Source organism: Nasonia vitripennis (genome assembly GCF_009193385.2).
Source record: "Nasonia vitripennis strain AsymCx chromosome 5 unlocalized genomic scaffold, Nvit_psr_1.1 chr5_random0004, whole genome shotgun sequence".
Lineage (NCBI taxonomy): Eukaryota > Metazoa > Arthropoda > Insecta > Hymenoptera > Pteromalidae > Nasonia > Nasonia vitripennis.
Genome location: NW_022279655.1, coordinates 1,061,843 through 1,206,021, shown reverse-complemented (window position 1 = coordinate 1,206,021; position 144,179 = coordinate 1,061,843). Strand labels below are relative to the sequence as shown.

At 39.1% G+C, this 144,179-nt stretch overlaps 5 protein-coding genes across 5 annotated transcripts; 3 read left to right on the top strand and 2 right to left on the bottom strand.

The window, feature by feature from the left end:
* The first annotated feature begins 12,602 nt into the window (after nucleotides 1–12,602).
* Nucleotides 12,603–16,803, top strand: LOC116417887 (uncharacterized protein K02A2.6-like). Its single transcript, XM_031933003.1, has 3 exons — nucleotides 12,603–13,566; nucleotides 13,978–14,841; nucleotides 14,900–16,803. Exons 1-3 carry the CDS (start codon nucleotides 12,603–12,605, stop codon nucleotides 16,801–16,803), a joined length of 3,732 nt encoding a protein of 1,243 aa, XP_031788863.1.
* A 52,494-nt stretch (nucleotides 16,804–69,297) lies between these two features.
* On the bottom strand, nucleotides 69,298–80,507 carry LOC116417896. The gene is made up of 2 exons (XM_031933014.1): nucleotides 79,513–80,507; nucleotides 69,298–75,440 (listed from the first exon to the last, which is right to left on the bottom strand). Exons 1-2 carry the CDS (start codon nucleotides 80,502–80,504, stop codon nucleotides 73,256–73,258), a joined length of 3,177 nt encoding a protein of 1,058 aa, XP_031788874.1. The 5' UTR covers nucleotides 80,505–80,507; the 3' UTR covers nucleotides 69,298–73,255.
* A 6,657-nt stretch (nucleotides 80,508–87,164) lies between these two features.
* LOC116417886 lies at nucleotides 87,165–88,409 on the bottom strand. The gene is made up of 4 exons (XM_031933002.1): nucleotides 88,347–88,409; nucleotides 87,941–88,274; nucleotides 87,530–87,844; nucleotides 87,165–87,346 (listed from the first exon to the last, which is right to left on the bottom strand). The coding sequence occupies exons 1-4, from the start codon at nucleotides 88,407–88,409 to the stop codon at nucleotides 87,165–87,167; spliced, it is 894 nt and encodes a 297-aa protein (XP_031788862.1).
* Nucleotides 88,410–107,640: 19,231 nt separating this feature from the next.
* On the top strand, nucleotides 107,641–108,684 carry LOC107981169 (uncharacterized protein DKFZp434B061-like). The gene is made up of 3 exons (XM_016986107.2): nucleotides 107,641–107,794; nucleotides 107,882–108,274; nucleotides 108,560–108,684. The coding sequence occupies exons 1-3, from the start codon at nucleotides 107,641–107,643 to the stop codon at nucleotides 108,682–108,684; spliced, it is 672 nt and encodes a 223-aa protein (XP_016841596.1).
* A 9,599-nt stretch (nucleotides 108,685–118,283) lies between these two features.
* Nucleotides 118,284–140,522, top strand: LOC107980664. Its single transcript, XM_031933001.2, has 10 exons — nucleotides 118,284–118,385; nucleotides 135,643–135,940; nucleotides 136,618–136,812; nucleotides 136,880–136,960; nucleotides 137,069–137,359; nucleotides 138,001–138,078; nucleotides 138,843–139,007; nucleotides 139,148–139,313; nucleotides 139,400–139,602; nucleotides 140,191–140,522. Exons 1-9 carry the CDS (start codon nucleotides 118,284–118,286, stop codon nucleotides 139,509–139,511), a joined length of 1,488 nt encoding a protein of 495 aa, XP_031788861.1. The 3' UTR covers nucleotides 139,512–139,602; nucleotides 140,191–140,522.
* Nucleotides 140,523–144,179: the final 3,657 nt, after the last annotated feature.

Below are 144,179 nucleotides of genomic sequence, written 5' to 3'. Positions count from 1 at the left end.
CTGTACAATGTATCAAATACTTGTTTAGTTACTGTTATGAAGGACACGACTGTACATATATTGAAATACCCAATGCAGGAATGAATTCTAAAGAAAATTGTGACAATCTAAATAAAAATAAAAAGATTGAAAATACTGAATAAGAATAGGATGAAATTAAGCAATATATTAACACAAGGTATTTATGTCCCCTGGAAGCAATGCATAAATTATAATTATTAGAATATATTTTACACCAAATTTCATATCTTATAAAGCGATTAGCTATCCACGATGAAGATGAGCAAGAAGTTTACTTTGAAAAAGGAAAAGAATCAGAAATATAGAGAAAAAAAAGAAAAAATATATAAACTACGTTAACCGCATATTTCAAAATAAATGAAATAGATATCGAAGCACAAAATTATTTGTATTCCGAAGTACCAATACACATTATGTATTTGATAATGTTCCCGACACAGTTAAGATATGTGGAGTGGTTATACCATCAAAAACCCAGCGCGCCACATTTAGGCACGTCTGCCGCGTGCACGATGATCGTAGAGGATCGATCGGGGCTGTAAATCCTCTCCCCCGATTCTAAGTCTGCAGCCCGGGTGCGTGCAAACTCGCCGCCAGCTGTTCCTGCTGCCGTTCCCGTCGCCGGTCCTGTGACCGAAGTAACGTAGGGCAATGCGCCGCCGAGCTGCAGTCCGGGGTGCGTGCAAACGCGCCATCAGCTGCCCGTTAAGCTGTTTTACCGTTTGCTGGCCCTTCTGCTGGTCCTGACGCAGCTTATAACATCACACCGCCTTCTCCTGATCAATGAGCTGCCGCGGGTGGACGTGCGAACGTGCGGCTCGCAGCTCGAGAAGCTGTTGCTCCAGCGAACCAACTCCAGAATGAAGATTTGCGTATTATTCGTCAACAATCTAATAGAGTGATACGTACTCAACTTAAACGCGAGGCTGCAAAAATCAGTTTAAAATACCGCACTAATTGACAACTGCGAGAAGCATCGTCTTCTCCAGCTTTTAGAATCCCCGAAAAACAAGCGCGCGTAAATTTTGACTTGCGAAATGAAAATACATTTACAAGATAAAATCAGTTTTATGAAGCAAATAACAGTGGTCGATTATGCGGTACAGTTCTTGGTCAAAATAACTCGCGTAATCGTTCTGTTAGTCTTAGTAGTTCCGATGAAGAAAATTTTTTCCTCCGTAATCTATGAAATAGAGCTCATAGTACGTTCCATAATAGTAGATGGAACGATTTCGAAGCTCATAGAAATTTAAGTGATAATTACTCAAGCGGAGACCCAATACGACGTTTGGCAAATATTCTGGAAAAAGTTGGACTAATTCACAAAACAATTTGACTTCTAAAAACACTAAACTAATGCACAAAATTACATCATCGAAAGTGCTGCCTACGTTCTCGGGTGATCCGCTTGAGTGGTCTAGATTTAAGCGAGAATTTGAAATGTCAACTGTACTCGGCGGCTACTCGGACAGCGAGAATCTGTTACGTTTGTGTAATGCGTTAAAAGGCAAAGCAAAGGAAGCAGCGCGATCGTTGTTTGTAGCTGGTAATAATACGAGCGATATTATAAGGACCTTGGAAATGAGATTCGGAAATACGAGATGATTCTCAATAATAATTTAAATGAAATCAAGGAATTACCTATTATAGATTCGCGACGCACAGGTCTCGTGGAATTCGCTACTTGATTAAAAAACGCGGTAATTGCAATCAAATCATTTGATAATCATTTAGGTTATTTGCGCAGTACAGAGCTCGTCGACAATTTGATTTCAAAGCTGCCTGACTCGATGTTATCAAATTATATAATATTTAAACAAACTGACTTGACGAAGAAACCCGATTTAGAAAAATTTTCCGAATTTGTTTTTTACGAAGCGGAACTAAGTATAGCAGCCGGAATTATAGTTACATCGAGTGAGACAACTTCTAGTATTCTTAACATAGTAACTCCGAATACATCCTCTAAGACAGCACCGAATACGTCATACCAAAACTCCCAGAACCCTCGGAAAAATAAAAAATTTGTAGGAACAATAAATCAAACTAATGCTAGCAATACTGAAAATAAATCAAATCACAAAACTCGAAAAGATCGATGTGCGCACTGCGGACGCAAAAAACACACAACTTCCTTATGTCGCGATTTTGCAAAAACAACCGTGACTCAACGTTGGAAATTAGCTAAAACCGCGCGTTTGTGTTATAATTGCCTTGAAGAGGGACACACGCGAGGTCAATGTAAAAAGGATTCGTGTAAACACTGTCGTAGAAAACATCATGAACTCCTACACTTTCTCGATTCATCAAACGCGTCGCGAGATAAGAATACAGAGATCCCTTCTGTAGAAACTAGTAGTTCGGATCCAACATCAAAACAATCTTGACTATATGATAGTACTCTGCTTAAAATTGTCCCAATTAAGATAAGTGGAACGCGCGAAGAAGATTTTATATAGGTTTTGCTAGACGAGGGCTCATAACACACTGATAAACGAAAAAATCGTCAATACAATCGGAGCAATAAGGAAACATTTACGAATATCACTGCGAGGAATAGGAAGTTCGGATATTATCGCTGAAATAAATGACAAAGTGAGTCAGAAACTTTCGAAATTTCTGACGTGTTAGTTGTGAACAATCTCGAACTTCCTACACAATGCTTGAGTAAAGAACTAGTGAAATATTGTCGTTAAAAAACAGGTATTTCTCTGAACCCATATAACGCGACTCCGGATTTATTAATCGGCCAAGATAACTGTGATTTAATAATCACACGCGAATTTCATCCGATTATAGACAAAACACTTTTAATCTCGCGATGTAGATTAGGCTGGACAATACACGGGCATAAAATCAATAACTCCGATTCCGGTTATGTGAACTACGTAAAACATATCGATTATTTAAAAAACAAATCGGGATCCGGATTAAGCACAACGATATTATCAAGAAATGTTGAGATTAATAGAAAAGGGATTTGCTAAAAAAGTAGGAAGAATAGCTAAGAGAAAAAGAGTTTGGTACCTCCCACATTTTGGCGTTCAAAATATAAACAAACCCGGTAAGGTTCGCCTTGTTTTCGACGCAGCCGCAGAAACAGCTGGTGTAAGTTTAAATCACCTCCTTCTATCTGGGCCGGATTTATTAAAATCATTATTAGGAGTACTTATGCGTCATCGCGAATTCTGCTTTGCCGTCAAAGGAGATTATTCGGACATGTTTCTCGCAATAAAAGTTCGGGAAGAATATATAGATGCTCAACGATTTCTTTATAGAGGCAGAGATCGCGATAGACCCCCGGACGAATACGTAATGGATAAGGTTCTGTTCGGAGAAAATTCGTCACCTTGCGCGGCCTTGTATATAAACAAAATAAATGCCGAACGTTTCAAAGATTAATACCCTGCAGCAGTAAAAAGTATTCAGAATAATTGTTACATGGACGATTATTTGGAAAGCTGCAAATCGGCCGAAGAGGCCTCCGAGCGAGTAGCGCAAGTAATAACAATTAATGCTAGCGCAGGGTGGCGAATGCACGGACGAAAAACGTTGTTTCCGAATTCGAGTTATGCGAATTAGTAAAGGCGGACGGGGAAGCTCATGGCGGAGAAAAATTGTTAGGCTTGAGATGGCTTTGCGCGACCGACGAATTAACCTTTAATATTAATACATCTAAAATCGACGAGGAAGTGTATTCAGGGAAAAAGAGACCAATAAAACGCACTTTTCTCGCCGTAATTATGTCCGTCTTTTATCCGCTAGGATTTCTTACACTTTTCACTATAAAATCGCGAATTTTGATGCAAGAAATATGGGCAAGCGGTATCGAATGGGATGAGAAATTACGTGATACAGAGTTCAGGCGGTGGCAACTTTGTCTAAAAGAATTAAACGATGTAAAATCCGTACGCGTTAGTCGCTGTTATCAATTAAGGAATACTCAAGTAAATCACGCTGAATTACACATATTTTCCGATGCAAGCATTAAAGCTCACGCGTCTGTTGCCTACTGGCGTTTTATCCTTAACAACAATAAATTTCATATAGCCTTAATTATGGCAAAAAGTCGTGTCGCGTCATTAAAATCAACCACAGTACCTCGCTTAGAACTTCAAGCCGCCGTACTTGCGACTCAAATAGCAAAAACTATATCAGAAGAGCACAGAATAATTATAATCAAACGATTCATCTCGAATTAGCTCATAGCACAGATTCCGCGATTATGGCACTCAGACGTTTTTCAGCGCGAAGGGGAACTCCTTCTCATATATATTGTGATAATGGCACTAATTTCAGGGGAATGAATTTAGAATTACAAAAAGTTATTAAAGAATTAAAGTTTTGCAGCTAGTCGTAGCATTCAATTTCTAGTCTCGTCCACTCTGTCAAGACAGCACTATCAATTGTATTGAAAAATCAAACTGTTAAAGAAGAGACTCTGTTAACAGCTTTAGCTGAAAACGAATGCTCCGTAAATTCGCGTCCATTAACTCACATCTCAGTAGATCCGCGAGACACTGAAGCCTTGACTCCCAATCATTTTCTGCTCGTTACCTCTTCAGGGCAAATTCATCTAGGAAGGTATGATTCACATAAGGTATGCATGAGGAAGCAGTGGAAAGTAGCGCAATTCTTCGCAGATCAGTTTTAGCATCGATGGCTGCGAGAGTACCTCCCCACATTGATTCCCAAAAAGACGATCGTAGAGGATCGATCGGGGCCGCAAATCCTCTCCCCCGATTCTAAAATCGATAATTGGAGAGGCGCGGGCATATATCGTAGAGGCTATATGTGACCGATCGGCAACGGGTGTATGTATTTGTGTATGCATGTTTGTTATATTTGTATGTGTGTATAAGTGTGTAAAATGAACATATGTACGTGTGAAAGGCGTTGCGTATTTTTAAAAAAATAAAAGCGCGTTAAAAAAAAGAAAACAAGATCAGAGACGAAGAGGACGTTTGAACGACCATTTTTTCCTGTTCATTCACATTCGCATTCAAGTTCTCACCGAGAACGGTTCTCATAATAAAACCTTCAAAAAGTATCTTTTTTAAGTTTCCTTGGGTGCAGCTACCCGTGTAGCATCTACAGATAATACTTATTAAAAATTAAAAGCATGGCATAAAAGAAAAAAATCCATTATCTATATTAAGCAGAATGTATGTAGTAAATCCAAAACGTCGTCAAAGATATTGCATCAGATTATTACTTTTACATATCAATGAAGTACATTCATTTAGAGATTTACGTACTATTGATGGTATAACATATCCATCCTTTTATGAGGCTGCTGTAGCCAAACACCAAGTTAATGAGGATGAAGAATGGGATAGATGTTTAGAAGAAGCAACTCAAATACAATTTTCTACTGCACTTTATGAATTATTGGCATTTATTTGTATTTTTCATAATCTTATTAATGCAAGAAAATATGAAAAATACAAGCATTTCTTAAGGGGATGTCGTCTCAAAAAACACTGTTTTTTCTATTACATAAAACTTTTTTAATAAAGTTTGCAAATGAAAAACCGAGTCTGTAGCGCCGTAGTGTTAAGTTTAATGAATCGTTCTACCGAAAGAAAATTTCGATCGGACTTGTTGTTTTTCTAAAATCTTGGAAATACGGACAGATGTTTACGCGTACTTCGTCGTACTTATGCGATTGCAGCGCCAACCTTAAAATCTAATTTTACATAAAACGTTTTAAATAAAGCTTGCAAATGAAAAACCGAGTCTGTAGCGCTGTAGTGTTAAGTTTAATGAATCGTTCTACCGAAAGAAAAATTCGATCGAACTTTCTGATTTTCTAAAAGTTTGGAAATACAAAATACCCCGTGGCGGATTTGCGAAGCTTTGGCGCCGATATCCCCTTAATGACTTAAAAATTAAAGTGCATTCGAAAAAGATTTACGAAATACAAAACAAAAAATTATTTTTGATGTCGTGTTGGAAAATTTAGAGTGCGAAGAAAAAAAAATGTATCTTAATTGATGGACCAGACGGAAGTGGAACAAGTTATTTACTCAACACTGCAGTAGACTACCTAAAACTGTCGAATATTCTATTTTATTCTATAGTAGTACTTTAGTGGCATAAGTGGTACTTTACGGCACAGCATGTATCGAGTTAAGGAGACGGATACACCTTATAACGGTGTGCTGGGTGCAGTTGTTCAGTTTCCAGCTCCGCTATAATCAAGGTCCGTAGACCTCGTTACTCTCGAGAAAGAGAGTCGTCGGGATAGCACCTAGTGCTGAATAGGTTCCGGCCAGGCCAGTTACGCTGCGATCTCGTACATATACGAGACGCAAGCCCGCGGAGGCGGCTGGGTCGGTGATGGAGCGAGATACAAGTGTACGCGTAGGAACACGCAAAATAACGACTACCGAGATTGTTGAGGGACAGTCACATCGTTTATTGATAAGCTATATACAGGGCTTGCATGCGAGCAAGCGAGGTCGCAGGTACGAGGGAGGATAAGGAGAGCCCTGGCGAGTGTAGCGTGAGAGAGAGAGAGAGAGAGAGAGAGAGAGAGAGAGAGAGAGAGAGCGAGCTGGCACTTACAGTTAGCCGGTATCGCCCTAATGTTCGCTGTCAGCAGTCGGAACCCCGTCGGTGCAGTTCTGGATGCGGTAGCGAGACGCAACGTCGTATACGCACGCACACTCACACACTTCGACTTTCACACTCTTAGCAGCTATCTCCCGAAAGTACTGAGCGTCTCGCGAGGAGTCGGTTCAAAGGTCGGATCGTATCTGGCGGCACGCGTCTCAGTCGCGTGTCGCCGAATTTTCTCTCTCTCTCCCTCTCTCTCCGCCTCTCTCGTGTCGTCCAGCGGCTCTCCCCGCCTTGCCAGCGCTGGTACCTGTAACAGTGTGAATTTAGTACAAGTCTTTCTTCTCGCGGCATGCTGAGCTTATGACGTGCTAATATCGCCCGTCATACACCCCCCCTCCAGACGCTGGGTAACCGCCAGGTGTACCAGCTCTCACTCTATAAAACTCGCCAGCATGCAATAAAAAGGTTAGTAAGGAAGGGTAAATAAATCAACATAGAGAGACGGAAAATTTTTTGAAGAGGCTTATTTATTGAAGGAAACTGTATTTAGAGAGAATGAGAAAAAAAAAATAAATAAGGGAGTAGGAGAAAAAAAATAGAAGAAAAGAGAGAAAAAAAAATGTTGAAGAGCCTTAGGCCCTTATTATAGGGTGTTTCTTCCCGCCGCTTGACGAGCGAGGCGCAGCAAATTCCCGTGGTTCCGGGCGTTCGGGCATTCTCTGCCCCTCTTCACACCTAGCATGCCGCAGATGTAGCACTGCGGTGCTTTTTCTCCTTTCAACAGCGCTAGGTTGAGCCTAGCGAGTCGCAGTTCTTCCAGGAGCTTGGGGGGAGGGTGACCGAGATGTCGCCGGTCCTCGTAGGCTTGGTTGAGCTCCTCAACCAAGCGGGTTCCTTCCTCGATGCGCTGTTGAAGTGCTTCCTTGGCCTCCTCGGCTGCGCGGCGCTTTTTCCTCCCCTCGACGTATTCTTGGCGGTGGCGTTTGACGTCGCACTCATCCGCCACTAGCTTCGGGTAGTTACCCGCGAGCGCACGGCCGTCCTCCCCGAACTTCTCCAGGAAGTTGTCGAGGGCCAAGAAGGCTTCCTCCTCGACTTTGAGGACTTCCCTCTTCAGCGCCCTGGCTTGCTCCAGCTGCTTCTTGGTGGCCTCCCAGGCCTCCTCGACTGTTCTCGTGGGCGCTGGTGCGTTGGAGCTGTGGTCGGTCGAGGGGGTCTTTGCCGTGGTGGAGGGCGTAGCGCTCGCCGACGTGGTGCTGTCAGGAGTCGGTGGTAGAGGCATATCCTCTATCTGAACCCAGCGGGTTCGGCCCCCCTCCATGACTCTGATCCAGCTGGGGTCTGACGCCATCATCTGCAAGGTCAATAAGAGGGAGTTCTAGGAAGTTTATGAGGGTCTTTTGGACCGAGTACGACGGGGGGACATGACAGGAGGAGTCTCTCGCTTGTTCACGGAACCTTTTGGGCGACCTCGCTTTTTCATGGGTACTACTAACGGGGTTACCTCCTCATTCTCGATACTAGGAGGTGGTTCGCTAGTTTTCTTTCCGCGCGTGACTCTAGTTATCGCACGGTTAACAACGATGCGCGTCTTCCGCGGTCTACCTCGCTTACGTGGCGCTTCCACGTTTACAGACGTATTAGTCGAAGCCGGGGTAGCATCTTGTGGATTCGCAGTCGTCGTTGCGGTGTCTGTTGGTTCTTCGTCGCTCGATGGGTCTTCGTCGTCCTCATATTTCTTCAAATCGACTACATGTATCTTTTCGAACTTGTCACCTTTGTCGTTCTCGAGGGTGTACACATCTTGTCCAATTTTGGCCGTAATTCTGAATGGGCCAGCAAACTTCGGCGCGAGCTTCGCATTTATGCCTAATAGAGCGGACGAAAGAATGCGATTACGCTTCCAGACTAGGTCACCGACCTGATACTCGGATTTTCTACGTCTCGCGTTATAGTAAGTTGCTTGTTTTTCAGAAGCTCTCTGTGTGTGTCTCGCTGTACGGACTTGCAGATCCAACAAACGTTGCATTCTATCTTCCCAGTCCTTGATGGCTTGTTCTTCTGCCTCTTCTTTCTTGAGAATCTCTTCTGCTCGGCGGCTGGGCTGTTGTGGGGTGGCTCTAAGTGCCGTCCAAAATTTAGAAAGGCCGGACTAACACCTGTGGTCTCTTGGATAGCCGTGTTGTATGCAAACATTAGTTGGGGAATGTGTTTGTCCCAGGACCTGTGTTCACCTTCGATAAACGTCGTAATCATTGTCTTGAAAGTGCGATTGACACGTTCTATCGGGTTGGCTTGAGCGTGATACGGTGGGATAGTTCGATGTTGTATCCTCAGTTCTTTAAAAAATTGGGCTAACACCTTGTTTCGAAATTCCGTCCCGTTGTCAGATAAAAATGCCTCGGGCACTCCGAAGCGTAGAATAACACGTTCATTTAGGTTTTTCCGGATTGTTTTTCCATCCGCCTTGCGAATTGGGATGACTTCGATCCACTTCGTGAAAACATCTAAGAAGATGAGGATGTATTGGTAACCTTGAGTCGACCGAGGGAACGGACCCATAATGTCAGCGGCGACAATTTCCCAGGGTCCAGGGACTCTTCTCTGACCCATTAACCCAGCGGGTAACGCTTGTTCTACCTTGCACTGCTGGCAGACCGTGCAAGTACGAACGAAGTTACTTACATCTCTATACATTCCTTTCCAGTAGAAGTATCGTGCGATTCGCTCGTAAGTCTTGCGGCGGCCCAAGTGACCAGCTGTGGGCTCGCAGTGCGATTCCCGCATCGCTTCTACGGTCTTCTCTGGTGGCAAAACCATTTTCCATTCGTCCTGTTCGTCTAGGATATCGTCTAAGAGAGGATCAGGACGTAGATGATACAGTCTGCCCTCCGAAATCTTCCAGTTTGGATGATCGGTTGGGTTTTCCCTTACCTTGGCACACATGTCAGTATACCATGGGTCGTCTGTAAATTTTCCTCCTATACCGAGTGTGGCTAAGGGCGTATTCTCGTCTTCATCCTCGTACATTCGGGATAAGGCGTCTGGTACGCAATGTAATGAGCCCTTTCGATGGATAATCTCGAAATCATAGGCTTGCAATTCGAGAGCCCACCTAGCTAAGCGACCGTTGGGGTTACGCATATTACACAGCCACTTCAGACTACTGTGGTCGGTAATAACTTGGAAGTGATAACCCTCAACATAGGCTCTAAATTTGCGTATCGCCCACAATACAGCCAAACATTCGCGTTCAGTGACAGAGTAATTTCTCTCGGCTTTTGACAGGGTGCGGCTCGCAAAGCTTAACACGCGTTCTTCGCCATCATGGACTTGAGTCAACACTGCACCCAGGCCGGTGTCACTAGCATCCGTCTGAATCGTGAACGTTTCGTCGAATGATGGACTATGTAGGATTGGAGCCGAAGCTATCAGCGTTTTAATTTGTAGGAACGCTTCTTGCTGCGATTCGCCCCAGTTATATCTCACGTCTTTCCTGGTTAACTGAGTGAGAGGATCGGCGAGTGTCGCAAAATTGTCCAGGAATTTCCTGTACCAAGAGACCATCCCTAGGAACCTGCGGAGTTGTTTTAGATTCTTGGGGGCCGGGTAGTCTAAAATTGGAGCAACCTTATCCGGATCGGGACGGAAGCCATCTCGATTTACCATCACCCCAAGGTACTTAACCTCGCTGCAACAGAATTTGCTTTTCTCCCAATTAATCGTGAGTCTAGCATCGCTGATCCGCTTGAGTACGACTTCTAACCAATGTAAATGGTCTTCGAACGTGTCGGTAGTGATAATAATATCATCCAGGTACGAAAAAGCATGAGGTTCCAACTCAGACCCGATAATCTTATCGCTAAGCTGTTGGAACGTCGCAGGGCCACCAACCACGCCATAAGGAAGCCGGGTGAACTCAAAAAGTCCGAGTCCGGGCACCGTAAATGCCGTGAGGTGCATGTCTTCCTCCTTCATGGGGATCTGGTGGTAGGCACTACTCAAGTCGATCGTCGAGATGTAACGAGCATTCTGCAATTTGCTAAGGATGGAGTCCATGAATGGAAGCGGATACGCACTGGCCTTGGAAACGGCGTTGAGTTTACGGTAGTCTATGCAAAACCGGTAGGATCCATTGGCTTTTCGCACCATGACTACGGGGCTCGACCATTCGCTGTTCGACCGTCGAATTATTCCTGCTTCTAGCATTTCCAACACTTGCTTATGCATCTCCTCCTCAATCTTCTTCGACACGGGGTAGTACCTCTGCTTGATAGATCGAGCGGAACCCACATCAATGGCGTGCATGATCAATGAAGTGCAGCCAAGTGGTTGTTCGTTCTCTGGTAGCCACCTATCCAGCAGTTCGTTTAAATGGTTACGCTGCCGCGGCGTAACATCAACTAGGCCAACGGCCGCCAGGGCATTACTCTCGCCGTCAGTGAGACTAGATAACTCCAGAGGGATAGTCTCCGACGTGCCCTCAATCTCTAGGACATTCTGACGAGGTCTAAGCGTGGCGCCAAATGCACGGATGAAATCCGTCCCTAAAATGCAGGAGGAATCAAGTTCGCTCATGATCATGACTTTCAGTACTTTTCGACGACCCTGTACATCAAAGGGTAGGTCGACGTGACCATAAATCGGCACTAACTGGCCGTTAGCGAGCTTCGCTCCTGGTCCTTTATAGGGCGTAATAGTTTGTCCACAGGCCGAGGCAATCTGAATGCCGACCGGGCCAATGGCGGTGCGTGCAGCTCCAGAGTCGAACAAAGAGCGGACTCTGAACCCTGCAATTCCAACCTGCATCCACCAGCGGCGGTGATCCTCTGGACTTGGATCATCGGCCTTCAACGGCATGAGTGCGTCCTCGCTCTTTAAATTGAGCGATTCGCTAGAGGCCGTTGTTGCCTCGGGAGAAGTGTTGGCCTGACTCACTTCTTCCCTTGGTCTTTTCCCGACTTCTGGGAGTATTCTGGGCACGAACTTTTTACGTGTTGTGGCCAACTGCAACCATAGCATTTAACGTGGGGCTTATATGGCCCACGAGCCTTCTGGTCTTTATTGTGGTCACTATCCGGTTTGCGTACCGTTCGTCTCGTTTTCTCCTCTACTACCTCTTCAACTGTCACGGTAGAGACACTTTCCGGCTTCGACTTCTTGCCGTTCTTCGGGTTATTTCTACCCGCTGTGATGGCTTTCGGCTGTAGTTGCGATGGTTGCTGCTGAAAGGCAGCAATGCCCGCAAGGCCTAATTGGGCTAGGGCCTCCTTTACTGCCGTCGCGACTAGCGTGCTCTGGAGCGGGCTCGCTGGTTCGACGGGTTCTGTTACAGCGTTCATGCTAGGAGTTTTCGCAGTGGTGGCTGTCGGTGTAGCCGGCTTTTCCTTATAGGCGACATGCGGTAGCAGGCTACGTTCCGGTGGAGGTGGCGGCTTGTAGTTGTCTCGATCGTGAACCAACTTCTCGGCGTCCCTCGCTAACGTAACTAGGGCGTCTAAGTCTGTGACGTCTTTACGTGGTACAATCATCTTGATTTCTGGCAACATATTGTCATAAATCATCTTCAATTGTACGTCTACCGGTGGAGGTTCATCTAGCCTGCTGAGTGTGATGTATGTACCATAGCTAGTACAACTGCCGTATTATTTAGGCAGACTATATAAGCGCGTCGTACGCAGTATGTAAACACAAGGCTCAGCAGTCGCTCGCAGGCGTTCCAAGCGAGAACATCTCTTCTTATTGTAACACCCTAATAAAGCTTATCTATATTCTAATATATCAACTGTATGGTTACATTACCGTCCTACACCTTCCATGCGATATACAACACTGGCGACGAGGATATAAAAGGATTACGCGTGTACAGTGCAGTGACGGTATAAAGCGAAATCGCATCACGTAAAAATTTTTATTTTGTATTCGATCACGGAATGCGTATTCGCGAAGTTTACGTTGAACTATACGTATTCGAAAGTGCAAGCAGTATTCGTGTAGAGTGAAAGTATTCGTTGTAAATGAGCGACGGACAGCAAACAAAAGTATTGGTCGGCTGGGTATACAATCTACGTAAAGATCAAGTCGAAGAAGAATTAAAAAAACGTAACGTCGACTTCGATGAAAACTCGAATCTAAACGAGTTACGTAAATTATTAGCGCAGACGCTAAGATCAGAAAAAAATTTACAAGACGAGCAAGTAGACCAGAAAGAGGAAAACCCAAGCCACGAAAACGTACACGAAGAAACAGAAACAGAAAGCTCACACTCCGATACAGAGTCAGAAATGTCGGACACACCGAAACTAGAATTCCGTCTAGATAAAGGAGACTGGGAAACGTTCGCAGATCGATTAGAAGTATATTTCTTGGCGAAAGGTACTGTAGACAATAAAAAAGTAGCTACCGCGCTTACGAAATTCGATGAAGAGGCTTTCAAGCTACTCAAAAGCCTATGTGCACCAAAAAAACCAATAGAATTAACATATGAAGAGTTAACGAAAATGATGAAAGAGCAACTTAACCCGGCCCCATCTGAAGTAATGGAGCGTTGCAATTTTAATAGAGCGAAGCAAGAACAAACGGAATCGATAGCGGATTTCGCAGCGAGATTAAAAAAATTAGCATTGAATTGCAACTTCAAAGATCAACTCCAAACAGCATTGAGGGATCAATTGGTTTGTGGATTGAAGGATCATGAAACAAGAGTTGAACTTTTTAAGAAGACGAGTTTAACATTCGACACGGCATTCACAGAAGCAGTGGCCAGAGAAAAGGCAGTGCAAAATGCGGAGGGATCGCAAAAAGCATTGCAAAATCGCGACTCTCAACAGCGTACAGTATTCGCTTTTCGGCAAACGAACCAAGGCCATGGACATAATAACCAAAACAGCAAACAATCGTCCCAACAGCAGAATCGTAGCAGCGGCCAACAGAAGCAGCAAGCGACATCGCAGAGAGGCAGTTACGTATGTTATTGTTGTGGTAAGCCAAACCATAAAGCCGCGGGGTGCCGATTCCGTTTCCAATCTTGTAAATATTGTAAGAAGAAAGGACACATAGAGCAAGCTTGTAGGCAGAAGAATCCAGCTCAGCAACAGGTAAAATTTTTCGAATCACCGACGGAATATTCCACGTCAGATCAGACCGGCGATGGAGAAGCGTTATATAATAGATATGAATTCTACTCGTTGAATGTAAATTATGTAGGCCGCAAAGAAAATTGTAACGCGAGTAATTTAATCGCGGAACCGATGTTTTTGAACGTAACGATTAATTCAAAGCGTATTCGAATGGAAATCGACACGGGCGTATACGCAACTATTTTTTCCGAAAAAGTAAAAAATGAATTCTTTAATGATTTAAGCCTCTCACAAACGAAACATTCCCTTGAAGACTACGTAGAAAACGTATTAAAACCTGTAGGCTCGCTAGAGAATTTGCAAGTAACTTTAAATGATAAAACGCTTAAACTAGGATGTTTCGTCCTACCCGGTAAAGGTCCACCGCTTATAGGGAGACAATGGTTAGCAGCATTCGGTTTATGGCCTCTGATGGCAAACTCAACGAATTCTATAAGCTTGAATAAAATACAAGATTGTAATATACCAAGCATACGCGAACAGCTAGTAATCGAATTTAAATTACTGTTCGGAGATACACCAGGTTTATTCAATAAAGGTAAATTAAAAATCTATTTAAAGGAAAATGCTAAACCAATAGCCCTAAAAGCGAGACACGTAGCTTATGCGATGAAGCCACTAGTGGAGGACGAAATATCACGGTTAGTACGTTTAGGTCACTTAGTACCAGTTGAATCGAGTGAATGGGCGACGCCTATTGTAATCGTAAATAAAAGCGACAACACAATTCGCATTTGCGGAGACTACAAGTTATCGATAAACGAATATATCATTGTTAATAAGCACCCGCTTCCGCGTATCGAAGATGTGTTTGCAGCCATGCAAGGTGGAAAAAAATTTACAGAATTAGATTTAGCGCACGCGTATATGCAATTCGAGGTCGAAGAGAGTAGTCAACAGTATTTGACGATAGCAACGCATTTAGGCTTGTATCGATATACTAAAATGCCGGAAGGTATAAGTACTTGCCCGGGTGATTTTCAAACATTTATTGAGAATACTATAAGAGGTGTTAAGAACACTATAGCTTACTTAGATAATATATATGTAACGGGGTCAACTGATGAAGAACATTTAGAAAATTTAAAGCAAGTATGTACACGTTTACAAGAAAGTGGTTTGCGAGTTCGCCCAGAGAAATGTAAAATTATGAAAAAAAAAAATTGAACTTTTAGGTTTTGCTATTGATAAAGATGGACTGCATAAGTCGAGCTCAAAAGTGAAAGCAATAGTAGAAGCACCAAAGCCAGAGAATGCAAAACAATTGCTATCTATATTAGGATTAATAAATTTTTATGAAAGATTTTTAGAACACAGGTCAGATAAATTAAAACCGCTGTATGACTGCGCGAATAGCAAGGAATTTTTCTGGTCCGAGGCATGCGATAACGCTTTCAAGGTTATTAAAGAAGAACTAATTTCTCCTCGCGTACTCGCACACTACGACCCGAATGAACAATTAGTTTTAGCTTGCGATGCCTCCGACTACGGCTTATCGGCGATTCTATCGCATAAATATAAGGACGGATCAGAGCGACCTATCGCGTACGCGGCGAAAAGAATTCCAAAAAAAGAAATGCATCGAGCCATCATCGATAAAGAGGCAGCAGCAATCGTATTCGGTTTTAAAAAATTTTATGATTATATTTTTGGCAAAGAAATCATTTTGCGAACAGACCACGAGCCATTAAAGCGAATTTTTGGGCCTAAGACGGGAATCCCATTAACAGCGACTAGCAGTTTGCAAAGATGGGCATATTTATTGTCAGGATTTAAATACAAAATAGAGCACATTAAATCGAAAGACAACGGAAACTGTGATGCGCTATCTAGATTGCCGATCGAAGATGATTCGGACGTATTCGAATCCAATTATACAGCAATTAATTACATAACAAGCGAACTAGACATCTTAGATAGTAATGCGATAGCCGCAGAAACTAAATCATGTAAGGTTTTAAGTAAAATAATGATGTACATAACAAGCGACTGGCCGTCTTACGATAAACTTACAGATCACGAAAAAAAATATTATTCGAAAAGAACGGAATTTTTTGTAGACGAAAACTGTATATTGTGGGGCCATCGAGTCGTGGTACCAATGTCATTGCAACCGTTTGTATTAAAAGAACTACATTTGTCACATTTAGGAATCGTTAAAATAAAAATGCTAGCCCGATCCTATGTATGGTGGCCCGGTATCGACAACGACATAGAACAATTAGTTAATTCCTGTAAAGTCTGCTTGGAGGAGAGGAAAAAGCCACCAAACATTCCATTAACACCATGGCCGTGGCCGAATAAAGCGTGGAGTCGCATACATTGTGACTTTCTAGGACCGTTCATGGGTCATATGTACTTAGTTGTTATTGACGCTCACTCCAAGTGGCCTGAAGTAATCGATTTTCACAATAATACTAAGGCAGAAAAACTCATTTCAAAGTTTCGCGATATTTTTGCACGACATGGTCTCGCGAATCATATTGTTACGGACAATGGACCGCAATTCACTAGCGACTTATTTCAAAATTACTTAAAAAAACTCGGTATCAAGCATACGTTTTCTCCACCCTATCATCCTGCTACAAATGGAGCAGCCGAGAACTTTGTAGGAATATTTAAGGACAAAGTCAATAAAATTGTAAAGGGAGGAAGGGCGTTAGAAGATGCTATAAATATTTTCCTATTCGATTACCGTAGCGTTTCGCACAGCACAACAGGAAAAAGTCCTGCGTTTTTGATGACGAAGCGAGAGATGCGCACGCGCTTCGACTCTTTGCGACCTCGCACAGAAAACACTGTTTACGAAAAACAGCACGCTCAAATAGTGCAGCGCAAGGGTTCTCGTAGGGTATCACTCGAAGAAGGAGATACTATCATGATTGATAATTACGGTAAAGGTGATAAAAAAATAGAAGGAACCATAGTAAAACAATTATCTCCTTCTACGTATGACGTCCAAATAAAACCCGACAAAATATGTAAGAGGCACGCGGATCAAATAATAAGCGTCGCGCCTGGAAAGAAAACTGTACGTCGATCCAAGCGTTTAAAAAACAAATGTAAAGTGTCATCTTAAAGAGGGAGGAATTGTGATGTATGTACCATAGCTAGTACAACTGCCGTATTATTTAGGCAGACTATATAAGCGCGTCGTACGCAGTATGTAAACACAAGGCTCAGCAGTCGCTCGCAGGCGTTCCAAGCGAGAACATCTCTTCTTATTGTAACACCCTAATAAAGCTTATCTATATTCTAATATATCAACTGTATGGTTACATTACCGTCCTACACCTTCCATGCGATATACAACACTGAGGATCGTCAGTACTGCGAAGATGTGTTCCCTCACTGACTCCTTTTTCCCTTGGGTACGCGCTTGGACTTCGGCTAACAGCTGCATTTGGATGTCCTGATCGACTCCGTAACTTCGCCTTGCAGCTTTGCAGAAATCTGTCCATGTACACCAAGTGTGTCGCAGTTGTCTACACCAGATTAGTGCTGGCCCCGTTAACACGTGCAACATAGCATTCAGTGAATCGGTGTCGTCTAGATGAGATGACATTCTGCATTCGTTGACTCTCTGTAGGAACTCTTCGATTCAAGTGTCTTGGCTGCCATCAAACTTTATTTTCCATTCTCGGGCGATTTTTCCGATGTCTTTACGTGACTGTGATGTCCACGTAGGAGTGTGGGTGTGGTTGAACGGATTCGTTTGCGTGGCGTCAAATGGCCAAAAAGGATTCGTGCTATTAGCGTATGGTGTTTCCCCAGGCTTGAGGAATGGATTGTTATTACCAATCGGTGATCCGCCCCTCCCCTTAGACTCTTGATAGTCTGGAGTGTTACTCTGCCTTCTGAATGGATTTTGCCTGGTCTGATAGTTCTGTGTACCGTCTAAATTAATTATCCACGGGTTTTCGCTTGCGTATCGCGTACTATGCGCGTCAGGTTCAGGGTGTCGAATCTCTAGCGTCTCTTGAAATCGAACTTTCCTACTATCAGCTGGCGTCGTCGGAGTGTACGAATTACTGGATTCCGCCATGTCTAAAATAACTTGTTCCAGCTGTTCTAGTTGTTGTCGTAAAGCTTCCTTCTCTTTGACGTCTGCGATGCGCATTCTAATCAGTTGTTCGTTTTGTTGCCTGAGGTACTCTTCGTTTCTCTGGGTATTGTTTGAGTACGTTACTTGCGTATTCGCTTGCCTTGTTCCTTGTGCTTGCGTTGTTATTGTGCTGGTACTTGTCGTTGCCGCTGTGCTGTTGCTAGTCGGCAACACACTTGTACCCGTTTGCGTTATGCTTGACATTTGTGGATTATTAATCTGAGGTCGTACTTATAGTAGTAACTGTATGGAAAAAAAAAATAGAAGGAGAAGAACAAAAATAATTGTTTGTGAATTCGTATTTTCGGTTACTAACTACGACTAAACAAATTTTCTACGATACATTTGAAGTCGTATAAAAAAAAAAAATTTTTAGATAACACGAAAAGGAAAGAAAAAAAAAACTCAATACGAATTCACGTATACAGAGATACGAACCGCCCACAACGACTGTTAAAGCGAATCGCAAAAACTCTTTCCGAAACTTATACGCTAAATGTAATAAGTCGTAATATAATATTTCGGCCGCGTCGACTTCGTCGAACGTCTACAACGCCGGAGACCGGTGTTGTTTATCTCGTGCGGCGAGCTCGCTCGACCGCGATGTCAACAAAGTCGCGCGTCGCTATGCTTAGCGTGTAACTTGCGTTCTCGTTCTAATATAGGCTTTTGTTCGCTGTATAGATTTTATTTCGGTGTGACTATTATTTTTCTTGCGATGCCGAAATTTGAAATCTTCTAAACAAATATTGTTAAATCCCAGACGTTGGGCGCCAATATAACGGTGTGCTGGGTGCAGTTGTTCAGTTTCCAGCTCCGCTATAATCAAGGTCCGTAGACCTCGTTACTCTCGAGAAAGAGAGTCGTCGGGATAGCACCTAGTGCTGAATAGGTTCCGGCCAGGCCAGTTACGCTGCGATCTCGTACATATACGAGACGCAAGCCCGCGGAGGCGGCTGGGTCGGTGATGGAGCGAGATACAAGTGTACGCGTAGGAACACGCAAAATAACGACTACCGAGATTGTTGAGGGACAGTCACATCGTTTATTGATAAGCTATATACAGGGCTTGCATGCGAGCAAGCGAGGTCGCAGGTACGAGGGAGGATAAGGAGAGCCCTGGCGAGTGTAGCGTGAGAGAGAGAGAGAGAGAGAGAGAGAGAGCTGGTACTTACAGTTAGCCGGTATCGCCCTAATGTTCGCTGTCAGCAGTCGGAACCCCGTCGGTGCAGTTCTGGATGCGGTAGCGAGACGCAACGTCGTATACGCACGCACACTCACACACTTCGACTTTCACTCTCTTAGCAGCTATCTCCCGAAAGTACTGAGCGTCTCGCGAGGAGTCGGTTCAAAGGTCGGATCGTATCTGGCGGCACGCGTCTCAGTCGCGTGTCGCCGAATTTTCTCTCTCTCTCCCTCTCTCTCCGCCTCTCTCGTGTCGTCCAGCGGCTCTCCCCGCCTTGCCAGCGCTGGTAGTAACAGTGTGAATTTAGTACAAGTCTTTCTTCTCGCGGCATGCTGAGCTTATGACGTGCTAATATCGCCCGTCATAACCTTAAATTGTCAAAAAATGCAAAATTCAATTTATTGTTTATATTTTTCCTAAATTGTTTAGAAAATGAATTAAACTATAAAATATATTCAGCTATAATGTAAAAAAGTTAAAACAATGTTCATATGTGCCATATTATCAGGTATGACATTTCTTCGAAGGCCAAAATTCAAAATTTCCATTTTTCAGCTGCCGCTGACTTACTTAAGATTTAATAGTTTAATTCATTTTTTAAACAATTTAGGAAAAAAATAAACAAAAAATTATGGGCGACGACACGGCGTTAAGCGCGCTCGCCCGAGTTATTAGTCTTTTAATTTTTTTTAGAGATTTTAATCCTTTTTTGTAAATTTTTTTGAGTATTTCATATTCGACGTCGTAAAAATAAAATATAAGCATCTTTAACCCTTTGACCACAGTTTTTTTGTAACATTTTTATCACTAACATGAAATCACTAATTGTTCTGATATACTTTTGAATTATTTCTACAACTAGACACCAAAAACCACGGTGCAAATCACCTTAACCTCGTCACCGGCCACCCTGTACACCTAGACACCGCGTTCCAATGATTTTTACACCTAAACACCAAAAACCACGGGGCGAACTACCTAGACCTCATCACCGGCAACCTTGTACACCTAGACACCGCTCTTGAATGATTTTTATACCTATAATAGGAATGTGAGGATATGTAAAAAAGGTGGAAAAGCAATTCCCTATCATTTTTGATGCGCAGCTAACTTCACCGTCCTTTCACACTGGAGAATAAGATAATGATTTGAGCAAATCATATACAAGATTGTTTATATTATATAAATGACAGCGTTTTTTTGACAACTTCTATTAAAAATCACTGATTAGCACACGAATTTAATAATATATAAAAATTACTTAGAAACAATTATGGAAAGTATCGTTTTTCTTAAAAGTAAAATCTCGGATACCAATATAGAAGTAAATAGTGTCGCGGGCGCCAAAGTTTCGTCTGCTTTTCAAACTCGCCTTCGTGGCGATACCGCGCCACTTGATTCTACCAGGGCATAAATATACGCTAATGAATGTAGTGAAATCAGTTTTATATATGTTAAGCATCAAGCATTAAAGTTCAGCAGGTGAAATAAGATCAGCTGACTACTGATTAGTAAAAAAAGGTTACAATTATTTCAATGCACACTTGTCGTCGTCTTATAGTTTATCGATGAAACATTCAAATTGTTATTATTAAGGTGTAAATCTGTTAAATCATATTAAAATTACAACATTTTTTTAGTATAATCTAAAAGGAGCTTTGCTTTATTCTAAAAATCTTTAAATATATCCGTGAAAGTTTATAGCAAAGAAAAAATCTCAAGCCAAATTTAATAATTTGCAAACAAAATAAGTATTTTTGGAATCATATTGGATTCACGATTTTTTTTACCATAAACTTTTGCGTATGGATGAAGTGTTTTATTGAATTTCTCTGTTTTCATTAAAAAGGCGATAAATGTGCATATTTGTGTGAGGAATGATCGTTATAAGTAATGAATAAGTTGTTTGAAGTCAGTGCACAACGTAGACCATAAGAACCTGCTGAACTTTAATTCTTGATGCTTGACATATATAAAACTGATTTCATTGCATTCATTAGCGTATATTTATGCCCTGGTAACATTTTTAATACTTGACATTTTTAAAACTGATTTCTCTACATTCGTTAGCGTAAATTGATGAAAATACAGAAAAACTTCTGTAAGCTACAAACATTAGACAATTTCTTTAAGGATTGCATAACTTTTTAGAGAAGAAATCATGATTATAACACTAAGATACATAATGGTGAGGATGGGTACAAATCTTATAGTTGCCAACATTTTACCTTGTAAAAGGTATTTTTTTGAACTGATTTCATAACCTTTTAATGAGATTCAAATAAACTTATAACGAAATGCTCAAAGAAAAATTAAATTTGAATTAGAGCATAGCATAGTTAAAAATTTAGGTTATTGATTTTTGCAAAATCTACTACACCTGTACTAAAATGCTTTAGATAATACTTTATGCACTTTGTCTTCAACGAGTTTTAATAACTTTATTCGTAATAAGAGCATTCGCTTTTGAGTTATTGTTAAAAAACACATTTTGACCATTATTATTGTTAATAATGAACAAAAAGTATTTGACAGCTGGAAAACCAAATTATTTGTAATAAGCTGCTCGATTACAACAATATCCAGTTGAAAAATTTTAGGGACATGATGCTAGGAGTTACATTTTTGCAAAAACTGCTTATACGCGAAAATACGTCAATTGATAATTTATGCATTTCAATATTTCAAGCAACTTTCAATCACGATGATTTTTTTGTAGGTGCAGTAGTTTTTGAGATATTAAAAAAAAAACATGAATTCGCCGTTATTATTGTTAATAACAAACAGAGAAAGTATTTGCTAGGAGGAAAAACAAGTTATTTTCAATAAGCGCTATAAATAGAACCAAATCGAGTTGAAAAATTCAGTGGACAATTAAAAAAACACAGAAAGATAGCTGGCGACTGAATTAGTCTATAAGTAGACTTCTCTATCTATATCTGCTGAATTCTGACTGGAATATTGACTGTATTGCTGCTTGATCAGCTCAGCTACGCTTGCACTTAATGATTATCTTCCTGAAATAAGTATATTTTGGAAGTACAGGCGGTTTTTTGTCAGTGTCAGCTACTAAGCATGGGCTCCGAAAATTGCATGTAACTGCATAGCACATGCATATTCGACCCTTGCAGCGATAAAGAAACGGTTAACCTAACCTGATAAGACATGGCGCGGCTGTTTTTTCATTCAAAATTATTACCGTTGGGTGTACAGCAATCAAGCTTCTTTACGTCTATAATACAACAGATGAGTCAACAGGACCTATAATTTGAATTCTTTTATATATGTAATATCTATCAAATAGCGTTTGCAAAAATTAAAGAATCGTATGTATATCTATAGCTATGACTGACTGAAAGAAAAAAAAAAAGAGAATCGGAGAGGTGAAAAATTAATTTTTGTTCGCAAAATTAATCTTCAAACTTAATTATTTTATAAACGAGCAATTTTCTTAACAAAATAATATGGCAATTAGAAAGATCTTATGAAAATCTTTGAAATTGTATACCCATACATAAACATCAACAGGAGATCGAATAAAATATATAGAGAATTCGTAAAACGTAAATAGGTTATTTAGCAAATTTAATGTATAATAGGTCGCGGCGCACTCCCGATGGCACAGTGTATGAAACTTATACTTGCAATCGGGACGCTACCGCGACCCTTGATGTACGCTGCATATAGATATAGTGTAGCATTAGGAGAGCACAAACGTAACGGTCGCAGCGGTCGCAAGAGATCGGTATAAAAACTAAAAACTATACGCGAATACATAGGTCGCGCTCGTCTCTCGCGCATTCCCTGAATTTCATCGAGAACGAAGGTGATGTGCACCGTTCAAAGTGTATACAAAGAAGGCATTATTTTGCGACGTTGCAAAATTTCTGTGCTGTGTTTATACGCATACGTGCAATGTATAGGTTAGTGTACTTTTTTTTGAAACATGCCGTTTTAGCCTACGAAAGACAATTTGATGACGATGAGGAATCTATCCCTACTGAAAAAAATCACGTGATAACCACGTGGAAATTACAAGAAAATTACGAGAAAATTACGTGAGATTTTCAACCAATTTTTTACGTGGTTATCACGTGATAATTGCGTGATTATCTCGTGATTTATAATAAAATTTAGAAATATTTTAAAGAAAAACAATTTTATAAATTAAGAAAATGGATAATTAGCAATAAATGAGGATCAAAATAAAAATATAAAAAATTTCTTTAATCAACATTTGAACCCAAAACCTTGGCGTGGAAATCCACTGCTCTACCATTTGAGCTATTTGCTTTCTTTGGTGGTTAATAAATAAAACCTATTTACATATATAGAGATGTAATTTTTTTTTTCAAGGTTTCTAGTTAGAATTGATTTTCTTGAGTTATTGTTATTAAAATAATAGTTAATTATAACATTAATTAATTTTCTGACCTATAGTCATATTCATTAAATAGTTGAAAAATTCGAAAATTTAGATCAGAAAATTAATTAATGTTACAATTAACTATTATTTAAACGACAATAACTCAAGAGAATCAATTTTTACTAGTAACCTCGAAAAAAAATTATATCTCAATATATGTGAATAGCTATTTTACATTAAGGGGATGTCATCGCTAAAAACACTGTTTTTCTATTACATATAACTTTTTAAATAAAGCTTGAAATGAAAAACCAAGCTTGTAGCGCTCTATGTTAGGTTTAATAAATTATTCTACCAAGGGAAATTTTGATCGGACATTTAGTTTTCTAAAATCTTGGAAATACGAACTGATGTTTGTTCCGTCGAGACCCGAGGAGAAGAGTTCCGCCGTGACAATGGTGTCGAGCGAACTCCGCAAGGTCGAAGTAGAATCCGTGGCGCCATCTCCCGTGCTCGAGTTGAGCAAACGATGTCGCGACTTGATAGAACTGCGCTACCGACTTAAGTCAGCGGAACTGCGCCGCTGATACGAGGCGAAGATTCTCTCTGAGAATCATACACGATCACGACACACACACAGTCCACACTTCTTCTAATTCCGCAGCTTGTAATATTTTCGAGAGGGGTTTTATGCCGGACGGCTTTCCCCTCTCATTCAGAGCGTATTAAAAACACTCTCGTTTCCGCTCAATCGAATTTTTTTATTTCTCTCGCACACCTCACTCTTCCGCGAAATTCGTAAACGAGAACAAGCGGGAATCCACGCCTAAGGGGCTTCCCGCGCGACAATTCAATGTTTACGCGTACTCATGCGATTACAGCGCCAACCTTAAAATCTAATTTTACATAAAACGTTTTAAATACAGCTTGCAAATGAAAAACTGAGTCTGTAGCGCCTTCGTGTTAAGTTTGATGAATCGTTCTATCAAAAGAAAATTTCGATCGGACTTTTTGTTTTTCTAAAAGTTTGGAAATACAAAATACCCCGTGGCGGATTTGCAAAGCTTTAGCGCCGACATCCCCTTAACCGTCAAAGAAAGCAAATAGCTCAGATGGTAGAATAATGGATTTCCACGTCAAGATTATGGGTTCAAATATCGATCGGAGAAAATTTTTTCTTTTTCAATTAGATCTTTATTTATTGTTAATTATCCATATGTAGGTACGACCGCGACACGGAAGTGCCTTATAGTTTTGTCATCGAAAAATGTGTGAAATGCGATATCTCACGCAATTTTCGACCGATCGGGCTGAAATTCTGGGAGGAGTCTCCTCTCGCACAACCCTAAAAACTATTTTTTTTTATCCCGATTGTATAGGTTTTTTTAAAATGCGAGCACAATTTGTTCAATTTTGGTGTATTTTTTTAATACAAATTTTGGTGTTACACGATTATCTCTGAAAGACTTTAATCATTCAGGCTAAACATTTGTGTGCGAACTCCTCTCATAATAGTAAGGTGCCAAATTTATTTTGGGCTTGATTCTGCACAAATGCGCAGAATTCCGTCACCTCCAAAAATCGCTAAAAACGGTTTTTTGGCTTTAACTCAAATTCTAAGCATTCTACAAAAAAAAGTTTAAAGAAAAAGTTGTAGATTTTTAAAAAATAGCAATACAATTGCGGTTAGCGGAGGCCGGGAGGCTGTTTTGAAACGTCAAAACACACGGCATCAGACGGCTGCGTGGACATGTCAGCAGCCGGTCGCCAGATCGATTCGTACAATGTATGCGCAGTAGTCAAGCTCATTGCGACAGAGCCAAAGAACAGTTGTACGACTTTTTGTTTAAATGATAATATGACCAATACTTTTTCTGTTCAAATTGCGCAAAACCAAGACATAGTTGCTGTTTGGTAATAAATCTATCTTTGTGCAAAATTCATGACTTTAGGAGCGGAATGGAATCTAATATAATTTAAATTTTTGAATTCAAGTTCTATAAAAAGATAATTAATTTATAAAAAAAATGTTTCTTTTATTGATTTGTCTTTTTAATAAATAGGTAACAGTGCGAATGTAAAACACAAACTTTAAATATATAGCGAGCGCGTAGCGCGAGCGTCGATGGACATAGCGAGCGCGAGCGTCAGTGATCGTGCCTCAAACAATCGCGTAGCGATGCAAGGCTGCAAGCCACCGCGGCCGTAAGGCCGCGCGTGGCGCGCTTTTCTTAATTTATTAATATTATTTAACATTTTTAATAATATTTTCAAATTTTATTATAAATCATGCAATATTCACAGGATATTCACGCGATATTCACGCGATTATCACGTGATAAACACGTGAAAAATTGGTGGAAAATCTTACGTGATTTTTACGTGATTTTTTCGTGATTTTCTGGTGATTTTCACGTGATTTTCTAGGCAGGGATAGGCCCGTAAACACAGTCGAACAAATTTCGACTTTTTTAACTGCACAACTGCGTGTGTAATTAAATGGACTGAACGATTTGCACATGAAAATGAGAATGGACCTGCAGTAGATCGTAGACGTAACAATCACGATATAAACTAAGTGATGCCGAACTAGACAACATTCTTAACGTTATGGAACAGAATCCGATTCAAGCAATAAAAATTCAATAAAATTCCATAAACCCATCAAGAAAGTTGAAATCCGTGAAGCAGATCATATTGCACGATTAGCCTATGCTAATCAAAATTTGGGAAGGACATCAAACAATGGCGGAAAACGATTTTCCCAACACGCGCACGAAATGGGCCTTTTTTCATGCCTAAAAGTAGTGTAGAAAATCGTCCATTCCAAGCGTGTTAGAAAAAGTTTGAGCTTTGAAAAAGGCCATTTTCGGCGCCTATAAAGTGGACCGAAAATAGGGTTTTTCGGGCGTCAGATAAAATGTAGAGCCTAGTCATAATACATGTATGAATTAATCAATTTTCGCATGCTATAAGGTAAAACGAACCTACAATAATTCGAGAATCGGAAATCAAAAAAACGACCATTTTCGCTCCTCTTAATTAATTTTTTTTTCATCTCCTTACTAAAGCTTTAAATCGTTGAAAACTTTTGAAACAATTTTCAAAATTTTCAAGATTTTTAAAAATTTACAAAAGTTCTTAAATTTTCAAAATTTTGAATTATATATATATATATATATATATATATATATGCATTTATACACGCAAACCGTAGTGGACTAATCGAAAAACTCTATTCTCGATCTATTTAATAGGCGACAAAATTGGTCTTCCTAATACACTTGATATAAAAAGCACGGTGAACCACGAGGGGCGAATGTGCTTTCCCAGACTCGGATGATGTTTGAGCACTCGCGCCCGTCTCGGGCGCCTACGGCCCCCTCGACTACTACTCGTGCTCAAACATCATCCTCGCTTAGAAAAGACCATTTTCGCCCCTTATTGTACAATGTACTATTCTCCCTGCTTGTTGAGTAGTAAGGAGAACATTTTTTTCTACCCTCTGTTAATACCCGTTTTTCAAATATCTCTAAAAATTTTTTTATTTATTCAAATTTCTCAAATTTTTTGTGCACGACTTGAAATGCACGATTTCCTACCCAAATTTCACACATAAAAATGTCCCTTTCATGCCCTTGTTGGAAAAAACACGGTGTGTAACACAGATTGGGGTGAGGTGTTTGCAGCACTCGTATATGTCTCGGGCGCCCTCGACTCCAACTCGTACTGAACACCTCGCCCACGCTTGACATAGGTTATTTTCTCCCCTTGTTGCACAATGTACTATTTCATGGATGAGGAACTATTTTAAAGCTGTAAAGATGGTAAATATAACGCATAGTTTTAAGACACATATTAATTAATGAGCATACATTCAAAATCTAATTAATAATTTATTGAATTAAAAGTATTTACAAACATTCCTATAACTTGAAATTAAAGTTTATAGTATAGACTCTAAACAAAATAACCTCTTAATAAAGTAAAAGGTTAGGCGAGTTTAATGTATTCCGCAAAATTATTATGGATGACAATCACGTAGCTTTTTATACATATTTATTACAACAATTCTTATATTTGTCAAAGTTAATTGTGTCTTAACAAATGCTTTAGAAAATGTAATAATTGTAACCATAGATTAAAAAAGTAATGAGATCAATGAAAAATAGTCAAGTTTGAAATATATATATTTTTTTTTTTTTTACGTGGCATTTGGAACTCGAAAGTTCATCGCCTCATCTACGCAAGCCTTCCACGCTGCCCTATCTTGTGTCAACCCCACCCAAGATGCGCCTCTCCGATCGACACCCACCCGTCCTATTTCTACTAGATCCGCTTTTACGTTGTCCTCCCATCTACGTCTAGGTCTACCTAGAGGTCGCGTTACCATCGGCCTGCCCTTCATGACACGCGCTGCCGTACGGTCGTCTCCCATTCTCGCTACGTGCCCTGCCCATCCCAATCTGCGCGATTTTATTATTCTGTTAATATTTGGTGACGCGTACAGATTGTGTAACTCATCATTGTGTAGTCTCCTCCATTCGTGAGGGCCCACGTTTCGCACCCGTACAGAACCACCGGCAGTATTATTGTCCTGTATATTCTTATTTTAACGTTTTTAGACAACAGCCTCGGCTTAAGTAAATTACTCACGGCGTAGAAGCAAGCCTCTACTTCTTGGTAGCTCGGTTCCTCCACGTGGGGTTCAGCAGTGTGAATTTCGTCCCCTAATTCTTCGCTATTTTCGTGCACGTTTAATAATTTATCGAAATAATTTTTCCACAGCGACAGTAATTCGTTGTCATTTGTTACGAGGTCCCCGTTTTCGTCCTTCATCAATTGCGCTCTACTCCTAAAACCCTTTCTGATGCCGTTAATCCCTCTGTACATTTCGCGGGGGTTATTTTCCTTACTGTTAGTTTCTATTCTCCTAATAAGATTCTTTTGATACTCCCGCTTCTTATTTCTGTAGATCGCGCTCATCTGTTTCCTTACGTTAGAATACTCTTCTACGGTCCTATCGCTTCTATTTTGTAAGCTATCTAATTTAGCCTTTTTGCGCCTTTCAAACCAGAGTTCGCACTCTTCGTCAAACCATGGTTTGCTCTTTGGCTTTTTCTTTTTACCCAGTATTTTGTTCGCGGCCTCTTTTACCGTTTTTTCGATGTCCCCCCATAAGCTATTCGGTTCGTCATTCCCCTCCGGCGATGTGTTTGCTTCTTCAAGTGCCTGAAATCTGTTATTAATTTCTATCTGGTACCTAATTCGCTCTGTTCTATCTCGTAGTTTCTCAATATCGAAGCTTTCTACCTTGTTTGCTCGCTTACTATTTTGATTCGCTACTAGTCTAGCTCTTAATTTGGCTACTACTAGGAAGTGGTCCGAGTCGCTATCTGCCCCTCTGTAAGCCCTTACGTCAAGAACATTAGTATGACGTCTTTTTTCAATGAGGAAATGATCAATTTGGTTCTGTGTGGCCCCGTCCGGCGATGTCCACGTTGCCTTGTGTATGTTCTTGTGCTTAAAACACGTAGTTTTGATTATAAGATCTTTTGCCGCCGCGAAATTTATGACCCCAATGCCGTTATCATTGCTGGCTTCGTCCAGGCTTTCCTTCCCTATAGTAGGCCTAAACGTTTCCTCCCTACCTATTTTAGCATTGAAATCGCCTAATACTATTCTTGTGTCGTAAGACGCGAACTGGTCGATTACCTACTCTAAAGTTTCGTAATAGAGATCCTTAGCTTCTTCTTCTTTGTCCTCCGTAGGACAGTATACATTAATAAATACATATCTATACCATTCACCTTCGATAATGATGTACGAGAGCCTATCATTGACGGATTTGAAAATTTTAACCGAATGTATGATGCTTTTGCTTATGAGAAATCCGGTGCCTAGAGATCCCCCACTCCCGGCCCCATACAGGTACGTGAAGCTACCCGATGCTAGTACTCCGCCATCTGGCCACCGCGATTCCTGTATTGCTACCAAATCTAGATTGTACCTATCAGCTTCCTTTGCGAGTTCTTTAAACGCACCTGCTCTGTATAGACTGCGAACATTCGAAGTTCCGACCCTTAAGACCCTTTTGGTTCGGATTTGATTTTTTTGAGCCATGATATTATGTTATACCCGCGCGCTTCGGATCATGTTCCGATCGCAGGTAAGTCCACCGTTCTAGAGGTGATAACCCCCATACCTCTCTAGAACTAAGTATGAGAGCTTTCCGACTTTGACGAGGACAGTGTCAACTCGTCGTCAGACACACTACGGTTTCATTCTCGCATCTTAACGCCCTCTTGCAAGGCAGCACGCCTTCGCTGGCATCGTTACCGCGTAAGACCAGGTGACGAATCATTCTACACATCCCCTTTCTGGGCAGTTGTCATAGCTCCCGCATTCTCCTCGGCAGCAGGATTTTTGCCCATTTTTGTAATGTGTGATGAAAGAGATAGATTGCGAGATAAGAGATAATGTGAAGTGTTTTTGTTGTTTTGGTGCTTGCGTAGTGTTTCTAGATGAATGCGTTCGACAGTGTGGGCTCATCACACCCACGCCTGTTCCTATCGGCTGTCCGCGGCTGCTTATTCAATTTATTCGTAGCTAACCTCTTTCTCAGGGGCTGTTCCTCTATCCGCAACCTAAGGACGCGCTGTGTAGTGGTGATAGGCACCCACCCGTCCGATCTGGACGACAACGCCCAAGACCCGCTTAGGGTAGCGGCATTGTAACAGTTTGAAATATATAAATAATATAAATAATTTTTTAGAGATTCAGTCCTTTTAAGTACATTTTTTTGAGTATTTACTACCTAGACTTCGTCATAGGCTACTCTATACACCTAGATACAGTCCTCAAATAATTTTACACCTAGACACCTAAAACCAGGAAGATCCATCTGTCCCTTCGCAAGCAGGTATACGAAGTGAGCATCAGCTTCTGCTGCGACCAGTTTTGTTCTTTTCGACAAGAACTGTCCAGGCAGTCAGTCTCGCACGAGCATCGACACGAGAAGTAGCGCTCTCGTACATTGTGATCGATGTGTCGTTAGTGTAATTGTCCTCTTCTAATATTTTACCTTGAATAAAGTTCTAGTTTTCTTATATTTTAAATTCATCTTGTGAGCACCTTATTTTTGCACCCAGTCAACCGTGAAAAAAAACATCTGGCGACCGTGACAGGACTAGGGTTGCAGTGAAGAAAAATTGTGTAGTGTTGGCAATATGGACGCACGTGTGGAACTATTGAAGAAGAAGAGGAGATCTTTGCGGACTGCTACGACCAAAGCGCTGAACTCGCTGAATATTTTGCTAGATGACCCTATCTCTGAAATAGCAGATTTGACAGTGGCCTATGGCTTGTTAAATGCCAAGCAGCAAGAATTAGAAACGCTTGAGTCGGAACTGTTAGACGCTCTTCAAGAAGGAACGGCATCTGACCAAGAAATCACAAAAGAGTATGACGAGAGCGACGTCTATAAAAGTAAGTACTTGCTGGCCAAATATAAATTTGACAGCCGAATCGCCACGAGAAGCCGAGCGCAGAGTGCGAGAGCCACTCCGTCGCCCAGTCCAATTATTGGCGACCGAGGTGGCGACGCAAGTCATGAAGGGAGAAAGAATTATCCCAAGATTGAACTCTACAAGTTTAGTGGCAACGTACGTGACTGGCCGATGTTTTGGAGTCTATAAAAAGATCCACGAAAACACTAAACTAGACAATGAGGATACATTTCAGTATCACATGCAAACGATGGTGCAGGACTCGCGCGCGGCAGAACTTGTGAACATTTATCCACCGACAGGAGATAATTATGTGAAGGCGATTGAAAGTTTGAAGCAACGTTTTGGATGTGAGACTCTGCAGATTGAGGTATACGTGCGTGAGTTATTACAATTAGTGCTGCAGAATGCCGTGTCCTCTAAAGTGATACCGTTAGCGAGTTTATACGATAAGATTGAAACACATCTGCGTGCATTAGAGACCTTTGGCGTGACTACCGACAAGTGCACAGCAATTCTTTTTCCACTAGTGGAATCTGCGCTGCCAGAAGAACTTTTGCGGGTGTGGCAGCGATCAAACAGTGCAAGTGAAGCAAGTACGACCACAGCAAGTTCAACCGACGTGTCCAAAAATCGGCTGAATAAGTTGATCAATTTTTTAGCAGCTGAGGTACAAAGTGAACAACGTATCGCCATGGCTGCGCAAGGATTCAAATTAGACGATGTACCAAGAGCACGTAATTTACTCACAAAAGGCAAAGAAATCACATGTATATTTTGTGAGAAAAATGATCATGACAGCGCTAAGTGTGCAAAAGCCAAAAGCATGTCTTCGGACGAAAGGCAAGAAGCAATAAAGAAGCATAAAGAGCAAGAAGCAATAAAGAGCGTGTTTAAGATGCTTAAAAATAGGGCATGGTAGCAGATTATGCCGCGTGAATGTGAAATGCTCGAAGTGCTCGCGCCGACATGTTGATATAATGTGCTTTGGTGAACAGAAGCGCGAGGACTCGACAAAAAATGAGAAATGCGTTAGTGCAGTAAATATGCAAGAAGAGTGCAATTTAGCCTCGTCGTCGGAGATGCCAACGACGTTTATGCAAACATTGAAAGTGAAAATACGTTGTGACTCGCAAGAAATAGTTGTGCGCGCGGTTATAGATACGGGCTCACAAAATTCATATGTTTTGAGAGAAGTGGCCGATCGACTTAATTATGAACCGATAGCAAAGCTAGACATGGTGCCTCTACTTTTCGGTGGAGAAAAATCCGAGATTACGTCGCACAATAAATATTTAATTCGCATCGCGAACACGGACGGCAGTTATTGGTGCAACTTTAAAGCGCTCAACGGAAAAGTTATTTGTTCAGATGTGCCGACGGTTACAAAAGGAAGCTGGCTGCAAGAGCTGCAAAATTTGAACGTGAAATTGACGGATGTGTGCAGCCAAGAAAAAACCGTCGCGATACTTATCGGTGCAGATGTAGCCGAAAAATTGCTAACCGGACGCGTGCATGTGTTGGAAAGCGGCTTAACGGCAATAGAGACCTATCTGGGCTGGACGCTTATGGGGAAAGTACCGCCGAGAGGACCCGTCATAAACGGGCATGTGAATTTAGCCGTATCTGCTATCTCGATGTACGTGAAGAATGCTGATATTACTGACTTATGGTCTCTGGACGTTCTGGGGATTAGAGACCCTATCGAAAATAAAACTCGGACCCAACATGATGCCCACGTGGAGAACATTTTTATGGACTCCGTGGTTCGAAATTCCAAAGAACGCTATGAAGTTAGATTGCCCTGGTTGGAGTGCTATCCAGAGCTTAAGGACAATAAAATTCTGGCCCTTCGACACCTAGGACCCATGACGAAGAAGATTCAGGTAGCTGGCAAATACGACGAGTACGACGGGATTTTTCAGGCCTGGCTTAATGAGGGGATTATCGAACGTGTCCCTCTAGAAGAAGAGAATTGCCAGGGCTTTTATCTTCCACACCGGCCAATCTACAAAGAAAATTCGACAACAATGACGCGCCCTATCTACAATGCATCGGTGGAAGACAAAGGATTGCCGTCGCTCAACAACTGCCTGGAGAAGGGACCAAATTTGATCGAGCTGGTCTCCGCGATACTGCTACGCTTCAGAGAAGGTTCTATAAGTGTAATTTCGGATATAAGGAAAGCTTTTTCACAGATGAGTATACATCCAGCAGAACGCGATTTTTTGAGATTTTTATGGTATGATGCTGACGGAAATATTATAGTATATCGCCACTGTCGAGTAGTGTTTGGCGTTTGCAGTAGTCCGTTTATATTAGGTGCGACTATTAAGTTACATTTAACAAATATTATAAATTCTCTAGATAGTAAAGTGATTGACAATTGTGTGACGAGCGTGAACAGTGTGAATGAATTGAATGATTTTATGTGTAACGCAAAAACCGTGATGGAATCGGGAAAATTTGATTTACGTGGGTGGGAGTACACTGGTGACAGCGTTTCCAAGGACCCAACTAACGTGCTCGAGTTATTATGGGACAAGCAGCTAGACACCTTGTCTCTGAACGTCAGCAATTTAGAAAAATTAGACTTCGTTAAAATAACGAAGCGATATATTTTATCAGTGGCTCACCGCATTTTTGATCCGCTCGGTTTTATATGCCCGGTCGCGCTCGGACCAAAAATTTTATTGCAAGAAGCTTGGGCAGCTAAATTATCCTGGGACGATGAAGTAAACGACGATATTAAGAAATGTTTTACACAGTGGGTTGAAGAGTTGAAAATTTTAAAGCAAGTCGAGGTTCCGAGATGCATGCTCGGTAAAATTGATAAAGATAGTGAGATTAGTTTACATACGTTTGTTGATGCAAGTAAACTAGCATATGCTGCCGTGATTTTTATTAGAGTGCAAAGAGGATCGGCAGTAAACGTGTATTTCGTGCAAGCAAAAACTCGGGTCGCGCCCGCGAGCAAAAATTATACGAATTCTCGAACAAGTAGGGTAAACAGCCCAGTAGATAGACACATACCAGTAAATAGACACTTTTTTAATTAATCAATTATTATAAATAATTACAAAGAGAAAATAGGTTAGTTTGTATTTTATTTGTTACGATAGAGTTTTAACTTTCATTCAAAAAAAAAATTACTTTAAAAAATTTTGAATTTCGCGCGTAAAAAAATATCGACTATCGGACTATTGCTCCGGAACGTAAGTTGGTGCTCGCTTCGTAAAGCCATGCCGTGGATGAACTGTGATTTCCCTCAAAACGGAGCTTTTCTTTTCTTCAACTAAAGGTAAGTGATACATCATTCATTTTCTATTAAAATTAGCTTTCAGTAGATATAAAAATAGTTTATATTTAATATAGCATGTTTGAATAATCGGCGTCTATCGAATGGGCCGCCGTTCATAACCTTAAACCCATAGATAGACGCGTTTGCTTAGTCATTTAATCTTTTAAAGTAAACGAGCATGCTAGTAAAAATACGTATATTATTTATAAGTGTGATATATTTACAGATGCCACCGAAACAACGAGCATACAAACTATACAATTATTCTGAAAGTGACCTGGAGAGAGCAGTGGAGAAGTGCAAAAAAGGAGAATCTTTAAGAAAAGTCGCCCAAGAGTTCAGCATTCCCAGATCAACACTCTTCGTCAAGTTGAAAGGAATAGTTCCACTTCATGCCAAGAAGGGTCCAAGAACAATCTTGTTTGAAGCTGAAGAGATGCGTCTGGTAAAGTGGATTTTGGACAAAGCTCGACTAGGCTTTCCAATGCATGAGGATGAAGTTAAAGTTGCTGTCAAGAAAGTACTGGATGATGAAAAGCGAGACTCCATATTCAAGAATAATAAGCCAGGAGATAAGTGGATGAAGCTATTCCTCAAACGTCACCCAGAAATCAAGAAAAAGCAGACTGAACTGATCTCAAAAAGTCGAGCAAGTGTAACTGAAGAAAAACTGAGAGATTGGTTTAAAGAAGTAAGAAGTTATCTGGAGGAAAATAATTTGTGCAACGTATTGGAGAGACCAGAAAGCATTTTCAATGGCGATGAAACTGGACTTCAGCTTTGTCCAAAGAGTGGGAAACTCTTGGGACCAACAAAAGAACGGAACTTTTATGAAATTTCTTGTGGTAAAGAAAAAGAGTGTGTGACTGTGCTGTGCTCGTTCTCTGCTGCTGGTGCATCTGTTCCTCCCATGGTGATTTTCCCCTACAAAAGAATACCAGCTCATCTTACTAAATCAGTACCAGCTGACTGGTCAATTGGGCGATCAGAGTCAGGATGGATGGTCTCGAGTACCTTTTATGAGTACATGGCAAATGTTTTTTATCCTTGGTGCGTTCAACAGAAAGTGCAGTTTCCAGTGATTTATTTCCTTGATGGACACAAGTCACATTTATCACTTGAACTTAGTGACTTTTGTATAAAACATGAAATCATTTTGGTTTCATTGTTTCCAAATGCGACTCACATCATACAACCTTGTGACGTTGCAGTGTTCAGAGCTGTGAAGTATAAATGGAGAGAGGCAGTACAACTTTATAAGCAAGAGACGCAGTCTTCCATAACAAAGGCAACCTTTGCTCCATTATTCAAGAAGGCGTTCGATCAATTGAGTATTGATACCATCAAGAGTGGATTTAAAAAGTGTGGATTATATCCGTTTGATCCAGATGCTGTCGATTATGACAGATGCATTTCAGCTCGTCGCCAAAAAATAATAAATGCCAAAGCCTCACAAGAACCCCTGGAACGCAGTGATTTTATTTCAGCAAAAAAGTTTCTGGATTTTTTTATAGATGAAGAGACTCTTAAAAAGTTCAGTGAAACAAGAAGTAAAAATCAAAATTGTGATGATCCAGTGTATTTTTTGTGGAATTCGTGCATTGAAAAGCTTCAAGAAACCAACGACGATGCTGAACAGCAACAACATATGACACAAGATCAGAATGACAGTAATATTGAAGAGTTGGGCATCGCAGAAGAAAGTCAATTAGTGATGGAAGAGAGTGCGAACAATAGTATTCATGAAGAGCCAATGAATAGCACAGATGTAACGCAAGTAGTAATCCTGACTGCAGAAGAGGCTATGGAGGTAGTAAACGACAACCAAGACATAGATATTTCAAGTATTCCTATAATAGATTTAAGTAATCTAAGTTCCGTAGAAGAATTAAGTGTGACAGCTGACTCTACACTGAATACTAGTATAGATCAGTCGAGTGATGCTGTAATCATTATTCCTAGTCCAAATAAATGTGATAATTTTGCGAGAAGCATGACTGGCACGAGTGATGATCCAAAGATGACTGAAACGCATAAGACTGAAGTTGATATTGTTTACAGTCATAGCAGTCCTTCGAATAAACCTATACTTATAGAAAATAGTACTAATTGTAAGTTTAAAGCTATAACAATTCATATATTCTTTTCTTATAATATTTTGTTTTCAGGTTCTAGCGATACCATTCCTGTAGATCTGAAGCAAGAGATAAATTCTTCAGATGCCTGGGATAAGCATCTGCTTTGGCCATCGCCTCCAGTTTCCAAGGATAAAACTAAAAAAGAATCGAAACCCATGCCTTGTGTACTTACCTGTTCGCAATGGAGAGAGCAGCAAATGAAAGAAAAGGCAGAGAAGGAAAGAAAAGCTTTGGAAGCTCAAGAAAAAGCTTTGCAAAGAAAAATTAAAAAAGAAGAAAAGGAAAAACAGCAGCAAATACTCAGAGAGGAAAGAGAACGCAAAAGAGCAGAAAGAATCAAGATTAAAGAAGAAAAAATAAAAATTAAAGAAGAAAAAATCAAGAATAAAGTAGAAAATAACAATGTTAAAAAACAAAAATGTATTCAAAATGCTGTACGCGTTGGTCCATTGCAAGCAATCGACACCAATATTCAAGAAAATATTGTTCCTCTAGATTTGTCATTATTTAAATAAATGCAAATTGTTTCAATTTATGTGGCTTTGTTCAAATTATTTCAGGTGTCTATTTATTGGCCTGCTGCTGTTTATCTACTGGTCTTTCTGTCTATTTACTGGGTTTTTGCATTTTTTTCCTAAATTTGTCATTTTTTCTTTTAAATAATGCTTATAATATTATAAAAGTTATTCTAAATTAAATTAGGGGGTTTCTATTAAACATTATAAGTATTTACATGTGCATGAATATATTTTTTATTTTTAAAATACGACAGTCAAGGTGGGAATTTCCTTAACTGTCTATCTACTGGGCTGTTTACCCTATACCGCGACTAGAATTATTAGCCGCGACGATTGGGGCGAGGTTATCGGCGCAGGTAGCAGAATCGTTAGATTTGAAAGATTTAAAGCGATATTATTAGTCGGACTCGTCAACAGTAATTACATGGACAATAATTGGAGTGTCTTTGTCGCGAATAGAGTAAAAGAAATTACGCAGTTGACAAATGCCAAACAATGGAAGCACATATCTGGGCACCAAAACCCCGCTGATTTACCGTCGAGAGTTTGTATGGTCAATCAGCTACTAGCTTCTAAATGGTGGAAGGGTCCGGGTTGGCTTAAAGAGAGTATGGAAGTTTGGCCTACTGCACATGATATCAAAATTGACGAGGCAGATGTGAATTCAGAATTGAAAAAGTCTTCCCAAATTCAAAACGCCGCATTAATTAGCATCAAGAATAAAGAGAGTATAGTTGAACGACACAATTTATTCCGCGATTTTTCTAATTATTCTGTAGTGATTCGAGTCATCGGGTGGATTAAAAGATTCGGTTACAATTGCAAAAAGAGAGCAGAGGCTCGAAAAGAAAATTCATTAACGGATGACGCAGATATCGGTTTAATAAAAAGTAGCTTTTTAACGGCGGATGAATATCGTGACGCAGATATTTGTTTAATTAAAATCATTCAAAATAGGCATTTTGATAGTGTAGAAGACGAACGTATTAAAGATTTTTTGCCATTTATAGATGATGTAGGAATTATAAGAACCAAGTCTAAGCTTTTTTATCGGGATGACAGTTTCAATTTTCGATGCCCAATTATTTTACCTCATAAAGATTATTTTGTAGAATTATTAATTAAAGAAAAACACGTAGAACTTAAACATGCGGGAACAGCGATGACGCTGAATGTTCTATGAGAGAGATATTGGATAATGAGAAGTCGTAAAGCGTGTAGAGAAGTAGTACAACAATGTGTAGACTGTCGTCGACACGACAGCAAACAGGTAAAGGTACAAGCCGCGCCATTGCCGCTCGATAGAATACGAGACGCCGCGATATTTGAAGTAATTGGGGTAGATTTTGCGGGTCCAACTCATCTAAAGGGCGGGCAGAAAGCGTGTATATGCATTTTTACATGTGCATTGTACAGAGCAGTACATTTGGAATTAGTAAATTCATTAAACGTCGCGTCGTTCTTAATGGCCTTGAGACGGCATATAGCTAGACGCGGTAGACCGAGCGTTATTTTTAGCAATAACGGTACAAACTTTGTAGGGCTCAATAATCAACTAAAAGCCCTAAATTATGAGAAAATCGCAAAGACGCTCGCGACGCAGCGTATAGAGTGGAGGTTTAATCCGCCATCGGCACCCTGGCGGGGGGGGGGGGGGGGGGAGCGTCTCATCGGTGTACTTAAGCGGTTGTTAAGACGTGCGCTTAAGAAATCATGTCTTAGCTACGAATAAATGCTGACGACCTTGATATATTGTGAAGCCGTGATCAATTCACGCCCTTTAACCTTTATTTCAGAGGGATATGAGGAGGCAATACCGATATCTCCATTAATGTTTTTGCAGGAAGTGAAAGAAATCGGAGTGATTGACTTAGATAAAGTAGAGAGTACAGATTTAAGCAAGCAATTTTCCTATAGGCAAAAGATAAAACGCGACCTGCGGAAAAGATTTAGGAACGAATATTTAGGCACTTTATCATATCAGAAACGCAAAGATAAAGTTTGCAAAAAATTGAAAGTAGGCGAGATAGTTTTAATAGGCAACGACAATACAAAGCGCATGGATTGGCCAATGGCAAAAATTAAACAGCTTTTCACCGAGAAAGACGGAAATGTACGCGTTGCACGATTAATAACAGCGTCCGATTCAAAGACTCTATCCGCTTGAATGAAATTTCCATTGTAACAACGAGGATGAAAGACAAACTGTGAAAGAGAATATCAAAACTGTAATTGAACAAAAATCTAATGCTAATGTACAAATCAAAGAAACTAAGACCAGAAGTGGACGTATTTCGAAGCAACCAGACGTCTAACCTATGCTTAAAATTTTATTGTTAACATATACTTTTGATTTATCCTTTGCTACTATAATTATATATAGTTTCACAACGTTTAGGATGTAATATAGACTAAGTTTATGACGACTTTTTTGAAACTTTGAGATTTTCCTGAGAAGTATGTAGAAAATTAAGCTGTGTATCACAATTAGAACTGTATACACCTTTCCCGTGGGGGAGGATGTCGAGTTTCTGTCTAGTTTTAAGTTTTTCGAAACGTTATAAAAAATTATAAGCGACTGTCTGAAGAAAATCCCGAGCGAAAATATATCGGCAAGCACAAGGAATTATAATTTATTGTAGGATTTTTATAGCTTTTTATGAACGATTAGCAGGTATAGAGTAGCGCTAGTGCGCAGGTTTATGGCCCACGCCAAGCTCGTCCACGCAGCAGCGTCCATAGCGGGGAAAATCCAAGATCCATCTGTCCCTTCGCAAGCAGGTATACGAAGTGAGCATCAGCTTCTGCTGCGACCAGAGTTTTTCTGCTCGACAAGAACTGTCCAGGCAGTCAATCTCGCACGAGCATCGACACGAGATGTAGCGCTCTCGTACATTGTGATCGATGTGTCGTTAGTGTAATTTTCCTCTTCTAATATTTTACCTTGAATAAAGTTCTAGTTTTCTTATATTTTAAATTCATCTTGTGAGCACCTTATTTTTGCACCCAGTCAACCGTGAAAAAAAACAGAGCATTCCTAAAAAAATCATAGAGGTAGCAAATATCAAAATAAAGAAAGTCACCGTAGGAGAAAATTGTTCCCTAATGTCCATCATTGACTAAAAATTCAAAGCTTAGTGATACATTATTTAAATACATGTTTGCTTATAGAAACAAATTGCGTCACTTGGATCATCGCCAAAAAATCATAGAACTCCATTTTATTGTTAGAAATATTCCTAATGAAGTCGAGAAATCGTAAATATATTATATCTCTTACAAAAATTAAATTATTCGTCCACTGATTTTGAAAAATTATGATCGAGTGTATAATTTATGTTATAATTTTTTGCAAAAGACATAATATATTTACAATTCTTCGACTTAGGTAGGGCGTCGTCTGCTATCCTCGAAATCCTAATCGCGCGACATACGAACGTGCGAGATCTAAAATCTCAGCGCTCGGTACAATGTGTGTGTGTGTGTGTGTGTGTGTCTATATATATATATATATATATATATATATATATATATATATATATATATATACAGGGTGGGCCATTTTAATCAAACCAGTCTAATAACTCCTAAATTAAGCCATGAACAGAAAAATTGTTCAGATGAAAGTTGTCCAGGATCAAGGGGGACATCTTTTTGTGCAATTAGTTTTGACCTTGAACTCAAATTTCAAGGTCATTTGAAGGTCAAATTTTTTTTTTAAATAGGAACTCCTATTTTTGATAGCAGATTCGGAAAGAACAGGAAATTTTACGTCCGGAACGTCCGAAAGTCAACATCCCCTAAAAGCTCTGGCAGTCGATCTCTGAGAAATGCCAAATAGCTATTCTGGTTAACATTTTGACCGAAAAAATATGGCCCAATCAGGTAACCATTAATGATCCCACACCACACCATTAAACTCCATCGGTTTTGATGGTCAATAGCCCTGTACCAGTGGGGATTTACAGGTGACCAGTAGTGACTATTGTGCCTATTTAATTGACCATCACTGCGAAATATAGCCTCGTCAGAAAACAACAAATCTGAAAAAATCTGGATTATTTTGTAAAACTCCTAAAGCCCACTGGCAAAAGTTAATACGCATTAGAAAATGGCGTGGCCTCAACTCATGAACTAATCTTATGTGGTAATCGTGATAGTGAAGATTATTGAGAATTCTCAATGCTGTTCTTCGTGGTATACCGATTTCTCTTTCAATTTGTCGACTACTAATTTGTGGATTGAGATGAACAGCTGCTAAGGCGGCTATAACATTAGGATCATTTTCGTTGTATTCGTGGTGTCTGCGTTGACGACGAAGATGTCCATCACGAGCTCTTCGAAGTAATCTGAGTAATGTGTCGTGAGTAGGACGCCTTCTTAGAGGAAAGCGTTCAGCGTAGAGTCGCACCGCGGCTCTGGCATTGTTTTGGGTTTCGCCTAAGATCATTATCATATCAACAATTTCATTGGATTGATAATCGCCCATGTTGAAAATTTTGTTTATAATAAGAAAAACTATTTTATTTACATTCACTCTTTATTGAAATTGAAACTAAACCAAAATAAGAAAGTGACAACAAAAAAAGGAGAAATTTTCAAACTGTATAATTTTTAAATCAAATTTGTAAGTTCTTATTTTCTTACGTTAAGACATTGTGATTTAAATTGAAGACAGCGTGAGAACAATCGTTACAATTCCTAATAGATTAAAGAAATTCAACTTAAAAAAAACATCTAAACTGGAAATGATGCACTTTAGCAAATACAATTATTAAAAATTTTTTTTAATATTACAAAAACAAAATGATATTTAATATTTTATCTTAAATAATGTATTTTTTAACATCCTACCTTTATTGTTTAACCGTTTTTTACGCTTTTGAAACGTTAAACTTTTACTTGACTCTGCTTCGACCGTGAATGAATTGACAACATTGATTTTTAACGTTCCATTTCCCACTCCCATTAAGAACTCAGATATTTAAAATTATCATGTTTACTTCAAAATTTACTTTTGACCACTAAAAATTTGTTAACGAATGTTAAACAAGCATCCTAGGGAAAGGCAAGGCGACTCACGTTAAAAAAGCACCCCAAAGGGAACATAATCCTAATACGTCCACGTCGTTGTTCCTGGGTAGCGCTGAAATTAGGGAATTATTTTGTTTTCAAGGTAAATATTTTCATGGTCATTGTCACATTGGGTTTGAATATTCATCATAAAAGTACATTAACTACGATTATTCTATCAGAAAATGCGATTAAATAGCAATTAAAGTATTTCTTAACATTTGACCTTGAAATGACCTTGTGAAGGTCATGAAAAAATTTGAAATACCGTTTCGGACGTAAAATTTCCTGTTCTTTCCGAATCTGCTATCAAAAATAGGGGTTCCTATTTTTAAAAAAATTTGACCTTCAAATGACCTTGAAATTTGAGTTCAAGGTCAAAACTAATTGCACAAAAAGATGTCCCCCTTGATCCTGGACAACTTTCATCTGAACAATTTTTCTGTTCATGGCTTAATTTAGGAGTTATTAGACTGGTTTGATTAAAATGGCCCACCCTGTATATATTGCGAAATTATTCAAGTTCACCTTTTTATAAATTTAATAATAATTAAAGAGACTACTGGTTTGAAGATACGGCGTGCAATCCTTATTTTAAAGATTGTTCGTTAATCAGAATCAATAATTAATTGCAAACTTTGAATGAATCGATAAAATCAATATGAGATAATTTAGTATTAATTAATGAATTTTGGGTTCATAAGGTACTGAGCGGTCGTAACAGGATGGGTTGAAATAATATAAATCGTATATTTATGCTATAATATATTTGTGGTATGAAGTCTTTAATCATTTTATTTAATTCTCACACAACAAGTAGAATATTGGCGGAGCGAGATAACACAACTCACGATATTAGTAAACACATTACATTCGATGAAATAGCTGTAAGATTAATTGTAGGAGTGAAGCTTTATTTATCTTTTTAAGTAATGGAAAAGTATTACTGCAAAATGTATAAATTACATAAGAAACGGTACAAAAAAAGTATAATTTAATTTGAATGGTATAATTGAGTGGATAAATCTAAGCAAATAAATTTTGAATGTGCAGAACATAGTTCGTGTTGAATTAGCAAGTGACTTACAAAGTTTAATTACGAGTGAACTAGATACGCGAGAAATATTTGAATAATATACAGTGACGCAGGAATTTATGTGTACTAAGTGCTCGCTTGTTTGTCCTTGCCTATGACACAGGCGTGCGCCTGGTTTTCGAACAGGTCATCTAGGTCAAACAAAACATCAATTAATATTTACTTGTTACGAGAATATTTGAATAAGAACCGGCGTTGAAAATGTTTCGACTGAAAAGAAGGACGTGATGGAGATGCGTAATAACACAAAATGTAATATAATGAATGAGCGCGTGGTTTTTACGGATATATTATACACTGTGTTATATGCGGGTTTAGTATAAAAAATACTTGAAGAATACGTCCATGAGAAAACCGACTGGGGGTCGACGTAGCCGGCCCAGTCGGACAGCGCTCGGCCGTACTTTTACAACTCGTCGGAGGCAGAGTTAATGTATTAGGATTATGTGCTGAGTTTTCACCAGTGTTAGGTGAACACTCCCCGGATCAGTTCACAAGGAATATCCCCGGGTGCACAGTGTTAGTAATAAAATTTAATATAAAATATTATACGCGGAATAAAAGAGAGAACCAGGCTTCTCGGCGTTACTGCAAGTGTGCGTGTGCTGGACCTGCTTCGATATCACTCACAACATGTGGCTTAGTAGTTGGCTGTTGCTGAGAGTGATATGTCTGGTTTGGAGAGTTGAGTCGTTCTGCTCGCGCAGGTGAACTCGGGCTGCGAGAAAGCCGTAGAGACGCGAGCGTAGAAGAAGACAGCATAATGCGCGTGAAACGAATTTACATAAACGCGCGAGCTAAGTGCGTCGATGCACGAACACACACGCGCTACTCAATAGAGAGCGAGCGGTCAGTGCTGTAGCCCGCGAGTAGGCGCCTGCGGTAGAAGCCCAGGTACGTCGGCTGCTGCTCGGGCTCCCCATTCTGCCAGCACGTGTCTACTTGACCGTTGCAATATATATATATATATATATATATATATATATATTGTAACGGCCGATAGGTAGCGCAGAGGACAGCCCGTATTTTCGACCGATAATGCGCAATAAACTATCGTTTTTGTTGAATCTTTCCGCCCGCGCTTCCTCCTCTCGAGCTGCTGTATCGGTGAAGAAAAAAAATTCGACTCGATTCGAGCCTGTTTGCGTTGACGTAGCGCGATCTGCTGCCACTTGCCTCGACCGCATGGTCACGCGTCATGGCGGCCCAGTGAAGTGCTCCGCTTCCGTCCTCGAGTTTAGTGCGTCGTCCCCGCGTGTGTGCTTGCCGTGTACCGGAACTTTTTGCCGGCGCGGTTCCTGTGTCATCTATCCTGCGAACGACGCTGCCATGCTGCATCCTGATTTGGCTGCCGAGTGAATGCCGACTGATTCCTATGGGTGCTCGAGCCGGAGGTTAGACGCGCATCGTTCGTCTAGGCTTGGTACTGGCCGACCTCGAACCTGGTGCTCTGCTGGATCATAGGGCCTGTGTTCTTTTTGTGTGGTGTGTGCCTAGAGCTGGTGGTGTGTCGCCACCTTGGAGTCGTGTGTCGTCCGCTCTTCCTGCGGCTGGTGACCTTAATCTCCAATACGTCGTCGCAGCGAACTCATCGTATCTCGCTCTCCCACTCAGTCTTGCTCGCTCTCCTCACGTAGTGGTGTCCACGTTCGCTGATTCACCTCCGTCTGCTGAAGCTTCATCACTGGTAAGAATGGTGACTCCTCTCGACGACTCCTTGGTCAACAAGAGGAGACCAAGGATGAGCCACTCCTTCGGATGTGACTTCGACTATTGCGATCGCATTGGGGCCAGGGTCATGGGGTGCCAGGGGTGCTTCGCCTCCTACCACGAGCACTGTGCCCGCAGAGCGGGCTCTCTCATCCTGATCGACCCTCAGGACACCATACTCTGCCCTGCATATCGTCCTCCGAATGGGGAGCTGGGGTCTTCTGATGGTCGCCTGGTTCTAAGTAGTGCAGTCCAGCAGCCTGTCTCAAACAGCACACCTATAACTGTTGCTGGGGCTTCTGCCCCGGTCGCCACTGTCGAGCTTGACTCTGGGACCTCGTCCAGGGCACCTTCTCCAACTGCGCAGGGCGACATCCAGGACTCCGGCACAGTGAAGTAGATTCACAAACTGTCAGAGTGGCTTAGAAGAGAGCTGCTGCCGATGTCAACCAGCGTGGCCGGCACCAGCACATCTTTGGAGCGGACCAACACCACGCTGCGTACCCTTGAGGCGAAACTCTCAGCCTATGATGACAGAATCAGCAGGAACTCGAGTGATCTCAGCAGATTGGACGCAAAACTGGACAGTCTTGCGTCGCAGCTGGGTCCATCCGCCAGGTCATCTGGCACTGATGCTGCTGCTGGTACTTCTAGTGCCTCTGTTGATGTGGTGGCCTCCGAGATCCAGGATCGCCAACGTAGAGCATCCAACATTATGTTCTATAATCTGCCTTCGTCCAGTGAGAAGTCAGACCTGGAATGTGTGCGCGCTGCTCTGGGGAGCGTCAACAATTTGGATCTCTTCAACCTCAGCGTCCATCGATTTAGCAGACCCACCAGACCTAGGGTTCCGCCGCCAGTCATAGTTAGGATGCCGTCACCGGATCAGGCCTCCAGAATTCTGCGTAATTGGAAGCTTTTGCCCAAGGACCTGAATGTTGCTCCGGACCGCACTAAGGCTCAGAGAGACCTGTATAGGGGGTTGAAAGAGGAGGCCACAGCGTATAACAAGAGTCATCCTGGTGGCAGCAAGAAGTTCGTCAAGTACTCCAATGGCGTCCCCTTCCTTGCTGATCAAAAAAACTAGATATGGAGGCACGTTCCAGGTTCTCTATGTACTACCAAAATGTTAGATCTATAAAAAGTAGCTCTAAGCTTAGAGAATTTAATCTTAACCTTTTCAACTCTTCTTGCTTGCCGGATATAATTGTCCTTACTGAAACGTACCTCAATCCCACTATCAAATCAATCGAACTTGGACTACACTATCTACAGGTCTGACAGAAACTGCGCACTGACTAGATTCACGAGGGGTGGAGGTGTGCTCATAGCGGTAAGGAGCGATCTAACTTCTTGTCTGCTTTCTACTGAGCCTGGCAACGAGCAGCTGTTCGTGAAGCTGTCTTTTCCTGATCTGAGGATCATCATAGGTGCCGCTTACATCAGGCCTGGATCAAGCCTGTCAGCCTACGAGAGCTTCAACTCAGCAGTGGAGGACCTCGCTGGACGATTTATCGACCACCAGTTCGTTCTAATGGGTGACTTCAATCTCTAAACATCAACTGGGGCTCTAATCCTCTCAGATACACCCAGAAAGGGTATCTGGACCCCAACCACCTGGCTTGTGCTGCTGCTGTCTGCGATACTATGTCGCTCATGGATCTAACCCAGTTGTATCCAGATCATCCTCTCAAGGGCTACAGTCTGGACCTCCTCTTCGCCTCAGATGACCTCGTCTCCTGCAGTGCTGCTGTCGACGTGCTGGTCTCCACGGACGAGCATCATATACCTGCGCTCTTCTTTGTCAGCGCCCTTGCTGCGCCTCGTGTTTATCGCGTCCGCAAGCGCAATTTTGTGAATGTTGATTATTCCGTCCTAAATCGTGCCCTTGGGGATGTGAGCTGGGACAGTGTGCTGCAGAGTGAGGATGTGGGTGAATGCTTGCAACTGCTAAATGTTGCTCTTGATAATATTGTAGTCAGACACGTACCCTTCTCCTCGGCTGCTCCCAGCTCGTATCCTCGATGGTACGATAATGAACTTATGTGTCTAATTAACGATAAGAAGCGAGCGCACTGCCAGTGGAAAGTCACTGGTTTGTTAGCTGACTATATTAATTTTAAGAGTCTCCGTGCCTGCTGCATTAGGCTTTCGCGAGTTATATCTTTGTCGAGAACAACCTTAAGAAAAACATTAGATCCTTCTGGTCTTATGTCAAAACGTTGAACAGGGACGATAGCCTCCCCTCGTGCCTAAGGCTTGGGGATGAGTCCTCCTCCTCGGATCTCGGCAACGCTAATCTCTTTGCCCGTTATTTTGGGGCTGTTTATTCTAGTCAGCCAGCACGAGGCAATTGCCTCGATCTTATTGATCCACCGGTTTTTGCTGCTGACTCCGAGGAGTGGACTGTTTCGGGCCTCGAGGTCACTAAAGGGATGGCCCTGGCTGCTGTTAACGGACTGAGCGATAACGGAAATTGCGGTCCCGATATTGTCTCACCTTACATAGTGTAGGACTATGACTCAATTTAAATAAATGTTTTATTCTTTCATAGAGCAAGGGTCGCAGTCCTGTATTGTTCGGCTACTCCGTGGGACGTATCCCCCTGCTGAGGACCGATTCCGTTAGGGACCTGGGTGTCTGGTTCAATTCGAGCCTTTCGTTTTCTACGCATATCGATCATCTCATATCCACTACAGCCAGGTTAGTCGGTTTCATCAAAAGGTCTACCACTCATTTCATTAACGTCCAAGCCATTATCCATCTCTATAGATCGTTAGTCTTGCCACATTTCCTCTACCTTTCCCAAATCTGCTCTCCGTACACTCTCTGTTAGTTCAGAAAGCTCGAGTCGATCTAGCACCGTTTCCTTCGGTACGTGGCGTTCAAATCCGGATCACCTATGCACAGGTTCGACCACGATTATAGCAACTTGTCGAGCGAACTCGGTATAATTTCAATAAGATCTCTCTTGCACTTCTATGACTGCGTACTTTCTTTTATGCTGAAGAACTCTGTTTTTGATTCTGAGGAGCTAAATAACTCCTTCATAACGCGCGAACTAAAATATTCCCTCCGTTTTCCCCGCGAGGTGGTTGACGCCAGAACGAATTTAGGATTCTTTTCGACTTTGAACCGTCTTAGGAGAGTCTGGAATTCTCTGCCCAGCAGCTTAAAATCTGCTTCTTCGGTCAATGAATTCAAGGCTAAGGCGTATCCGTTCGCAGCAAGTTTTTCTTATTCGACCTAAATTATCGAGAATTCCAGACTCCCCTACTTTGGTTCTTGCTCTTATCATTGTTACTCTCAGTCTATTCATTTCAGTATTATCATTCGCTTATTTTTGTTGGTCTACGTTATGTACTGTGATACGATCTGATTGATCCCCGTAGGGTACCACATCACACGTTTGAACGCGCTCTGCGCTGGGCCACTGTTCGGCTCTCTAATCATTGCTATATCTGTATACAGGGCAATTTGCCCGTTTAATTTCAATAAATAAATAAATAAATATATATATATATATATATATATATATATATATATATATATATATATATATATATATATATATATATATCTTCCTATATTATATAGATGCATGTGTAAATTTATGTCAAAAACCCCTCCGCGCTCCTCCGCGCCCCTCCGCCCCCCTCCACGCCCCTCCGCCCCCTCTGCACCCCCTCCGCAGCCCCTCCGTAGCTCCTCCGCATTTTCACGTGAAATCGTTTCAAAATTTACGATATTTTTGGAGCTCTGCCCCTCCGCCCCTCGATGTGTTATAATTAAATTAAGAAGATCGATAAAATTTCCTTTATTGGAAAAATGGTATAACGATGGGTTAAAGTTTAAATTGAGAAGATAATAACGACAGATTTCTATTTAAAAATTATTATTTCTATAATTTTCTATAGATTTCTATTTAAAATTTATTATTTAAAAAATTCGCCAATTATTTTACGTAATTATATGACATGATATAATTATATAAAATAAAGGCTACTATGAACAATAGTTTCATTTAGTAAATAAAATTATACTATTGATTTGGATATATATCAAGTTAGAAATGATCTATTGTTAACAGTTTGAATTTTTTATATAATAATTTAATAAAAACCGTGGAATCATCGCCTAGAGCCATATAACCACGGGAGTCTTAGATACCAGTCCTCCTCCCCTAAGACTCCACCTAATACCATCCTCCATCCTGCAGAAACATATTTACTTAAAAAAAGTTTACAATCTTTATAATCATTTTAATATTTTTAATTTATGCATTTAATCTAAATAATATCTTGTTAAAAATAATGGATATTAATCAATTTGTTATCAAATCTACATATGAACTGTCCTTTTTTAATTATTTACAATACTTTTATATAAATAAATATTTACATTTTTTATACTCAATTTATCAATACAATATAATAAAAATCAAAATTTGGGGGTTGGCGAGCGGAGCGAGCAGGGAGTGAAAACAGTCAAATTACATTTATGAAGGAAGTGGGAAAAGGAATGAGTAGTCGGGTTCTTAAATAAAAAAGGCAACAATTTCGCGGTTAAACTAAATATAAATAGTAACTTGCTTAGGCATAAAAACCCTCACGGAACAGAGGGAAAAGCCTGAGCAAGCTAGTGAAATAGAAATTATTTATTGATCAAGTAAATTAATGAATTTATGTAAGCATAAAATACAAAAGTCAAAACTTATTATCTAATTTAACTTACGCAGTGGATAATCGATCCTTATATTTACAGAGCGCTCGCTTACCTAATATTTCGGGGATCAGCCCCTACAATAACGCCGCAAATCGCAAATATCGGTGCGCTGTACGTGACGGACCACCCTCTCTTCTGGGTAGATTGTCGATCGAGAAGATGGAGATATCCCGGGGTGGCAACGCCCAGCACGTCACAGGGCCCCGACGTCTCGGGAACGGGTCCAGCCCTCGCTCCGTGAACGACTTGAGACGACTCGTCGAGTCGTCGCGACCGGGACCTATAGCGAAGATTCGCTATGCGATGACAGCACGCTTGTGTCTCGTCCACACGGAATTACAGGCACTTTATTTACACGAATTATAGAAATAAGGGAGGAATCACACGCGAGTGATTCACTAACAAATATAATTCAAATTACAGCGATTACTACAGGCACAATACAAAAGCTACACGAGAATAGAGGTAGGCTTCGGATCACACTGTTCTCGATCGATGCCGAAACGAATCTCACGCTCTCGCGCGCACTAATCGATCTCAGACCGCAGAAGGGCTTACGCATGCGCTCTTTCTGTTCTTGGCGCGCCATAATTAACTCGTCATCAAGAGGCGCGAGAATCAAACCGTGCTAGGTGATACATATTTTATGCGTATCTCAGCTCCTACTCAGTGGATTTTAACCCACCAAGTCCCATTTTTTTTACTAGAACTTATTGGGAAAAGAGTCCGTTTTTACATTTTGTGTACCCGTTTTTTTTTATAGTGATTTTTTAGTTTTGATATTTCAGTTTTTTCTAATAAAGTTATTGGAAAAGTTAATAAAAGTAAATTGCTTAATGTGTACCTGAAAGAGAATAAAATTACCTATCCTTTTACCGTGGAAAATTAATAATATCGTTCGTCGTTCTTTTTTTATACACCATAAAGCGCAATTTTTTAAAATGGTTTTAACTTGAAAACAAAACGTTGCATCTTTAAAAAAAAACATGATTATTGAAAGTTATGACGACTATATTCCACTCAAATTCTAAGTTATTTCACGAAACAGATCCTGAGAAAAACATCATAAACTGAAAAAAGTCGTTTTTCTACGTGACGCGATAACTGGAGTAAAAAAGCAATAATCAATTTTTAAATTTTGGATTTAGTTAGCATTATATAGTACCTTGATCCCTTTCTTTGGGCTGTTTATGAAACCCGTTAGTTTCAAAGATATTAAGCTTCAAAATTTTGTTTACTTACCCTGTATACTCTATATAACTGAAAACTGCATCGCTTGGATCTCAGCTTCAATTTAATGGATTTTAATCTATACCTAGGCTCGTTTTTTTTTTTGTTTTTGTTTCACCAATTCGTTGATAACAAGATTTTTACTTACGCATGTGTGTTTTTTCATGGCGATTTTTCGATCACTAATGATTTTAAATGCGTTCCACGAACTATTCTTACCATTATAACTCAGAAACTAAATGTTGAAATTTTCTTTAAAACATCATGATTATCGAATGTTATTATAACTGTAGACTACTTTAATTGCAAGTTATTTCATGGACCATATCTGGAGAAAAACAAGAAGGAGGAATTTTAATTCTAACGTGCAGAGATCCTTTTTCTGTTTGTTTCTCTTTGGCAATCGGCGCGCGTTATCGTGACGAATGACAATTCTCGAGCAAGGCACCCACGTATAACTCCCGTCAGATGGCAGTATGTAAGCCTATTTATAATAGTGTGATTAAACAGTAAAAAAATACTTGAAGCTAAATAAATACAATAAATGAATAAGAAATTTAATAATGAATAAAAAGTTTACAAATTTTCTTTTCATGCCGATAACATGTCATCAACTATACATAATAATATAATATAAATAATTATAGCTATGCGAGAAAAAGAGAGAGAACATTATAATTCATTATGTATATCTTTAATAAAATTAACTTTTAAAAAAGTAAAAGGTAAGGCGAGTTAGATATATTCCGCAACGAAATAACAGATAAAAAAGAACTGAGATCGATCAACCAAAGTCAAGTTTATTATATAATAATAAAGCAACAACATTTTTTTTTTTGGTCAATAAGGAGCTTACTAACTTAAAGTTAAGTTATATAATGATCAATTAGGAACAATTCTCAAGATACTTACAACGTGACTTGCCATGACTGTTTCATTGTAATTATGGTGTTTTTATAACGTTCTAATAAATGAAAAGAAAATTTAAGTTATTCACCAATATATCAAACTCGCATAACCTTTTACTTTTTAATAAGTTAATTTTTTCTTAAGATTTCAATCCTTTTTAGTAAATGTTTTTGAGTATTTTATATTTGACGTCGTAAAAATAAAATAAAGGCATCTATAGCATCTTTCGACCACAGCTTTTTTGTAACATTTTTATCATTACCATGTAATCATTGATTGTTCTGATATACACCACCCTCGAATTATTTCTACACCTAGACTTCAAAAACCACAGTGCGAACTATCCAGACCTCGTCATCGGCACCCTGTACACCTAGACACTGCCCTTGAATGATTTTTATACATAGACACCAAAAACCACGAAGCGCACTACCTAGACCTCGTCACCGGCCACCCTGTACACATAGACACCGCCCTCGTATGATTTATTTATCTAGACACCAAAAACTACGGAGCGCACCTAGACCTCGCCATCGGCCACCCTGTACACCTGGACACCGCGTTCTAATGATTTTTATACCAAGACACCAAAAACAACCTGAACCTTGTCATCAGCTACCCTAGCAAACTAGTTACTGTTACTGCTCCGGAATGCAGAGTATGCACCGGCAAACTATTAATTATAAATATCGTAATATCCTCTCTTAAAAAAAATGATGGCCTTTGTTGTGAAGCATTTAATACGTGATTCTGATTGGTTGCTGGTTTGTTGCCTAGGCAACGAGATCAGAACCGCGCTTTAAATTCATAACCCTCAAAACAGTCATAACTCATAACCCTGGTAGAAATGTTTGAGGTGTTTAAAATGAAATGTGGAAACCTTGATAACAGATGAAATATATGTAATATAACTAACAAGAAATTTTAGTAAAAATTAATCATTATCAAGAGTGTGTATTATTACAACAAGTGTATTGATAAGTGGCACCCTAACCCTATTTGAAGTAGTAATAAAGTGTGTGAATATTATTTAGTTTTTTTTTTTTTTTTTTAATGTCAGTGAGAAGTTCAATTAAAAGAATAAAGAGTTTGAAGATATACTGTGTCTCTGTGCCCAAAGTCGCCCTCGGTGACGTTTGAGAGGTGAATTTAAAGAAAAGTTTTGTATCCGATTCAGTAAATTTATGTCTATCATTATAAAATGCTCTTTGAATGGTAAAAAAGCTACTAGACAACTAAAAGATGACACTGCCACTTATGTTACCTAGAAATATGTAACCTAGATGATTCTGATTTAACTGTTTTCGTTCATATTTTCACATCCAGGCTGATGCGAATTTTTTAATTGAGCAGGTCAAATTTTACTTATAGCCAGTTATGCAGAAACTACTAGCTCTAGCATATTGTATTTCTGGTTTCTAGCATATTTTTACATGGACAAAGTGATAAATGTTTTGGCTTTTTTGTCAAGGTATTAGGTAATTAGAATTTTGACTTTTAATAGTTGTGAGAGATTTTGAGACCGATACCTGTTTCTCTATTTTTGCATTATTTCTCATTCGAAAACTAACAGGTCTAGAAAGCTCATATTTTGCATATAGATTTCTTTTGTGATTGTGAAAAGATATTTAAAGTTGAATCGACCTTAACCGAAAAACTTCTGATTTCGACTGCGACACTGATGAGCTTTCTAGACCTGTTAGTTTTCGAATGAGAAAAAATGCAAAAATAGAGAAACAGGTATCGGTCTCAAAATCTCTCACAACTGTCAAAAGTCAAAATTCTAATTAATGCCTTGACAAAAAAGCTAAAATACTTATCACTATCTTCGTGTAAAAATACACTGGAAACCAGAAATACAATGTGCTAGAGATGGTAGTTTCTGTGTAACTGTCTACAAGCAAAAATTGATGCGCTAAATTAAAAACTTCATATGGGCCTCGATGTGAAAATATGAATGAAAACAGTTAAATCATAATCATGTAGGTTACATGTTTTCTAGGTAGCATAGTATCTGTGTAAAATTTCAGTTGTATAGCTTTTTTATAATGCAAATAAATGGCATTGTAATGATAGACAAACCCACTGATTCTTATACTGAACTTTTCTTCAAATTCACTATTCAAACCAATGATGACGACATTGAGCATTATTAATATATTTATTAAAAAATAGTTTTGAGGGATTTAGTAACATGTTACATGCTTTTAAAATATTAGCAGACGTTAGTGTGCCGCCCAACACTTATGGTAGATTTTCTACCAGTGTTATTAGACAGACATAGAAACAAAAGCGCGCGAAGCGCGCCTTCATTCCTAGTATTATTATATTTTCTTGAGAAAGCAATTGACATCTGTATTTAGATGTGCAGCCAACTTCACGGTCCTAACACATTTCGGTCTGAAGAAGAGAAACATTTCAGCATTTATAGATTATACACTCACATATTATAAAAATAAGCAGCCTTTTCACTAATATTTTTGTTGGATATCATTGTTTAGCTCAGAAAACATTCTAATAAGCTAAAAAACTTGACCAACAGTAATGATAAGTATTTTTTTGTATAATGAAAAATCTGAACACCAATAAATAAGTAAATAGTGTCACGGGCGCCGCGGCTTCGTCTGCTTTTCAAACTCGCCTTCGTGGCGCTACCGCGCTACTTGATAATCAAACCAGATATTTATTTTACAACCAATCAATTACTTTGTTAACGCTTCAAAACATTCAGTCATCAAATATTCAGCAGATAGGACAATGTATTTGAAAGATTATTAAATCTTACAAAATTCAAATGTTGGCAATTGTAACCGTGGTTTTACCCTTACCTCAAATAAACAAAACAATTGCTTGACTAACATATGATTAAATTATTAAATTGTCATTTAAAAGAATTTCTAAGTATTCTTATTACATTTCTTTATCTTAGAGAATATATTATTTTATTCTAATAATTATTGTGACTCTAAGTTAAAATGTAATATTATTGCCATTATTTACATAAGTAAACAAATAGTTAATTATAATAATTTTTTATCAAGGGTCCTGATAGCGCCACGATGGCTAGTATAAAGTACGAAGTATATACGAAGCCATCGGAAAGCACCGCGCTCTATATTCTTTGAAATCGTGGTTTCTAACCTTACTTTATTTTTTCAACACTATTTTATAAATGCTACAGTAGCATTTCATGTGATTTTTGGCATTAATTTGAAAGGTATAAAATTTTGTATGTGCCTGTTATGTATAGTTCATCTAACCATTAATGGAAGTACCATCTGGATGATAACACCTAAACTGGGGTGTGAGCTCCAAAATATTCACTTTTTAATTATTTTAAAGAAATTTAAATTTTTTGTAATGTTAAAAAAATTAAGATTTTGGAACTCACAACCCCAGTTTATGTGTTATCATCCGGGTGGTACTTCGTTGAAATACGGTTGAGAAGCAGAGTTCAACATTTAGTTTCCGAGTTATAATGATTAGGATAGTTCGTAGAACGTATCTAAAATCACTAGTGATCGAAAAATCACCATAAAAAACGCAAATGCGTAACTAAAAATCTTGGTTTTAACAAATTAATAAAAGAAAAACAAACAAAAATGAGCCTAAGTATAGATTAAAATCCATTAAATAGCTAAGATCTAAGCGATTCAGTTTTCAGTTATATAGAGTATACAGGGTGAGAAAACAAAATTTTAATTAATATCTTTGAAACTAACTGGTATCATAAACAATCCAAAGAAAGGGATATATAATACAAACTGAATCCAAAATTTTAATTGATTATTGCCTTTTTACTCCAGTTATGGCGTCACGTAGAAAAACGACTTTTTTCAGTTTTTGATGTTTTTCTCAGGATCTGCCCCATGAAATGACTTAAAATTAAAGTAGAATATAGTCGTAATAACTTTCAATAATCATGTTTTATTTTAAAGATTCAACGTTTTGTTTTCAAGTTAAAACAATTTTAAAAAATTGCGCTTTATGGTGTATAATAAAAGAACGACGAACGATGATATCAATTTTCCGTGGTAAAAAGATAGGTAATTTTATTCTCTTTCAAGTACATATTAAGTAATTTACTTTTATTAACTTTTCCAATAACTTTATTAGAAAAAACTAAAATATCAAAACTAAAAAATCACTATAAAAAAAAACGCGTACACAAAATGTAAAAACTTTTTTCCTACTATGTTCTAGTAAAAATAACGAAAATGAGTCCTGGTGGGTTAAAATCCACTGAGTAGATGCTGAGATACAGGCGTCTACGTACGCACACACACATACATCTGTACGGACATTTTCCAAAAACATCATTTTTGGACTAAAAATGCATCAAAAAACACTTCGTACATGTTTTTACACAAACTCCCAAAATTACTATTACAAGGCTTCTTTAGAAATAAAGCAAAATTGTGTATAACTTTGCTACAAACAAATAAGCGAATATATATAAAAATTGTGGCGAGACACGAGTCTCGCACATGTAAATACGTGTGAAGGCGGCCGCAGTAGACGCGGCATGCGCAGCGAGCGCGCGCGCGCGCAACGAATAAAAGGCGAATCCGCACGACGCGGATTGAGCGCGCGCGCGCGCAACATCCGCAAGGCGAGTCCACACGAGCGCGAAACGCGGCAGCCGGCGAGCGACTTAGCGGCGACGCGCCGTGAACGCACCTATACACATCCGCGCCGCGTGCCTTTATAAGGCGGACCGCGCGGTGGAACGGGCAGTTCTACTCGAGCTCCACTCCAGGTAGTATCGTACGCACACATTACTACAAGGAAAAGCGAGAGATAGACCCACGCCGACGAAATCGTCTCGTGAGCCCAAGACGAACCGAAACCCGAAACTCCGAATTGCCATCGTGAGCACACGAGGCAACCCGGAACATCCGAACGATATCGAGCCTCGTCTACGTGAGCACACGTAGACGATACCCGGTGCCACCGTAAAATCCTAACCTATATCCCGACATATTGCTACCTTCCTCTGGTGAATCTAAGGTTAATTCCTAACCTCCAAAGCCAGCCTTACGCCGACATCTCACGACTCGCTTTATCTCTTTGTGCACACAGGATAAAGAGAAGAACGAGACGAGCGACGAAGATTTGTGGAGCCGTGCGCTCACGACCCCACAAATCCAAGGGATAACCTCAAAACACCGTGACACTATCCCGACCATTCCTGTGCGCACACAGAGCGGCTGGAATCGTTGTTACGCGACACATTTGGATCGACGTATCCGTCCGCTCACGACTTCACCGTCCCGACTGAATTCCTAACCTCGAAATCCGCCACTGACCCGTAATACCGCCACCGAACCGATACACCGATGCCGCTCCCACCGAATCATTATTGTAACGAAAACCCGTAGATATTCTTATAATTTGTTAACTGCGTTAGTTTAAACAATTTTACTTGTAAAGGCGAAGTATTTTAATCGAGACGCATAATTGATTTCTGTTTCAGCCGGGATTGAACAACTGATTCCAAATACTATTGTTTAATTTAGAAATATACTTTATTATTGTTAAAAATATAAAAACAGACTCTTTTAGTTAGTTAGAAAACGAAGGATTATGATAAGGAGATGTTCCTCTTACCACTAGAAGAAATGCAACTGTCTGGAACGGTGAACAGCAAGGTGGATCAGGTGACGGTAAACATCACCCGAGCATGTGACGCAGCAATGCCACAAGTGTGGCATACAATAGACGACCACCAGTATACTGGTGGGACAAGGAGATTGCGAATTCACGTAGCAAGTACCACTGGACCAGAAGACGAGAACAACGGGCGAGGAAGAAATACTATAAAATTGGTATAGGCTAGGAAATAGTAGATGCCCGTGGACAAGAAATGAAGGACGCTAAAAAGAGTCTTAAGAAGAAAATCCGCGAAAACAAACGATAGTGCCTTAAGAAATTACAGGATGTGGTCGAACAAGACCCTTGAGGTCGACCATACAAAATAGTAATAAAGAAGATTAAAGGAAGCTACTTGCCCTTCCAAAACTCCCGGAGATATTGCACCGGGTAGTGATCACGCTATTCCCTAGGCAACTGGAAGAGCCAAGTCTCATCGAAAGAGGATCAAATGAAGAGGCTATCCCACTGATCACGATTGAGAAATTGTTAGCCGCCTGCAGAAGGGTAGGAAACAACAAGGCCCCAGGGCCGAATGGCATTCAAAATATTGCGTTGAAGCATGCCATTTATGCGCATCTAGAGGACTTTGTAGACTTGTACAATACATGTCTAGAAGAGGGAACATTTCCCACAAACTGGAAAAAACAGCGACTACTGCTTCTGCCAAAAGAAAAGAAATTACCCGAGTAGTCCTCATCATACAGACCACTCTGCATGCTGGATACAACAGGGAAGATTCTAAAACGCATTATCTGCATCAGAATGAATCATTTTATAGAAGAAAAAGGTGGATTAGCGGAACACCAATATGGCTTCAGAAAGAAGCGTTCAACCCTGGACGCACTTAGTATAGTGATTGACACTGCACAAACAGTGTTAGAGCTAGGCACCTTTACCGAGGGTCGATAAAGGCAAAAAGGGCGTTCCTTTTTACGGCTAGGTGTTTTTTCACCTGGCCGTAGAGGGGATGGGTTTAGTCGGTGGGAATCCGACACACGGCTTACATTTTGGATGGGGCTGTTGAGAAAAAAAAAACACACACACACCCGCGCGGGGATGCTGATACCCAGTATGTGGCGCATTCCCTGGGTGGCGGATAAAGGAATGCTCATCGGCGCGTCGAGGTCTCCTCAACCGGCCGAAGCGTAGAGCAGAAATAAAATATGCTCCGCGGAGCAAACGGGCTAGGGGAAGAAACCCCGAAGATAAATCAAATACGGATAGTGAGTTAATAATATTACTACCCCAAGCAGGTCAAGATACAGTACCCAGTCCCGCTGTCGATTCCGATCAGGTGTAAGCCCCAGTGGTCGACCCTGGCCCCATGGAGTTTGGGGGGGGGGGGGGCAAACTCACTTTCAAGCCGCAAAGGTTAATCACCTGACCACTGCTGCATGTAGAGACGCAGGTGATACGGAAATGGAGGTTGATACAGACAGAGATAAGAGAGCTGCATGCATAACGCAAAGAAATGCGCACTTGGATCGCATTGGCAGCAGAATTGATGAACTGATGGATTATGTCAGGGACAGGTATAATGTGCACAAGCAGATTAAAGATCTTGCCCGAATCATATGAGCAGGCTATAAGAATATCTGCATGGCAAAAGATAACTTACTGCAATGCCAGCGTCCGGGAACACAGAGGAAGGAAATCCAGACAACCCCGAGTCTTAGATCTCGGAAGGCGGAAACCTAAAAAGACAGCGTGGCAGGAAGTCGTCACAAGAAAGTCAAAGAAAAAGAAGATAAAGGAGAAAAAAGCAAGCAAAGAGGATAAAAGTGTCCCTGGCGTTACAAACCAGAATAGGTCCAGCAAGAATGGACAGAAGCGGGTAAGACCTCCCAGACCGGATGATTTAATCATCAAGGCTGCAGAAGAAAAGAGCTATGCAGGCATTTTGTCCAAAATGAAAGCGGCTCCGTCACTTAACACACTGGGGAATAGCGTAAATAGAATACGCAGAACAGTTGCAGGCGATCTGCTGATAGAGCTTTAACGCAAAAAAGAAGTCAAAACCTCGGACTTTCAAGAAGCATTTAAAGCGGTACTAGTGGAAGGCGCCACAATAAAAGCACTGCAGGAAGTAAAAACCATTGAACTAAGAGATCTGCACATGCTTACCTCAAGAGAACTAGAAGCACGACAGAAGGAAATTGGCGAAGAGAACATCATAGAAGTCTCTACGATAAGATCTCTGCGAAAGACGTATGGTGACACGCAGATTGCAGTGATACGGGTACCAGCTCAGATAGCGGCTAAGATCACTAAGCTACAGAAGATCAGAATAGGATGGGTCAACTGTAGAATTTGAGTGGCTAACCACAAAAACGAGCCGGTTAGGTATATATAAATGTCTAAGTTTTGGCCATATCGGTAGAAAGTGCACAGTAACTAAAGACAGAAGTCAAGTAAGCTTTGCTTTAAATGTGGAAAAGATGGGCATAAAGCAAAGGAGTGTAAGAACCAACCCAACTGTGTACTCTGCAAAGCAGGCACAGGGGGGAAGAGTGATCAAGCAGCTGGTAGTTATGCATGCCCAGTTTATCGAGCTGCAGTAGAAGCCACTGACATGCCATAAAACAAAGGCTATCCTTATATCTAGTAAAAAAAATAGAGACAATAACGCTGTCAGTTGATGGACACGAAATAGACTCTCAGCCGACCATTAAGTACCAGGAAATCACCATGGACGCCAGACTAAGGTTTAATCAGCATCTTGAGAGAGCGAGCAATAAGGCAGCAAAAGTCGCTGCTGCACTATCGCGACTAATGCCAAATGTAAGTGGGCCAACGCAGGGTCAAAGGTTACTCCTAGCCAGTATAACTACATCAATTATGTTATACGGTACCCCAATATGGGCGGACGCTATGTTGGTGAAGTCCTATGCACGAAAGCTGTCAACAGTATATAGGAGAAGTGCATTGCGGGTCGCTTCTGTCTACTGAACAGTATCAGAAGATGCAGTGTGCGTTATTTCAGGTATGCCGCCTATTAACCTTCTAGCAACAGAACGAAAGAATATATACGAAGAAAACTGGCGTGGTGACAATACTCAAATAAGTTTGGAAATCCGCAAAGGAATAAACCCTAGCTGAGTGACAAAGATGATGGGACTCCAGTGGAAAGGGGCGATGGACGCATCGCCTCATACCACGTATTGTTGGCTGGACCAATAGACGACACGGGGAAGTGCCGTAAGAAGGAACGCCCTCTTCGCCTTTATCGACCCTCGATAATGGTGCCTAGAGCTCTGCATCTTTTGTCTTCTTCGTCTTTCCTGACTTTCTTGAGAATGTCTGCTGCATAGTTGCTGACTGCACACCATACATCCTTTGAGGTCAGCATGGCCGTCATAATCGACTCAGGAGTTACTCTGATCTAAAGATAACTCTCAAGTTCCTCTCGCTCCTGATGATATCGTGAGCACTCGCAAAAGACGTGCTCAACCTCCTTTGTTGCATCCGAACATATTGGACAGTTCGGATGGTCGTCTAGTTTGAACCGACGCAAGTACGCCCGGAAACATCCGTGCCCGGTCAAAAACTGCGTAAGGTAGTAGTTAACTTCCCCATGTCTTCTACCAATCCAGACTTCTATCCTTGGTATAAGGCAATAAGTCCATCGTCCTTTGCCACTAGCGTCCCATCTTGTTTGCCATTCAGCTATCGTCTTCTTTCTTGCGGCATCCCAGATCTCCTTCTGGCTTTTGTCACTTAATCGTCTCGTAGCTTCGGATACGTCCTCTTTCCAACGCTAAGAGGTCAATGGGTAGCATACCTGCTATAATGCAGGCAGCATCGTCAGATACCGTACGGTAAGCGGACGCCACTCTTAGTGCACTTCGCCTATACACGGTAGTCAACTTTCGTACATACGATTTCACTCGCATCCCATCTGCCCCAAGGGTCTTGTTCGACCTCATTCTGTAATTCCTTAAGGCACCGTTGTTTGTTTTTGCGGATTTTCTTCTTAAGACTCTTTTTAGCGTCCTTCATTTCTTGTCCGCGGGCATCTACTATTTCCTGGCCTATACCAGTCTTCTGGTCCAGTGGCACTTACTACGTGCATTCGCAATCTCATTATCCCACCAGTATACTAGTGGTCGTCTACTGTATGCCAATTTTCGTGGCATTGCAGCGTCACATGCTCAGGTGATGTTTACTGTCACCTGCTCCGCCTTGCTGTTCGCCGTTCCAGACAGTTGCATTTCTTCTAGTGCTAACAGGAACATCTCCTTATTATAGTCCTTCGTTTTCTAACTAACTCTATTTGTCGTTGTACTCGCGCTGGATCCCCTTTTTGGTATCCCTACCTTCATTATTATGGCCTGATGATCACTATGTGTGTAGTGTTCACTTACTGTCCTTGAATCAACTGAACTGCGACGCTGTGCCTTCCAACACAGGTGCGCAACACCTAGAGCCTCGCATGCACTAGGATTTTTCTAAACGTAGGATTTGACCGCGATCATCACGTTTGGGAGAACGCTAGGGAGAGGGGAAAAAAATCACACACAATGGTTAAGTTTTATTGCACATATATTTCGCCCAGCCCTTCCCTACAACACGGTGGCTGTAGTGCCTCCCGCGCACAGTTTAGCCACGCAGGGCTTACGCTGGGACGCTCAAACACGAGCCACGCTCGTGCAGCAGACGGCTGGCCACAGGCCCAGGTCCAGTTCGCTGACGGCTGACTCTCTCTCTCTCTCTCTCTCTCTCTCTCTCTCTCTCTCTCTCTCTCTCTCTCTCTCTCGCGCGCGCGCGGGCTATGCCTCCCGCTTGTGGCAAGCCCGACCTGCTGCAGCCGCGCAGCTATAGGGTTTTCTCTTGCGCTGTTTCTATCTCACGCACACGCGTCTCCTTGCACTGTTCTCTCTCTCTCTCTCTCTCTCTCTCTCTCTCTCTCTCTCTCTCTCTCTCTCTCTCTGGTGAGTCGCTTTGACAGCTTTTCATTCTGCTCCTACTTTCGCACTGCTTTTCTGCCGCTTCTTGCCTTCGGGCCCTCTTTTGTTGTAGATTGTTGCACGCTCTTTTTTGCAACCTTTACGACGACATATAAATCGCTGAAGGTTGCAATTTATTTTCAACATCTTTTCTGCACAAACTTTCTGCACGGCTTCTAACCTCAAAATCTACTCGGCTCGGCTTAGCTTGGTTTCCCGCTCGCACGGCGTCTCTCTCCGCTCCTAATCAACATCGAGGAGACATCTGCCGCATCGAGGGAGAACTTCTAGGGCGTCTGCACATTGTTTGAGGTCGGTGCTTTCTCGCTCTTTACACTAACGCTCCATCTAGCCGTAAGAGTTTTAACAACGACTCTACCACTCCGTCGATAACTCAACATCACATCACGAATTTCTGCTCTACCGACTGCCAGTAAGTTATCGACGAAAATGAGTGAAAACGGCGAAAAGAGCGGGGAAGTGCCTTTTTGGCAATGCGGCAGCTGTAAGCAGCCTATTCAGCACAAGGAGCCGAAAAGGTGTGCTTTTTGCAAGCTCCATTACCACGTCAAATGTCTGAACACCATCAACATCAAGACAGTCGTGGTAAACGATAGGCAGTTTATAGCCTGTCCTCCCTGTGCGGACGCCAAGGGTGCCAAAGCGGGGCCCAGGTCAACATCGGCGGCGGGGGTGACTGCGACAACAGCGGCTAAGACCACCCCAAAACAACCGGGGATGAAGAAGACGAGATCGGCACCACCATCAGCCAGCACTTCACGAAGTACTTCACCAACTCGCTCACCACCAACCATCGAAGCTGCATTGAAGGACATTCGTGAAGCTCTCGATGACATCCGCAATGCTCATGCGGAAGCCATCCAGACACAAAACATCGTGTCGGAGAGGATCTCGAGAATTGAGCAACGTCTTAGCCCGCTGGAGAAGCGCCTAAAGGCCCTCGATGAGCTGCCTGCACTCAAGACTCGCATACTTAATGCTGAGTCCACCATCACCGAGTTGCAGGCGCAAGTCCAAGATCTCTCATCGAGGAGCCCAGCATTGCAGCAGGACAACAACAACAACAGCAACAACAGCAGCAGCGCTGCGGAAATTAGCAGCCTCCGCAGTGAGCTGGCTGAGGTCAAACGACGGCAGGAGCAGACCTCAAATAGTGTTGTTGTTATCACGGGCTTGCACTACACCCGTGAGACCTCGCTGCATCTTCTCGCGTTTGCAGTCATAAACGCACTTGACCCTACGGTCCTGCGGAGAGATATTGCATCCGTCAGGGTCATGGGTAGGCTCGATGCACCCCGGAACACCGCCAGGAGTGACGGCAGATTGCCACCACTGGCCGTCACCCTCTCGTCGAGTGCACTAGCACGAGCAATCGTCGTTGCCAAAGCTCGTAAACGCAAGCTCCACACCAACGAGCTGGACGCAACCGTGATGGAGGAGGCCAAAGCTCTGAGCCCTGACCACCAAGGGCTCATAAACATCAATGAGCCACTCCCCACCGACGTCCACAAGCTGCGTTCACGGGCTAGGCTGGAAGCCAAGAGGAGGCAGGGCTGCCGAACGTTCGTCAGGGACGGGAGACTGTTCGTCCGCTGCAACGATGACAACGAGCGTGCCACCGTTATTACCACCGACGCCGAGCTGGATAATTTTTTAGCTCGGATCCCGCTCGCCGTAAACATCACTCCACAATGAAGCTGCCACACATACATTTCATCCCACCACGTCCGCCATCAAGCTCATCCGCCGTGTCTTCATCGGGTTCTGAGGTATCTCTGTCTGAAGGTCTAAGGGTCTGTCATTTTAATGCGAACTCTCTCACGGGTCACATTGAGATGATCAGGCTCTTTTTATCCACTCGCTCTTTATTCCACGTAATAGCTGTTACTGAGACCTGGCTAAGCGAGAAGGTGACATCCATCCCTTCGCTGGATGATTACCTGCTCTATAGACGAGACAGAAACAGAAACGGTGGAGGTGTGGCCCTCTATATACACAAATCTCTGATGGTTAGTGTTATTTCAACATCCGACGGTGAATGGTCCGGCAAGCCAGGCAAGCCTGAATACCTCTTTTGTGAGATATCGGCCAAGGGAGTTTCTCCCATCTTCGTGGGGGTTGTGTATCGTCCACCTCATGCTCCTTTTTTCCAAGGCTCTAACTTTATTAACGAACTAACAACTCACACGCACAACTACTCTACGAAGGTTATAATGGGGGACTTTAACTCTGACCAACTATCCTCATCTGAAGATGCCAAATTCATCAGGGCCTTCATTGATGAGAACTCCCTTTCGTCCGTTCCCTATGGTGCCACACACCATAAACAGGGTTCTGACACCTGGCTTGATCTGTGCCTAATCGACGAGCAGGATCGCCTGCAGTCATACTGGAAGACAGACGCACCTTTCATCAACGGACACGACCTTATCACGGCCACTCTCGACGTACAGATTCCACGCTACGTACCAAATACATACTCATACAGAAACTTTAAAGGAATCAGCGCTGAGAAGCTGAGAGACTTTCTTAGCGACTGTGACTGGTCATCTCTCACCACCTCATCACTTGACGACTGCATATCTTTACTCAACGCTAACCTCACTAACGCCATCAACCACCTCGCTCCATTGCGGACTGTGACTCCAGGACGACAACGTCACCCGTGGTACACTGCGGCTCTTCGTGGCCTTGTATCCGAGAGCAATAGACTTTACAGGCGTTTCAGGGACTCCAGGCTCGAATCAGATCGACGCGTTTACAGATTAGCTAGAGACTATGCTCACAAACAAGTCGAGGAGGCCAGGCTGAATTATTACTATTCACGCCTGTCCACCTTGACTGATATTGCTGAGATCTGGAAAGAGCTGGAGAAACTTGGAATTTCTGCCACCAAGGCCCCCTTACCATCTAGATTCGCCACAGATGAACTCAACACGCATTTCAGCGCGATCTCAAATGATCCGCTGGCTCCTGCTGTTGAGGATTATCTTGTTACCCTGGAAAGTCTTGACCTCCCGGAACATTTCGAATTCAAACCTATAACGGAATCGGACGTGTTGGCTGCGGTATCGCACTTTGACACTCAGGCCAGGGGGAGCGACGGCATCCCATAGGTTGTCATCTCAAAAGCTTTGCCGGTTCTTGCTCCCTTACTAATTCATATTTTCAACCTGTCCCTTAGCGAACCCTGCTTCCCATCTGCTTGGAAAATGTCACTTGTGCGCGCACTCAACAAAGTCAGCTCACCAACAGCCCTGACTGATTACCGTCCGATTTCACTTCTCTGCTTTCTCTCCAAGGCTCTGGAGTGGCTAGTGCATAGGCAAGTCTCAGAATACCTTAAATCAAGGCTATTACTAGATAACCTTCAAACAGGCTTCCGCACTGGTCACAGCACTCAGTCTGGCCTAATTAAGCTAACTGATGATGCCAGAGCTGGGATAAACAAAAAGAAAGTAACACTACTCCTTCTCTTTGACTTTAGCAAGGCGTTTGACACTGTGTGTCACGTCAGGCTCCTGAGAAAGCTATCCACCTTCGGCTTCTCAAAGCAAGTCATCCGCTGGTTTGCCTCCTACCTCTCTGGTAGAGAGCAGGCCGTCGTTGGTGACAATAACGAACGTTCTTCTCCTCGGCGTCTCAACATCGGCGTTCCGCAGGGGTCCGTTCTGGGTCCACTGCTGTTTGCATTGTACATCAATGACATCGGTTTCTACCTTGATACCGATGTTTTCCATCTCATCTACGCGGATGACTTGCAAATTTACAGTCAATGCCACCTCGAAGAGCTCAATTCTTTATCAAACAAGATGAGTGCCAATGCTGAGAGGATTACTGGTTGGGCTGAACAGAATAAGCTAAAACTTAATGTTGCTAAAACTAAAGCAATTGTCCTGGGCTCTCCCTACTACATAAACGCATTACCCTCAACAGCTAACACTTTCATTAACATAGGGGGTGCCCAGGTCAGCTTTGAATCTTCCGTGCGTAATCTGGGATTGGTGCTCGACTCTAAGCTTACGTGGAGGGAGCATATTACACAAGTGTGTAAGCGTGCTCACACACTAATGTACAGGCTTTATTTTTTCAGGAAAAGCACCAATCTCAGGTTGCGCAAGCACTTAGTGCAGGCCCTCCTGTTTCCTCTTATAGACTACTGTTCCCTCGTATACTGTGACCTGACGCAGGAACTCGACCTTAAACTTCAGAGGCTCGTGAATACAGGAATTCGGTACATCTATGGTGTAAGAAGAGATGAGCACATTTCCCCATACAGGCGGGAGTTGCAGTGGCTAACCACTGCCGGACGCAGGAAGTATTTCACTGTTTGTTTCCTAAGAAAAATGTTTAACACAGCCGTACCATCATACGTACTGGCATACTTTGACTTCCGCGTCACACTTCGGCCTGTTAGGGGGGAGGTGATACCTCTGGATATTCCGACATTCGCGACGGAGACGCTGAGGAACTCGTTTCATATCAGCGCCTCATACCTATGGAACAACCTGCCATCTCACATTCGTAACACTACATCTGTCTCAGGTTTCAAGAGACTAGCTAAAGAGCACTTTCTTGAGCTTGAAAACACAAACACTTGAATTCGCTTGTACACATTCACTCATGCGCACACACACACGCCTGTACACACTCACGCAAACGCACACACTCACACACTCTCGCTTGACCCATCTTCACACTATCATACTTTCACAATACACATTTTTACTGTACTACTATTGCTGCTGTATACATTTTATCGTACAACATACTGTACGTCAAATAAATCTAATCTAATCTAATCTAATCTAATCTCTCTCTCTCTCTCTCTCTCTCTCTATCTCTCTCTCTCTCTCTCTCTCTCTCTCTCTCTCTCTCTCTCTCTCTCTATCTCTAATACTTTCTTACTCGCTCTCTCCCTGGTGGACGTCCGTCGGTGCTCCCGCCGGCGCCTCCCTGACTCTCGTGGACCTGGTGACGGCTAGCTTCCTCGGCTCTCCCACGCCAAGGCTGCTGGTTGCTCTGGTCCTCCGGACGATGATGGCGGACTGGCTAGCTTCCTTCCTCTCGTGCGGATGGTTGCTGGCTCGTCCGGGCGTCGGCACTTGCTCGTGCCAACGCGCTGCACCTATGACTCTCTCACACTCTCGCACAACCTCGGGAGACTCTCCCAATTCTCCTCGTAACAGAGGAGGCCACGTATCTCTCTCGCACGTCGTCGTACTCCGTCGACAGTCGTGAGAGAACTTCCCGAGTTCCCGCTCGTTCTCGCGCTCACTCTCCACTCGCGCTCGTTGGGCCCGCGCATCTTCCTCGCGCCTGATTGGCTGGCAGTCCGCGCGGATAGCGAGTCGCACATCGGCGCCCGCTGATTGTCTCGCGACATGCGGAGGACCAATCAGCGCGCGCGCCGTCGAGGCTCACTCTCGCGCCAACGATGCTCACTCTCGCGCTAACGTGGACGGTTAGCCGGCCCGTTCCTCGAACTCGAGGTCAGGCTGGTACCGACAACAACAATCCAACTCGCTTGTTTCTTCCGCGCACTCAGAGCTTGGCCGCATCGAACGAGATTCCTCGTATCGACGCGGCTGCGACGTTTGCAACGTCGCAGAATCAATAAGGCTGCTACAAACAAACGTCAGGTCGTCAATAGTCCCTGCGTCTCCTCTTTTAAATGTGTGGGTGCATCCTAGGTTAACTAAGATCAAATCCAGCAAATGCTTCCAGGAGTACTCGTCCTCTGCGGTTAGTCTTTATGCTGCCCCACTCCACAGCCCACGCTTTAAAGTCGCCTGCAATCAGTATTGGTTTCCTCCCTACTTGTATGCGCCGATTTAGCAGTTGTTCGAACTGCTCGATTGTAGCGTTAGGTGAAGCGTAGCAGTTGTAAACAGTGACACCTGCTACCTTAGCCCGTATAAATCCTTCTTCACGGATCTTCATTTTTTTCACAGAAAGCAACGTTTCCACATGCTTAGATTGCTGCTTTACCCGTAGTGTCCATTTCCCACGATGGTTCGTCTAGATCCTTATATTGTTCGCACACAATAGCTACGTGTACCTCGTTCTCGCAGACATACTGATTGAGTAGGTCCTGTGCTGTCTCACAGTGGTTTAGATTTATCTGCACTATCTTTATTTTCGTTAATTCTTCAGTACTTCTAATTCAGCTCGGTAGGCTGGGCATGTATAGCTACCAGCTGCATGGTCACTCTTTGATTCTCCATCCTTTTCCCGGCAGAGAATGCAACTCAGCGCGTTCGTGCAACTTTTCGCTGCATGTCCTTCCGTTCCTGCGTTTTTAGCTCTCTTTTATCTTCTATCTTTTTGCGTATCTTATTTACGCTGTTACGAAGCACCGTCAGATTAGGGTCCGCTTTTATTTTCCTCAAAATATCAGTGTACGAATTTCCTTCAGCAGCTTTTATTTACGCTTATTTAGTATTCTTGTCGTCACCGCGTTTGATGCTTCTATCGTCTGTGATGCCTTGTCCTCCTTCTGAATATGCTGCTGTTTCGATGACATTTCCGCTTTTTTTAGCATCAATCCAAGGCTTTGCTTGCTCTTTTCCAGCGCCACTTGTCCTCTTTCAAGCCGCTTAACCTGGATCATAATCGCCGATAGATCGCTTTTGTAAAGACCGTATTTGGTATAATGCGGGCTGCGCGAGTTCACAAATAATTATTTAGTTCGCGGAAACTAGCATAAGCTCGGGAGCTTTATTGTTACTAGGGAGTACTAGGGTTGAATGAATAATACTGAATGTCTGGGTGTATAATTTGTCTGTCTTTAAGCACGAGTGGACGCGTGCGCGGACAGTACGGCGCGGACTCTCTAATGCACTGTTGTTGTCTGGAGATGGGACCGGCGCGGACTTACTTGTGCGCGGACACTCTTGTGCGTGGACGGTGTATTGTCTACTCTTGATGGTTTCGTTCGGACTTCGATGTATCCGAGTTCTCTATCGTAGTGCTATCTCTCTTACCTTTGTGATTTCGATGATGATTTAGTAGGAGCTATTGACTTTCTATTTGAGGATATGATTTATGGTGGTTTCAATTAATTTATTACTCGCTGAATTTGTATTTTGTATTATTTGTTATTGATTTATTTTTAATTGACCCAGAGCACTTCACAGACGTTTGATGTTCGACATTTATCTAATAGTTTCGTTGATAGTATCGTATTTAAAATATGTAGTGTAAAGACTTACAATTATAATCTTAGTAGGTACGCAGGATTTTTCTACGATCCGTACGTGGCCAATACTGATTGAGTTACTCTACACGATTACTCGTGGCAATAAAATATGTTGATCAACTGCACTGCTAACGCCGGAGATTCCACTCGACGGACCTTAGCTTGTACTTCTCTCTACGGTGTGAGTCTGGATTCAAAGGGCTTTCCGGTGATTGTTATGCCGAGGGACGGATTTAGCACGCTCCCAAGGTGTTGGACGGATTTAGCACGCTCCAAGCACTAACACAATCAAACACCGCCGCTTCTCCTTAGAATCAACTACAACCGATAGTGAGCAAGTAACTACGCAAAAAAGGTGCTGCGTGGATCGGCTCCAGGGTTTTTAAAGCCTCGGTGTCGATGCAAGCAGTTTTGTAATTTAGATGAAGAAGATCGCGGTCGCCCAATCAGCACCGGCCACACAGGATCGTCGCGTATGTCTTGCAATCGTGTTTCGCGCGCGAGGAGTGCTGACGCGAAGGTCAGAGCACTCGCTCCGATTTTCTGCGCTCGGTAGTGTATTGTCGCAATCGGTACAGCTCTCGTTGGTTTGTGTGTATGTGGATGCCGTCTATTAGGCGTTATACGCATTCGTACTATAGGTATATAAACGTGGGACATTACACCTCCCCCCCCCAGAATATTGCCGCCCACGGCAATGGAGCCGGCGCAAAAAAATAAAAAAAAAAAGTGTCCCATGTTTATCATTCCGGACAATTTGGTGAGTACAATTTATTTTATACAATAATTTTAAAACTATGTTTCGCTAGTAGAGAATGAATATAACTTACGAAAATAAAGTCTACATGTAGTGTAATAGATCTAAGATATGGCTTTATGACAAAAGTTTTCTATATATGAATTATTAAGATCTTCTTTTTAACTTACAAATCCTACACTCATACGGAATTCTATGAACGCACTCACCGTTCGCCCAGTTAGTACGACAAACAACGCAGAGTATCCAGTTTGTGGTGTGATGTTCAATTCCCTGGTACCAGCAGTCCTCTCTGCAACCCGTACAGCTTGTGAATAGTGGTGGCTGCGGAGATGATGGATGTTTAGTAGTAATTTTTAGTCTTTGTAGAGGGACTCTTGGTCTGGAGTTTTGGGCTTCTTCCTTTAGTTTTCTTCTCTGCTCTCGCTTCCTTATTCTATCTTTCTCTCTTTTTCTTTCTTTTTCTTCTTCTGTTTCAGTATTATTATGCGTTTTCTTAGCTTTTCCTTTCTTATCTTTCTTTTGCGATTTTGTTTTATTAATTTTTGTTTTCGGTTGTCCTTCCTCAATTCCCCTATTCGCTGGACTTTTCCAGAACCAGGTTATCCAGTAAATTAAAACGTCGGTTGATATGAATAACCGTTGCTGATTGGGGACTAATATGTAGCGGTTTTCAATTTTTGCCTTCTTTAATTTAGGCTCTTCTTCCTGGGTCTGATATTGTAGCACACTATGTTTGTTTCTCTTCTTTGCTGGCTGTTCTGAATTAATGGTCAAGCTTGGGGGACACAGCTGATTCACGGTTTCTCGCGACTCGTTTCCTTCCGCGCTCACAGCAGTAAGTGTGCGTGCGCGCGGACTTGCGTTATTGTCCCACTCCGTGACGTCTAATGGTCGCACTTGTACGCGCGGACTCGGCGGGCTTAACGGACTCGCCGTCTCTCGCGACTCGTCCCCCTCCGCCGTTGTGTGTGCGCGCGGACTCGGATGGCTCGGCGGATTCGGCGGACTGTCGCTCTCCCGCGACTCGTCCCCCTCCGCGCGCGCATCCGATGGTGCATGTGCGCGCGGACTCGGCGGTCTCGCTAATCCGTCTTGCAACACTCGTCCTTTTACTATTTCACTTTCACTTAACACACTTTTATGGTTTAATTTAGAATGCGCCCACTCCTTCCAATATCGTTCTTCTGCTCTTTCCACAAATAATTGAGCCCTTTTTAGCTGTTCAAGGGCTCCAAGTAACACTTTTTCTGCGACTTGGACTGCTTCCATTTTTCTAACACTTGTCGTGGCTGTGTACAATTTCACACTGTTCCTCGTGGCATACGCGATGAACCGCGAGTGCATTTCTGCTGAGTCTATCATTTTTGCTGAGCGCTGCATTTTGAAGTTCGATGCACTATCGATGTGACCTCGCGATGGTTTGCCAGTATCATAGTGCTGAACTTTTCTTTTTATTTTTCAAATCTTGAGATGGCAGCACGTCCTGGTTTATCGACCCTTGTTTTATATGTATTTATTTTCCTGTGTATGTATATATATGTGTGCTTATACTAGTCACGTGCAGGTGCGTACAGTTGTAAATTTAACTTGATGAATATTAAATCTAGTATATTTTATTATTACCTATTGTCTCTATCAATATCGATAATTATTGTATTGGTCAATATTATGCATAATTAACAATTTAACAACAATTGTTTACAACTCGTAAACTATTAAAAAATTTTTGATTTTTAGTACTTTACCGCGCTATAGGGGTTCAAAATGTGTTCAAAAACGAAAGTTGCAAATCATTGTTTATAAGCTTATTGTAAACAAACTTACAATGTAAAAATTGTTATTTTTGTTCTTAATTTGTTAATTAAGCCTACTCTAACTATATCCAAACTCAAAATTTCCAATTTGTTGAAATTATAGTAACTTCGTTAATAATAAACAAATCGTCGCAAAATTTTTAGTAAAATTTCCTATGGACTATTATTATTGATAATTCGTGCTAGAATATTTTTTTTTTTTTTTTTTTTTTTTTTTTTTTTTTTTTTTTTTTTTTTTTTTTTTTTTTTTTTTGAAATAGTTATTTGCTCTGCATTATCGTTTCAGTTCGTACGCTCCTGACGGTTTCCTATTGCTGAATTGACATCGCAATTTTTGTCTACAAAGTAAAAATTTTATTCTTCGTATTTTTCGGTTCTTTTACTCCTCTCACAGTCGCATTTCATTATTTGCTCTGTTCGTACCGTCAGTCAGTTGTTTGGAATTTATAATATTAATAGTGTTATTGTCATGGGTCGCCGTTACAAACGTTTCTGTCCAGGTGGAAGGTGGGAACGTATAAACGTGAGTTTTGTTTGGTTTTCTGTTCTCTTTTATGGCGTCAATTGATTATTTGTTGTTTTTATCGTTGTATTCGTAGTGGTCGTACTGTAGTGTTTTACGAGTTATGCGGCAAGACAGGAGGAATGTTACTGAGCGGCTACAGGGTTGCTTCGAGCTCCCTTTCTATGACTGGCATTTAGACCGCTTATTTTTACATGAAGAATTCATTTTTACGTCAACGGAAGGTTTTACAGTGGAGATCGAAGTTTTCCAAGACCGGCTCATCTTATACGTCGGTCGCTTATTAATTCATCGTCAGCCCTTGGACCGCCAATCATTAAGGACGTCTCTTTCGTCTCAAAATTCATCCGTCTCTCCGTCCAGTTTGTTGGTTTTGTCGTTACAATTGATTTTAAAATTTATTTCGATTCATTTTTCACATTTATTATATGATTAAATAAATAGTTGCCTTAAACATTTTTACAATAATTAACCCTTTATATGTGTTACAATTTATTTACTTTCCAAATTTTTATTTAGCTACTTCTTGCGTGATTGTGGTTCGATCGGACACACGTCCTGATGTCCGAGGTGTCGCAGTTGTCCGCTAAGTAAGTCGCTTGGACCGTCCGTGTTGTCACGTTTGTCCGTCTATCATTCAGATTTTTATTCGTTCCGGGTATACGTACATTTTTATATTACAAAAGTTTTTGATTTTTAAACTAACATAAAATTTTTATGAGAAAAAGAAAACTTATTTTTATCCGTCAATACAATGAACTGCCTTGAATCGGCAACGGTCTCACGCTGTAATTTAAGGAGTCTACGCTGGAAATTCTCCCTCTTTCCGCTAGTTGATGGTTTCTTTCTGCCACTTCTTGCGATTGGTATACAGCAAGTTGTGTGCAACTTGGGATCTTCGTAAGTGGTAAGTGCACGACTGGTTCTACTACCGAAGTCTGAGGTGTGTTGAACGTAGTTGTTATTTCTTCTATATTGTATGTACTGTTCCTGGGATCGTAGGCTAAAAGTGGTCTAACCGTTGTTAATTCGAGCCCTTCGTCCTTAGTGTGTTCCTCTGTTTTTACCTTGTTCTTGTGACAGTTTTTACTTTTTCGGACGCACATACTGCATCTTCTTACGGGGCAGCAATACTTGTATAGAACAATTATTATAACTATTATAATTAGCGGGCTTATCGCTGCTGAAGAAATATATGACGTATACAGGTATTTCTGCTTCTTTTGGGCAGCAATCTCGGTAAACTTGTCCTCGAGTTGCTGAAGTGTGATAGCATCTTCACTTTCTGCCCATCTATGAATCTGTTGTTTTTCCTCATTTGTAATGTCTGAGACTTCGTTCATAGTGTCATAGCCCTTCATGATGTTATCTTTTGAGAATGTTAAGTTAAGTTCCAGTCCCGGTTTATACAGATAAGTCTCATTTGTCTGCAATATGTTTACGCCATACAGTATGTTTTGGCTAGTGTGACCGTTACACTGTCCACGTAGCGTAAGTATACCTGTCCCGCTTAACGTTGATTCAGCTTTGCGTTCATTATTGCACATAATACGTATTTGGATCGGTTTAATGACCGAATACAACCATTCGTCAGTACTGCTGAGCTTGCTCCAGTATGGAGTGGTCTTAGCTGATATAGCCAACTTACATGTTCTCAGCGTGGCTGGCGTTGGTCGGGCAAGTAGTGCGAACTCGCATGGGCTATTTTCATTGTCAATATTGAACGGCAAGGTTGGTGGGCACATGGATACCTTTTGGTATCTTTTACAAGTATTTATATACTCTTTTGTAGCCAGTACGTAATTCTGCATGTCGTGTGACACTATTATGTGTGAGTATTGTGGAACTAACGTCACGTAGGACGTCAAGTTAGCCATGATCTCTTGGGGAATTGGTAGTGGATGTATTTTATATTTTGAATATCTAGTCTTATCCGAGAGCGGAAACGTCAAGGTTAGTACCAATTTTCCTCCCACGGTGCTTACGCTAACTTTTGACATTGCATGTAACGTTTCTACTGTTACTGTACTATGTTCCCACGGTAAGGTATGTTCGTTTATTGTTTTGAGTAAAGATTGTAGTTGTTCGTGTGTAAAAAGCAGTGGATGTAGGTGACCTCGTGTGGCAGTCTCTATGGTGTTAACGAGAGTTTTGTACGAATTGATGCTGTGCTCTAAAGATTGGTCAAAGTGGTACACCCATTTCAATAAAGTTTGGACTATTGTTGATCGGTTAGCAAAGTTTTCGAACTGGTTCGTCCTATTTGCTAACCTTAAAAATTGCAAGTGCTGTTCATGTAGAGTTTTCTGAGTGTCGTCGAGTTTTTGATGTAGCGATTCTAGGTTAGACTTCACTATATGAGTCTGACTAGCCAATAAAGTAGAAATGTTGGATGTCTTCTCGTATAATCTGTCCACATCCTGATTTAGTTGGTCTCTGTCCCCTGCATCCATAGTTCCAAATAGCTGTCTGCTTGTCCAGCCAATAAACTCTAACGGAGCTCCTCGCTTAGATAAAGCGTGAGTGTATGGCGTAAATCTGTTGTCTGATATAGCTGCTTCAGATGCAAAGAATATATGAAGGTCTTCTTGTAATGATTTTAAGGTTTTTATTGATAATTCGAACTTATCAATTGAAAGGAATTCTTTACATTCTTGTTTACTTAGCTGTTCATTGCAGGTTGTAACCACTTTAAACATTTGTTTTTCTCTCCAAATGATTGGATCGTTCCACTTGCCAAAATCCAGGGTGACTGCTATTTTCCATTTTACTCGCTCGATTTTCACCTCGCCCATGTATTCGTAATATATACCCGGGTTTTGCTTTAGCTCTGTAAGTTTGTAGAAAGGTGGACTCTCTGCATCTAGTCCAAGGTAGTCCGTCAACCAGAACAGCGTCAGAAACAGTGTCCTCCACATTTTTAATGGCACACTGAAAAGATGAATTTTTGATTGTTATTAACTGCTTTATCTATAAAATTTTTCTAATTTATCCTTATGTTTAACAATTAGTTTTCCATTTGATGATTCTACTATCACGTTGTTGTTTTCTCTAATTTCTTTCACTATGAATTCTCCATTATAATATTTATCTAATTTCCCATATCTTGGTTCTTTTAATACTCTGACTTCATCGCCGACCTCTATTTTCAGAGGTCTAGCCCTTTTGTCGTAATACTTTTTGTTTTTAATTTTTGAATCTACTAGATTGCTCCTTGCTATTCTTTGCATTTCTTTTAAACATTCTGTTAGTTCTTGTACGTAATCATTGTAAGTTTCAAGCTCAAACTCATCCGGCAATCGGTGTGGTGCTCTCGCTGGACGCCCATACACTAGCTCAAACGGTGTGAAGCCGGTTGAAGCATGTATTGATGTATTATACTCGTGCATGGCGAAAGGAATAACCTTGTCCCAATCCTGTTTGCTAGATGCTTTATTCCTTAAGAAATCCGCTAGGACAGCGTGACTCCTCTCTAACGATCCGTTCGACTGAGGATGGTATGCGGTTGTAGTATTTAGCTTAAACTGATAAATTTCGGACAACTCTAATAGTAATTTGTTTTGGAAGCTTTTACCTCTGTCACTTAATATTATGCGAGGTACTCCATGTTGGGCAAACAAGTATCTCGTTAAAGCATCTGCAATGATGATGGCTTTTATATTTGGGATGGGTACAGCAATACAGAATTTAGAAAACTGACATTGCATAGTGAGGATATGCATATTTCCTTCGGTTGTTTTACACAGCGGTCCCACCGTGTCGATAGCTACTTTATGAAAAACTTCCGAAGGCGTATCAGTAATAACCATAGGTTCCCTGGTTTTTATCCGAACCAATTTTTGTTCTTGACATATTTCACATTTACGGACAAATTCCTGTACGTCCTCCTTCATGCCCTTCCACTGATACCTTTCTCGTATACGTCTGTACGTCTTGCCCATCCCTCTATGTCCTCCAAACAGACTGTTGTGATAGTCCTGTAGCACGGTTAACCGGTACTCTGGAGCCAACACTTTGCACGTTCCGTAGCAGAATGTTATTGCTATTTTAACATTTTTAAAGGAATCTTTGAATGTTTGCACTAAAACTCTTCTAGGAAGTTTATCCGTGAGTTCGCCTGTTCTAGCTATCCTAAACGATCGTAGTTTCTTTTCAGTTATAAGTGCTTTTAGTGTGTTCAAGCACTTTAGCAAATTACTAGGTTTAACTTCGTCTCCAACTTTTTCAGTTACTACAAGGCTAAATACATATCTCTTACGATTGATTGTTATTATAACGTCTCCCACGTCGGCCTTAGCCTTCATCAGATCGTCTCGATAAATGGCCTCTATATCGGTAAGCAGTCTATTAGTGCTTGTGGACAGATTTAGGTCTTTAGGCACAAAGTGAACTATGTTGTCCTTTAAATACGTCACACACTCTCTCGTGCTTAATAATCTCAAAATAGTACCGTCAACAATTGGTTCCCCTATATTGAGCAACGGTGCTGTGGCTGGAAATTGTTTATCGGTGTCGATCGTGGTTGACCCAATGTTCGACACAAGCGTGGGACGTCCTCCGTCTTCCGTGGATTTTAGATTTTCCGTAATATCAGGTTGTCTTAGTTTCTCGTCGTCTTCTGTTAGTTTATTCGGCTGGTTCTGGTGAACGAATTTTTCCTCCTCGGATTCTTCTTCACTGTCCTCCTGCTCTATTGTTGATAGATTCTTCCATGAAGGTACTTCCGTCATTTCTCCATGCCAAGCCGTGGAGCAGGCATTAGTTACTTTTAGAGGGGACTTAGCACGAATTGGACTTGCATACTTGTGTGCATACTCAAGCATCCATTCCCTTACTGCGCCGCTTGGTATTGAATGATTTTTATTGAGTTTAACCAAGTCTTCTGGAAATCCATCCGCTGGGTTTGACGGTGACGGTGAAAGGGACTTAGCCTTCCGTTCTGGCACTAAGTTAGACGCATTCTCGATATTCCACTCTTCATCTGTAAGATCTTCTCCAGCTGAGCTGTCCTGCACTACCGTTTCTGGGTGTTGTTCCATATAGTTGTCCCAACAAAGTGAGGACTTCTGGTTAAAAGTTGTTTCTTGGACTCTCTCCTCTATCGAACCCAGATCCTCTGCGCTCATCTCTTGGGCCCCTCTTGCATTCTCGATACAAGACAGCTCGTCCAACTCTTGTTCATTATGTACTTGTCCCGGTACAGACCTTCTCATGGTTGAGTGTAACTGCGGTTTCATTAATTCACCCTCGCTACTAGATGACGATGAGTCCTTCATAGGTGTTTTTAGAATGCTTTTCGTAGTTTTTGTTTGGACTTGTGGAACGGACGTTTTTTTTCTTACCGGCTTATCTCGCAAAACCTCCTCAACTTCACTTTCTCCCAAGCTTTTACCTGAATTTGAAATTTCTTCCGAATTCATGTCGCTTTCAGACCTTAATTCATTTTCTACTAAACTTGGAAGAATCGACCTATTCCTTAACGGTATAGGGGGTGCGTCTGATGTTTCGTTACTGTGGTCCTCCGTTAGTGTGACGTCCGTGGACTGCTCTTCACTAGCGGACGAGAATTCAGTCACCTCTGGCTCCGAGAAGGCCACCGTCTTTGCGGTGTCCGCTCTTCTCTGTCTTAACCTTTTTGCAATTGTGCTTCCATCCAAATCAGCCTGTCCACCTTCCATTCCGGCTGGAATTGGTGGCGCATCTTTCCTCGAACTGGTTTTCTGTCCAGTCTTCTTTTTGCTCGTTTCTTTTGTTTCCTCCGACTTATTTTTGCTACGATTTTGTCTAACTAACGATGTCTTTGTTGGTCTCGGCCTAATCGGCATTACTCGCGCCTCCTCCCCCTGGTTTTTACTATCTTCATTTTTACCTTCATTGCCTAAATTTTCTTGATCGTGCTTATCAACGGGATTTCTAGACAACGCGTCCGCATTAATGTTTAATCGTCCAGGTTTGTACTTAAAAGTGTAGTAGTAATTTCGCAAGCGCATTCTCCATCTATTGAGCCGACTAACTGGGTCTTTAAGGGAGTCCATCCAGGTCAGAGGTTCATGATCTCCGAACACAGTAAAATGCCGGCCATACAGGTAATGTCTAAAATAGTCTACAGCTTCCACCATAGCCAGGCATTCTTTTTCGGTTGTTGAATAGTTTTTCTCTGCTTTATTAAGAGAACGGGACATGTAGGCTACAGGGTGGTCTTCTCCTGGTTCACCTTGGCTAAGGACTGCTCCTATGGCTCCATCACTGGCGTCAGTAGTCAATATAAAAGGCTTTTCGACGTCCACTGATACTAAAACAGGCGCCTCACATAGGGCCTGTTTCAATACTTCGAAACTCGAGTCTTGGTCAGAAGCCCACTCCCACTTCTTGTTCTTCTGTAAAAGTGAATTAAGAGGTCGGGCTTTGTCTGCAAAATTTTTAATAAAACGTCGGTAGTATCCTGCTAGTCCAAGGAATTGACGGACCTCCGTTTGGTTTGTCGGTTTCGGGAAGTTTTTAACTGCCGAAATTTTACTTGGATCTGGCCTTACTCCATAGCAATCAATTATGTGGCCTAAATATATTATTTCTGGAGTTAAAAATTGACATTTATCTATTTGCAAGCGTAACCCTGCATCGGACAACCGGTCAAACACTTTATAAATTTTCTCCTCATGCTCTTCTAAGGTATTTGCATAAATCACTATATCATCTAGAAAAACGTACATTTCTACTCCTTGTAAGCCCGATAAAACGCAGTCCATTAAACGCTGGAATGTTGGGGGCGCATTAGCCAATCCGAATGGCATACACACATACTCGAAATGACCATACTTGGTGTTAAAGGCAGTTTTTTTGAATATCCTCCGGTTCTAGTTCTATCTGATGGAAACCCATAGCTAAATCGAAAACCGAAAAGTACTTTGCGCTTCCTATCTGCTCCAGAATCTCTACGATGTTAGGCAATGGGTACGCATCTTTTATTGTTTTTGCATTCAATTTGCGATAATCAATCACTAACCTGTATTTCCTTTTACCGTCCGGTCCTGGTTTCTTTGGAACAATTCTACACGGACTGCAAAATGGACTGTTTGAACGTCTGATGACTCGAGCGTCCAGGAGTTTCTGTAACTGACTGAACAACTCCTCTTCTTGTCCTGTTGGTCCTCTTTTATATTTTACTCGGACTGGCTCCTCATCCGTCGTCCGGATCTTATGTCTCACACAAGATGTCCTAGGTGCTGGATCTCCAGGTAGATAAAACAAATGTGAATATTTCTTCACTATTCGTTGTATCTGTCTCAATTCGTGTCTCTTATGATATGTTTTTCTAACCTTTTCCATAATAAAATTTATTCTTTCTTCCGAATTTTTCGGAGCTTCGCCTTCCAGTGGAAAGTCCAGGAAGTCATCATCTTCACTTAAATCGAATTCTTCAAGATGTTGCGGCGAGATTTCGATTTCTACTGGGTCTTCTCTGGTATTTATGGCCATTGCATAACAGTAACCCTTTTCATTCATTACTGCAGCTTCCCCAATGTATACTCCCGGGACGGTCTTGATCAGCCTTAAGTAAGCCTGCCCTTGTACTGAATCTTCCGTAGCGGGTATTCTCACGGGAACCTTGGCTCTAGCTGGTAGCTTGAAAACTGTATTAGCTTTCAATTTGAATCCGTTTGGATTGTACGGTCTGGTCGGCAAGTCCTGAACTTTAGGATCGATGGCTTCGGACTCATACGGAAATTCGTACTCTTCTACGGCTGTCTCTTTACCTTCCGAAGATTGTCCTTCAACATTTATTTGGCCATATTTTATGTCCACGTCCTCCTGATTTTCGGGGAAATGCTTATGTACAAAAGGCACTGGTGTTATTGGTTGGCTTTCGGTGATTAGGACCTCATCGCCGAACTGAATATTCACTTTCTCTCCGTAGAGAAACGGATTGCCTAATATAATGTCCTCATGTAAAGGTATACTTGAGGGTAACACATGAAAGATGTGTTTCTTACCCATAACAGTTAGTATTACTGTTCCTAAGGTGTCGAATCCTTTGGGTGCTATTCCCATGATGTTTATAAAGTTATCATGTTCTATGACTACTTCTGGTCGTAATGAGTCATGTTTAACTACATTTACCTCAGCTCCGGTATCTATGATGCACAGAGCTTCTGGTACCGTTAGTTGTTCGATTTCCAATTTTACTGTTGGAGTTCTCTTGACTCTCGTCGTGAGTCGTATAATCTGTGTTGGCCTTCTGCTGTCTGATTTGGCCTCGGGCTCGCTGGACGCTGTTGCTGTGTCGATGAGCCCGTCGCCGCATCCTTCCAACGAGCTTCCTCCCAGTTTAAATGAATTTTATCTCCCCGATACGGTGACGCTGATCGGTTCCTATCACCCTTGAATTCCATCGCCTTGCCTTCCATTGATATCCATGGCTGTTGGTATCCATATCCTTGCATTTGTCCTTGCATAGGATGTTGCATATATGGATTACTGTATGGAAAAGCAAAGGGGGTATTCCCCGGGGGGTAATAGTAAAACGGCGGAGGAGGCATATACGGGTATGGTCCCATCGGTGGATAAGGATGTCCATACTGTCCGTGGTCCACAGTCCCAGGAGGGTATCCTCGTGCTGGAGACACTGATCTGCTTCTCGACTGGGTTTGTGGCCGTTTCAATATACTTATTGGACCCGTGGGTTCGGGTGCTGGCGTATATCTCAATTGAGGTGGAGCATTTATTCTCCCATTCTCAATCACGGTTTTTGGAAAGTATGTATCATTCGCGTTGTATGCGTGAGCAATTTCGTCTCTTCTGTGTGTTGCCTCATGGAAATTTACTCTCTTCGTTACAGTTTCTACTGCGTCCTCATAATTTTTATCTGCGATGTTCGTTGGTTGAACAAAGTCTGGAATATTTTCTCTTTCTCTCGGTCTCTGATCAGGGTTGCAATAAACATAGTGTACTCGGGGATACACGTAATTGTCACCTGTCATTTTTATCCTGGCTTTCTCATAATTGAGGGCTGAATTGTAGGCTGCTTGTAGGGTTTGCGGAGCCGAGTCCACCAGACCTGTCCTCCAGCCGTCCGGTAACCCATTAACAAAGGACTCCAGCGCTAGCAACTCGAGGTGCGGCCTTTGGTCCACAGCTGCTTGTGCTTCTGTCAATCCTTCTTTCACGGCTGTGACAGCTGAATTTATCAATACATTCAAACGTCCGTAAAATTGCCGAACGTTTTCTCCCTTCCTCATTGTGGCTGATTGAATTTCATTCAAATAATGACCGTATGATTTGTTAGGAGCTAAGCTTTCTTTTAGGTGCTTTTTGAGATCTGATAATGTGGTAAACGTGTGGCCTTCTAACATTTGCCTTGCTCTACCTCTCAATTTTGAAATTACTAACCTTAAATACTGTGGCTCTTGTTCTCGTGGAAGTAGCGTAAATCCGTTATCCACGTCCTGAAGAAACTCTTTAAGATGCATATTAGTTCCGTCATATTCGGGTATGTGCATGACCGCTCTAGCTATATTTTGAGTCTGACTTGCCTCCATGACACCACGGGACACGTCCAACATTTGACGATCACGTTCCGCCTGCTGGACACGATAAAACTGGTCCAACGCCTTAATTCTAGCTTGCACGTCCTCAATAGCGAGAATCTGCTCTCTAGTTTGATTTAAATCGATCGACATTTTCGTATTTTACTTTTTATAGGTTTCAAAAGAAAAACTTCTAAAATAAATCTAATCTAAAGACTTCTCGAAGAAATTCTAGAAATTGTTACTCTAGTAACAATGGCTAGTTCCCCACCAGGGATGCCATTTTGTAAAGACCGTATTTGGTATAATGCGGGCTGCGCGAGTTCACAAATAATTATTTAGTTCGCGGAAACTAGCATAAGCTCGGGAGCTTTATTGTTACTAGGGAGTACTAGGGTTGAATGAATAATACTGAATGTCTGGGTGTATAATTTGTCTGTCTTTAAGCACGAGTGGACGCGTGCGCGGACAGTACGGCGCGGACTCTCTAATGCACTGTTGTTGTCTGGAGATGGGACCGGCGCGGACTTACTTGTGCGCGGACACTCTTGTGCGTGGACGGTGTATTGTCTACTCTTGATGGTTTCGTTCGGACTTCGATGTATCCGAGTTCTCTATCGTAGTGCTATCTCTCTTACCTTTGTGATTTCGATGATGATTTAGTAGGAGCTATTGACTTTCTATTTGAGGATATGATTTATGGTGGTTTCAATTAATTTATTACTCGCTGAATTTGTATTTTGTATTATTTGTTATTGATTTATTTTTAATTGACCCAGAGCACTTCACAGACGTTTGATGTTCGACATTTATCTAATAGTTTCGTTGATAGTATCGTATTTAAAATATGTAGTGTAAAGACTTACAATTATAATCTTAGTAGGTACGCAGGATTTTTCTACGATCCGTACGTGGCCAATACTGATTGAGTTACTCTACACGATTACTCGTGGCAATAAAATATGTTGATCAACTGCACTGCTAACGCCGGAGATTCCACTCGACGGACCTTAGCTTGTACTTCTCTCTACGGTGTGAGTCTGGATTCAAAGGGCTTTCCGGTGATTGTTATGCCGAGGGACGGATTTAGCACGCTCCCAAGGTGTTGGACGGATTTAGCACGCTCCAAGCACTAACACAATCAAACACCGCCGCTTCTCCTTAGAATCAACTACAACCGATAGTGAGCAAGTAACTACGCAAAAAAGGTGCTGCGTGGATCGGCTCCAGGGTTTTTAAAGCCTCGGTGTCGATGCAAGCAGTTTTGTAATTTAGATGAAGAAGATCGCGGTCGCCCAATCAGCACCGGCCACACAGGATCGTCGCGTATGTCTTGCAATCGTGTTTCGCGCGCGAGGAGTGCTGACGCGAAGGTCAGAGCACTCGCTCCGATTTTCTGCGCTCGGTAGTGTATTGTCGCAATCGGTACAGCTCTCGTTGGTTTGTGTGTATGTGGATGCCGTCTATTAGGCGTTATACGCATTCGTACTATAGGTATATAAACGTGGGACATTACACTTTTAACAGACTTAGAAATGTTGGATACATTTGACACAACATTATCCATAGAGTCCAGCCTGTCTCGGATGTTCTCCCATATGCTTTCTCGTTTTCGCTCAGCATCCCGGATTGTATTCTAGATCTCGAGAGCTTCTTTTCCTGCTTTCTCTCATTGCTCGGTTAAATTTTCCACGCTTGATAATAGTTTTCATTCCGGTATGTGCCCGACTACCGTCGATCCCCCCGTCTATGAAGGCAGCTAACATGGACCCAATACATGACTGTAAGCGGTGCCAGACTGGGAACATCATACCAGAGTATAGCACGCGATACTACCCTAGCCCACATCCACTATCTCGAACCTCCCACCCTGAACAAAGTGCTTGGCTCTCTGGAGAGTTTCTGGCAGACATCAAGCAATATCACGCACTCGCCTTAGCTGATTGACCGGTACTGGCTATGTGACCAGCCTCCCGTCTTGCCGTCAGCGGGAGCCTCTTTATTTCTGCTCTACCCTCCGAGGTATATAACCCAGCGAGCTCTACTCCATCCACCACCCAGGAGACGCGCCACATACCCGCATGATGTGTGTATGTGTGTGTGTATGTATACCGTAATATTTCTAGTACTACTCCGCCAATATCAATAAAATTTGACATGCATATCTATTTTTGGATTCTGAATTTGGGAAAAACAATTATTTTTTATTTTCTCTAACATTTTTTTTTCATGGCCATTTTTTGATTTTTGATAAACACTACTACTGAGACTCCATTAAAATTTCAAGTGATTTGACCACTTATTTTTTCAATAATAAATCAAAATCTGAAAAAATGAGTTTTATAGCACAGTGTGGCTAAAATCCGCTGTTAAGTCTCGCCTATTCGTGACTAAAGTAGTCCTTTTTTACACCGTGTTTATCACACTCGCTACGCTCGGGTGCTAACTATGCCGTGTAAAAAAGAACCATTTAAGTCACACGTATCGTAACGTACTATTATAGCACAGTGTGGCTAAAATCCGCTGTTAAGTCGCGCCTATCTGTGACTAAAGTAGTCCTTTTTTGCACCGTGTTTATCACACTCGCTACGGTCGTGCGCTAACCTCACGGTGCAAATAAGGACTACTTTAGTCACGAATAGGCGAGACTTACGGACTTTAGCAGTCTGTGCTATAAAATTTTATATGATATTCTTTTGTGCCTTGATTACGGACGTAAACAGGCCTTATTGCACTTGAGATTTTGAGAAAAAGTAGAGATTTTATGTGTTTGGCTAAGTGCATTGCGCAGCTTTCAAACCCCCTATGGTTCTTAAGATATCAAGGTTTCAATTTTTTTTTGAAAATTTTTTGATTTCCTATATCTCTAAAACAATGTAGTCAAATGCTCTAAAATTTTATTTGGTGATTCACCATAAAAAAAGCTATCGGCTGCTGAAATTTTAAACGATTTCGTCAAGCGCTTCTTAACTAAAGAGCTAAAATATAAAAACGGATTTTTCTCAAAACTTTTGCTTCCTCTAAAGAATACTTTATTTATTTGACCTATAAATTTAGTTGGAGGAAGCTATGTGCCAATGAATTGGCAGCGGTTTCCTACTTTGGATCGCAGACAACTTTTTACCTATGTATCCTTTTTTATCGAACTACAGCTCAAATTGAAGCTCTTATCTTGTACTTCGATTTTAATAATGTACATTTTTTGTTTGTGCCCTCTGACATCGAGTACATGTCGTTGAACACAGGCCTCTTTTTGCTTACTTTTCTTACATCAGTTTTCTATAAGTGAAATCAGACTGGCTGACAAAACGAGTGCAATCCTTTTGATGAATATACATTTTACTTCCTCCTAGAGGAAGCTTTGTAATAGTAAAATTTTGAGTTTTTTCAAAACTTCTAGAAAATACTTTTTAGTGTATTAGAATTTCAAATCAAGTGTTTTTAGAAAATGTCCGTATGGATATGGGTGTGTGTGTGTGTACACCGTTGTTCAGTTCATTTTTAATTAGTTAAGTAGTGTAGATGCGGGTTTGGGTATTTGAATTCTGCGCGCTCTCCATTGCGATGTTGAGCAGCGCGCGCGCCGCCAGCCCCGTTCGCGAGCGCGCGTTCGACCCGCGCGCGCTCACTTCTGTTAGGACCGCCAAACGACTAGTACGTTTGGCTTCCTTGCGCTTCTCTACCTTTGCTTTGTAAAGTGAATGTGAGATCTGCCCTTCTAAGAGCAATCAGTGTTCATTTCGTCGTGCTTTAGTGTTCTTGCGTTTTGCGGATATTTCGCGATCGCGTCGTTCGCGTGTGTGTCTGGTGCGCGTGTGTGTCTTGAGGCGTTAGGCTAAGGCTTTAGGAAGGTGACCACGTTGTGTACGTTATTCCTTTCAGGGCGAGCGAGCTGCGGCAACACCTTGTTGCCCTCGTGCCAAGCGTCCGGCTCCCCGAGACGTCAGGGCGCGCTTGGTACACGGTTGCGGACCATCTTCTCGTTCCCCAGGCTCGGCTTCCAGACCTCAGGGACCAGGACGGAAGCAGCGGCGGACTACGTCGAGGCCAGCTCAGAGTCTTCTTCAGCTGCAGCTTATTTATTTGCGATATTGCGGTAAGAGAGCTCTCTGCGTGCGTCAAAGGTACCTCGCGTCTTTGCGTTTCTGCGTTAGTCTTTTTGGATAAGTTTTTCTTCTCTAGAGTCACTTTTCTTTTCTTTCATTTGTATAATTTTCTTTTCTTATTTTCAATAAAGCTTACACTTGCTGAGGCTTTTCCCTCTTATCCGTGAGGGTTTTTACGCCACAGCAATCTACAACTTTTACATTAAAGGTTTTTATGTAAAATGCACAGCCTCAAAGTTTTATGATAAATACTGGTTTATTGCTATAAAAAAATCGATTTTGGGTAGATAGGCTATAGGTATACCAGAACATAGGCATACTAAAATACCCCCTCTCCTCTCAGAGTGTTTTGGTACCCGGTGAAAGAGGAGGGATCCCCTCTCTCTCCAAGATACTAAAACACCCTTTCTCCTCTCAGAGTGTTTTAGTACCCGATGAGAGAGTGGGGATAATTTTTCCTTATTATGTTTTGGAATGCCTATAACGTTCTCTACTTTTTTTTTTAATTTTTTTTTATTTTTTTTTCTTTTATTTTACTTTACAGTTTATGCTGATAGAACAATTTCATGAGTTTAACGTTGTGCAATGTACAGGTCGTCTTATAGCTTGGATTATGATTTGTGCATACTGTGACGCACTTAAAAGATGGTTTTGACGGATAGCCGTACTGTTCAATATTGTGAACAGGAAATTTGAATCGTTGAAGCCATTTCTGTTTTAATGCACCCATGACAACAATTTTTGATGCATCATGTAAAGCGTCACGAATCAAGTTTCCAATTTAAGAGTAGTCATGTCCATCCGTTTTCCACCTGATGCCATGATATTTATGTTTGAGCCATTTGTTTTCCCTTTGCATTTTGTCTGAGAGTTTTTTCCATGAGAAGGGATTTTTGAATGTTAGAACAATAGGATCTGCACTATTTTCCTTGAGAGATATGATTGCTAATTCCTTTAGAATATAATCTTCTTCGGTTTGCTTGAAACCAGTCATGTCTACTGCATACTCCATTTTCCGATGCAGCTTAGACGAGCTTCTTGACATCTCCACTAATAGGATTGTACTGAACGATGCGATCGTGTAAGATCAGACAGTAGGCTGAAGTGTTAGCAGGAAAATCTTTCTTAGCCTCAAACTCCAGACATACATCGACAGGAGCGCTCTTGGGAGATTCGTTTTGTCGTGAACAGTCAATAACTACGAGTGCTGCAAAGTTGAGAAACAAAGACTTTGTCAACAGCGGTTGCGGATCTCTTCCATAGTAGGATTTTTGAAAATTAGCGTACATATCATAGAGAATGGTAAACTGATTTTTAGCTATGTCGAGATTCATATTGTTGTATGGATAATATTGTGAATTCAAGAAAAGTTTCACATTACTCAACTCACAATGGTCAAATCGACTGGCGTTTGCAGTTCTCAATGATATTCTCTTTGTATGCAGTCCAAGAATCACAAAACGAGGTTTTTCCAATTGATTTGATGTTTTCACTGTCCAGACGTGTTTAGTAGTGCTTGGGAGAAGAGGATATTCAAATAACTCCCAAGAACGGAAACACATGGAGATAGGATTATCTTTACCAATGAAATTCAATAGCTGGATTTGTTGTTTATCAGATGCAACAACATATGGCATCAACCACTCTATCTTTGATACTTTTACTTCGTAATCTTCATAAGTAGTTACACCAGATGCTATAGTACCTTCCTGCATTATTACGTTCAAGTCACTTCTCGATCTTGTGAGAAGGAGCTCATGCTTCATATTAACTATAATCTTTTTATAGTCTTCTGCAAAACCCAAGATCATACTCAGCGGAATCACAACGTCAAAATTTCCCTTGTCATCTACGACCGATTTGATATTGTCTTGAATACCAAGCCAGCCTGCATTCTCCAGCATATCATTCTGATTCAAATTAAATGAAATCAATCCTTTCATAATACTGCTCAGACCAACATTTTTACTTTTATCTATCTCCACAGCATTAATCTCATAACGAATTTTATCAAACGGATGACAAATGGCATTGTTAACAAATTTAGTTTTAGCAAGTGCTGCTGATCCCCCTTTTACTTGCAACTTTCCACATATATGGATAGAGCTGCGCGATGGTAAGAAACATAGATCTTGCTGTTGGATAGAAATACGAATTTCATCACTGTTGTCAAAGCTTAATGATGAGTATGGTTGATGTGCGTCTACTTCGTAATGAGCAATAGACTCATCGAATGCGATACCTGATCGAATGCTTAGAATTTCGTCCATTTTTCTGGAAACAGCAAAGAATTATACACGTGAATTTTTTCCACGAACTTTTAGTCCTAGACTTTTCAGAAACTGAATGCTCTTGCGTGTTAACGGTTTGAGTTTCTTCGGTCGACTGATGACTGGTTGCCATGATGACTGATTTATATATGATCCAGAATTGTAAACGATGCCCATTATACAGATTTGAAGTGAAGTCTAATAGTGATTTCCTCTCCTCGAAAATTCACTAAATTTCCACCCTGATCGACAATTTGAATTTGTAGATGATCTATGCACTTGACACTGACCGGTAGATATATGACGTGTGACGGAACTTCTATTATTTTATATCCCGAAGGCACTCTGGGAAAGAACTCATGGATTGTATGAACTTTCTGATTATTGATATAAGGACCTCCAGTAATATTGCACTCAACTCTGAGTGCATTGATTCTCAATATTTTCACTGGTAAATCAGAGCTGTGTTGAATGTTCTCTTCGAGAGTGCGAGGAGCAAAGCCAAGGAAACGGTCTATGGAATCGTGAGGTGTGAGATCTATCGGATGACAACAGAGAATTTTACTTCTAAGAGTATTGTTGTTAGCTTTCAAAGAGAATTCGATTCCTTTGGATTTCAAGGTTGCTTGTAAAAATTGATTAATAGCATCAATCTCATAACTGCCAGTAGGAATATTAATAATAATATCTCCGTTTAAATGCAGTTTATTAATTGAATAGTCAACATTGTGAATAGAGTTAAATGATAAAAGTTCAACTAAACCCAAGACAAAATTTATATGCTTCGATAGTTCAATCGAAGGAAAATATTGCGCTTCTAAGACAGATGAGTTTCCTGAGAGACTCAGAGTGAAGCTATCTTCCATGACTGATCGGAAGATAATGATTCCATTCGTCAGTGAGCACCTCTTTTATAGTCTCCCAGCTAAGAAAAAAAGACAAAGATGGCCACATATAAAAGAGTCAAAATTTGTATAGTTGTATTTCACTTCTTGCACGTTAAAATACAACATGAGATCGTTAGGAGGTTTAAGATCACCAAAACTATCAAAACAAATCACTTCAGGACCACGTTTGCGATAGCAAACCCAGTGAGTGCCTCTATTTTGAAAGTCGTCCAAGTTTACCACTGCTTACTCATTATGCCATGGACCGCCGGGAGGTAGATTATTTCTCATGAAAACACCTCGGAAATCTGAGATTTTCATCATACGAGCATATTTTTTTAGATCATAGTCAGTCAGTGCATGATTTGGCAAAGTTAAATCGAAGTTTTTTTTTTCTACTGACTTGATGACCACTGCCGATATGAGGTTTCATAAATAACCCCATTCCAGTTTTATAGGGCTTAAGATGAAGACCTTTGCCTAAAGCAATAGCTTCCATGGTCTTATTATGCCTCTTACTTTCTTCATGATTTTTCTGCGCAGCTTTAGCATCATTAACTGCTTTAGCTATTCCAGCAGCACCTCCTGCTAGAGCACCGGTGGCACTTAGTCCTGCGAACAATGGAATGAGAAAAGGAAGAACTCCACCAATTTTTGATGGAAGCGGCAGAACACGTGGAATGATAACTTTTTTCTTTCCACCTACACTTTTAACAGCTTGACGTGCACCCTTCAAGGCTGATTGAATAACCTTGCGAGAATGTTTACTTGCTGTCATTGATTTTTTAGCTACAGTCACTAACTTATTAAATTTCAATCCCATTCCGGTTTTTCCTTTTAATTTCATAGCATTGCTAACAGCAAAAGCAAAAGCTTTTTCACCAAGACTAGCATCCTTGGCTCTGACACGTTGCATAGCTTCCTCAGCAAGCTTCTTGTCTGCAGCTTTACGATCTCCGTTTTTATCGGAGTAAACAATGTCATGTTTTTTACACGCCTGATCAAGCGGATTAATGCCAGGATCTCCTCTTTTCATTCGCTTTTTCAGTTTGGTTCCGGGACCGCAGTATTGATATCCAGGAAGATGCATTTCAACAGGTAAGTTATTGATAACTTTATCAAGCGATCCATAGCCTTTCGGATGTTTCTGAGATTTATGTATGATCATCTCTCTTCGAGCGTTGATTCACAACTGACGTTCATGGTATAAAAAGGGCGTTTATATTTCAAGAGCTCAATGTTATATCTGACTCTGTTGAGTTAACATGGATTTTACCGGGTAGAACGTCAAACTCCCCGTGACAAATTTCGATTTTGGAAAAGAGAAAAGAAAAAAGCGTCATGGGGAATTACTACCAGATAGTATACGAGCAGTATTCTGTGGGCCATCGAACTGTGGAAAAACAAATAGTTTATTGGCTTTAATAACACATCCCAATGGTCTTAGGTTTGAAAATTTGTATGTATACTCTAAATCCTTGAATCAACCAAAGTATCAATTTCTCAAAAATGTCCTGGATCCGATTGAAGGAGTATCATATCTTCCGTTCAGTGAGCATGAATCTGTAGTATCTCCGGATGAAGCCCTTCCAAATTCAATTATGATTTTTGATGATGTGGCATGTGAGAAGCAGGATAACGTCAGAGCATTCTTCTGTATGGGGAGACATAAAAGTGTAGATAGTTTCTATCTATGTCAATCTTATGCTCATATAGGAAAACATTTGATTAGGGATAATGTCAATTTGTTAGTAATTTATCGACAAGATGATGTAAATCGTAAACATATCTATGAAGATCATGTGAACACCGATTTAACTTTTAATGAATTTCGAAATCTTTGTTCTGAATGTTGGAAGAATGATAGATATGGATTCATTGTCATTGACAAAGATAGATCGATGAATGAGGGTAGATACAGAAAAGGATTTGACTGTTTTGCAATAAAAAAGTAATTATGGGTCTCTAACTTGCAGTTCAGTTGTAGACATCACCACGTCAACATGTCAGACTTCAAGAAAGAGAAGAATGTTCTTAGTGAGCTCTTGCGAGCTCGTGAGGCTATTAAAAAAAATACACTTTATTAAAACAGGAGAAAGATGATTTTGAAAAAGTCATCGGTGATACTCTAAAACCAGTCATCTCACCACTTGAGAAACTTGTTGAGATGCAAAGTGAAAGCACACTGCAGCAACCATTTAATCATATTTTGGATAGAAACAGCGGCAGTAAGAAAATGAAAAAACGAATGAAAATCGATCGATCAAGTTTGCTCAACGATCAAAATAAGAACAATAAATCAAATTTATTGGATTATACTGTTTATGATTATGATGATGATGATGATGATGATGATGTTTATGACACAATAACCAATTCTACATTTAGATCCGCGAGTGGAAAAAAATGAATCAGCTGAAGACTTTTTATCATTGCTAGATAAAAGCCGTAGAACGATTGATAATATATACGGAGTGCGAAAGGTTGATGAAGTGTATATGATTGGTGATTCAGAAATTGAATTTGATGATAAATATGTTAAAGTCAGAAATGAAAGTTATCCTAAAACGAGTGGACTGATGGAATTGCTATTTAAAAAATATCCGGATGATCTTCTTCTGAGCTCATCAGATCGTGCAAATTATCGCAAGATTTTGGAAGCAACAAATGCTCATCGGAAAAAATTCAGCAAAGATGAATCTATACGAATGTCGAGAAGTAATAAATATAAGAATATTTTAGCACCAATGTTCCGCAGCACTCCACGTAAAAAGAACAGTAGCAGCGGAGGAGGTCTCATACCTAAATATAAAATAGTTAAGAAAAATTCTTCCATTGATCTCGTCTTCTGGGATGATCCAAACGAGCTTACTGAGAGACTTCGATTATTGATTGCCGAACGATCAGCTGGAAATAATAATCACGTCAATGAAATCCAGTCGATTATTGAGGAATTACGTGAAGCTGGGCAAGTTATAGAAGAATATAAGCAGCAAGTTGAAAAACATCAATTGGAAGTAAATGCAAAATTGCGTTATCTTTATAGTACAACTCTTCGCAATTACTCTGGTGTTGATTATATCATTGAAGAAGTGAATAAACAATTAAAAGTTCGTATAGACGAATTTCCAGATGGATTTTCATCTACTGTAAAGGAAGATGGAACATCATAGAGTAGCTGAAGAGCTGCACAAGCCAGCACGTCGGCGATACAATAGAAGAAAATATGACATACGTGGAATAGACGAGACTTGGCAAGCGGATCTTGTAGAAATGATACCATATTCTAAAGAAAACAAAGATTTTCATTACTTACTCACTGTCATAGATATATTGTCAAAGTATGCATGGGCCATGCCAGTCAAGTCAAAGAGTGGTAATGATGTTACTGCAGCTATGAAGTTAATACTAAAAGAAGGACGACTACCGAAGAATCTACAAACTGACCAAGGAAAAGAATTTTACTATTCAATTTTTCAAAAACTTATGAAGAAGCACAATATACACTTATACTCTTCGCATAGTAATCTTCATGCAAGTATATGCGAACGATTCAATAGAACATTAAAAAATGCAATGTGGACAGAATTCAGCAAACAGGGAAGCTATAAATGGTTGGATATTCTACCTAACTTACTCAAAGCATACAATTTGAGAAAACATCGGACAACAGGAATCGAGCCTCAAAATTTCCAAATGAAAAGTCGCCAGTGAAAAAACCGAAATTTAAAGTAGGAGATAAAGTACGAATAAGTAGGATAAAAAATGTTTTTGAAAAAGGTTACACACCAAACTGGTCTACTGAAATTTTTACAATAACGCGGGTTGTCAAAACTAATCCGACAACATACCACCTCAAAGATTATAACAATAAAACCGTCTCAGGTGGCTTTTATGAAACAGAAATTCATAAAACTATGTATCCTGAAATTTATCTAGTAGAAAAAGTATTAAGAAAAAGTGGTAAACGTGTATATGTTAAATGGCTAGGATTTAGTGACGAGCATAATAGTTGGATAAATAAAAATGAGATTCTTTAATGTAACTATATTAACAATTTATGTTCTTTTTTTTATGGATAAAAGGATCAGATTGTAGTAAATAAAAAAAGCAGATGTATTATGTTTATCATATTAAATTTATTCATGTATTATTATTATGTGTAAGTTAATAAAAAATATATCTTTGTAAAATCAATTTGTGATTTGTTCATTCTTATTGAGTACTAGAATCGAACTTAAAAGAAGATCCACCCAGATATTTTAAAAATAAACAAAGTTTATTTGCACTATTGCAGAGTGAATTGAAAAACGCTTCATCTTTCAGAATAGCCGATGAAATCTTCTCTGGCAAGAAAACTTGAAAGCTGTCATCAAGTTCAGCAACAATCTTCGTACCGAACCTTGTCTTGACCTCTTTCAGTGCTGTCACCATATACTGATGATCTTTTTCCATGTCTGTTGCTCTTTTCTTTGGCAAGAACTCTCGCTCAGCAATCTTGTTGAGTGCAGATAGATCCATTCTGAAAAAAGCATAAATAAAAATTGATGTTAGAGAAAATTGTATTAAAGACAAGTAATGAGGGAGAACTATGAAATATAACTTACTTATTATGAAGTTAGGTGAGCCTTGGTCTCTTTGTAGAAGGTTCGTTGTTCGCTTCGATTTCTCGAATGTGCTCCTCGTTGTTGTCCGTGCGTTCATATAGCCCATTTCCCACCACAATTCCTGCCCTTTCCATTGCCTCTAGTAAGATATCCCTTCTCTCTTCTGATTCTAATCTTATCTTATCTAATGATGGATCCCATTCGTGCATGAACTCCTCAGGCACATCGTATTCAATTCTGATTTGTTCACCTTCATCCCCCCTCCCACTTTCTCCCTCTCTTTTTTCTTCTGCATCATTGCCAATGGTTACCTCATCCTCCCTCTCATTTTCTCCCTCTCTTTATTCTTCTGCTTCATTGCCATTAGCTGCATTGTATCCCCTCTCCTCCGCTTCCCCCTCTACATGCATTGCAGCTTGCGTCATCTGTTCTTCCATAATTCTGTAATGACCCCAGGGCAAAGTATTTGTACTATGAGGTAATAAGTATCTTTTATCATTGTCAGGACTTAGAGCAATTTTTTCTTGTTTTTCAGTATGGACTATGTGTAATTTTGAACGAATATTGCACTGCTCACGTTTTATAATAACAAGATCTTGAAGACATTTTCGATAATCTTCCAATGTGATTGATTTCTTTACTACATTGGACTTTATCCCTTTGGCTTTTTTCACTGTCTCAGCTCCATCAATCAAAATACTATACATTTTGCTTCTTAAACCTACGAACTCTGTCATAATCTTGCCACAGCATTCGTCTTTCATCAATCCAGGAACTTTTTTATTAACACGCGGAATTTCAAACTGATTATTCTCATCATAATCAGAAGTATCAAACTTGTGTATATCTTCTTTCATTATTTGATACATATCAATGTCCGCAACTTCGTATATTAAACTATCTGCATCTGTATAAAGAAGTTTACATTTTTCTCCTACTCGTTGTTTCATATATGAATAATGAAAATCATATACTAATGTTTTTGACAAATCGAGAATACAGAGACCAACATAAATTGGTTTCTTGATTGTTATACTTGTCTTCTTTAGCTGAATAGCAACTAAATTTTCATCAAAGATTGCACAACTATGAAAATTTGGTTGAGCTATACGTGCTTCTGCTCCATATCGACCTGTAAATTTATTCACTAAACGCACATCAACGCGAGATCGCGCTCTCTCTCTCTCTCTCTCTCTCTCTCTCTCTCTCTCTCTCTCTCTCTCGATACACTTTCCATAGACAGCATTAATTAATAATTTATAAAACAGTTTTTCAATTTCATTCTTGGACTGCTTTCTTTTCTCTGTATTTAGTTCGACATATGGTTTGAGCCAGGCCTTCTGCTCAAAACTCAAAATTCTATGCACCTTTTTCAGTCGAAGTCCATTATCTATCGCCTGTTTCAGTGCTCGATAATGAATTACATACCTTGTCTTATCATTCAAAGTAGTTAGAAGTTTCTTCTGTTTAGAGCCAGGTGGTGTACGATGCTCTGCGCAAAAAGGGAGATCTCGATGATCATCGTGTACTTCTTCAGGATACTCTAAGTCAACTTCAGCAAAATAGCCTACATCAGAATCTGGTGGTGTATTGAAAAAACATGTATTTGTCTCATATTCTATCCATTTAAATTTTCCAACTGGCAAAGGTTGTACCATTGCCCATCCATAAAGATTATTTATATCAAAATATAAGAGAGTCTTTGTTTTCTGCTCCTTATCATATGAAGGTCCCATATATGGATTATTTACCTTGGCATACCGATTACAACATTGACTTATTCCACCTCGAATCCCTGCTTCAATAAACATCAGCATGTCAATATCTGTAAGAAGCTCCAATTCCACCTTTGTCATTTTTAGAGCTGCTGAAAATGTGAGACCTGGAGTCGCGTAAAAGTGTGCAGGACATAAACTATACGCTTTCAGAGATGTCTCTCGAAAACTTTCGAAGACGTCAGCTAATAATAAAACATCTGTTTTCAAGTACAAATCTGAATATTTACCCAAAGTTTTTATAGTAAACATATTCCAGACTTGAACAGCATGATTGTAATCTTTCTCAGTAATATGTGAATCTTTTAATTTGTTGTAAAATTCATTTTTTCTGGTAGTTTTGATGTCATTAGTTTATCTAATTCATTAACAAAATCATATGGAAATATGCCTTTGCGTCTAAGAAGATTGATTTTTTCATCCGTGAAGCCATCAGATCGAAACTCATTTACTGCTATCGGCACGTTTGCGACGCTGTGCCTCCCAACACAGGTGCGCAACACCTAGAGCCTCGCATGCACTAGGATTTTTCTAAACGTAGGATTTGACCGCGATCATCACGTTTGGGAGAACGCTAGGGAGAGGGGAAAATGATCACACACAATGGTTAAGTTTTATTGCACATGTATTTCGCCCAGCCCTTCCCTACAACACGGTGGCTGTAGTGCCTCCCGCGCACAGTTTCGCCACGCAGGGCTTACGCTGGGACGCTCAAACACGAGCCACGCTCGTGCAGCAGACGGCGGGCCACAGGCCCAGGTCCAGTCCGCTGACGGCTGTCTCTCTCTCTCTCTCTCTCTCTCCCTCACTCTCTCTCTGTGTCTCTCTCTCTCTCTCCCTCACTCTCTCTCTGTCTCTCTCTCTCTCTCTCTCTCTCTCTGTCTCTCTCTCTCTCTCTCGCTCGCACACGTACGCGCTCGACTCGGCTCTCGCGCGGCCAGTGTGATCTCTCTCTCTCGCGCGCGCGCGCGCGGGCTATGCCTCCCGCTTGTGGCAAGCCCGACCTGCTGCAGCCGCGCAGCTATAGGGTTTTCTCTCGCGCTGTCTCTATCTCACGCACACGCGTCTCCTCGCACTGCTCTCTCTCTCTCTCTCTCTCTCTCTCTCTCTCTCGCGTGCGCTGGCCAGACGCCTCGCGCAGAAGACGTCTTGGTGTGCGCCCGCACTGCACACCAACACCCTGGTCTCTCGAGTTCTCTCTCTCTCTCTCTCTCTCTCTAGTGTGCCCGCAACACACTCGCCTCACTCTCGGATCTCTCTCTCTCTCTCTCTCTCTCTATCTCTTTCTCTCTCTCTCTCTCTAATACTTTCTTACTCGCTCTCTCCCTGGTGGACGTCCGTCGGTGCTCCCGCCGGCGCCTCCCTGACTCTCGTGGACCTGGTGACGGCTAGCTTCCTCGGCTCTCCCACGCCAAGGCTGCTGGTTGCTCTGGTCCTCCGGACAATGATGGCGGACTGGCTAGCTTCCTTCCTCTCGTGCGGATGGTTGCTGGCTCGTCCGGGCGTCGGCACTTGCTCGTGCCAACGCGCTGCACCTATGACTCTCTCACACTCTCGCACACTCGCACAACCTCGGGAGACTTTCCCGATTCTCCTCGTAACAGAGGAGGCTACGTATCTCTCTCGCACGTCGACGTACTCCGTCGACAGTCGTGAGAGAACTCCCCGATTTCCCGCTCGTTCTCGCGCTCACTCTCCACTCGCGCTCGTCGGGCCCGCGCATCTTCCTCGCGCCTGATTGGCTGGCAGTCCGCGCGGATAGCGAGTCGCACATCGGCGCCCACTGATTGGCTCGCGACATGCGGAGGACCAATCAGCGCGCGCGCCGTCGAGGCTCACTCTCGCGCCAACGATGCTCACTCTCGCGCTAACGTGGACGGTTAGCCGGCCCGTTCCTCGAACTCGAGGTCAGGCTGGCACCGACAACAACAATCCAACTCGCTTGTTTCTTCCGCGCACTCAGAGCTTGGCCGCATCGAACGAGATTCCTCGTATCGACGCGGCTGCGACGTTTGCAACGTCGCATGCAAGTTTCTCCAATGATGATGGTAAAAAACGCCATGAATCTATAAATCTAAAACTGATGTCCAATTCATCAATGTACTTTGTAAATGAAATATAGTTTTCCTTATTATGAGGTATCAGAGAAACTCGTCCTTTCATCAATGTAGAAGTAGCGATTTCATTCAAAATGAAGTGTGTGTCATAATTGAGGTTATGAAAAATAACTGGCACAAATCTCGAATTCTTATAATTCAAATTACATGAATTATGAGCTGCACCTCTGAAACTGAAGAAAAAAATTAGGCTAAAAAATTTAGTAAATTCAATTTTTCAAAGTAATTAAAGTGACAACATACCGACCCGTAAGATGACAATGATCTCGTACTGCAAGTTCATCACCATGGATTGGTTTTCGACATATATCACATATCGTTGCCCTTCGAAAAGATAATTCTTCCAAGTCTGTAAGTTTTAATGGTTTAGGATTTTTGTAGAGTAGTTCAATCTGCTCCCCGATTGATTTCAGCTCTTGAACAAACTATTCTGCAGGTGTCTTTTCATCTCTATTTTCTTGTCTGTATGATTTATAGCTAGATAATCCATCATCATAGCTACATTTTATATAGTAGCCTATGCTGTACGCTTCATGCAGTTGAAAAGCATTTTCATTTCCAGTATGCTTTAACATACATTCAAAATCTGCATAAATAACAAAAGTAACTTTTTCACTCTTACTTTAATCTTCAAATTTAAGAATGTTATTCTTAGAGGCAGGCAGATTTATCCGGCAACTATTCAAATTTTTACAGTTATTTTCGTGAGATTCCAATCTTTCTTCATTGTAAAATACTTGTAAACACCTTTCACGATGGTGAGATTTTATATAAGATTTAGATAATTGAGAACACAAAAGCCGGGACATATTTTTAATCCAAACATAGTGGTATTTAGGTAAGCTTCCATCATCATCGCGATTATTTCTTCATATTCGTTTATGTAAAAATCTTGAATCAAGAGCAAATTTACATGTTGATCCTTCTTCTCAGATGTAACATGACAAGGTGATACTTCGAATTTTGTACCATATTGCTTCAGCATGTATACATTTACTGAAATATCATTAAGTTTTTCAAATTTTACAATATTTTCTAGCTTTACTGGAAATTCTATATCACTAAAGTTTAACTTGTCTTCATGCACACGATATTGAGCAACTCGATGGGCGTTACTGACACTAGGATATATTGCTGAAAGTATAGCATACTTGAAACATTGATTGTCATAATTTCGAACATTGACGCACGCTTTTTTGCGTTCTATATACTTTGGAAGAGGAATGTAAGAAGACCCTTTAATTGGAGAATATTTTTTCATGTTTATACACAAACTTATGATACGTTTAAGAGTCCAGCCTGAGTCCTTTCCTTGAAATTCTTCTAACTGTGCAAGAATAGGCTCTTTGATATTGTCTTTAAACCATTCCTCTAAATTCGTTGACAAATATATCGTCGCACTTTCACTAGTAAAATATTTAATGTCCGTTGTTTCCTCTCCACTTTTCTGCATAGAAAATTCGGCGATGAAGTCAGAATTAACTTTCACTGCATTATGCTCATCTAAGCAGCTCTTTACCTTATCATTAAAGAGTTTTTGTGCATCGTTTAAAAAACTTAGAATATCAACATGTTTTATATTCACTACCACACCACTTCTAATTCTATTCTGAAAAGCTGACTGCACATCTCGCCACTCTACTCTAGCTTCAGTTTCTTCCTCCGCTTGTAAACTACCTCCACACCGAAGGTGTTGTTCGAATTCAACTTGTATGCACGACAAATGTGTTAAACAAGTTTGACACTTTTGTTTTTCTCCTCGCGTTAAATTCGCTTTATCAATTTTATCGTTCAATTCCTTTATCGTAGAATTATAAAGGTCCAGCCAATGATAAATATCTTCATCGCTCATATCATTTTTACTTTGTATGGTGTCACGAAGTAAGCCAACAAGACGTTCAAAAAAATCCATCGAATTCATCTTTACTTTTTACTGAAATATGACTAGAATATTATTCGTGAACTTGCACAAAACTATCACTTTACATCAAGGAAACGCAACTGACGAACTGTGATCGTTCAAGGAAGATGCTCCTTATTATACGCTCTTAAATAGGGAGAGAAGGTATTCTCGCAAAGGATCAATGGTAGAGTCGAAGAGCTAGTAGATAAGATTAAGAGAAAGATTTTCTCGGGAAAGACCAATGGTGTGGACGAAGAGTTCATAGATAAGATAAGAACGAAGATTTTCTTGAGAGGGGATGCATTTTCTTTCTTTTCATCCAATCCAAAATCGACTTTTAAAATCCTAGATAAGCCAGAGGCGGAGTTATGTATTATAAAAACAGAGAGTAAGAGTCTAGCTCAGATCATTTCTTACTGAATAGCAAGATGACTAGCGTGATTGATAGAAGTTCAAGTGAATATAATGTATTGTTTAGAAATACAATATTGCAATGTCAAGAAGAAGAAAAAGTTTATCTCTGTGACATTCAAGGTTTTCAAAGAATTGCCGTCGATACTTTTATTTTCAAGGAAATCAGTTTTCTCAATTTGAGTAAAACTGCTTTACCGACTGCGTATCTCTTTAAACCTCCATTACCATGGGATGAACTAACAGAGGAAGAAAAATGTATGACTCACTGGATTGAAAAGAGCCATCACGGCATAGAATGGGATTCTGGAGATATTCCATATCACCGTCTTCATAAAATTTTAGAAATATGTACGCAAAGAGTCACAAAATTATTCGTCAAAGGAAAGCAGAAAGCAGAATGGATAACAAATTTATTGCCCGATTTGTAAGTTGCAAATATAATAAATTTATTTAAACTTTCACATAAAAAAAAAATCCCTCACACATTCTTCTATTTATTTTTTCAGATCAATCACAAACGTCGAAAATTTTGGCTGTCCATCGTTTGAAAAAATAATATATGATAAGCAGTTCATCTGCTTTAATCATGATCTCTGCATTAGAAGAGTGCCTATGTGTGCTGTTCGAAACGTTATTGCAATACGAACCTGGCTACTCGATTATTTAGATGATCGATTTAGTTTAGATACGGTGGATAATCAAAATTCAAAATGTATTTGCTTATACTGGAAATCAGCTTAACTAAATAAAAAATGATTTTAATAAATGAATGTTTTATGTTTTATTCCCTTATCAACCTTATATATATATTCGGCAACGTACGTTGTTGCTACCTACTCGCACGCCGCTGTCAAGACGTGACAATGTGTCAGATGGCATAGGTAAATCCGTGCCCGCGTGAGTCGGCTGAGCCATGCCTTCTGCATGTCCGACGTTTCTAATTATAATAAACAGGACCCTTCTGGCCCTGGTTGTAACGCGCGATCAACGACAGTAAACATGCGTTATAATATAAATTTCTAAAAGGAATAATGTTTAATCAAGCAGGAAACACAAAATATTAGTGGAAAATTATGTTTATTTATTTTTATTTTTTTACATTTATCATATCAAAAATTTATTACAAAAAATTTATTGAAAAATATCATTCAGATTTTTCGCATATTTGCTTTCTTATCGAACACGATAAGCGGATCATTGAGCATTTCGTCTTGCAATATACGCGGTCGTGCTCGTTGCTGTAGTGCCATTTGCTGTTCTTGTTGATGCTGAAGTGGCATCGGTTGATCTGCTTAATGCTGAAGTGGCATCGGCTGATCTGCATGATAGAGAGGCTGTGGTGATGGCCGCTGTCGCGGAGATGGTGGTGGTAAATCAGTCTTTTTTAAAAACAACGAAAGTTTTCTCCGTTCCTTCTTTTCTGCTGCAATAATAAACAAAAAAAAAACAAAAATATATATTATCATAAAAAATGAAATGAAATGAATGAAAAAAAAAATTATCTCACCTGATTTTTCGCTCTCTTGAGATGATGTGAATGTCATCCTTTTACCACCTATACCATTAATTGCTTCATCTGCAATTAAAGAAAAAATATGTATTATTATTTTTTGAAAAAATTAAATTTTTTGTTTTATAACTAACCATCAGATTTCCTCTTTCTTGAACTTTTGTCAGAGCCACATCCCGACCTGGATCCCGAGCTGGTGCTCGAGCCAGAACTCGAGCTTGAGCCTGAACTCGAGCTTGAGCCTGAACTCGAGCTTGAGCCTGAACTCGAGCTTGAGCCTGTACGCGAGCTTGATCTCGCCCTTGAAGATTGTGATAGCCTAATCCCCTTGGATGCTATTACGGATCGTAGAGGAGGCTGTAAATGCTCAACAGCGCAAACAGATGTATTCAACGCTTGGCAATCAGCCCTCGTGCTTGCCGTACTTGTGTGGCGATCGCTCGGTACAGAAGTGCGGTCGTTTCTCGAAGATGAGCGATGGCGCTCGTTTATCGAAGATGACCGATGGCGATCGCTTTTTTTTTGATGACGAGTGATGGCGATCGCTTTTTGATGACGAGTGATTGCGATCGCTTTTCGAAGACGAGCGATTGCGATCGCTTGATGAGGACGAACGTTCGGTTTTCGCAGACGTAGAAGGGCGATCACTTTTGGCTGCCGGCGGAGAGCGAGGGTCCCTGAGTGGCTTCCTAGCTGGTGCTGTGGCTGCGAGTTTGGCTGCGGATGCGGCTTCTGCTGCTTTGGCTTCTGCTGCTTTGGCTTCTGCTGCTTTGGTTTCTGCTGCGGCTTTGGCTGCGACTGCTGCTTTCGCTTCTGCTGAGGTTCTGGCTGCGGTTGCGGCTTTGGCTTCTGCTGTGGTTCTGGCTTTGGCTTTGGCTATGGCTGCGGCTTTGGCTGCGGCTTTGGCTGCGGTTGTGGTTTTTGCTGCGGCTTTGGCTGCGGATGCGACTTCTGCTGCGACTGCTGCTTGTTGCTGCGAGTTTTGCTCCTGTGGAAGCTGCTGCTGGTGGTGCATCTCTGATAAGGATGATATACTTTCAAACATCTGCTGCATCACACCAATTGATGGAAGTTGCTGCTGTTGTTGTGACTCTGGTGAGGTGAGCGCACCCTCATTCAGCTGCTTCATCGCAGCAGTTAACTCGGCTGGTAGAGCTGAAGAATATAACAAAAATAATTAAATTTAAAAAAATGTTACAAATAAAATCTAAACTAATGTAAAAAAAATAACACTTACACTTTCTCAAAAGGGAATCATCATTAATTCCATTCGATGTCCAGGACATCAACTGCCACGCCACATTAAAGAGATGGACAATTGTTCTATAGCCGTTGACTTTCTCAAAAGCTGCCTTCATGCTGTCGTTGATTCCTTCCATCTTCTCACACTTTGAATTGAAGAATGAACTTGAAAACGAAGAGTGAACTGACTGACGAAGCATGCACCAGGTCCTTAAATAGGGTGGACAGCGAAGCTTCCCTTTCCACTGCAATTACCAAAAGTCCTTCGATTTGCGAAAAATTTCCACTTTCTTCTCATAGAACCTCCCTTAGACACTTCCCACCGGAATTTTCAAAATCTCCTCCCTCTCAGCAAAATTTTACCATCCCTCAATCACTTGAGTACACACCTACGCTTTCTTGGAGAGAGAGAGAGAGAGAGAGAGAGAGAGAGAGAGAGAGAGAGAGAGAGAGAGAGAGAGTTGACTGTTGACTGTCCATATCTTAAATTTTCATGCGAGAGTCTTCAGCACGTATCCGACTTATCTGTGTGAAAATTCAAAATCCTATTTCTTGAAACGCACACATGCACATATTAACTTGGCGGATAATCTATCTGCTAATCTGCAAGCAATCAGCCAGATGTGTATACTTACGCATAGGCTAGCAAACGGTCGGGAAAATATGTATGCCTGAGCGAGAAGAGGACGGGTCAGATGTGTATACGCACGTGCAGGTAAGTACGCGGTCGAGGAAATGTGTATACCTGCGCGTTTGCCGCACAGATACCCATGTGAGATCTATTGAGCGTAAGATTATCTCTTTAAGAATCAACAGTAATTTCAAGTGTGTGTGAAAATTATCTCTGTTCGTGACAATCTAACGTGCAAACAGCTTTGAGGGTTCATCACTTCACGAGAGCGAGCAGATGTGCTTATTATTCTTGTTATTATCTTTCAGTTTAAACTGTGAGAAAGCGGGATTTATTTTTCTCCGATAAATTTATTAACTTTGACTGCTATCTTATAAGGATGCATTTACACACTTTCCACCACCTTCGCTTTTCACACGTTTCTCGAAAAACAGAGAAGGAGGAGCTTTTCCAAGCAAATGTAGGCGCTTCCCTCTCTTTTGGGAGGGCTGCAATCTTTCCCTGAGAGGAGAGAGGGTGTTCTAGTATCTTGGAGAGAGAGAGGGGATCCCTCCTCTTTCATCGGGTACCAAAACACTCTGAGAGGAGAGGGGGTGTTTTAGTATGCCTATGTTCTGGTATGCCTATAGCCTATCTACTATTTTGGTCTATTAACTCGAATTAAAAGCATTTTCACGCTTAAGTGTAAATAGAAAAAAGTTGTTCAAAAATTGAACAAATTATGCCCGCATTTTAAAAAAACGTAGACGATCGGGATAAAAAAAAATTAGTTTTTAGGTTTGTGCGAGAGGAGACTCAGAATTTTAGCCGGATAGGTCGAAAATTGTGTGAGATATCGCATCTCACACATTTTTCGATGACAAAACTATAAGGCACTTCCTTGTCGCGGTCGTGCCTATAAATTGACGACAGTGTTCATATTCTATAACTAGCGCGCCACACGCGGCCTTACGGCTACGGTGGCTTGCCGCCTTGCGAGTAAGCGGCAAGGCGGCAAGGCAGCGCGATGCAAGGCGGCAAGCCGCAAAACGTGAAGCGTGTAAGCCACGACCGCTAACGCTCGCGCTGCGCGCTCACCTCGATATTGCCTGATGCTCGCGCAAAGCACAAGCGTCAGGCAATCAATTAAAGCTTTTGGGCCAGATAGGGCGTGTCACACCGAAATTGTTATTCAATTATATGTACCAAAAATCGTTTCTAGGGTTGTTGTGTATTTATAAGCTTTTTGAAAAAATGTTTGTCACGGTGAAAAGTTGTGTTTTTAAAATGTCTACAACTTTTATATTTAAGGTTTTTATGTATAATGTATAGCCTCAAAGTTTTATAATAAATACAGGATTATTGTTATAAAAAAATCGATTTTGGCCTGTTAACTCGTATTAAAAGCATTTTCACGCTTAAGTGTAAATAGAAAAAAGTTGTATTTCTTCGAGATCTATAACTTTTCTGTATAACTTTTTTGTAGAATGCATAGAATCCGAGTTAGAGCCAAAAAACCGTTTTTAGCGATTTTTGGATGTGACCGCATTCTGCGTATAGATGCAGGATCAAGCCCAAAATAAATTACCTTACTATTACGAGGGGAGTTCGCACACAAATTTTTAGCCCGATTAATACAAGTTTCTTGGAGATATTCGTGTATAACACCAAAATTTTTATTCAAAAAAAAAAAAAAAAAAAAAAAAAAACGAAAAAATTGAACACATTTTGCACGTATTTTAAAAAAACGTAGACGATCGGGATAAAAAAAAATTAGTTTTTAGCTGATTTCATTGACCGTCAAATTGTTGCTAATTACATTTGTTAATTTATTTTGATGATTTTTTTGCAGCTAATTGTTTAATTACTAACCGGTGGTTTCATAAGGTAATATCGCGGTTACAGGTTCTATTTGGACTAAAGAAACGTGTGAAAAAAGAAAATTTTCAAAAAGTTAAAATTAATATGCTGTTTGCAACCAACAAAGTGGGACGTCTAAAAAAGCGTTATAAATAAATCCCGGCAGGGTCAGAGAAAAGTCGCTATGCAATTCGCTCTTTTTGCGTTGAATAGAGCATATTTTTGTCGTTATATATATATATATATAATACTTTTATAACAAAATTTCTTCGCAAACTCAACATTAAATTTTTTAAATTGCGATTATTGATAATAATTTTAGAGAAAGTATTTTATTTTCTTTTGTTTTTTCGTAGGTATAAGGACAGTAAAAAAATTGAACGCAAAAATTAATTATATTTATAAAAATACAAAATTTTATTCTTATAAAATGACAATTTTTTTTTTATTATTCTATTCGACTTTTTTTCGCAGGTATTACTTCATCATCATCTTCTACGTATTGAAAGATATCTGGTTGTTCAAATATACTTTCTGAATAATTTCTGTATCCTCCAACAGTTCGTCAACTATTTGTTTTTCTGTATTGTCACACTGACCGTGACAATTTTTGCAGATTTCAGTACACTTTAAACCGTGTTTTCTGCAGCCACAATTTTGTTTTACGCAATTGCTTTTGCAGCTGCAGGAAACAATTTTTAAAAGCGTCTCTGGTATTAGCAGGTTATTCTCGGTGTATATTGGTTTTACACCAGACGCCGAAGAAATCCACCCCCAATCACATGCATTCAAAGAATGATTTCCCTGCCACAGTTGCAACTGGAAATAAACGCGGAAAGCGTGTTGCGCAGCTGCAGCTGTTGTAGGTGGCAGAGACTCTAATTGGAATGATGATTTGAAGCCGTAAAAGTTGAATATATGACATATTCGGGTAGCAAATAATATTAGTTTGCTAAAACTATTTTTTTAAGAATATTTAAAAATTATAAATTATTTAAATTTGAGTTTGCGACGAAATTTTGTTATAAAAATGAAATTTTATTACGGCATCGCATTCGTCTCGAGAAGATACCCCAAATAAAAAAAAATCGTTAAAATCCACCGAGCGGTTCTCGAGTTACAGAGACCCAAGCGAATTTGAAAAACTCAAATCAAAAGTCGGGCGCGCATGCGCGCGCTCAGCGTTCCTCCTCGCGCGCACAGGTAGTTCATTCACGTTAACATTCACTCTTGCTAGCGCGTTTATTAACTAAAATATCAATGTGAAACTGTTTGAAAATTGAAGTTGAATTTTTTCTTTAATTATTCCCAAAATTTCAGTTCGATACGTCAAAAAGTTTATTAATAATTGACGTTATAAAAAAAAAACTATCTTCCAAAGAAAGAGACCTAGATGAATTTTTCTTTTTTGAGAATAACGACAAAAATATGCTCTATTCAACGCAAAAAGAGCGAATTGCATAGCGACTTTTCTCTGACCCTGCCGGGATTTATTTATAACGCTTTTTTAGACGTCCCACTTTGTTGGTTGCAAACAGTATCTTAATTTTAACTTTTTGAAATTTTTCTTTTTTCATACGATTCTTTGGTCCAAATAGAACCTGTAACCGCGATATTAACTTATGAAACCACCGTTTAGTAATTAAACAATTAGCTGCAAAAAAATCATCAAAATAAATTAACAAATGTAATTAGCAACATTTGACGGTCAATCAAATCAGCTTTTGGCACACATATTGACAGTTGTATTGACCATCTTTTCCATAAGTTTCATCAATATCCATCGATTTTTGCAATAATAGTGCCTAATTTTCGAAAACGCATTTGTTCGCGTTCGGTATTAATTTTACACTTAACTAATTGATGAGAAAATAATTCAGGTGCATTTATGTGTAGGTAATTTAAGTACTTTCAACATAATATGAGTTATTTTTTGATAGATCGTCTAGATTTTGATCGGCACTGAAAAAACTAAAAAACACGTAATTTTGCCACTTATATGCAAATTTGACAACTTTCCTCTACTCCTTTTTAGTTAGTTTTTGGAAATTATCATTCTACATACCTTTTTACGCCATAAAGTGCAGAAACATTGCTGTATTTAATTTTTGAAAATATATTACGAGATTCCACCTAATTCGACTGGACTATTAGAGGACTTTTCAGGAAAGTAGTGGGAAAAGAAGCTCAGCAAATAAGAGGATTTTCGGCAAAATAATGAAAAGTGTGCTCCTGTTTTCGAGTATAAATACCCCCTCAAGATACACCGGAGTCAGTCACAGGTTTTCTTGCAAGCTGTCAAGAAAATGTTTTCGAAGAAAAGTTCATCAATGCAGCCTTCTCGGAGCCGACGAAGTCTACAGGATGCTCAGGAGCGTATACGTTGGCTGATCGCCAACGCACCGACTCTCCTGACGATGCTAGACTACGTGTCCTGGGCCATGGACATAGTAGAAACATGTAAGTTAATTTTCTTATTACTCCACTTTAAAGTCACGAATTTTTTAAGTTTTTAATTAATTTATTTGAATTTTTGTAATATTGCAGTGCCGCAACCACCGAATGCTGCTTTGCAACAATTGGCGCCGCGGCGATCGCCGGCGGCTGTCCTGCCTCGTCGATCGCCGTCAGCTGACCCGCCTCGTCGATCTCCGGCGGCTGACCTGCCTCAACGATCCCCGGTGGCTGACCCGCAGCAGCGATCCCCAGCTGCTAACTCGTCTGGACGATCCCCAATGGCTGAGCAGCCACGGCGATCACCGACGGCTGAGCAGCCTCGACAATCCTCGGCGACCCGAAGAAGACGGTCTCGCTCGAGCTCGAGCTCCAGTTCAAGCGGAACATCATCCAGTTACGCATCGTGCAAATCCGTTAAAAGTATATGCGATCTCAAGCGGATTCCTAAGATTACATCCTCGAATATGAAGAGAAAAGCAAATGGTAAAAATATTAAATTTATTCTAAAAATGATATAACTTTATTTAAAAAAAAATTATAATGCCAATTTGTTTTCTTATTTTTACAGAACAAGAAGGCAAAGAGCAGAAGAAGGCAGGAGAGAGAAAGAGAGAGAGAGAGAGAGAGAGAGAGAGAGAGAGAGAGACGTTACCAAAACCAGGAACATCTACAATGACTTCAGATAAAAATGCTTTAATAGTAAATTAGTTTTATTTTATATTATTTTTTATAGAATAAATTAATTTTTTGTTCGTTTAATTTTTTCAGAGGTTACAAGACCAGTACCGAGACGTGGTATTTTACAATTGAAAAGGACAGACAGTCAACAGCAGCAGCAACATCAGCAACATCAGCAACATCAGCTGCAGCAACAACAGCAGCAGCAGCAGTAACCACAGCAACAGCAGCTGCAACCACAGCCGCAGCAACAACAGCAACAGCGACCACAGCAACAACAACGCAATTTACCGATGATTATAGATGATAAGATAATAATAGATCATGTAAACGTAAATAAAATTTACAAATATTATACAAAAAAATAAATTTAAAGAACTGTGAACACCTCACCATTAATTAAAACTTTGAATTCCGGAAAATTCCCGCCAGCGCTGACCGTTGGTTAACTGAAGCTGATGCGCATGCGCGTCAGCTCCGGTTAACCTACGACGGACACTGGCGAGAGTTTTCTCAAATTCAAAGTTTTATTTAACGATAGGTGTACGAAGTTGAAAAAATTGTAAAATATTTCAGAAAATTTAGGTATGATTTTTAAATTGAATTACTCTGCTCTTTGTCTTCGTTTTAGTTTAAGTAAATAAATGAACTAATCTAATAAATTTACTAAGAAGTGTGAATAAGAGGTGATGACAAATTTCAATCCCTTTTCAAATTAATAATAAAAGTTTTTATATTTTTTATAATAAAAAATAACAACTGTGTACAAAATTTTTTGAAAAGTTAAAAAAATAATCGTAAAAATTTAAATTTTTCTAAAAAAAATCATTTTATTCAATAATTTTTATTTAAGCTCTTATTGAAAGAGCATTATGGACGGCACATGATGGTTTTCTTCTAAAAGAAAGATGATGGTGTAAGCAAAAGTAATTTTTATTGCTTTTTATGTTCTCGAGCGGAGGGCATTCAAGATCTTAGACATTACATATTAGACTGAAAAAAATAATGTGGATAAATTGAAATATTAAAAGCATGAAAAAAAAAAGAACTGAAGGAATGTATAAATACTTACGTATTCGGCAAATAATTTTTCAACCACAGTGCTTTCTGTTCTCCCTTAACGAATATCTTTTTAACATCTCGTGTAAAGATTTGTAAGACATGTTGAAGTCGATGGTATGGAATGTCACCGGAATTCCATTCAATTCCATGGTGACTTTTTTCTAGCCAATGTATCATACATTTTTCTTTCTCGGTAAGTTCTTCCCACGGCATTGGAGATTTGAAGAGGTAAGCAGTTGGTAAAGCTGTTTTTCTTAGGTTTAGAAAACTAATTTCCTTGAAAATGAAAGTATCCGCAGCAATTCTTTGAAATCCTTGTATGTCAACAATATAAACATTTTCTTCCGGATATTTCAGTATGGTATTTTGAAATATCCTTTTGTATTCACGCATTGCAGTCATCTTGCAGCTTCGTAGAGTTAGTTCTATAAAACGAATTTATTGTAAATGAACAGATGAATTTTGTCATCCTACTTATATAAGAAGAAACTCCACCTTGGTTGTCACACAATTGGTTGTCAAAAAGAAGCATAGACCTCATTGGTCTATAAATAGAAAATTCATCCCCTCCCAAGAAAATATCCCTTCTCCTCGTCATGACTTACTCCTCAGCTTTTCAATGTCGAAGATGACCACTTCTCATTGGAGCAAAGATAGAAAATCCATCCCTTCCCAAGAAAATATCCCTTCTCCTTGTCAAACTTCCTATTCATTGGTAGTTTCTAAAATTTTCCTCCTTTCCTTTCGTGGTCTCGTCTATATATATAGCAAGAAATTTTACTGTGAGGAGCAGACTTCGTCTACTACAGTACACGAAACTAGTTCTTTATACAATTCTGTTTTGTGAGTGTTAAGTGAAAAAGTAAATATGGCTTCATTTCAACTTTTTGAACGCCTTGTTGAAGTAGTGCATGATACTTTGCGAAATATACATGAAATTAGCAATAATGATATTCATTATTGGCTGGACATGTGCAATTCCACAATAAAGGAATTGAACGAAAAAATCGACAAAGCTAATCTTGCAAGAGGAGAAAAGCAGAAATATCAATCTTGTATGACACATCTTTCATGTGTGCAAGTTCAACTCCAACAACGTCTTCAGCAAGGAGGCGGTCTACAACCGGAAGAAACTGAAGCTAGAGTTGAGTGGCGAGATGTAGAATCAGCGTTTTAAAATCGAATTAGAACAGGTGTAGTTGTAAACATAAAGCATGTAGACATTCTAAGTTTTTTTAACGATGCGCAAAAGCTCTTCAAGGTTAAAGTAGAAGATTGCTTGAAGGAATATAACGTTGTAAAAATAAATTCTGACTTTATCGCAGAATTTTCTATGCAAAAAAATGGTGAGGAAACGACAGACATTAAATATATGACATTAAATATTTTACAAGTGAAAGTGTTACAACATTCATGTCAACGAATTTGGAAGAATGGTTCAAGGATCATATCAAAGAACCTATTCTCACCCAGCTTGAAGAATTCCAGGAGAAAGATTCTGACTGGACCCTGACGAGTATTATCAGTTTGTGTATCAATATGAAAAAATATTCTCCAATCAAGGGGAGTTCCTTCATTCCACTTCCAAAGTTTATAGAAAAGAAAAAGGCATGTGTTAATGTTCATAATAATGATAATCAATGTTTCAAGTATGCTATACTTTCAGCATTGCATCCTAGTGAAACTAATCCCAATAGAGTTAATCAATATCGTTTGTATGAGAACGAGCTGAACTTTGGTGATATAGAATTTCCAGTGAAACTCAACGATGTTCCGAAATTCGAAAAATTAAATGATATTTCAATAAATGTATACATATTAAAAAAGTACAATGCAAAGTTCGAAGTATCGCCATGCCATATTACAAAAGAAAAGAAAGAAAAACATGTTAATCTACTCCTCATTCAAGATTTTTACATAGATGAAAATGAAGAAAATAATCATGATGATGGCGGAAGCTTGCCTAAATACCATTACGTTTGGATTAAATATCTGTCTCGACTTTTAAGCACTCAATTAAGTAAATCTCATGTAAAATCATACCACTGCGAAAGGTGTTTACAAATATTTTACTGTGAAGAAAGGTTGGAAATGCACGAAAATGATTGCAAGAATTTAAATAAATGTCGAATTAATTTGCCCGACTTTAAGAATAACATTCTTAAATTTGAAGATTACAATAAAAGTGAAAAAGTTCCTTTTGTTATTTATGCAGATTTTGAATGTTTGTTAAAGCCTACTGAAAATGAAAATGCTTTTCAGCTTCATGAAGTATATAGCATAGGCAGTATATAGCAAGTGCAGCTTCGATGACAGTTTATCTGTTTATAAATCATACAGATAAGAAAATGAAGATGAAGAGACACCGGCAAAATGGTTTGTTCGAGAACTGAAAGGAATTAGTGAAAAGATTGATCTACTCTACAAAAATCCAAAACCAATGAGACTTACAGATCTAGAAGAATTATAATATTTAACTTAAATGCTATACAACATGTAAGACTTTTTTTTCTATTTAGTTTCAGAGGTGCAGCTCACAATTCATGCAATTTAAATTACAAGGATTCGAGGTTTTTGCCGGTTATCTTTCATAACCTCAATTATGACACACACTTCATTTTGAAAGAGATTACTACTTCTACAATAATGAATGGACGAGTATCTCTGATACCTCACAACAAAGAAAAATATATTTCATTTACGAAGTATATAGATGATTGTGACATCAGTTTTAGATTTATAGATTCATGGCGTTTTTTACCATCATCGTTGGAAAAGCTTGCATCATATTTGGAAACCGTGCCGATAGCAGTAAATGAGTTTAAAAATGATGGATTTACAGCTGAACAAATCAATCTTCTTAGACGAAAAGGTATATTTCCATATGATTTCGTAGATGGATTGGACAAGTTGATGACTACAAAACTGCCAGAGAAGAATGAGTTTTACAATAAACTAACAGATTCTCATATTATTGACGAAGACTATCACCATGCTGTTACAGTATGGAATATGTTTACTATAAAAACTTTGGGTAAATATTCAGATTTGTACTTGAAAACAGATGTTTTATTATTAGCTGACGTCTTCGAAAGTTTTCGAGAGACATCTCTGAAAGCGTATAGTTTATGTCCTGCACACTTTTACGCGACTCCAGGTCTCACATTTTCAGCAGCTCTAATAATGACAAAAGTGGAATTGGAGCTTCTTACAGATATAGATATGCTGATGTTTATTGAAGCAGGCATTCGAGGAGGAATAAGTCAATGTTGCAATCGGTATGCTAAGGCGAACAATCCGTACATGGGAGCATCATACGATAAGAATCAGAAAACGAAGACACTCTTCTATTTTGATATTAATAATCTTTATGGATGGGCTATGGTGCAGTATTTACCAGTGGGAAAATTCAAATGGATCGAATATGAAACGAATTCAAATTTTTTCAATGCACCACCAGACTCTGATACAGGCTACTTTGCTGAAGTAGATTTAGAGTATCCTGAAGAAATACATGATGATCATCAAGATTTGCCTTTTTGTGCAGAGCATCGTACACCTCCTGGTTCAAAGCAAAAGAAACTGTTGACTGCTTTGAACAATAAGAAAAGGTATGTCATTCATTATCTTGTGATAAAACAGGTATTAGATAATGGACTTCGACTAAAAAAAGTGCATAGGATTCTGAGTTTTGAGCAGAAGTCTTGGCTCAAACCATATGTTGAATTTAATACAGAGAAGAGAAAGCAGGCCAAGAATGAGTTTGAAAAGCTTTTCTACAAGTTATTAATTAATGCAGTATATGGTAAGTGCATCGAGCGAGAACGATCTCGCGTTGATGTGCGATTAGTGAATAAATTTACAGGTCGATATGGAGCAGAAGCACGTATAGCTCAACGAAATTTTCATAGTTGTGCTATCTTTGATGAAAATTTGGTTGCTGTACAGCTAAAGAGAACAAGTATTACAATTAAAAAAACAATATACGTTGGTCTCATCATTCTCGATTTGTCTAAAACATTGTTATACGATTTTCATTATTCATATATGAAGCGTCGACTTGGGGACAAATGTAAACTCCTTTACACCGACACAGATAGTCTAATATATGAAGCCGTCGACGTGGATATGTATAAAATAATGAAAGAAGACTTGCACAAATTTGATACTTCTGATTACAAAGAGAACAATCAATTTGGAATCCCGCGTGTCAATAAAAAAATGCCTGGATTAATGAAAGATGAATGCTGTGGCAAGATTATGATGGAATTTATTGGTTTACGTAGCAAAATGTATAGTATTTTGATAGATGGATCTGAGACTGTGAAAAAAGCCAAAGGCATAAAATCGAGTGTTGTGAAGAAAACAATCACGTTCGAAGATTATCGAAAATTTCTTGAAGAACAAATTATTGTTAAACGTGAGCAGTGCAACATTCGCTCTAAAATGCATGTAGTGCATACTGAAAAACAGAATAAAATAGCACTAAGTCCGCATGATGATAAAAGATACTTAAAAAGATCTCATCAGCAATCTTGAAAGATCAAGAACTTTTCAATAATCTCTCTAACACAGCAAATAAACTTAGTTTATTTATAACATATCAGGGTGGAACTTCTTTTAAGTTCACCACATGTTAAAATAATGAAATACAAAGACTGATAATTGTTAAATACTACTTTCTTTTTTTTAAACTTATGTGTAATTTACATGAATAAATACATTATTAAATATAATAACAATTACTTTCTTATTTATTTGAACCTTGAATAATTCATACAATCTTATTTGTATCTATCCAACTATTATGCTTGTCACTAAATCCTAACCATTTAACATATACGCGTTTACCACTTTTCTTTAAAACTTTTTCTACTAAATAAATTTCCGGATACATAGTTTTATGAATTTTTGTTTCATAAAAGCCGCCAGAGACGGGTTTATCATAATAATCTTTGAGATGGTAAGTTACTGGATCTGTTTTAACAACTCGCGTTATTGTGAAAATTTCCGTTGACCAGTTTGGCGTGTAACCTTTTACAAAAACATTTTTTATCGTACTTATTCGTACTTTATCTCCTACTTTAAATTTCGGTTTTTTGACTGGCGACTTTTCATTTGGAAAACGTCTCTTGACTTCTCGCTCATTTGCCTGTGTAACATTTTCAGGCTCGATTCCTGTTGTCCGATGTTTTCTCGAATTATATGCTTTGAGCAAGTTAGGTAGAATATCCATCTGGAAATTCGTCTATACGAACTTTTAATTGTTTATTCACTTCTTCAATGATATAATCAACACCACAGTAATTGTCGTGATTATTATTTCCAGCTGATCGTTCGGCAATCAATAGTCGAAGTCTTTCAGTAAGCTCGTTTGGATCATCCCAGTAGACGAGATTAATAGAAGAATTTTTCTTAGCTATTTTATATTTAGGTATGAGTCCTCCTCCGCTGCTGTTGTTCTTGTTACGTGTAGTGCTGCGGAACATTGGTGCTAAGATATTTTTATATTTATTACTTCTCGACATTCGGATAGATTCATCTTTGCTGAATTTTTTTCGATGAGCATTTGTTGTTTTCAGAATCTTGCGATAATTTTCACGATCTGCTGAACTCAAAAGAAGATCATTCGGATATTTTTTAAATAGCAATTCCATAAGTCCACTACTTTTAGGATATTTTCCATTTCTGACTTTGACTTAATTATCATCAAATTCAATTTCTGAATCACCAATCATATACTCTCCATCAACCTTTCGCACTCCGTATATATTATCAATTGTTCTACGGCTTTTATCTAACAATGATAAAAAGTCTTCAGCTGATTCATTGTTTCCACTCGTAGATCTAAATGTAGAATTGGTTATTGTAGGTAACTTACCTGTGTTGAAATGCATCTTCCTGGATATCAATACTGCGGTCCCGGAACTAAATTGAAAAAGCGAATGAAAAGAGGAGATCCTGGTATTAATCCGCTTGATCAGGCGTGTAAAAAACACGACATACACTCATTCCATTGTTCGCAGGACTAAGTGCCACCGGTGCTCTAGCAGGAGGTGCTGCTGGAATAGCTAAGAAGAAAGTAAGAGGCATAATAAGACCATGGAAGCTATTGCTTTAGGCAGAGGTCTTCATCTTAAGCCCTATAAAACTGGAATGGGATTATTTATGAAACCTCATATAGGTCGTGGTCATCAAGTCAGTAAAAAAAAACTTCGATTTAACTTTGCCAAATCATGCACTGACTGACTACGATCTAAAAAAATATGCTCATATGATGAAAATCTCAGATTTCAGAGGTGTTTTCATGAGAAATAATCTACCTCCCGGCGGTCCATGGCATAATGAGTAAGCAGTGGTAAACTTGGACGACTTTAAAAATAGAGGCACTCACTGGGTTTGCTATCGCAAACGTGGTCCTGAAGTGATTTGTTTTGATAGTTTTGGTGATCTTAAATCTCCTAAAGATCTCATGTTGTATTTTAACGTGAAAGAAGTGAAATACAACTATAAAAGATATCAAAATTTTGACTCATTTATATGTGGTCATCTTTGTCTCTTTTACTTAGCTGGGAGACTATAAAAGAGGTGCTCACTGACGAATGGAATCATTATCTTCCGATCAGTCATGGAAGATAGCTTCACTCTGAGTCTCTCAGGAAACTCATCTGTCTTAGAAGCGCAATATTTTCCTTCGATTGAACTATCGAAGCATATAAATTTTGTCTTGGGTTTAGTTGAACTTTTATCATTTAACTCTATTCACAATGTTGACTATTCAATTAATAAACTGCATTTAAACGGAGATATTATTATTAATATTCCTACTGGCAGTTATGAGATTGATGCTATTAATCAATTTTTACAAGCAACCTTGAAATCCAAAGGAATCGAATTCTCTTTGAAAGCTAACAACAATACTCTTAGAAGTAAAATTCTCTGTTGTCATCCGATAGATCTCACACCTCACGATTCCATAGACCGTTTCCTTGGCTTTGCTCCTCGCACTCTCGAAGAGAACATTCAACACAGCTCTGATTTACCAGTGAAAATATTGAGAATCAATGCACTCAGAGTTGAGTGCAATATTACTGGAGGTCCTTATATCAATAATCAGAAAGTTCATACAATCCATGAGTTCTTTCCCAGAGTGCCTTCGGGATATAAAATAATAGAAGTTCCGTCACACGTCATATATCTACCGGTCAGTGTCAAGTGCATAGATCATCTACAAATTCAAATTGTCGATCAGGATGGAAATTTAGTGAATTTTCGAGGAGAGGAAATCACTATTAGACTTCACTTCAAATCTGTATAATGGGCATCGTTTACAATTCTGGATCATATATAAATCAGTCATCATGGCAACCAGTCATCAGTCGACCGAAGAAACTCAAACCGTTAACACGCAAGAGCATTCAGTTTCTGAAAAGTCTAGGACTAAAAGTTCGTGGAAAAAATTCACGTGTATAATTCTTTGCTGTTTCCAGAAAAATGGACGAAATTCTAAGCATTCGATCAGGTATCGCATTCGATGAGTCTATTGCTTATTACGAAGTAGACGCACATCAACCATACTCATCATTAAGCTTTGACAACAGTGATGAAATTCGTATTTCTATCCAACAGCAAGATCTATGTTTCTTACCATCGCGCAGCTCTATCCATATATGTGGAAAGTTGCAAGTAAAAGGGGGATCAGCAGCACTTGCTAAAACTAAATTTGTTAACAATGCCATTTGTCATCCGTTTGATAAAATTCGTTATGAGATTAATGCTGTGGAGATAGATAAAAGTAAAAATGTTGGTCTGAGCAGTATTATGAAAGGATTGATTTCATTTAATTTGAATCAGAATGATATGCTGGAGAATGCAGGCTGGCTTGGTATTCAAGACAATATCAAATCGGTCGTAGATGACAAGGGAAATTTTGACGTTGTGATTCCGCTGAGTATGATCTTGGGTTTTGCAGAAGACTATAAAAAGATTATAGTTAATATGAAGCATGAGCTCCTTCTCACAAGATCGAGAAGTGACTTGAACGTAATAATGCAGGAAGGTACTATAGCATCTGGTGTAACTACTTATGAAGATTACGAAGTAAAAGTATCAAAGATAGAGTGGTTGATGCCATATGTTGTTGCATCTGATAAACAACAAATCCAGCTATTGAATTTCATTGGTAAAGATAATCCTATCTCCATGTGTTTCCGTTCTTGGGAGTTATTTGAATATCCTCTTCTCCCAAGCACTACTAAACACGTCTGGACAGTGAAAACATCAAATCAATTGGAAAAACCTCGTTTTGTGATTCTTGGACTGCATACAAAGAGAATATCATTGAGAACTGCAAACGCCAGTCGATTTGACCATTGTGAGTTGAGTAATGTGAAACTTTTCTTGAATTCACAATATTATCCATACAACAATATGAATCTCGACATAGCTAAAAATCAGTTTACCATTCTCTATGATATGTACGCTAATTTTCAAAAATCCTACTATGGAAGAGATCCGCAACCGCTGTTGACAAAGTCTTTGTTTCTCAACTTTGCAGCACTCGTAGTTATTGACTGTTCACGACAAAACGAATCTCCCAAGAGCGCTCCTGTCGATGTATGCCTGGAGTTTGAGGCTAAGAAAGATTTTCCTGCTAACACTTCAGCCTACTGTCTGATCTTACACGATCGCATCGTTCAGTACAATCCTATTAGTGGAGATGTTAAGAAGCTCGTCTAGGCTGCATCGGAAAATGGAGTATGCAGTAGACATTACTGGTTTCAAGCAAATCGAAGAAGATTATATTCTAAAGGAATTAGCAATCATACCTCTCAAGGAAAATAGTGCAGATCCTGTTGTTCTATCATTCAAAAATCCTTTCTCATGGAAAAAACTCTCAAACAAAATGCAAAGGGAAAACAAATGGCTCAAACATAATTATCATGGCATCAGGTGTAAAACGGATGGACATGACTACTCTCAAATCGGAAACTTGCTTCGTGACGCTTTACATGACGCATCAAAAATTTTTGTCATGGGTACATTAAAACAGAAATGGCTTCAACGATCCAATTTCCTGTTCACAACATTGAACAGTATGGCTATCCGTCAAAACCATCTTTTAAGTGCGTCACAGTATGCACAAATCATAATCCAAGCTATAAGACGACCTGTGCATTGCACAACGTCAAACTCATGAAATTGTTCTATGAGCATAAACTGTAAAGTAAAATAAAAAAAATTTTAAAATGTAAAGAACGTTATAGGCATTCCAAAACATAATAGAGAGAGAGGAAAAATTATTCCCACTCTCTCATCGGGTACTAAAACACTCTGAGAGGAGAGAGGGTGTTTTAGTATCTTGGAGAGTTAGAGTGGAGATCCCTCCTCTTCCATCTGGTACCAAAACACTCTGAGAGGAGAGGGGGTGTTTTAGTATGCCTATGTTTTGGTATGCCTATAGCCTATCTACTTTTACACAGTGGGAAATGAGTCCAAGACAGAGGGCAACGATATCAATAGTTTTTCGTAATTTATTGTGTATATTTAGTTTTGAGTAATTTTTCACCGTACAACCGCACTATTGAATCAGTCGATAAAATTAGGTTTTGGACCGCCTTACATGGAAGTAATGGTTGGTTACAGTAACAAAGCACTAAGCAAAATACGTACCAATTATATTTGTAGTTAATCATACCAAGAGCTTGGTAAATATTACCAAAAAAGTAGACAACTTACCAATTTTTTCATCAAGTATATTGGTGTTCGGATGTTTATAGTATCTAGAAAAAATGCATGTTATTACTGTTTTCAATTAATTTTTGACTCATTAACATGTTTTTGTGCTAAACTATGATTCTACCAAAAATTTAGCAAAAAAACTGTTTCATTTTCAAAATAAATAGATGTGTAATTCCCGAAAGCTCAAATTATCTCTTTATTCTCCAGACAAATGTTAGGACCATTAAGTTAGCTGCGCATGCAGTGTAGTTGGATTTATTATTCATTATTGTTTTTCCGACATTTAACCTCCTGCAAAAATTATAGCTTATATCAAGTAGCTTATGTTATATTAAGATTTACAGTAAAAATATCAGCAAAATGCCGATTTTATTAATGTAAGAATGAAGGATGGGCGATTTTGCGATTCTCCAGACAGAAAAAAGTTAGGACCGTGAAGTTTGCCACTTATAAGCTATACGTATAGTCTAGTTGGATATTGCTTTCCCAAACACTTCTATCATATCAACTGGCGCGGATTATAAGTGCTATATGTTCTAGACATCATATGTCTAGGTGTAGAAATCATTCGAGGAAGGTCTCTAGGGGTGCAGGGTGGCCAATCACGACGTCCAGGTAGTTCGCACCGTGGTTTTTGGTGTTTAGGTGTAAAATTCATTTGAACGCGGTGTCCAGGGTTGCCGATAACGACGTCTAGGTGGTGCGCTCCGTGGTTTTTTTGTGTCTAGGTGTAAAAATCATATGAGGACGGCGTCAAGGTGTACAGGGTGGCCGATGACGAAGTCTAGGTGATGTGCTTCGTAGTTTTTGGTGTCTTAGTTTAATAATAATATTCGTGTACATCGAAAATTTACACCTATCCAAATTTTTTTAACCTACATTATCAATTATAGCTTCCATACTAATATTTTGCGACAGAACAACAAGCGTTTTCATAATAATGACAAAAATGTTACAAAAAAAACATGGTCAAAAGGTGCTCAAGATGCTTATATTTTATTTTTGAGAGAAATATGAAATACGCAAAAAAATTTACTTAAAAGAACTAAAATCTCTAAAAAAATTGACTTTTAAAAAAGTAAAAGGTTAGGCGAGTTTGATATATTTTGCAACGAAATTACAGATAAAAAAGAACTGAGATTAATCGAACAAAGTCAAGTTAATTACACTTAATAATAATAAAGCAAAAAATTGTTTTGTTCAATCAAGGGCTTACTTAACTTAAAGTTAAGTTATTTGTTGGCCCATTAGAAACAACTCTCAAGATACTTACTAAGTAACTTGTCATGTCCTTTTTATTGTACTTATGGTGTTTGTATCACGTTCTAATACATAAAAAGAAAATTTTACTTGTTCACCAGAAAACAAAATGAAACAGGCATGGCAAGTTACGTAGTACGTATCTTGAGAGTTGTTTCTAATGGGCCAACAAATAACTTAACTTTAAGTTAAGTAAGCCCTTGATTGAACAAAACAATTTTTTGCCTTATGAATCAATATAATTAACTTGACTTTGTTTGATTGATCTGAGTTCTTTTTTATCTAACGGGTAGCAAAATTTTTGCCTCCTTATTCATTTGATTTGAAATTAAATAAAAAATACAAAAATCATGTATGCACTATAAAAATTAAATTAATTTAGATAGAATTTTCCTTCTATTTTAACAGAAGCATTGAGTCATGGAAATCTATCAGAGTAGGGGATAGCAATCGCACGAGACATTATAAAGCATAATTCGTGAATGACTAAACTTTGCAAGTGTGCTAATTGCGAATATGACGTTGCATTTATTCTCCCTTCTAAAATGTGTAAAGCAGTAACTGTATTAATTAAACAGAATATATTGCAAACTATGAAACATATTTGTTTTGTAAAATATTTTTATAAAATATACTTTTATTAATCTGGGTATGATTTAAAATCAACAAAATTGTTATTTATCAATATAGTTTGTACTATTACTAAGCAATATTATTTCTAAATCCACTATACTTTCTAGAAGAACGACTACCAATTTATTAACCATAAACTTACTCCAAACTTTGCAAGATAACATTCGACTTGCTTTAAACAGAATTAACCTTGCGTTAAGATAAGCTCCTGCTTTTAAGATGTTTACTTAAGGGGTCTAGCCTAGGTTAAATCCTGCAAAAGAAAAAACAAAAAAATATTCGTCTGATAAAAATTTTTCTTTTTATGTGAATTAAAAAAAAAATATTTACAATTATATACACTATTTCTACTGAAAAATATTATATATTAAGGATGTGCGAGACCAGGCTCGAGATGAATCAAGATTTATCTCGACCATTTTTTCAAGATGAGGCGTGATCCTGTCTCGCCCGACAATTCCGAAAATTGTCGAGATTCTCGAGTCCAGTCAAGACTCTCGGTCTAGCTTGAGACTCTCGAAAAATTTCGAGATTCTCGAAAAAACTCAAGATTTTTTTTTCTCATAACATTATACGGGGAGGATGACGTTCTTTTTGAATAATTTATGATAACCTATAGATAGATAAAAGATTCAGCATGTTATTTACATGGTACCAGAGTAATGGTGGTATAGGTAATTAAAAAATCGCTGCTAATTCTTTGGTACGCAGCTTCTTTCAACATTATTCATTGCTTTGATATCAAAATTATTTTAATTCCATACATAATTACATACAGTCTTTTTACTTTTCTGTTCAATGGATAAAATTATTTAACACATGCTGCACATAAGCGGACGAGTGGGAACAATTTTCAGCTATCGTGTAACCGAGAAAAGCGTGTTTTTTTCAGTTAATCTATTTTAATCTATTTCTCGGGATCAAATCAATGAAATCACTTATAATTTCTATAATTCTCTCTCTCTCTCTCTCTCTCTCTCTCTCTCTCTCTCTCCTCTCTCTCCTCTCTTTTTCTCTAACAGTTGAACAGTGGGTGAATTATTTTTCCTCGCTGCTTTTGTACAAAATCATTCACATCACAAAGCCCTCTTATCTGAGTGATTTTTTTGTTAATTATGAGGCCAGAACATCCACTAGAGGCGAGAGTAGGGAGCTAGCGGTGCCTCGATCTCGCACGCGCCCCTCTGGAATGCTTTGCCTCCCCGTAGAAAATCGCTACACTCCTTAAATGCGTCCAAAACTGCGTTGCGTAGACACCTACAAGATGTCTATTTATCGTAGCTCTGTGTTTTTTTTTTGCTAATGTACTCTCTAGGAGAGCACTTATTTATTTTGGCATTTGGTATTAAGTCTATTTATTGTATAAATACTAATATCTAATATCTAATATCTTTCTGTCGTTTTCGCTCGCATAGCTATAATTTATTAACAGATATTCAACGAAATATCGCGATGAAATAAACGCACATACAAGACTGAAAATCTTGTTTTTCATGAACTAATAAATAGGGAAACAGAAAAAAAAAAACCTAGGTAGATTAAATTCATTTTATAGAAGCTGAGATAGAAATCATGCAGTTTTCGGTTAAACAGAGTATACAAAGTGAAAAAATGAATTTTTGAATCTTAATATCTTTGAAACTCTGTTACAATGCCGCTACCCTAAGCGGGTCTTGGGCGTTGTCGTCCAGATCGGATGGGTGGGTGCCTATCACCACTACACAGCGCGTCCTTAGGTTGCGGATAGAGGAACAGCCCCTGAGAAAGAGGTTAGCTGCGAATAAATTGAATAAGCAGCCGCGGACAGCCGATAGGAACAGGCGTGGGTGTGATGAACCCACACTGTCGAACGCATTCATCTAGAAACACTACGCAAGCACCACAACAACAAAAACACTTCACATTATCTCTTATCTCTCAATCTATCTCTTTCATCACACATTACAAAAATGGGCCAAAATCCTGCTGCCGAGGAGGATGCGGGAGCGATGACAACTGCCCCGAAAGGGGATGTGTAGAATGATTCGTCACCTGGTCTTACGCGGTAACGATGCCAGCGAAGGCGCGCTGCCTTGTAGGGGGGCGTTAGGATGCGAGAATGAAACCGTAGTGTGTCTGACGACGAATTGACACTGTCCTCGTCAAAGTCGGAAAGCTCTCATACTTAGTTCTAGAGAGGTATGGGGGTTATCACCTCTAGAACGGTGGACTCACCTGCGATCGGAACAGGATCCGAAGCGCGCGGGTTTAACATAACATCATGGCTCAAAAAAATCAAATCCGAACCAAAAGGGACTTAAGGGTCGGAACTTGGAATGTTCGCAGTATATACAGAGCAGGTGCGTTTAAAGAACTCGTAAAGGAAGCTGATAGGTACAATCTAGATTTGGTAGCAATACAGGAATCGCGGTGGCCAGATGGCGGAGTACTAGCATCGGGTAACTTCACGTACCTGTATGGGGCCGGGAGTGGGGGATCTTTAGGTACCGGATTTCTCGTAAGCAAAAGCATCATACATTCGGTTAAAAGTTTCAAATCCGTCAATGATAGGCTCTCGTACATCTTTATCGAAGGTGAATGGTATAGATATGTATTTATTAATGTACACTGTCCTACGGAGGACAAAGAAGAAGAAGCTAAGGATCTCTATTACGAAACTTTAGAGCAGGTAATCGACCAGTTCGCATCTTACGACACAAGAATAGTATTAGGTGATTTCAATGCTAAAATAGGTAGGGAGGAAATGTTTAGGCCTACTATAGGTAAGGAAAGCCTGCACGAAGCCAGCAATGATAACGGTATTAGGGTCATAAATTTCGCGGCGGCAAAAGATCTTATAATCAAAACTACGTGTTTTAAGCACAAGAACATACACAAGGCAACGTGGACATCGCCGGACGGGGCCACACAGAACCAAATTGATCATTTCCTCATTGAAAAAAGACGTCATACTAATGATCTTGACGTAAGGGCTTACAGAGGGGCAGATAGCGACTCGGACCACTTCCTAGTAGTAGCCAAATTAAGAGCTAGACTAGTAGCGAATCAAAATAGTAAGCGAGCAAACAAGGTAGAAAGCTTCGATATTGAGAAACTACGAGATAGAACAGAGCGAATTAGGTACCAGATAGAAATTAATAACAGGTTTCAGGCACTTGAAGCAAACACATCGCCGGAGGGGAATGACGAACCGAATAGCTTATGGGGGGACATCGAAAAAACGGTAAAAGAGGCCGCGAACAAAGTACTGGGTAAAAAGAAAAAGCCAAAGAGCAAACCATGGTTTGACGAAGAGTGCGAACTCTGGTTTGAAAGGCGCAAAAAGGCTAAATTAGATAGCTTACAAAATAGAAGCGATAGGACCGTAGAAGAGTATTCTAACGTAAGGAAACGGACGAGCGTGATCTACAGAAATAAGAAGCGGGAGTATCAAAAGAATCTTATTAGGAGAATAGAAACTAACAGTAAGGAAAATAACCCCCGCGAAATGTACAGAGGGATTAACGCCATCAGAAAGGGTTTTCGGAGTAGAGCGCAATTGATGAAGGACGAAAACGGGGACCTCGTAACAAATGACAACGAATTACTGTCGCTGTGGAAAAATTATTTCGATAAATTATTAAACGTGCACGAAAATAGCGAAGAATTAGGGGACGAAATTCACACTGCTGAACCCCACGTGGAGGAACCGAGCTACCAAGAAGTAGAGGCCGCGATTAAAAAACTAAAAAACAACAAAGCCGCGGGAAATGACTCTATACCAGCTGAGTTACTCAAATATGGGGGCGTCGAGCTCACTTTCAAAATCTATAAACAAGTATGTGCCATCTGGAAAAATGAAACAATACCCGAAAATTGGAAGGAATCTATCATTATACCGATTTTTAAAAAGGGGGATAAGACAGACTGCAATAACTATAGGGGTATTTCACTTTTAGCAACGTGCTACAAAGTTCTGTCAAACGTAATACAAGCTAGACTCACTCCATTCGCGGAAGATATAGTAGGAGATTATCAGTGCGGATTTCGGCGCAACAGATCGACGAGCGATCAAATGTTTACCATAAGACAGTTGTTAGAGAAAAAGTGGGAATTTTGCGAAACCATACACCAACTATTTATAGATTTTAAAAAAGCGTACGACTCTATTAAGCGAAGCAAAATGTATCAAATTCTAGTACTTCTCGGTGTACCGAAAAAACTCGTGAGATTAATCCAAATATGTCTGAACGGAAGCACGGGAAAGGTCCGAGTAGGCGGTAATGTATCAGAACCCTTCATGATACGCGATGGTTTAAAACAAGGGGATGGACTCTCTACGGTGCTGTTCAACTTAACGTTAGAATATGCCGTTAGAAAAATGCAGGTTAGCCAGATGGGCGCAACGCTTAATGGAACAACGCAGATACTAGGCTACGCAGATGATTTGGATATACTGGGGGATTGTAGGGAAACGGTAGCAAGAAACGCGGAAATCCTCATAAAAGCGGTGGAGTATACAGGGTTAGAAGTGAGTGAATCAAAAACAAAGTACATGATTGTGGATAAGCTATGGATCTGCAGAGGGGAGGAAGATCTCAGAGTTGGGAATTTTACTTTTGAAAAGGTTAGCGAATTCAGGTATCTGGGTACGACCATAAATGATAGAAACGAGATTAATGTCGAAATAAATAAGAGACTCCATTCGGGTAATGCTTGCTTCTACGCCGTGAGTAATTTACTTAAGTCGAGGCTGTTGTCTAAAAACGTTAAAATAAGAATATACAGGACAATAATACTGCCGGTGGTTCTGTACGGGTGCGAAACGTGGGCCCTCACTAAGCAGGCGGACAACCGTTTTAGGGTATTTGAAAATAAAGTCTTGCGAAAAATATACGGGCCGCAGAGAGATGAGGAAACCGGGGAATAGAGGAGACTACACAATGATGAGTTACACAATCTGTACGCGTCACCAAATATTAACAGAATAATAAAATCGCGCAGATTGGGATGGGCAGGGCACGTAGCGAGAATGGGAGACGACCGTACGGCAGCGCGTGTCATGAAGGGCAGGCCGATGGTAACGCGACCTCTAGGTAGACCTAGACGTAGATGGGAGGACAACGTAAAAGCGGATCTAGTAGAAATAGGACGGGTGGGTGTCGATCGGAGAGGTGCATCTTGGGTGGGGTTGACACAAGATAGGGCAGCGTGGAAGGCTTGCGTAGATGAGGCGATGAACTTTCGAGTTCCAAATGCCATGTAAAAAAAAAAAAAAATATCTTTGAAACTAACTGGATTTGTAAACAGCCCAAAGAAAAGGCCCGTTGTACTGTATAATACTAACTAAATCCAAAATTTGAACTTAATTATTGCCCTTTTACTCCAGTTATCGCGTTTCATAGAAAAACGACTTTTTTCAGTTTTTGGTGTTTTTTTACGGATCTGCTCCATGAAATGACTCAAAATTAAAGTGGTATTTAGTTCTAAATTAGATCGTCGATAATAATATTAATAATATTAATAAGGTTCAACATTTAGTTTTTTAATTGCGCTTCATAGTGTATAATAAAACAACGACGAACTATAATATAAATATTCTGTGGTATAAAGATAAATAATTTTAAAGGTACATATTAAGATTTTCGATAACTTTATCAGATAAAACGAAAAGTTAGATAACAATTTTTATTTAATTTAATAATAAAGGTAAAGATCCAAGCCGGATCAGTATGCTAGAATTTGTAATTTACCTACACTAGCAAGTTTAGACGCGCTCCGTGCGTTCTTTTTAACGTATTATATACACTTCTTTAGGTTAGGAATTCATACATCTGCACATTCATACATTGCTCATCGGTGGATCAGGGCTGGATAGTTAAGTTGGCGTGCCATAGCAAATTTGTAGTTAGGTTGTGAGTACAGTATGAATTTGGGCGCGAGATTTAAAATAAGTATATAAGAAAGCGTCTACTTATGAAGTCTATTGTTTGTTATGAATCATCAAAATAAATAAATTGGCGACATTACACTACCACCGATAAGAATTTTTTATGAAAATTAGTTCAGTTTATTAAAAATTTTAAATTTTAAATTAAGAGCTATCGAGAATCCCGAAATTTTTCGAGTCTCGAGCTGGATCGAGAGTCTTGACTGGACTCGAAAAGAATCTCGAAGTCGAGACGGGATTTTTTTCTTCTCGAGACGGGACGAGAAATCCCGAGACTTTTTCGGCCTCGCACATCTTTAGTCTATAGAATATTCTAGAGTAAAAAGTAGCGCAGTTAGCTTATCGAAAATTGTGCAGTGTTTATGGTGATGAGTGCTTAAGTGAACGCCAGTGTCAGAATTGGTTTGCTCAATTTCGTTCAAAAAATAATGGATTTTGAACTCTAGTTACTGCATAAACTAACTTTCATAAAGACACATAACCTCAAATTCTGACTCTCGGAGGAATTCTTAAAATGATTTTTACTATATAATGTAGCAATTTTTAATGTACGTATAACAATTTTTATGAATGAGGATGTTGAAAAAAAATAAACTTCAGAACGGCACATATACTGTTGATTAGTTTTTAAAATTTATATTAAAAAATTTACCTTAAAAAATATGAAAAAAAAAACTAAATTACTTTTTCCCTAACCCAATATTTGACACAGTTTACAGTTGAATACACTTCAACGTTAATGTGACAGTCAAATTTTAATAATAAGTATGGACTATATGAAAAAACAAATCAATTATTTATTGATCTATTATCTGTGTATTTTATAATATCTCATTTTTTTGCTATTTTGATTTGATAAATATACAATGTCATTGTTATCCACTTCTATCAGTATGATTCTTTCAAAATGATGATTACAATTATGAGTTGTTTTATCAGCTAAACTTATTATTTTATTATCTATATTATTTTTCTATATTAAATTCTATATTAAAAAAGAATTAACTCTTAAAAAAGTAAAAGATTAGGTGAGTTTGATATATTCCACAACAAAATGACAGATAGAAAAGAACTGAGATCAATCAAACAAAGTCAAGTTTATTATATTTAATTTATATGAAGCAAAGAACAACTCTCAAGATAATTACTACGAACTTGCCATGCCCGTTTCATTGTACTTATAGTGTTTGTATGACGTTATAATATATATAAAAAGAAAATTTAGTTGTTCACCAATAAACAAAATGAAACGGTCATGGCAAGTGACGTAGTAATTATCTTGAGAATTGTTCTTTGCTTCATTACGATTAAATATAATAAACTTGACTTTGTTTGATTGATCTCAGTTCTTTTCTATCTGTAATTTTGTTGTGGAATATATCAAACTCGCCTAACCTTTTACTTTTTTAAGAGTTAATAATTTAGAGATTTGAATCATTTTTTTAAAATTGTTTAGATTATTTCATATTCAAAGTCGTAAAAATAAAATATAAGCATCTTTAGCACCATTCGACCACAGCTGTTTTTTAACATTTTTATCACTAACAAAATAACTGATTGTTCTGATATACACCACCCTCGAATTATTTCTACACCTAGACACCAAAAACCACGGTGTGCGTTACCCTGACCTAGTCATCGGCCTCCTTATACACCTCAACACCTTCCTTGAATGATTTTTACAGCTAGACACAAAAAACTACAGAGCGCGCCATTTAGACCTCGTCATCGGCCACCCTGCTCACCTAGACACCGCGGTCAAATGATTTTTACACCTAGACACCAAAAACCACGAAGCGCTCTACCTAGACCTCGTCATCGGCCACCCTGTACACCTAGACACCTTCCTCGAATGATTTTTACACCTAGACACAAAAAACCACGGAGCGCGCCACCTAGACCTTGTCATCGGCTACCCTGGCAAGCTAGTTACTGTTACAGCTCCGGAACGCAGAGTATGCACTGGCAACCTCTTAATTCAAAATATCGTAATATATTGTTATATTTTCTTGAGAAAGCAATTCTCATCTGTATATAGCTTTGCGGCCAACTTCACGGTCCTAACACTTCTTGCAGCTAACTAAACGGTACTTTCACATTTCGGGCTGAAGAAGAAAAACGTAATTTTAGCATTTGTGGATTATACACTCACATATTATAAAAATAAACAGCCTTTTCACTAATATTTTTATTGGAAATCATAGTTTAGCTCAGAAAACATACTAATAGGCCAAAAAATATTACGAACAGTAACAATAAGCATTTTTTTCTATATCATGAAAACACCAATATAGAAGTAAATAGTGTCACGAGCGCCGCGGCTTCGTCTACTTCTCAAACTTGCCTTCGTGGCGCTACCGCGCCACTTGATCATTTCATTGACTTTTAGAATTAAAATAATTTCCGATTCCTTTTAAATTAAGTACATCATAAACATAGCATAAATTGTCGTACAACAGCAAATAATCTATTTTTCATTTTCATTTTCATCAGGTATTCCTGCACTAATTAATTGGTTTAATTGATTTGCAGCATACATTTTTTGACACCGTACAAACTCTACACAAAAATAACCCTACACGCTGCACAAAATAATTCTACACAGGGAATAACTGCACTGAAAAATTCTACACCGATATTTACTGCCCGGAAATTCCCTACACACATATTTGGTAATTTTACTACACCGCAAAACTCTACACAATCGTATAATCTATTGTTGTCAACGATGTATAACAATAGGTTATATGATTGTTTAGAATTTTGCGGTGTAGTAAAATTACCAAAAATGTGTGTAGGGAATTTCCGTGCAGTAAATATCTGTGTAGAATTTTTCCGTGCAGTTATTTCCTGTGTAGAATTATTTTGTGTAGCGTGTAGCGTTATTTTTGTGTAGAAAAATCAAAATTCGAAAAAATTAAATTTCTTAAATGAAAATGTTGAATTAAAATATTAGGAAGTATTAAATAAAAAGAGTTGAAAGTATTTTTGTTTTAAATTTAGAATTTAAAATTTATTTTTGTGACTCTCATAGTTTTTTAATATTTTAAGTTTTAGAATTTTACCTACCATTATAAATTAATGCGTAATTGTCGTGCTTCAAATCTTTATTATTTAAAATTTCCGCTTTTACCCCTATTAGGAATTGACATTAAGAAAAAAGATCTTAACAAAACTTGAATTTTATTACTATTGCAATATATATTTTAACTGAGCGACGTTAGGAGTGAGGTGAAACCCACTAGTTTTAATTAAGATTTTTCACATTTTACTCGTTGCTAAAAAAATTTAATTGATAGTTTTTATATAGATAGAGAAAGATATTTAATCAATGACATCTCTCTCTCTCTCTCTCTCTCTCTCTCTCTCTCTCTCTCTCTCTCTCTTTCTCTCTCTCTCAATCCAAATCACAAAATAGTGTTAAAGGAATTGATATGCACATATTTTGTTAATAGTTCAGAAGCTATTTAAATAATTAAAACCACATAATACTGGAATGTACGACTCGAGATTTTATTAATCTATAAATTTTCTTCTTCTGAACTATGTTTTTGGAAATGTTAGTGATTTAAAATTTGTCTCATCCTTTTATCGTTAGAAAATGCTAAAATTATAATTTACCTAAAACCGATAGAAGGGAAATTTTCCATTATTGTTTAGAGTCATTCACAAGTTACCTTAAGTGGTCTGATGAGTACACAATAAGATTATTATATTGTATATATAAAATAAATTATTATTAATTAATCCAAACTATTGTATTAATTAGGAATTGAAATAATAAATATTTTATTTTATAAAATATATTCCCTGCATGCGTACACCTAAAAATATGAGATAAAGACATAAAGAAAGATAAAGATTATTTATGCCAATTAAGGTTTAATTATTATTTACGATGTAATACACAAGGGTTTCAATCATATTGATTGTTATGTTTTTATTAGCTCAGAGCACTTCACATACGTCCAGAATACAGAGTTTTACTGAATTTAGGTGTTGTATTATTATTTTCGCAAGTTCTACGTTTTTATAGTTGTTTCTTAGAATGCTTACTTTAATTTTTCAGTTGTATTTATAATTAATCTTAGCAACTTACAATTATTATTAGCTTGCGCACTTAAAATGATTCTAAACACCCGTTCGTGGCAGATGCTGATCGCATTAGTCGCAGGATGTACAAATATATAATTTAATAGTATGAACCTGGGACATTACAAGAAAAACAAATTTCTTGATATCAGTTATGGGGATTTCAATAAGTCTGTAGACTCTTTTATTCTCTAATATTTTACTCTTATAGAGACTATAAGTGTATTACATTATACGGTATCAACAGTAAAAATTATATAACATAAAATATTTAGTAACCAGCTACCATACATAGCATAATCGACTAATGTTTACATCTATCTGTCTTCAAACAATATTTATACCCAGACACCAAAAACTATGGAGCGCAGGACCCAGATTTTGTCAACATTACCTGGATTCCTAGTTACTATACAGAATCGTAGAAAATACACTTCAAATTTTCAAATTAAAAAATATCTGTAGGACTATAATTAAAAACTAGCAAGAAACTCTCGCTGCGATCGCGATTTACAAATTAATTGAAATAATATTTTATTATTTGACGTGTCGTTATTAAATCCTATCTAAAAGAATTGATCGCGCCATCTTGAAAGACAGCGAAGAGTCATTCTGATTGGCTGTTCGTTTTCGCTCGTGATCTGTGCAGATATATGAATTCCTAAAAGAACGGAATATTTCTGAAACCTTCCAGTAATATTCCATAGAAGAGCTATCAACCAACTCAATAGAAATATTTCGTGAAATATTTCAGAAATATTCCATAAATATTTTGTTGGAATCTATGAAATTCCTTTTTAAATATTTCAATATGTTCTTTAGGAAATCTTACATAAATATTTCATAAAATATTGCTCAGAATTATTTACTTAATAATACACTGAAATATTTTGCGGAAGATTTTTGGAATCTTTTTTAAACATTTCTTTGGAACTTTTGTAACGAATTTTTAAACATTTATCAAAAAATTTATGAAATATTCCATAGATATATCTTGTAAACTTTTGCATAATTATTTCTTCATTATTACAATGGAATATTTCTTGAAATACTTATGAAATAATTCTTTAATATTTTATTGGAACTTTTCAAATAAATTTTGGATATTTCTTGAAAGATTTCAGAATTATTCCATACACATGTCTCGCAATTTTTTATATGATTATTTCTGCAATATTCCAATAGAATATTTATGAAATAATTCTTTAATATTTTATTGGAACTTTTCAAATAAATTTTGGATATTTCTTGAAATATTTCAGGATTATTCCATACATATGTCTCGCAAACTATCATGTAATTATTTCGGAAATATTCCAATGGAACATTTCTTGAAATACTTATGAAATAATTCTTTAATATTTTATTGGAACTCTTAAAATAAATTTTAACTCTAGCTGCCTGCGCATGAATTCACACTGGATCAATTATGTGTTTGTACCTGCTGTCAAACTATGGAGTTATTCTTTATATTCAAAAACAAAAGGGGTTCGAATTAACGAATTAACAGTTTATCCGCTTACATGATTTCAATTATTTTTCGTATAATTTGATCCAAAAGTTTAATCTTACTAACATTAACTAGTTTACGAAAGCCGATGGCGTAAAAGCAAAGATACAAACTGTTTGTGTATTTACTATAATTATATATATAAAATAAGATATATTCACGGTGTCGTGGTACAGTCGCCGGACACGATAACTTTGCTTTACGCGCCACAACATGGCGGCGGGTTTCTTGTTGATTGGGCTTTCAGAACAAGGTGGCGCATCGGCTTCGCAGTCGCATAGACAGCGAACCACGGCCATAAAAAGAAGAAGAAGAAGGTTAGGACGGTCATGACGTCAGATATCGCTTTCCTGACAATCATGACCGATCTAAGGAGTCCAATTAACAAGAGACCCGCCGCCATTTTGTGGCGCGTAAAGCAAAGTTATTGTGTCCGGAGACTGTACCTTCAAGCAATTCGGGAACATTTGAAGAATATTTCACGGAAGATATGTGGAATATTTCTGAATTATTTCAGGTGAAATATTTTATTAAATTTTTCAGAAATATTTCTGAATCATCATTTCACTAGTAACTTATAGTGATTATTAAACTTAGAAACATTTCAGAAGTGTTTCTCAAATCTAGGAAAAAAATATTTTATGAAAGCTTTCTTGAATGTTCCGGAATTATTTTATTGCAAATTTTCCAGTAAATATTAAACACAGAAATAATTCTGAAAGAAATCAGAATTATTTTAAAGAAATATATTTTGGAAGCTTGCTTAAATATTCCAGAATTATTTCAAATACAAATTCCAGGAGACTACGGGCTAAGAAATAATTTTGAAATGTTGCTTAAATCTAGGAAAGAAATATTTTATGAAAGTTTTCTGGAATATTCCAGAATTGTTATACTGAAAATTTTCCGGTGAAGATTAAACACTGAAAGAATTACGAAATAATTCAGAAATATTTTAAAGACATTTTTATGGAAGTTTTCTGGAATATTCCGGAATTATTATACTGAAAATTTTCAGGTGAATATTGAACACTGAAATAATTCAGAAATAAATCAGAAATATTTTAAAGAAATATGTTACGGAAGCTTGCTTAAATATTCCAGAATTATTTCAAATACAAATCCCAGGAGACTGCGTGCCACAAAATAATTTAGAAACATTTGAGGAATATTTCAAGGAAATATTTCATGAGAGATTTGCAAGGCGGGGCATTTATGAAATGATATTATTGCAGTAATATTTCTGACATATTTCGTGAAAAATTTCAGAAATATTTCTGAATTCTTTCAAAAAATATTTCAATATAGGAATTCGAGGGACATAACATTATTTCAGAAATATTTCGACGAAAGATTCCTGGAAGATTTCAAATATTTCGTTCTAATATTTCCGAAATATTTCGGAAATATTTCATGCTGTGTGGGATGGTAGTTAATTCTTGTAGAACGTTTTTGAAATGCACCAAGAAACAACTGTCAGGGAGTAAGAGAGAAGGAGACCAAACTATTATGGGGTCGCGTCGCAAAAGTGGACTGCTTTTTCCGCCAAAGATCGCCAGATCCGCTTGGCGGAACGGACGAGACCTAGCGAGTAACAGTGCCACCTGTTGGTGGCTGATTATACTATAAGCGAATTAGTGATTGTACATACCTACCGACGATATATAGATATATGTTTCTTTATATTACTTTTGTTAATTGTTGATATCTAAAAATAAAGTGTATACTTCAAAATAAACCAGATTACACAAATGATACTAAAATTTATATACCCTCTTACGTTCAGTCTTCATGTTACTTTCGATATTATAGTTAATTCTAGCTATTGTTGGATTTTTGAGATAAATTAATATCATTTTTTTATTATTAAAGCTATTTAAGTATAATAATTTTTCTATATACCACTTATGGTAAATATCTTATGAAGCAGTATATCTGTTACTCTGATTTACGAATATTTGGAATAAGATAAAATAATATCAAAACCTAATTATTTAAAAGTTGGTTTCTAAAAATTATCTAATTAAATTATACCCATCTAGTTACGCCCACCTGAGCGATGGACATATGCTACTTCCAGGGATTACTAACTATTGTCACCGTGGCGAAGCGGTTATGATGCTAGATTCTTATCTTTTGTCCGCACGTTCAAATCCTAGTCTCGTCAATTTTTTTTTCTGTATTTCAAAATTTTTCCTGTATCTAAACAAAATTTAATTCTTTTTGCTAAAACAATTATACAATCTATTTTAAATTGTAAAATGTATGGTAAGTACCTATATACATATACATATACATATATTAAAAATTTAATCTTTCTTATAACGATAAGAAAGATTAAATTAAACATAATAAGTTTATTAATAGCATTGAAAAAAAGGATAGATATTCCAACTTATTTTCAATCATATTTTAAAACGATCGTATTTTGCCTCGACTTTCTGGAAAATGTTTTTCCGTGAAATGTTAAGCAGCTCGCTCGTTCGAGAAGTCCGGGAATTTCGCGACTCCAGATCAGCGTTAGTGGAGTATATACAGCCAAACATTGCAACTCCGATCAAAAACATTAGACTGTGTTTTTTTCTTACAGTAATACAGTAGGCCTGCAAGAGTGCAGTCGACTATTAGTTCAGACGTGAGTGCGTTAAAGGAAGAGTACATGGTTATATTAATGTGCAATACATGAGTGCTTAATATTTTACGTTACTAGACTCGATAATTGCATTACTATTGTTACGGAGTGGTGGTGGGTTACGTCCGTGACACTATAAAAATGTCGTGTTTTATAAGTGGATGTAAATAAAAAATAAAAAAAAAAGGACACCGACAGTGAACTGCGTATAGCTATGTTTAGGGCCACATCAGTAATACATTAGAATTTTGTGCAGACTTTCTACGCATCGATAAGTATCTATTTAATGACGATGTAATATATTTGTTTTATAGGATGAAATTTTTCGTTTATGGCAAAAAGCTATTCCAAACGGCAATTCGTTGCGAAAGCACCATCGCATTTGTGAACTTCATTTTAAAAAAGATGAAGTCGAGAAAGAATTCATCCACGTTCTTCCCGATGGCAGTAGATATACATTGCCAAAGGATAAATGTTCCATAAAAAAAGGTTCGGTGCCGTCTATTTTTCCATTAATTGAGAAAGAAACCAATGCAGAAGATCGACAACCAGTATGCTATGCTGTAGTCTCTGTAGAAGTTAATTATTTGCCGAAAGCAATTGGTGCATGCAGTATGTGGTTTTATATAAATATTAATAATAATTATTGTATAGTAGTTTGCGAACAGGTGAACAAATATTTATTTTTATATGCTTCCACACCGTATATCGAAAAGTACAATATATTATCGGTTTATAGAAAGAAGCACAGTTGAAAAGTTTTTATTAAAGCTAGCACATTTAAACGTGGTAAACCAACCTGCTTGCAGTTACTAGCAGAATTTGCAATCCAGCGTTCAAAAGTTGCACAATTCAGATCCTAAAAAAATGTATGTATAATTTAACCACCGCGAGTTTTAATCTGAGATATGTTTTTAAAAAGTGGCAAACCACATCCAGAATTTGAAATGGACTGCAGTATGTGATTTAAAAAAATATGTCGAGTATCGGAGAAAATAGCTTACCCCAAAAATTTGAATGAAACAAAAAAAAAAATGAATTCGAGCCAGTAGTCTAGGAAAATGCGTAAATTACTTTTTCACGGAAATTCCGCGAGTTATGCTATTCTTTGCTGCAAATTAGTGAGACGTGCTACGTTTTGTGTAGCATTTTTTAAATATGTCACTTTCTGTGGGACATTCTCAATCAATAGTGCTCCTCTTTACTTAAAAATGTTAACTAATCTATAGATATTACGCGGAGTAACAATGTGTATCATAATAATTACTGTGTTAATTAATATATGTTAGATGCTTCGTTAACTAGTCCGCTGTTACCTTCAGGAAGTAGTAACCAAGAGGTCGAAGTTTTTGAAAATGCCGGAAAAGTAAGAAATAAAATAGTTAACAAAGCTGCAGAAAATACGGAATATTTACGAAGTATTAGCCAAGAGAATGTAGTCCTTGAAAATAACGGAAATTCACGAAGTTATGAGATTACACTAGGTATATCCATTTCTGAATGTATCCTTATTGCATTAAAATCATTATGAAAACACATTATAATTTTTAGACAAAACGTTTAAAAGACAATGTTTAGACGAAACTGCAATTGAGCCTGCGAAAGAATTAACGTATAGCGCTGAAATCAATTGTGAGTATTGTTCAAAGTTGCCTCAAAATGCATTTATATTTTTCTTATACAAAAAAAATATTTGTTCATAGACAGTAATTACAACAATAATATATTTTACCTCAACAGTTACACCAACAATTGCGGATAGTTGTCGGCAACATGCTACACTGCACGATATTGCTGGTACTTTACGTGAATCGGAATCTCCTGCGGCGAATGCACAGTTTCAAACAATCTGTAATGATCTCATCAAAAATCCTCAAGCAATTCCGTTACCTGCAACGTGGATTCCACAGGTAATAAGTACTGGACAACCATGCATAATGTGGGCGGAATGGAAAAAACAATACAGTGGAATATATAAATATATCATCCTTTTTCCGGATATGAGTGTAAAAGTAATGAGTCATCAAATTAGTGAGTAGGTACAGTCTAAAAATAACATTACAATAACATTAATTTATGTTTCTTTGAACAGATTTACATCGAAGAATGTCTTATTTCTATCGCCCAAATCAACAAAGTGGAAGATGTCGATGATATTAATGAAAAATAAAAAAACGGTTTGGTATTCGTAACATAGGCACTCCTGTTTCAGGGACGAAACCAAGCTGAGAACTGTTTTCAATTTAATTGCAAATTGCAGATAATAGTTATAAGACTATAATTTGCGATGATTATTTAAATATAAATTAACTTTAATGTTAGTATTAGCCGAGCCAGTTCACCGGTTACACAAATTATTGCCGTCACGGAATATCAGCTGCTTATCAGACTTAACCTCAAATAAATGTTGTTAAGTGAAGATAGAGGAAAAGAATAATACAATAATGATTTAATTATTCTAACTTAATGGATCAAATGGATACTTTGGCAAAGCAAAAAACAGTGCTCAACAATGAAATGCCAAATATTTTATAAAATAGAAATACTTCTTAGAAAATCAAATTACAAACTTTTAGATAGTATGGGAAATTCACAGTAGGTAAGTAATAATTTGCTAACGACATTGAAAAAGATAAAGTATAAAATTAAATATAACTGAATAAAATTTTCAGGATCACCAAATTGGCAACACAAGCTTGGAATATCCAAGTACATTGCAAATAAAATAAAAGCCATCTGGGTCTGCAGAAGTTAGGCTGATATTGAAAGATGCATAAAAAACAGTGCAGAGATGAGAATACATTTAATTGTCACACATTGTCTGCCCGTCATCACAGGCAGTTGCTACTCTTTGCTAATAATGCCAAAAAGTGCACTGCATGTGCATTAAAATGTTTTTCTTTACTACTAAGGAAGTTTTAGCATTGGTGTCACACCAATGCTAAAACGGGGGATAGAAAAAGCCTATGTGCTATCTATTTTTATCTGCCAGAGACATAAAGAGTTTGGGCGGTGACAAAGGATTCGAAAAAAGCCAGTTGAAAACTACAATTAAAATCAATTTTTTACATTTTTAAGGTTAATAATTGTATTAAAATAATATTAAAATATAAATAAGAAGTAGGTATAGAGGAGTAGATACAAAAAAGATAGATTTAAGTAGTTATAACTATAAATTATTTGAAAATGTAACAAGGGTGAACATGTAAAAAGTGAAAATCCGTACATGCAAAATAAACCATAAATAAAATAATTACTAGGGCTTTTACTATAATAATGTAATGAATTGTTCTTTCTTTTATTTACAGGGAATGATAATATTAACAACAATGCTGCTTCTAATTTTATAGGATTTCATGAAAATGAAATGTGAACCTCCGAAGCTATATCTAAAAATTACGCTAGGTTTCTTAATTGTTATAATAACGATTGTACTTCAACTGTATCCTGTAAGTATATTTTTTTATATTATTAACATAAAATTTATGAAATTAAATGTTGAATTTAACCTTAGCTGAAGCTTCATCATGTGCAGCGATACAAGGGTTGTCTGTTCAAGATATAAAAGATTACTCAGATAATAGCCTAATACATAACAGTTCTTCTGAAGTGCCTAGTAATAGTAGTAGTATGAAAGATTTATCCATGGACACAATTAATGAGATTTTAGGATTAAATGGTAAGTGTAAATAAAATAGTTTATGTAAAATAAAAAAGAGTGCATCTGGCAACTGTATTCGATAAATTAATTATTAAAATATTTAAGATTCCATATATTTCTGCTGGCCACTTTGTAATAAAATTTGTATTTGATATTAGGTAACGACCCTGAGCACTTCTTCGTTGAAATGTTCATTAAAATCGTATCTGATGCAAATAAGATCTTCGCAGATCTTTTAGACAAAGAGCAACCACAATTTGGTCATGAAGTAGGAATGCTTAATAGTACAATGCAAGCAGATATAGATTTCGAGGAAAAATTAAGGTATTTATAATAGATTTCAAATATAATGCATTGATACAAAAATAGTAAAGGTTGTAATAATAATCATACAATATGAATTCTTGCAGAGAACTTTGGACAAAAATGAACCAATTTTATGAGTTGAATATTGCTATTGTAAATGATATCTTTATCGAGAAATTTGACCATTTTATAATTCAAGATGTTTGTGCTGTTTAAATTATATTGACGAGCTTTGGTAAAACTGAAACTATTAATACTTGGTCAATTAAAGAAATGCAACAAGACTTCATCAAACGAGATAAACTGAGTATGTATAAATATCCTATTATTAACAACTTTAAAACTAGTAATTTTTATTCTGATTCGTTCACCCTATCGGAAAAAAATACATATTTTTTGTATGTATCTTTAGTACATACTAAAAACATGTAATTTGCCTGGTAATACGTATTAAAAATATGTACTGATTTGGGACTGACTATTTTAAACATATTAAATATAAATATAAGTATTTGATGTGGCCATAAATGGTGTTATTATCCTTATGGTACTTCTATTTATGGCCAAATGAAATACTTATATTTATATTTAATGTATTTAAAATAGTCAGTCCCAAATCAGTACATATTTTTAATACGCATTACCAGGAAAATTACATGTTTTTAGTACGTACTAAAGATACGTAAAAAAAATATGTATTTATTTTCAACAGGGTAAAGAAGACTATATTAATGGTATATAGAGCATACTATTGTATAACTACTTTAAAATTCAAACCATTTCTATTAAAAATAATTAAAAATCGTCTCTTACTTTAATGATAATTTAATGAATAATTTAAATGACAGTGAAGAAAACATGTTTGTGAAAATGGCATCTATTTTTCTGATTTCAGAGCCATATTTATCCATCATCATCAAACATCCAATCCTGCAATCTTGGGAGCGCATTCTTAAAAGAAAAATGCACCAGGAGGTTATCAAATAATTTATTTCCTTTCAATTTTTTTTATTTAAAATAAACGATTTATAGAAAATTTGTAATTTGATTTTCGGAGTTTCACCTGCAATATAGGTATTTTATGATGAATAAGGTATTATCACTATTATACTACTAAACCCAAATTTACAATAAGCAGTACTAACATCTGAACCAACTTCAGATTCATAGTATACTACTCCAAACTTTTAGAAAAACAAAAGGTCCGATCGAAATTTCCTTCAGTAAAACGATTTATTAAATTTAACACTATGGCGCTACAGAGCCGATTTTTCATTACAAGCTTTATTTAAAAATTTATATATGTAAAATTAGATTTTAAGGTTGGCGCTGCAATCGCGTGCAATCGCGTAAATACGCGTAAACGTCTGTTCGTATTTCCAAGATTTTAGAAAAACCAAAAGTCCGATCGAAATTTCCCCTGGTAGAATGATTTATTAAACCTAATACTACGGCGCTAGAGATCCAGTTATTCATTACAAGCTTTATTAAAAAAGTTATATGTAATAGAAAATCAGTATTTTTAGCGACTACATCTCCTTAAGGAAAGATTAGTATTATTCTCTGATAAAAATTAATTTTACTTTAACTTTATTTAAAAAATTGCGAAAAATGCTTGCCAATATTTTCTCTAAATATTGGATCAAATCTCGAACTTGTCTACTGTAGTATGATGGATTTATGAATCCTAGCTATTTAAATAGATAAAATAATCCTTTATAATAATGAAGTATAATGTTATAATAACCCCACTGCAAAAACTCACATGAGATCTCAGGTGAGATTTTACAATAGGGGAGGGCTCATAAATGCCATGTTAACGCCTTTCATTTTTTTAGGTAGGATCGTCGCGTCAAACTGACTATGAATTTTCTAGTTCTTTAAAAAATAATAACCAAATATAGTCGCAAATGTTTACGTCAATATTCGAGTAAATTTTAAAAAAAGGAACCGTCTCGTCCACCGTATGATCAATTTCCGAACCTAGGAATAGAGAAAAAAATCCTTGTTGATAATTAAGTAAATTTTATTAATAAAATTCATACCTTGCTCCGTGAGCCAGGGGATCACGGTTTAAGCCTAGGATCCATCAATTTTACTTTCTTAAAGAGAAAGCTTTGTGGCAATGCCAACTTTCTAATAAAAAATTTCGATTAATTATGACGTTTTTGACGTTCCTGAGGCTGAAAGATAGGTTTTTAAAAAATGTATGTATGTATGTACGTATAAGGATCGGCCTACTGAAAAATAGATCGCGCGATCAGCCGCGCCATTAGTTGTACGATTATTCGCATGATTAAACATTATTATAATGAATAACCTTTTTGAGAAAGCAAAAGTGACGGACCCTGGCTTAAACCAAGGTCCCCTGGTTTACGAGGCAGGAAATATATTTAATAGGTATGCTTTTTTCTACAGATCATACAGTGGACGAGAGTGTCTCTTATTCATAAAATTTACTTCATTATTAACGACGATTTTTTCTCTATTCGTGGCAATTGTTCTTTACTAAGTACTATCACATTTATATCTAGTCGGTAAGATACAAGTATATATTGTAAGTTAAATGATTGTGTAACCAAGTAGTAGCTAGGTTGTAAGTAGCTATAGGTTCGGAAATTGATCATACAATGGACAAGACGGTTCCTTTTTTTTAATTTATTCGGATATTGACGTAAATATTTGCGACTATCCTTGATTATTATTTTTCAAAGAACTATCTATGTCATCAGTTTGACGCTGCGATCCTACCTAAATAATGCATGGCGCCATGTTGCAACACTTCCCAACAAGCACACTTTTTCGATAAAAAATTCTGTAAGTGTTAACGAATGTCCGCAATAATTTCATACTTTAATTAACAAATTATTAAGTAGATTTAGATTAGATTTATTGATTTTCCCATGTACAGTTATATTACACTTTTTACGTAAACCCAGCTCTATATAACATAATACAATTTGATAGAAATCAATAAGATTTTTTATTGACTTTGAGTCCAACTTTTATTACAATTTTATAGAACTTGATAAAATACAATAAGATCGATTTAAATCGATAAAATTCTATATGAAAAATCACAAGTAAAAGCTATAGACTCAATATTCTTAAACTTTTAGCAATTTCTATTGAATTTTTTTATATACAAAATGTTATCGACTTATATCGATTTTAATTAAGTTGTAATGCACCAAATGGTATTAAAAGTTAGTGTCAAAGCCGACAACGAATTTTATCGGTTTGTGTTAACTTTTTTCACTAGGATACTCACTCCTCAATCAATTCCCTTGCTTTCCCGCAATACCATATGTGTACCAAGTTTTTCTCCCTATCCCCGCACAGCCTGCACCTAAAATCCTTGAAACCCTTCTCTCCTTCCTTTGTTATGCTCCCAAATCGTATTACCTCTTAGTTTGCCTGCTCTCTCAGTATGCCGTCCACATCCTTCTTCCAGCATATACAGTAACTCCTATATTTTGAATTTTTAATTTTTACCCAACCCAATTGAATCTCCTGTCCCAACTCTATCTCTAGCTTCTGCTATTAAATCAATAGTTTGCGTCCGTCCCCTATTTCCCTCAGTGCATACTGCCATTTTTTCCCTACCTCGTAGACTCATTATTCTTTATTTCCCTATAACTTCCTCCCTTAAGCAAATCACCTACTTTCTTCCATTATTACGACTTTCTCTAAGTATCTCCCGTTATCTTCCTTGCATCTAGCCCTATGCTTCTCAGTCCTGACTCCATTCGCCAGATATAAGCTGGCGTGTTCATATTTATGCCAAAAGCCATCTAGTTTTGTCAATTTCGCTTGTATCCTCTCTATTCCCTCCCTCCCACTCCACCCTTGCGCAGGAGGCGCAAGGCGGTGACTTGGCCTGTGCGGATAGTGCAGGTGGCGTACCAAAGTCCTGCGGCTGGTCAGCAGACTCCAGGTAGGCTGGCTTGAGGGATGCAATGTATTCAGCACCCCATTGACCTCGATGACATAGGCCTGCTGGTTGATGCATCTCAGCACCCAGTACGGCCCTGTATAAGGGGGGCTGCAGCGTCGTCCGGAATGTCTCAACCCTTCTGAATATAAACGGACGGGCACGCAGGTCGCTATGGAAGAAGGGAGTATAGTGAGGCATATGTCTGGACCCCAGCATGGCCTGGAGTCTGTTCATGAGGTCTCGCAATTTGGCAACGAAAGTTGGTGCGTTGACATCAGGGTGATTGGCGAAGATCATCTCGGCAGGCGATGCCTGCAAATCTTGTTTGAAGGTTATCCTCAACCCCAATAGAACAGCAGGGAGGGCGGCGGGCTATAGCGTCGGCGCGCAGCTCATCAGAGCTGCCTTCAGATGAGTGCGATGCATCCTCTCGACTAGGCCGTTGGACTGCGGATGGTTTGGCGCCGTATGCACTGTTAAAAGACTTTTGTAGAGAGTAGCAAATTTACGGAAGTCTTTTTACAGTGTGGTTAGGGTGATGAAGAGCCTCGCCTCGAATTACGCACACTGGTCAGTGATGATTGTGAGCGACGTGCTGAACGAACTTAACCAATACTCGAAGAAAGCTCGTGCCACGGTGTCTACCTGTTGGTTAAGAAGAGGAATGGTATGAGGCCACGCGGAGAATCTGTCGACTATATTAAGGCAGTATAGCTTGATGAGGTCAAGATGCAGATGGTCCAAAAGCGCTTTTGGAGAGGCGAAGTTGTCAGGGTCGCACGGTTGTGTCGATGAACATTTGAGGGCGGTGCAGGACTAAAAAGCCTTCGCGCAGCGGCCGATATCATTCTTCATGCTAAGCCAGAAATATTTCTGGACGATGAGCAAAGTGGTTGCTTGGACGCTTGGGTGTGAGAGGCCGTGGAGCGTCTCGAACGCCGCCTTTC

Bases quoted from the DNA above. Each gene is read 5' to 3' on its own strand.
- LOC107981169 (XM_016986107.2), top strand. From the start codon at position 107,641: ATGTTTTCGAAGAAAAGTTCATCAATGCAGCCTTCTCGGAGCCGACGA. The intron at 107,795-107,881 runs GTAAGTTAATTT...GTAATATTGCAG, and splicing joins CATGGACATAGTAGAAACAT to TGCCGCAACCACCGAATGCT. The intron at 108,275-108,559 runs GTAAAAATATTA...TAATTTTTTCAG, and splicing joins TATGAAGAGAAAAGCAAATG to AGGTTACAAGACCAGTACCG.
- LOC116417896 (XM_031933014.1), bottom strand. From the start codon at position 80,504: ATGGGTAAGAAACACATCTTTCATGTGTTACCCTCAAGTATACCTTTA. The intron at 75,441-79,512 runs GTTAGTGATTGA...TCATCTTTTCAG, and splicing joins GACGGTAAAAGGAAATACAG to TGTGCCATTAAAAATGTGGA.
- LOC107980664 (XM_031933001.2), top strand. From the start codon at position 118,284: ATGGAGTATGCAGTAGACATTACTGGTTTCAAGCAAATCGAAGAAGAT. The intron at 118,386-135,642 runs GTTGTTCTATCA...TTTGTTTTATAG, and splicing joins AGGAAAATAGTGCAGATCCT to GATGAAATTTTTCGTTTATG. The intron at 137,360-138,000 runs GTGAGTAGGTAC...TAAAATTTTCAG, and splicing joins AGTAATGAGTCATCAAATTA to GATCACCAAATTGGCAACAC.
- LOC116417886 (XM_031933002.1), bottom strand. From the start codon at position 88,409: ATGGACGAAATTCTAAGCATTCGATCAGGTATCGCATTCGATGAGTCT. The intron at 87,845-87,940 runs GTTTTGCAGAAG...TAATGCAGGAAG, and splicing joins TCCGCTGAGTATGATCTTGG to GTACTATAGCATCTGGTGTA. The intron at 87,347-87,529 runs GTGAGTTGAGTA...TCAACTTTGCAG, and splicing joins CGCCAGTCGATTTGACCATT to CACTCGTAGTTATTGACTGT.
- LOC116417887 (XM_031933003.1), top strand. From the start codon at position 12,603: ATGAGCGACGGACAGCAAACAAAAGTATTGGTCGGCTGGGTATACAAT. The intron at 13,567-13,977 runs GTAAGCCAAACC...ATTCCCTTGAAG, and splicing joins TTACGTATGTTATTGTTGTG to ACTACGTAGAAAACGTATTA. The intron at 14,842-14,899 runs GTTTGCGAGTTC...TTGAACTTTTAG, and splicing joins TACACGTTTACAAGAAAGTG to GTTTTGCTATTGATAAAGAT.